This window comes from Rhinolophus hipposideros (genome assembly GCF_964194185.1).
Source record: "Rhinolophus hipposideros genome assembly, chromosome: 20".
NCBI lineage: Eukaryota > Metazoa > Chordata > Mammalia > Chiroptera > Rhinolophidae > Rhinolophus > Rhinolophus hipposideros.
In genome coordinates this window covers 50,993,149-51,122,760 of record NC_138066.1, presented here as the reverse complement: position 1 = coordinate 51,122,760, position 129,612 = coordinate 50,993,149, and the positions used below count along the sequence as shown (strand labels likewise).

General features: G+C 55.1%; 5 protein-coding genes across 6 annotated transcripts; 4 read left to right on the top strand and 1 right to left on the bottom strand.

Moving 5' to 3' along the window:
• Positions 1-3,805: 3,805 nt before the first annotated feature.
• C1QTNF1 (C1q and TNF related 1) lies at positions 3,806-22,788 on the bottom strand. Of its 2 annotated transcripts, none has more exons than XM_081028485.1 (4): positions 22,449-22,788; positions 8,276-8,441; positions 6,637-6,776; positions 3,806-6,012 (listed from the first exon to the last, which is right to left on the bottom strand). In XM_081028485.1, the coding sequence occupies exons 2-4, from the start codon at positions 8,422-8,424 to the stop codon at positions 5,462-5,464; spliced, it is 840 nt and encodes a 279-aa protein (XP_080884611.1). In that variant the 5' UTR covers positions 8,425-8,441; positions 22,449-22,788; the 3' UTR covers positions 3,806-5,461. The 2 variants fall into 2 exon arrangements, with proteins under 2 accessions (XP_080884611.1, XP_080884612.1); XM_081028486.1 differs by lacking the exon at positions 22,449-22,788 and adding an exon at positions 14,566-14,710.
• A 6,725-nt stretch (positions 22,789-29,513) lies between these two features.
• Positions 29,514-45,028, top strand: CANT1 (calcium activated nucleotidase 1). The gene is made up of 4 exons (XM_081029651.1): positions 29,514-29,626; positions 40,094-40,746; positions 41,841-42,044; positions 42,883-45,028. Exons 2-4 carry the CDS (start codon positions 40,116-40,118, stop codon positions 43,251-43,253), a joined length of 1,206 nt encoding a protein of 401 aa, XP_080885777.1. The 5' UTR covers positions 29,514-29,626; positions 40,094-40,115; the 3' UTR covers positions 43,254-45,028.
• Positions 45,029-46,989: 1,961 nt separating this feature from the next.
• Positions 46,990-55,925, top strand: LGALS3BP (galectin 3 binding protein). The gene is made up of 6 exons (XM_081029650.1): positions 46,990-47,224; positions 48,942-49,016; positions 49,766-49,957; positions 50,657-50,788; positions 52,300-52,552; positions 54,554-55,925. Exons 2-6 carry the CDS (start codon positions 48,965-48,967, stop codon positions 55,596-55,598), a joined length of 1,674 nt encoding a protein of 557 aa, XP_080885776.1. The 5' UTR covers positions 46,990-47,224; positions 48,942-48,964; the 3' UTR covers positions 55,599-55,925.
• A 20,739-nt stretch (positions 55,926-76,664) lies between these two features.
• On the top strand, positions 76,665-123,870 carry TIMP2 (TIMP metallopeptidase inhibitor 2). The gene is made up of 5 exons (XM_081027534.1): positions 76,665-77,089; positions 109,549-109,649; positions 111,690-111,798; positions 119,347-119,471; positions 120,913-123,870. Exons 1-5 carry the CDS (start codon positions 76,960-76,962, stop codon positions 121,108-121,110), a joined length of 663 nt encoding a protein of 220 aa, XP_080883660.1. The 5' UTR covers positions 76,665-76,959; the 3' UTR covers positions 121,111-123,870.
• CEP295NL (CEP295 N-terminal like) lies at positions 96,695-98,164 on the top strand (the record flags this gene model as incomplete). Its single annotated transcript, XM_081030153.1, has 1 exon — positions 96,695-98,164. One exon carries the CDS (start codon positions 96,695-96,697, stop codon positions 98,162-98,164), a length of 1,470 nt encoding a protein of 489 aa, XP_080886279.1.
• Positions 123,871-129,612: the final 5,742 nt, after the last annotated feature.

Below are 129,612 nucleotides of genomic sequence, written 5' to 3'. Positions count from 1 at the left end.
CCACAATTCTCAATCTTGATTTTTATCTCCTCAAATGTAGCAGGCATAGTTACTTTAATTTTTGATTGTGGTAACTCTGCTGTGAATGTTTCCCCCACATGGCAAGCATTGAATACACACTTGTTGGACATTTTTCAGTAAGTAGGATCTCAAACTGAATGGATAACTTAGTGGCTATCCCAGTTGACCAGTTGGCACATTTTTTCCATCTTAGGCGGAGAGGTTCCCAAATTATCTAGAACATATGAACTTCTAATCCTATATGTGAAATCTCTACAGGAAATCCCTTGCCCTCGCCTGGCCATCTGCATAATGAGAAATGGACTCTGCTCCATTCTGCCCTACGAGGAGCTGGTTATCGGGGCCGGTTGAGGTAGGGGCATTTGAGGTCACTACGCCTTTCCAATCCCTACTCCAGCTGTGTGGGACTTGAGTGAAAGGCATGGTCTTCAATTAGCTGTTCCTCTGGATTGCTTCCTTTGGCAACTGAGTCAGCTTCCTGCACTGAGTGATCTCATCCACCAGTTGATTCCCAAATGCTGTTCAATCATGCTTGGAAGAAGTAACCCTGACACTCCCATCTCACCGGTCCCTAGTCCCATCGTAGACCAAGCCCAGAGTACTGAGAATGGCTCTGAAGGTTATACTTCTGGGACTCCAGACTTCCCAGATCTCCATGGAGAAAGGCATGCATTCGTGTGCGTGTGTGTGTAGTTTGTTAGTTTTTGGTTGAGATAAAATTTACATGCCACACAATTCACCCATTTTAAAGTGTGTGATTCAATGGTTTTCAGTATATTCACAAAGTTACACAATCACCACTACAATCAAGTTTAGAATATTCACATCACACCAAAAAGAAACCTCGTGCCTTTTAGCAGTCACTCCCATTTTCCCTATTACCCCACTCCCAACCCTTGGAAACCTTTAATCTACTTTCTGTCTTTATGAATTTGCCTATTCTGGACATTCCAAAAATGGAATCATACAGTATGTGGTCTTTCGTGGCTGGCTGCTTCCACTTAGCATACTGTTTTCAATGTTTCATCTGGTTGTAGCAGGGGTCAGGACTTTACTCCTTTTGAAGGCTGAGTAATATTTCATTGTGTAGATGGACCACATTGTGCTTGTCCATTCATCAGCTGATGGATATTTAGGTTGTTCCCACTTTTTTGTTTATTACAAATAACGCTGCTCTAAACATTCACCTACAAGGTTTCTTGTACACGTTGTCGTTTCTTTGGGGTATATCCCTCGAAGTGGAATTGCTGGGTCATCAGCAGTTCTGGGTTTAACTTTTTGAGACACTGCCAGACTGTTTTCCACAGCAGCTACACCATTTTACATTCCCGCTGGCAGTGTATGAGTGTTCCAGTTTCTCCACATTCTCACCAACTCCTGACATTTGATTATAGCCATCCTATTGGTTATGAAGTTGTATGTCAAAACTGGTTTTTGACCTGCATTTCCCCAGTGACTGATGATGTTGACATCTTTTCATGTGCTTATTTGTCATTTGTATGCCTTCTTTGGAGAAATGGTTATTGAGATCCATTGTCCCTTTTTAATTGGGTTGTCTCTTTATTTTTCAGTTGCAAAAGTTCTTTTATATAGTCTAGATACAAGTTCCTTCCCAGATATATGATTTGCAAATATTTTCTGCCATTCTGTGTTGTCTTTTCACTTTCTTAATGGTGTCCTTTGAAGCACAGAATTTAAAATTTTGATAATGTCCAATTTACCTATTTTTTCTTTTATTACTTGTGCTTTTGGTGCCATATCTAGAAAACTGTTGCCTGATACAAGTTCTTGATGATTTACACTGAGGCTCTTTTCTAAAAATGTTATAGTTTCAGCTCTTATGTTTGGGTCTTTGATCCATTTTGAATTAAGTTTTATATATGGTGTGAGGTAGGGGGCTCCAACTCCACTCTTCTGCATGTGGAGGCACCTTGTTTTAATTATTATTTTCTGTAACCTGGGTTTTTCATTATCTGGGCAAGAAGGCTCATTTTATTCCAGTTACTATAGGCCGATAAAAGAGCTTGGCATCACACTGGTGTGTTCCTATAGTGAACCCTACAGAAAATTATCCTTGAGCATAAACCAAGTCTGTCTCTGTCTGTCTGTCTGTCTGTCTCTCTCTCTCTGTCTCTCTCTCTCTCTCTCTCTCTCTCTCTCTCTCTCTCTCTCTCACTGTATCCCCGTAGGCTGGAGACTGCCTTCCTCACTGCTCCCACCCTTGGCCACAGAAACTCCTAAACGTCCTGACATAAGCAGTTCTTTCCTTTGGCTGAGTCATCTGCTGCTTTTTGGTCCTTTTGCTAAAACACTAATGTTTGTGTTGCAACTGTGTTTATCAATTCTGTTCCAGGGATGGGGACGGTTAGCCAGTTCCTTACTAGCTGGGGTCAGGAGCTGAGGAAAGCAACCTAAGTAAACTGCTTAGGGAAGGATTCAGACACAGCCGATAACCAGGTGCTAAGCAGGCAGTTCTTCTGAGAAGGCTGGCATCTATGTCGCCCTGCAGCTAGAGTCCTGTCAAAGAGCTCTGGAAGGCAAGGGCCTTGTCTTACTTGTCATTATGCCCCCATCGCCTAATTCACGGGCTACCACAACGCAGGAGCAGGCTAATATTTGGAGAAAGAGTGAGTGGAGTGGAAACACCAGCAGGAGGGAGTGGAAGATTTGGGGCAGGAGGGACTGAGGGTGGGGAGAGCTCAAAGAGAGAGGGACATCAAAAGGGCCGTTGCATGGGCTTCAGAGCAAACGCTGCACCGTCTCTCATTCTTGTGACGTGCTCCCTGTAGCTGCCCCTGGTGAGAGGGCCGGTGGTGGGCATGTGGATGAAGTTGACTCATTCTTTCTCCGCACCTTTGGGGAACACTCAGGCCCTGTTCTCAGCTGCAAGGAAAGCACATCCTCTGCTGAGTGGCCTCGGCTCTGTGGAGGCGTGGACCTGCTCTTTGTCCTGCGGAGAGCAGGATGGCAGTGTCTGCCTGATCCGGCCTGGCCCCAGCCCAAGGCTGAGCACAACCGCACGGGCTCACCCCAGGATCAGGCAACAGAAAGACGCCAGCTGTTTGCCAGCCTGCTGGCACTAGAAGGAGCAAGGCCGCTCTGCACAGCCTGCTGGCAGCCAGATAAGGGCCCTGGCCGCTAACCCAGTTGGCAAGTGACGGGGAGAAGGAGAAGCATCTGCTCTTCACCACTCAGGCATAAAAGGGGCTGTTGGTGGTGCAGTCAAGCCTGCAGGGTGTGGGAGCGGGTACCCCACCCCACAAAGAGCGACACATCCAAGTCTTAGCCCTGGACCTGTGAACGTGACCTTATTTGGAAATAAGGTCTTTGAAGGTGTGATTTCATTAAGGGTCTTCAGAGATCATCCTGCTTGGGTGGGCCCCAAATCCAGTGACTGGTGTCCTTAAGAGAGAAGGGAGGGAGGTTTCAGAGACAGAAGAGGTCCAAACAAATCTCCGTTGTTTGGAACCATTATGCTTGTGGTAGTTTGTTTGTTACAGCCGCCGCACCAGGCAGCTCACAGTGCTCCAAGCCCTGCCCCCTGCCCGCCACACAAATTCTCTTGCAAGCACAGGGAATCCAACGGGAGCCACGTCCCAGGGGCCAGGTCCAGCTGAGCCTGTGAAACAGCTCCCTTGAGGAAAGAGGCAGTTCTGGGCCCAGCCTGTGCCCACTGCGTACCGAGGTCCCCAATTTAAGGGCCCCCAGGCCTCCAACAGGCAGTAAGTGGGATTTCGGAGGTGGGGACAGAAAGGTTCAATGACCAAACGAACGAGGCCACAATGCTGAAACACATGATTCCAAGTTTAATGTTTTCAAAGAGCATCGGAACAGCACAAAGCAGCAGCGGACGCCCCACTCGCTGGCACGCCCGTGGAGACAGATTTGAAATCTGACCAGCAGAAGTCCTTCAGAGGGAGGGACATGTGGATCCCGGACCGCAGAACCCGAGGCCAGGCCCAGGAAGGGCGGAGGGACCGGTCAAGACCACAGGTCAGCAGGTGCTGGGAAGGAAGCCTCCTGTGGGGCGTAGGGTCCCACGCAGGTAGGAGTGGAGCCCGGCGCTGGGCGTTAATGCTGCCAGGCCAAAGTCAGCCATAGGCCAGAGCACCAATTCCAGGCAGCAGCCCACTCCGGGCGTCCCGCACCCCACCTCAGCGGGGGCTCTGACCCCAGTGGTTGGGACAGGCTTTCTCTCCTGGTCTCAGGGGCTGAACCCTGCAGGAACTCTGAGACAGGCAGAGGGGAGCCCCAACCCCTTCTAGCTCTCCCCAGCTCCTGTTGTCTTAGGCTGCTGCTCGAAGAGGCCTGGGGGAGGACACAAGGGGCTGAACGCTGCACCCTGTGGAAATGGGGATCTGAGGTGGGGCGCCAGGAGGCTTTGCAGAAAATGTTATATAATCACAAGAGCTGCTACAAGATCAAAGGTCCTGGTGTCTTCACGGGTGACCCGTCTGAGAGGAGGAACAGAAGCCAGTGCCAGGGTGACAGGCACAGAGGCCCTGCCTAGGGCTCAGGGGTGCTGGGGGAGGGGAGCAGGGCCACGCCAAGATGGACGGCTCTGCCCTGGTGGTCTAAGCTTTGGGCCTCAGAGATGTCTGCATGTCGGGGGCCCCTGAGGTCCCCAGCTGCTACCAGGAGCCTATGGGTTCCAGCAAGTGGGCTGCTTCTCCCAGCACAGAGACCAAGGCCAAGGGCTTGGCTGTCCCTCTGGGGAGCTGCCATTTGTTTGCCCAGCCCGACCCCCTCACTGTTGTGGCTCAGAAAGGCCCCGGAACCCTCGAGCAAGGCCGCAGGGATGGCCACAGAATGTGGACATGAGACCAGCTGCCCCACGAGAAGGTTCATATGTGGCCTAAGAGAATGAAGCCAGTTGTGGTTTCCTGAGTCCCCACAGCCCGCCCCCTGTCCCCTTTAGATCTCCTGTTAAAAGGAGTCTCCTGCACCCTGGAGAGGAGCTGGGCCTCCCTGCGGAGCCAGTGTGGGTGGTGGAGAGGCAACAATAAGAAGGCCTGCCTTTCCTCCCGATGACTGCTCTTGTCACAGCCTGTAGAATTTGCTTAATTGTTTCCAGCACCGGAGCAAGGAGAACTTCCTGTGGGACACACCCTGCCCATCACAGTGGACTGTGGGGGGTCACGGAAAGACAGCTCCACAGAGGGGAGCTGGAGATCCCAGCCATTCTCGCGTGCACCCTCCCCAAAGATTTTGTCTGGAGACAGCAAGGCCTGGGACCACACAGCCGTTGTTCCCTCCCATTCCTGCGAAGGGCCCTGTGCGTTGAACGCCAAAGCTGGGTAAGTAGGGGGACCAGGGAAACTCCGATTGTGGGGAAGAGCTGACGGAGTCAGCCTGGTGCTGGACCGCAAGGGTCCAGCGGTGATGGGGGCAGAGGAGAGGGGAGGTGGGGGAACGGGAGGTTAGCCTCTGGTGGTGGCCGCTAGGGCTCGGCCGCGTGCTTGACCAGGTAGCCGCTGAAGGTGATATAAGTGTCAAACTCGTCGCTGAAGATGGCGTTCTCCCTCTCGCCCTTGTACAGGCGCACCCACACCTCGTCCTGGTCCTGCAGCTCCAGCATCAGGCTCTGCGTCTGCATGATGCTACGGTCGCTGACCTGGGCGTAGAGGATCACCACCTCCTCCCCGTTCTTCATGATGTGCAGGTACGTCTCCTTCTGGTTCCAGGTGTGCACGTTGAGGCTGAAAAAGTAGATGCCGGGCACGTAGCAGTAGAACTTGCCCGTGAACATGTTGAAGTGGCCGTAGAGGTTCACGAACTCCGTGTCGAAGATGACCGCCTGGTAGTAGTCGTTGCTGTGGAGGGGCTTCTTCCGGCCCACGGAGAAGGCGGCGTAGTGGTTCTTGCACCGGTCCCCAGGCGCCCCCATGGACCCTTTCTGCCCTTTGGGGCCCACATGGCCCCGGGCGCCCACTGAGCCTGTTTTGCCGTACTTCCCTTGCAGGCCTCGATCTCCCCGATCGCCCTTCTCACCTAAAAGGGGCAGGAAAACACGTGGCATCAAGCAAACAGACCCAACCTCAGGGATGGTTCTGTTTTCATCCAGAAGCAATAATTATTTTTTTCCTTCTGGAAAGTCCTGGCAAAGGAAAAGGAACATATGGGTTTGTCCAAAGGCAACAGGCGCTGCGGGCAGGCCAGGGCTCAGTCAGCATAAACGGACTGCAGATGTCGGCGGGGCCCAGGGACCCGGGACGGGCGGCTCGTCTTCCCAGTTTGCTTTTGCGGGTTGTGCAAGGTCTCCTGCTGTGTGCAGGACTACGGCATGTGGATGGCATTTCAGAAAGCGGGCTGCGGGTGTCGGGGGAGCACCACGCCTCGAAACGAACATCTCGGAGGTTCGTTGTGCGAAGGCAGGTCGGGGAGGGCCCAGCTGCCCTCAGACCCTTCTCCCATCGTGGACCTGCAGGCCCCTCTCCAGTCTTTCCTCTCAGAAAGGGGCCAAGAGCCTCAGAAATGGAATTTCCTCTACCCGCCCCTCGGATGACAGCCGGCCCCTGCTCTCTTCCCTCCCGTCCACCAGTCAGGACAGAGCAGCCCCACCCCCAGGGGAAGGGCGCTTTCTCGCTTGCTCGCTGGTCTTTGCGGGTGCCTGACCTTTCAAGATGGTAATGTTGATCTGTGGCACCGGGATGGCCGGGTACACAGGGGCACCAGGATCACAGCAGCGATAGCACCGGGAGGCGGGGCGCTCCTCACCCTGCCGGGGGCTGTATTTCTCATGCTTTTCTTCAACTCTAAGGGAATAAAGATAGCACAGGGAAAGCCATGAGCCCTCCGAGCCAGGAACTCCTTTCCATCCCACTGCAGAGCGCCTGGCATACCCAACATACTTCCTCTCTCGTCTGGACGGGTTAACTTTCCCTCGACAGAGACCTCATTGGCTCTTGGTGAATTGTGGGATCCTGAATGAAATTTCAGAAAGAGCCCCATGCCCCCTGTAAATAGCCGTTAATAGTAAAGGAAACAAGAAGACCAAAAACAGCAATGATATGAGGGCTGCTTGGAAGCCAGAGGCTGCTTGGGAGAAATCTGCCCCTGTAGGAGACCTTGAGACAACGTGTGACGATGCTGAGACTGGCTGTCCCCTTCATGCATCTGTGATTGTGGAAGATGCTCTATCAAGCCGACTCACTGTAACTGAGAGGGCTCGACTAGATCTTTGGGGTTCCTTTGAGCTGCTGCACCTGGAGAGGCTGATAGTTTACAACCCGACTTTTGAAGACCGGCTCCTGGGCGGGGTGGACAGTGACAGCCCCATGCTGCCACCTCATGGCCTCATGCTGCACTGCACTGTATTCGCGGGCTTGCAGTTCTGCACCCAGGCTCCTAGGGCTGCGACAGGACCATCTCAGAGGTGGCACAGTCCCTCTCAATGCGCCTGCTCCTTGTCTAACTCTGCTCCCGCTTTTGAACCCCAGACAACCCAGGAAATGGCTCTGTATGCCCTAAATCCAGCCATCCACAAGCCCTGATTCCCAGGTACACCCTGCCCCCAACACTTGAGACTCAGCAAGCCCCACAATGTGACGTGTCTAGAACTGAGGGCCTGTCACTGTCGTTTCACCCTAGAATCTTCTCTTTCCAAACCCTCTTCCTAGCATCATCAGTCACCCAGAATGGAACCCTCAGCCTCATTCTAGATGCTTCTCTGGCCTCACGCCACCTTCTGAGGACCACGGAGGCCTGAGGGGTCAGCCCACCCACTGCAGAGTGCCATCCGCACCTGGGCCCTCGGCCCCCACGTGTCCAGTGGCCTTTGTGGCCGCTGTCCTGGAGTTCGTCGGTCCCCATGGCAATTCACCGTTCTCTGCTTCCCTCCAGTGTTATTTCCCAAACGCTGTGAATTCTAAACCTCGACATGACACCCATCGGGTGAAGTTCAGGACAGACTGTTCCCCATCAGACTCAGCTCCCTCCTAACCTCCACCCTCCGGCGCCAGCTCCCTGTACCTGAAACCAGAGCCATCACACTGCCAGGTGCCGGCACAGCCACGCCTTCGCACACACCGCGCTCGCTGCCAGGGCTGCCTTCCCCTCCTCCCAGGAGCCTCCCAGCTGTCCTTCAAGACCCAGTCACTCTCTGCTCAGTCCTCCCCAGCGCCCCTCGGCATCGTGGGCCCCCCGGCCCTGCACTGGGCCATGTGTGTCTGCCGCCCACAGCCTCGGCGTCTGCGGAAGCCAAGGACTGGCTGAGTCGGAGCGCCTGCATCCAGCCCATCACCATCAGCCTCACCTCTCAGCACGGTCCAGCAGTGGCACCTTGGTCCCCTCCTGCTCCTCCTGCTCCTGCGGGCCACGTGGTGCTCGGCCCAGCACCGGGCCACAGGTGAAGGCCAGCAGCAGGCAGCACGCTAGCGTGAGTCCCGGTCCATGGGAGCCCATCTTCCCACCGTGCCCTGCTGGGAGAGATGCATGGGGAGGGAAGACGAGGGGCGGTGGGACCCGGCAGACAAACAGCGGGAAGGGAGGTGTCCGTGGCACCCAGGAAGCCGGGGAGCGCCTCAGCCACAGCTCCTGGAAGGGTGACTACACAGCTCTCCCACGCTCACACGCACACCCTGCACCACTCAGACACACACAGTCACACTCACACTCACACTTCCTATGCATTCACACACACGTATGCACATACTCTCACACTCAGACAAGCCACACACATACTCACACACTCATACCATCTCAACACTACTTGCACACTCACGAGCCTCAGTGCACACTCATACACACACACTCACACGCACACACTTGACACTCCTATACTCTCTCATACTCCAATGTACTCCTATGTGCATTCCCCACATTCACGCACGCAACACCGTCGATATACTTATACACACACACTAGCAGCCACACTCACACAATCCATGTGTACGCACATGTCCTCACACTCAGACTTGCACACCCAATTCATGTGCATGTACTCACATACTCACGTGCGCACACAGCTCACCCCTGCAGACCCCGCTGCCTGATGCTGCCGAGCCCACCAAGCCTCCCAGGAGGGACCCCTCAGCCACTGGGCTCCGCAGACGATCACTTATCGGCCCCAACAGGACAATGAGCAAAACCCCAAATGAGTTTGGGTCGTCCCTGTCCAGTAACTGCCCCAGACTGAACTGTGTGGCAGGTGGCGGCTCATCGCTCTGTGGCCACCAGGGGGCGTGCCAGCAAATGTCCTGGAGCATCAAATTAAGAGATGGTGTCAGGCCCATTCCCAGGAGGTGGGGGGTGGGGGGGTCATAGTTCACGGTGCCCCTCCTCGTCCAGGATTGAGAGAGTCCTAGAAACAGATGTCCACTGAGGGTTCCCAGGGAGACCATTAGGGGGCAGTGCTTGCCCTTAAACAGGCCAAACATCCCGCTCGTTTTCACAGTTAGGGTTATCTCCCCGGCTAACTCTGGTCAATCCTCACCCATCTTTGTTCACAATTTAACACCTCAAAGGACCTTTGGGGACCTATTCGACCCCCTGGGCCGCCCAGTGAGAAAACTGAGAAATAAGAGCCCCCTGCCCCCGGCAGCCACGTTGGGTGGGATGGGTGGTTGTTGAGAGGCAAACATTACAAGCAGGGAACTCCTTCCAAAGTCCTGTCTGACTTTTCTAATTCCTCTTTTCTGTTTAGGGAAACCAAAAGACTGAGGCGGATTTCTCTTCTTGTCGGTCATCGTCGACCCATGAATGCTCGTTTCACATGTCTGGGAAGCTGTGGACTTCCTCAAACACCCCTCTGCTCAGAGGCCTTGTAGCTGGGAGGGCCTGACCCTCTCCACGGGGCTGACTTGGGCGCTTTGTTCTTTCCTCTGCGTGTTAATGGGCTCGCGGTTACAGCTCTGAACACAGAGTGCTCTGCTAGCTCTCCTTGCTGAGCCCCATGCCAAGTGGAGAGGACACGGGAGAGGCAGAGAGCCGGGGACCAGAGCTGGGGACAGAAAAGGCAGGATCCTCTCGGGTGGGTCCTCAGAGCTGTGACGAGACTCAGAGCCAAGAAGGCTGCCTCTCGGGGATGCCCTCCTTCCCTGTGACCCACACCTCGGAGGGGTCTTCAGTTCTCTGCATGACCCCCCACCCCTCCACTGCAAGGGATTAGCTGGACTCCCCACCCCCAAGTTGTCTGCCAACCCCACGTCAGGGCCCAGAGACCCTGCCGATGACAGAAACTGCTTGGACCAGCACCCCCACACACACTCAAAATCTTTACCACCTCCCTCCACTTGCCCAAGAAAGGATGAATATATATATGTCAATTTATAAAATACATGTTACAATGTATCCATCTCTCTGTCTCTCCCATTTACATATATATGTGTCTACCTGTGATCATTTACCTGCTCCTTGGCAGCAGATACACGGCCCTTCCAGTCTGTCCTCCCTCTTCAGCTGCATTGCATGGCACCCCTTGTCCTGTGTTCGAGTTCCCTACTTCCCAAATTTTAATGTGCACACATATCACTGTGAAAATGCAGATGCTGCTTCAGCAGGTCTGGGGCAAGGTCCTGAGCACCTGCATTTTCAAAAAGCCCCCTGGTGCTGCCTGCTGGAATCTGTCCAGCTGCTGGCTGCCTTCTCCCCTGGCCCAAAGGACCATTTCTCCTCCTCTCTCCTACTGACAACCAGGCTAACGGGACAGGCGACGGCATGCACCTGGACATCCATGCGTCATGTGGGTTTATTGTCACAGCCCCACAGGTTAAGGTTCAGTCAGAACACTTCCTCATTCATAATTTTTACCCCATCACAGACCTCACATGAACCTGCTATGACTCCTTTAAGAAGACACTCTTCATTCATTATTACACCAAACTTTACAAATGAAGAAACAGACGTAGGGAAGTGGATTGGCCTAAGGCTGCCTGATTTTTAAGGGGTGGGTGGGTGGATGTGACCTCCACAGGCTGCCCTCGGAGCACAGCAAAATCTTATCTGGTCTTCGAGACCCAGCTCCAGTGCCTCCCATTTCTCCGACGGCTTCCCAGACCCTCAATTGGTAAAAACGCTCCCTTCTCTTTTTTAATGTTTGTCCTTCATGTCTCATTCTGCAGAGTTTTGCTTGGCCTGTAAGAGCCTGCGTAGCACACCATGACCTCCTGTGGGCCTGGGCCGTCGTCTTGTTCATCTTGGACCAGCCAAGCGTCCTGCAGTACCCCAAACTTGACTGCTACTCAACAAGTATTTGTCAAATTGAATTCTCTACATTTGTTTATTTCCCTATTTCTGTATTTCCTGTTTTTCCTTGGCGTCTTAATAATTACTCTTTTTTTTTTTCTTTTAAATGCCAAGCTTGCATCACTTGAAAGGAAAAGAGGTTTTCCTTTCTTTAAACTGTTTTTTTTTCCTGAATCCAAAGTAATATATATTCATTTTGGAAAAGTTAGAAAATAACGAAAGGAAGTGAAAGGTTACCTTGGATTGCTTTATCCGCAGGGCTTTTCAGCCTTGGCTCCACTGACATTTGGGGTTAGATTGGTCTTTGTTGTGGGCTTCTAGGCTGTTTACCAGCGTCCCTGGCCTCCACCCACTAGATTCCATTAGCACACCCGAGCCCCCAGTTGTGACATCCAAAAATGTCTCCAGATTTGCTATATAACCCTGGGAGGCAAAACTGCCCCCGTTAAGAATAAGTGCTGTCCCCCCCAGTGGAAGCCCCATTTTGCATGTAGGTATATGTCTTTCTAGTATGGAAAGAGGATTTTCTGTACCTTATTCGGAGGAGATAGGGAACAGAATGTAGCTGGCTTGGGGGTGACGGCATCAGTGGGGTGAGAGCATGTGACAGCCCAGCAAAGAGTCAAAGGCCAGGCGGACAGTGGGGGCAGCAGAGGCTGCGCTTCTCCTCAGGAACCCCCTCTTTAGAGCTGAAGCAAACCCAAAGTGAAATCTTTCCTTCAAAAATATCTGCAGAACCATTTCAGCCAGTCTCACAGCAAAGTCAGCGTCATGACATTATGATGGTTTTAGTCACATTGGAGCAAAAACAGAATTGCCCAACATCTAACCAAACTTGGCTCCAGACCACTTTTAGCGGTTTCCAGTGAAAGATGTCCCCCACAAAGGGACCGGGTTTGCCCCGACTGAGGTAACTCAAAGAAGGCCCTGCGCTCAGCAGATCAGGTCCGGGCAGTGGCCCCCCGTGAATCTGGCCCCACACGGTCCAGTCTCCGCGTCCAGATGCCTTGCGGTCGAGGCATCTGAGGTCAGTTCTAACATGACTCAAGTCCTGGACTTGCCTCTCCCAAACCCTGTGAAGAAATTCATCTGCCAGATTCCATGGCAATTCCATGAACACCTTTTCTTCTCCCACCTTGCCTGTCAGGCCTTCAGCGCCTGTCCCCTCAAGCCCTCCCCATCTTCTGCCTCCAGCTGAACCTCCCCCCACGAGAAAGAATCTCCCTTTTGCTGGAGGGCGGAAGGCGGAATTGAGCCAATTACAGGATCGGGAGGAGGGCAGGAAGCCTGAGAACACTTCCTCGTTAATAATAGTTCTTATCCCTTCCCAGACCGTGTATGGACTTGGGGTGAATCCTTTAAGGACAACATTTATACACAAGTTCGAGTTGCCACGACCCATTTGAAATCGGTCCTGTTCCTTTTTGGTGCCACCTATCTCCATATGGTCACGCTTGTGTTCTGACGGTAAACTCCCATGGCCCAGGCTTATGTTGGCATTATGTCTTGATGCCACACCCAGCTCAGTACCATTTGACAAAAGCATTTTATAAACATGGTTTTCCCTCTTCCTTACTCCTCATCGGGTAACCAGCTGTGCTGAGAGAGGAGAAGCCTAGCAGCTCCCTGGATTAGCAAAAGTTTAGGAAACAAGTCCAGCTACCCATGTGGCTCAAGAATTCCCTCTCAGCAGAAAACTCCACGCAGCGTGGCTGACTGAGGGCCCTGCTTTGCACAGCACTGTATAAGGGCCCTGGAGAACGGGGTTCAACCGGAGGGTAAATGAACCCCTGACCTCAAGAAAACTACAGTCCAGCAAAGGAGACAGATGAGCACCCCAGCAGAGTTCAAGACAGAATGGCCAATGTTGAATCAAAACGGTAAGAAGGTAACGTTCTCGACCACTGGAGTCCTGTGCGATGGCCACTAGCCACGTATGGCTATTTCATTTTAAACTAACTAAAATGAAATCAAATTCATAATCCAGGTCCTCAGTCATGCCAAGCCACATGCCAAGCTCTCCGTAGCTACACAGAGCTGGTAGCGACCCTGCTGGACAGCACAGAAGAGAACCTTCTAATCATTGCAGAAAGCTATAACAGACAGCTCTGTTCTATTAAAATAAAGTCAGTGGGGGAGGAAGCAAGAACCACGAACAAAGTGCAGGCCAGAAATCTGGATGTCATTTAGGCTCCTTCCCCCCTTTCACCCGCCACATTGAATCAGTCACCAACCCTCTCTCCTGTCTCCTGAAGTTCTCGTCTCCGTTCTACCATGGGTCTGTATTTGATGCTTTCCAGGAGCTCTGGCTGTGTCCCAGACCTCAGTCTACCTTTGTCTGGCTTTTCTAGGGCCTGGACACCACCCCCAAATTTTACACGCATCGCCCGAGGAAGCTTGGATTTTCTCCCGCACCTGATGTCTTCTAAGGCAAGAATGCCATTTAGCTCAACATCCAGTCACTGCTTGTTTCAACACGGTGTCGGCCATCCCTCCCCGACCACTACTACCCCTTCCACTCTCTGCTCCTGCCACCTGTCCCTCCCCAGGCCCCTTGCAACCAGAGTGAAAGCCTGAGGCTGCCCCTCTCTGCTTTGACATCTGCCAGAATACCCCTCTTGAGACGCTCAGAGCTCTCCCGTTGCTGCAGCAGACCTCCTGGATTCAGATCCTGGGGTGCCCAGGAAGGAGAAGGTGCCGTGTTGGGGTGTCCCTCTGGCCCTGATGACCATCAGGACTTTCTAATAGGGGACATCTGCTTTCCTTAACCAGAAGCCATTTGTCACACTAATTCTCTACTTATCAAAATCCTCTGGCAATGGGCAGGAGGGAGGCAGAGTGACTTCCTGCTGATAAATGACGTTTGCTCACCAAATCCAGAAGCTCATTTCATATCTAATTTTCCCTTCTGTGATTGGGCAGTCCAGCTTGTCTCGGACCCTCCCCCACTTCCCCCCCAATCTTGTACAGGAAGCAGCAGTGGGGGGATGGGATCCCTTATGACAGGAACTCCGGTCACCTAGAGGTGAGCAGTCCCTTTCCCAAGGGACGTGGGTGTCCTGGCACCATCCTATGTGCTGATTCTCTTTTCATTTTTCCAAGAAGCTGCTCTCTGGTTTAGAGGCGAAGGGTTTCCTTTTTAAGGTTTGGGGTTTATTTGGTTACCTCCCAGGCCCATGGCCGGGAATGGAGAAGGGGTCTTCCAGTGATAAACAAGGGCTTCCTTTCCCCACAGGAGCAAAGTCTGGCTTGGGAGAAAACAGTGAAGGAAAGAGAGACCAAGAATCCCCACCCCCCATCCTAAAACATCTCCATCCTCTTCTGGGGCAACTAACTGCCCCTTAGCCAGGAAAGGCTCACCTGGAACAGAGAGTGGACACAGTGGAAGTTTCTGCCCAGGCCCTGCAGACGGGACCGCGTGAGCTGCAGGCGTCGGCTCTGGGGGGCACCTGGCCAGCCCAGCCTCCACAGCTCCGATTCTGTCCCAGTGCAAACAAAGCTTTCCTTGACTGGAGCACTGTCCTCAGATCCCCTCCCAGCTGTAGGGCCTCGGGCGGCAGGCCTGCGGCTGCTTCGAGAACCGTGTGAGAGAGAAGAGCCAGTGACAGCTCATGCTGCTGCTCCGTGAGGCTGCCCTGCAGGTGGCCTGGCCCACAGCCACTTCCCTTCTGCCGGGACACCCTCAGGAGCTGACCACTCCTAAGACAGAGGGAGCAAAGGACCTGGGAATTCCATGGCCCATGGCCCACCAGTCCTGTCACAAGCTGTACAAATGTCCTTGCTTTTCTGGGGCCTGGACACGACCTCAGCATTTGACAGGCATCTCCAGAGGAAGCCTGGCGAGAGATAAAGCTTTGTCCCTTGCCTACTGGCTTCTAGGTCAACAACGTCATTGAGCTCAGCATCCAGCAGTCCCGCTGCCCAGTGCAGCTGGGCTGCTCTGGCTGAGACAGCTGACGGCCACAGCACTCAGCCGCCGTGCCCTCACCGTCCACGAGCGTTGTAGAGTGCCTGCCCACGAAGACCACCTCCTCTTCCAGCCCCTCGCTGGCCACCCTGTACCCCATGTTTATCCTTCCTGATCTCCCCCTGAGAGACAGCTGTTTTCCAGGCTAAGCCCTGGGCTCTCAGCTCCTCTCACCCAAACACCTTTTCCGCCTGTCATCTGATACACGTGACTTCAGCTGACAGCTCCCCAGTCTTCGTCCCCACCCCGGCCTGGTTGCTCTCCAAAGCAGTAACCACTGGCCCTTGGGGCTAGTTAAATTAGTTAGCATTAAACAAAAGGAGCAACTCAGCTCTCGGCCACACAAGCACGTGGAAGTGGCTGCCCTCTTGCACAGCACAGCTGGGAGAGCGTTCCGTCTCTGCAGGACATTCTACGGGACGGCGCTGGGCTACAGCCAGGTAGCCAACCGTCTTCTGAACACCTCCTTTCTGCTCTCCTAAGACCCCTGAACCCAGTTAACTCATTGTCGTCCCCCCCAGACCCCACCACACCCGGTCCTTCCGCTTACGGCTCAGTGAGTGTTGATGCCATTCACACAGGGCCCAGACCGGAACTCGGGGAGCCATCCAGACCCCTACTTCTCATGCATCTGTCACCTCTAACTCATCACCAGCCCTCCCGAAGGTCTCTTCTCTCGACCCCCTCAGCCTCTGTCACCACTTCTTTCTCAGCTTCTCGCTGGTCTCTCCCCGCCTCTCATGTACCTTCCAAAGTGCTCACCAGAGGCAGCTTTCAAAACTGCAGATCTGAGCTCCACCCTTGGCTTAAACGGATTCCCAGAGAAATAAAGGAAACATCGAAATCCCGAGCGTCTCCCTCTGGCTGCTGCCTCACCTCTGGCCCTGTCGTCCCCACCCCTACACATATGTCCTTCGCTCCAGCCACCTGGAGCCACTCGAAGTCCCCGACACAAGTTCCACCGGGGTCCTCTGTCTCTGTCCCCTGCCTCCTCCTTCAGTGATGTGTTCTTCAGAGTCCAGCCGGATGCCGCCTCCTCTGGACGCTTCCCCCCAGCCTCCAGCACAGGCTGGTCTGTGACGCTCACTTGCTCTTCTAGCCCGTCACAGCCCAGAAGCTTCCCGGAAACGCGAGCTGGGTCTCATTTCTCATGTGTGTCCAGAGCCTGGCATCTGGCTTTCCATATTCTTGACCTCCCCACTCACGCACGGCCCAGCGATTCCCGAGGATTGGAACCATCATCCAAAGGGGACTCTGGGGTCCCACACTTTTTGCAAGGGCCTCAGCCAGTGTGTTCCGATCTGTCTACTCAGGGAGGGCGTGGTTTGGGGGATGTAGCGGAGTGACCCCGGGCACACCATTAAGTGTCATCAGAACACAGAATCCTGGTGCGGCCACCTAGCTGTCTTTTCCTTCAACGCTCCTCTCATTGCACCCAGAAAAATCTGCTGCTTCAGAAAGAGTTACAACCCACTGCCTCCATTAGCCAAGGTTAAAAACCAAGGTTAAATATCCTGCAGAAACAGTCTAATTAAATAAATTATGGTGCATCCCTAGGATGGAAAACTAGAACCGAGGTGGTGAATCAGGGTGGCAAACTCAGCGGATTCGTGCGAAGTACCAAGGAGGGTGGGGATAGCAGAGAACCAGGAAACGCATTTAGATAAATGAGTAAATAATGTGGGGCTGGGGGGGCGGGACAACTCTGCCAGCAGCACCCATTAGTGACCTCTGTAAACAGACCACTGACATGGAGAGACATTCGTGAACGGTGATGAGTGACAATGCAGGTTGCAAACACACACATGTAAATACATGCACACACACACACACACGCACACACACACAGAGCCCTAGAGGCCACCCACCTGGCGGCTCACAGCAGTTATCTATCTGTGGGTGATGAAAACATGATGTTTGCCATTTTCTCATTTGGGCTTCCCTGGGTTTTGGCCCTATAACAGTCACATATTTTTTCCCATGAAGTACACATTATTTTCCACTTAGAAAAAAATGACAACTAAGCCCCACCCTGGGACTAAGGGAGCATTTTACTTATTCCAGGGAACTTGCCGCTACACACAGAAATGCAGAATGGAGGAGGCGCTTGGGGGTGCTGGGGCACCTTTGCGGCTCAAGTGGGACCATGGGGAATATAAACGGACCTAGTGCTGACGTCCCACGTTCTTTCACGGGTGTTTCTTAAGTGTCAACTACGAACCGGGCAGGGCTGGGTTCTAGAGACACAGTGGGACGGGAAGGACAGCAGAAGCCCTGGCATTACTGTGGACGGGGTCAGGCTGGACAAGGGCAGCTAAGCTGCACCAGAATCAGGCCAGCTAGAGAGTCTTCTAGAAGCAGGGGCATTTGTTCTGTCTTCAACACGCCACTTACTGGTGGCGCTTGCTACTGGAGGAAGCTGCCTGCAGCCATGAAACAAAGGCCATGCAGCCAAACCCTTGAGTCCATCAGCAGGAATTCCGCACGAGAGAACCAGGACCAGCGCCACCATTTATCAGAGGTTTCTTCTAACAAAGCCTTACTGCATTGATTAGGCACCGCCCAGGGGCCGGGCTGTGGGCACGCGCTTTACAGCTTTGTGGAACACGTAACGTGCGTCAGTTTCTCAGGTGAGCAAACGAGCTTAGAGTGAGGGAGCCCCTTGCCCTGCGCCCCACAGTGGGGAGGGGCTGGAGCTCAGGTGAGACCGGGGGTGTCTGACAGCAAAGTACCTTCCACTTCACCTCGAGGGCTTCCAGAAAGACAGTAGATAGGACAGGCTCCACGTTCCAGCAGGCGCTCCCAGCCGCTGGGCGTCCACCTACTTAGGCTACTTGGTTATACCTGCAACAGCAGCTGCCTGATTGACTCTGAGGAACTTACCACCAGCTGGGTAAGTTCATTCATTCATTCATTCAACAGATTACTGAGTGCCTGCCTGCTCTCTGCCAGGCACGGTACCAAGTGCTGGGGAAATCCATGAGAAGTGTCTTCGTTGAAGCAGGGTGCTAAGATCTCTCCAGGGATGGCTTAAAACCCACCACTAGAATTTAATGCCTTTGGATTTGGCACAGCGTCACCGGAACCCACCCCACACACACACACACACCATACCCCAAAATACAAGAGGCCTGGGCAGCGTGGCCGTTGAATATGCGGTTTTAGGGCACTGCTTTTGCAGGGTGGAGAGACACCTGCATGGATGCACTTGGGAGCAGGAGGGGGAAAGGCCACATCCAGGAAGGAGGGCGATGGGATCATTGGGCCCCCAACGCCCTCTGGTGGGTAGAAGCCAGTTGGAGCACCGCCTGGTGTCTCCTTGGGTGGACCCCCTGGTAGGGGTCCCTGCAGAGAGGAAACGGAGCAGGAGGACACAGGAGGTGAGAAGGAACAGATAGGGGGAGCGCGGGCGTCAGACTCAGGCCTATCTCCCCAGCTGCCTGACCTGGCTCCACCCCTCTGCTGCTGCCATGCTGAGTCTCCTCAATCTGAGACCTAGGCTGGTTTACAGAACCACGGGTCTTGCTCTGCCTTCATGGGGTAGGGGAATCCTGGATGCCAGACAATCCAAGACCCCCATGGCCACCCTGAAACCCACCCAATCCACCCATCTCTCACCAGAACCCACTTGAGACTCTTCACAAAGAGAAAGGGCCCTGGTGCTTCCAAGCACACCCTCGTCCCCAACTCTGAAGACCAGCCCCAGAAACCCACAGGGCAGAAGTGCAGGGCCTGTGGTTAAGTGCAAACACACCAGGGCTGGTAGCTTTCCCGGGTGAGGTCCTTTTCTTTCCCTGGTCCCCAGGACAGAGGATGGCTGGTAACCAGGTGTGCCCATGTGGGGCGGGGGTGCAACTCAAAGGGAAGCAGCTGTGGCATTCCACCAAGTATGGCTTCACCAGTGGCCCCCACATTGGACCCAGCACAGGGCACCAATAACTCGAATTCCTGTGCTCCCTCCTCCCCCACTGCCCTCCCCGCCTGTCTGCCTGTCTTCCCGTCCTTCCTGCCACAGCCTCCTGCTCTGCTCCGTCTCATTCAAGGAAAATTCCTGCAGGAGCCAGGGAGATGGCCAGACACTGAGGCCCAGCTTGGCCCACAGCATCCTGACAGCCGTCCTGGATAGGGCAAGACGCCCCAGAGGACTGTGCCAGTCCCATCCACAGCCGGAGAAGGAGGTGATGCCAGGGGCCTCCAGGACAGGACAGGGACGCCCCCGGTGGGCATTGGGGGGGGTCTCCAGTGCTTCTGCCCACACGCATCTTGCTTTGAACCCAGTTCTGGACAGCGAGCATGGGCAAGGATGAGTGGCTTAGCAGGGTGCTGGGAGCCACGCGTCTCCCATTTCACAGGCATCTCTCAGACGCAAGCTTACGGGACCCAGAGATAAAGATGTCCCCCAAAGGGCTCAAGAGCTCCCACTCCCGCTCCCAGCACTGAGCGTGTCCCTGAATGGCAGGAAGATGAGTGTCTGAGGACAGAGGCTGTAGCCGCAGAAGTTTCGCTGAGGGGTTTGGGCAGGAGGGGAAGAGCCAGCGTGCCCCACTTCTGCACGTCTGTGGTTAAGTGCAGAACTGGCCCTGCCTGGCCATGGACCCCAACACTGACCCCTGGGCAGGGAGCTGAGAATCCCAAATCCCAGGCCTCATGGGACTGGCTGTCTGGGCTGCCCGGGAGAGCATGGAAGGAGCACCTTGTGCAGGCTCAGATGGGTCTTTTCCAAATTGTCCTCTAAGTGGGCAGAGGACCCCTCACAGGGTGAGGGGTCAGGAAGGCGCCTTGTCTCATTTGCCTTTAAGAGAGGGCAGACTTTAGCAGGTGAAAACAGGAAAAAGATAATAGCCCTCAGCTCACACAGTAGTTATGCCGCCAAGATGAAGCGTGCTGGCAGGCCGTCACCCCCAGTTAAAGATCTCTGGGCTCTCAGGGTCGGGAGCTGAGGCCGCTTCCCGAAATGCCTTTCTCTTTCCAGTGCATTGGCAGGCAGAGCTGGGGACCCGGAACCTTTCTATTCTTCCTTTCTGTTGCAAGTTGTCACTCCCACCCCTCCCCTAAGGCTCCAGGAACCTCAGCCACCCCCAGCTCTAGGAACAGGGACCCACACAAGGGACCAGCCCCCTGAAGACAAAAACGCAATGGCAAGCACATGTCCAGGGAGGACGCCCAGCAGCACCGCTGTATCTACGAAATTCTTTTCATCTTTGTTTTGATGGGTGAAGTTCAATGCCAGAATATTTGGTTTATGAGTCATGCTAATTACAGCTGGGGGGTGGGGGTGGTTGAGGGAGGGCAAGAGGCAGCAGGAAGAACAACAGAAAGAAGCATGTTCCACAAAAATTGTGCTGTGCTGGTTGTCCTGAAAAGGGAAGTGACGTCCCAGGAATGGGGAGCCCGCGCCCTCCCTGGGACCAGGTCAGCTTTCTCAGCTCCCACCTGTGAGGTGCCGCTCGCTGGCTGGTGGCACCTGCCCCAGACAGGTAGCAGCATCCTCTGGTGAGCGGGGGCCCAGCCCACCTCTCCTGTGCCGGGTTTCTCTGTCTCCCTGCCATGCTGTTTGCCAGGAGCACTTTTCCTGACATCACAAGAGACTCGAGACGGGCAAAGGAGGAGAGAGACGGGCACGAGAGGAGACGGTGAGGGTCCCTGGGAAGCAGAACCGGCTGTCTGGGCACTGTCTCTATGGGCAGCTGGGAAGTAGCAATGTGGGAACTCAAGAAGCTTGGGGTTCCAGCCAAGACCTGGAGAGCTGTACATCCTCAAGCAAGCCACCTCCCTTCTCTGTGCACCAAGATTCAGGTTTGTGTCCCAGGTCCTCCTTCGACTGCTTCTGGGCAAGGCATGAGCCTCTCTGAGCGTTTCAGGGCTGGAAGTGCCATTGATAGAACTGTTGAGAATTAGTGTTTGCTCGGAGCCCGACATGCGGGTAACACACACACATGCACACCCATGGCTAAGCTCCACTCAGCTCTCAGGTCAAGAGAGAGAGTGGGGAAGGGAGGTGAGAGGGGACAACTCAACCCTATGCCCGCATCTCCCCGTCACCTGTATTTTCTCCCTCCTCTCTCGTCAGCAGGGACATTGAGCAGGCCTCAGGAAGAACGAACTTCCTGGCCATGGCAGGCCTCTCCCTGAAGCACACACAACAGTCAAGTGCATCTGTTTGTGACCTTGTACATGGGACTGGCTGTGAGCTTTCCTGCACTATAAAAAGCCTCTGAGGACCTCACAGCCTCCCCCAGGGACCCGACGTAGCTAGGGACATAGCTAGCGATTGAGAAAACACAGTTTCTCAGACGCTTGTCATTTTCAAAGCTCAGAAGGAAGACACTCCAAGTGTGCCCAACGGCCTGCATTCTCAGACACCAAGTGGGACCGAAGCGACAGAAACAAGTCCCTTCCAGTGAGTCAGAAAGGCCCCTGAGTGCCCATGGCACATTGACATCCGTGGAAGACACGGGAGCTGCCAGGCGATTGGCATGGCGGGGTGCAGGGAGCACGATGTGGGTGCTCGGGACAGGCGGGGTGCACACCTGCACCCATGGAGATGCCCTGGGAGAGCTGGATGGTACACAGGGGGTCGACACAGAGAGGCGTGGGCCGCTCCGGGACTCAGCCCCAGACACCAGGGGCCACACTTAGCAGTGTGAGAAGCCCGGAAGGTCCCCAGGAAAGGGACATTATTCTTCCCTACCCAGACCCGATCCCCTTCGGGAACACCAGAGCCATTAGATGCTGGGCCCAACAAGTCAGCATTTCCTTTTCTGTATGTGGTCCAAGTTAGCCACAGACCGGGCTGGACAAAACTGGCTCTCAGGTGGTCCAGGCGGTATTGGGGTGGGGGACTCCCCAGAGGTGCACAAAGGACTTGGGTACCATTCTTTTTCTTCTCACGCCCTCAGGAAAGCACCAGAGAAGAGTGAGGCAAGATAAACACCCCACAAAACACAGGGGAGGAGGGGGTCCAATGGTTCCTGACAGCATCCCTCTGCCGCAGTGTCCCTGCCCCCAAGTCACAGAGGGGGACCGAGGCTGGCCCTGCACAGCACCTCTGCGACTGAAAGGAGTAGCAAGAAGGGGCACCGGGACCTTCCCGCCACTCCAGCTCTTTCTGCCGCTGCCACAACTGCCACCCGGCCCCTCCCACCCGGCTCCTCGGCTCCTCGCCCGCCCCAGCAGCTAAGGTGTCTGCTCTGCTCTGGCAACCGGGCTGAAGCCCCAAAAAGGAGCCAGGGCAGTGCTGGGTCCCGCCTGGCTGTGTCCCCACCCAGCCACCTACCTCCAGCCGGCGTCTTCCCCGGGGCCTCTGGGCTCTCCCAGCGCCGCCTCTTAGAGCATCTCCCTGCGACGGAGCCTCCCTCGGGCCAGGTCGGGGGAAGAACAGACTTGTCGAAGGAGAAGAAGGAAAAAGTCCTCCGGGAAGAAGGCGCAGAAAGAGGGAGCCTGGTCCAGGCAGCAGCCCGTCTCTTCCCAGCACCTTGACCTCCTCGGCTCCAAGGTCTCTCTGGCCAGAAGCGGAAACGAGGTTTCTCGAAAGTAAAGGAAGAGCCGAGGAAAGCGGGTCAGAGGCGTAAAGAGCAAACCCCAGCCAGATGTGAGCTGCCGGGAGCCTCCAAGACTCCCAGCGCATTTTATCCAAACAGCGGCCGCGGAGGATTAACTGTATGCGTGCCCGGCGGGCGGGCGGGAAAGGCCAGTGCTGCCCTCCTCCCGGACACCCTGGGAATCCAGCCCAGGCTGGGACTGTGGTGGCCACTCCGAGGGTCTGGAAGTCCGCCCAGATGTAAGGGCAGCCGGGAGCCCAGGACACGGGGGTTTGGGAACACCAAGTTGCTTGGTGGCAGGGGGCTGGGGTTCCCAGGAGCTTGGGGTACCTGTAGCCAACTGCCAGGATCGAGTCCCCAGACGGTGGCACACCTTCAGTCAGGGCCTCCACCTGGGGTCCAAGGACCTTGGGCAGGTTTGGAGAAATCTGTGAACCCCAAAACAATGCAGAATTACGTGCGTGCATTTTTGGACAGTGATGGTGTGTCACTTTGATCAGATTCTTAGCTTTGTGACCCAAAGGTTGGGAACCCCCAGCCGGGAGCAGCAGATTTTCCAGAGGACAGTAAGTCCCTCCTGGGCAGGGCCAGGAGGGACTTCAGCATTTCTCAGTCTCATTCCTTGATATGAAAATCGAACATTTTCTCCATCTTACACAAAAGTTCTTTCTAAACAAGTCCCTGGGCCCCACCTCACAGCCCGATAGCTGCCCCAGGTTTCCCGGAAGCTGGTCTCCATCCCCGAACTCTGAGTCAGACCAGCTTGTTCTGGAATCTTATCACATCAGGAGAAGAGGAAGGATCTAGCCAGACAAGAAAACCTCTACTATGATAATAACATTTTCTTTCTTTTCTGCTTCTTTCTGGGCCCTCGTTCCCATGTCCTCTCCAATCTACCTGGATGTCACACCTGCCCTCCTTGTTCGCTCATCCCTCCTCCCAGGGCCCCTCTCCCTGGCTTCACTTGGACAGAGGATGTAGAGACTGGAATGCTGGTTTGGGGTGCTCAGGGCAAAGCAAAGAGCCTGTACCTCACTCTCCCTCGCCATGGAATTTCCTTCCCTCCCCTGCTCCTCACGTGTCTGCCTAGAAGGCTAAGGAATCAAAAGGGAGAAGGGCGTGTGCCCGCCTGACAGCCACCAGGCACACCAGCCTGCCAGGGCAAGCTAAGAACATGGATTTGGAAGAAGAGGGAGGTTCTGGGCAGTGGAGCCCGTGAGTGCCCAGTGACCACTCTACAGAGACCCAGCCTCTGAGCCGCCACTGTGGGAGCAAAGGAAAAAAAAATGCTCCCAGTCCTGAATGGCCCTAGAGGAGTTCACGGACACTCTGGCAAGATTCAGAAACCCCACTGGAGATGCTGTTTCAACTGGCGTTAGAAGACTCGGGAGTTGTATGTGTCTGAGGCTTGGCCAAACTTACATCCGTGGTTGGTTATCGACACAGGAAAACCCCGAGATAAGCTCGTCGGCTCCGTTCCTGTACGTAACTTGAAGGACTTTCCCGTCAACAAGACCCAGGCCCAGCACAGGACTGACCTTCCCCTAGCATTCCGTCCTCAAATAGCCTTTGCAGCAGGGAGGCCAGGGCACATCACAGTGAGAGAAGCAGAAGAGGCTCCATCACCATCCCTGGGGGACCTTCGTCCAGGATGTGCGAGGATCCGCGTGTTTCTCGGGTCCGCTTGTTTCTTGGAACTGTAGTGAATCGGGAACCCCATGGATGCAATGGGAAAGGTCCCCATTGCCCTACCCAGGGACTCAGGCCTGGGGAGCACTGGACCCACACCGGACCTCTGCACACGAAGCTGGACATGCGGCTTGAAAGAGAAACAGAATCAAAGATGGACGATTTGTCCCCTCCCTTCACCCCATCCAAGACAGTTTTGGGGTTGAAGAAATAAAGGACAGTTACCTCATAGATAATTCAAAGACACAAACTGTGTTGGGGGGGGGAGGCCAGTATGGAGCAGAGCTCTAGAAATCCAGCTGAGTAATGGGCATCTCTTCCAGTGGCAGGGACGCTGTAAGTCCTCCGCTCGGGAGCGCTGCCCCAGCTCAGTGGGCCTTATCGTTTCCTTATCTGTAAAGCAGAGACAGGTCCACGGGTCTCGGACGTGGAACCCGTGAGGCCAGAGGTGCTCAGAGTAAGATGCACATAAAGCAGACAGCATCCACCCCAGCGGTTGGGGGGCAGCCCCCCTTTTTCGGATACTTGCAGGTTCGGCCGTGGGGTAAACGAAGGCCGTTCAGAGCCTCGCAGTTTGAGTCACATTGTTCTGTCAAATTCGTTGGTGCCCAATTTAGGGGAAAACGAAGTTGTCAGAGGATTATGAAACTGTAATTTCTCACACAGTTGATGAAGGGTTGACGGAGCAGGTACAAAGTGCTAGACCGTTCATTACAACTGTCATCATTGTAAATATGGTCTTCTTCCCTCCCCCCTCCTGGGTTGAGCCCCCACGTCTCCCGAGAGATTAGAAAAGGGATTGCTCATTTTCCTGGAGGCAGACGGTGGTATTAAACGGGGCAACAAGAGCTGGGCTTTCCCAAGATGCCGGTGTGAAACAGAAGGCTCAGAGGCGTGGAAAGCTCGGAAGCACGGGAACTGAGATCCGAGCACATTTTGTGCCGTCGCACCATGGCCCGCAGTTCAAGCCAACAAGGCCAGGCTCCCAAAGAATGCAAGTCAGCCTTCAATAAAGGAAATAAAATACCAAAACACAGCTGGCCAGGGCCCTAATGCCCTTTGTCATCAACTTCATTTACTGCTTTAAAATTTTGAGGAGGACAGATGGGAAATTTGGCAAGCCAGGGGCAGTCTTACAGACTGCCTGATTCTCCTCCCTGGTCGGCGGTAGCGCCCCCAAGCAACCAGGACAGAACCTTCTCAGTTCAGCAAGTATCTTCCTGTTAGACAGAGTCCTGACTGGAGCTAGGACAGGAGTCATGGCACAAAAAACCCCACAAAAAACCCAACAGCATTAACACATCAGAACCCAAAGCCAATAGCAGTGCCTGGGGGAGATTTCATCAGCCTTGTGATGGGTCAGAGGCCAGGGCCAACCAGCATGCTGAGGCCTCCACCCCCCAAGGACTCTGTCTTGGGCTCCCAGATGGCCACGCCCATCCTGGAATTCCCTGGGAGCTCATACCTCCACAAAGGATGTCTGGGCCAAGGCCAAGATTCAAAGGCTTCCTGAATATTCCCAAGTGGCTCCTCTGCTCAGACTAGGGCAGCTCATGGGATGTAAAGCCCAGAGACCCATGGGAGAACATTCTCTGGGATAGAGGCCCAGGAGGCAGGACACTCTGTGTCCTCCCAAGTTTGCCAATTCCTCGCTCTCCCTGGGCATATCATTGCTACTCACTATGTCTGTTTTCTCATCGTTGCAGAAAACTATGTGACCTTGGTTGAAGTCTGTAAGACCCTTGGTTCCAGATAAGCACAGCCTGTCATTAGCAGCACTGTGATTTTTCCCACTGCGGCCCTAACATTCTGCCTCTCCCAGCTATTTTGGGCCGGGCTGCCCAGTTGTCCCACAACGGCAGAGGCCGATTGCAGACTTTTGAATTCCGATCTGAAGGGTAACCACAGGCAGGCTCAGATGGCAGGGTCTCACTGCCAAGGGGTGGGGGTGGGAGAGTCTCCGTGGAGATTCGGGGAAGGAGCCGAGATGGAAACTTGGCAGCCAGATCCAGCGTCCCTGGCCGATGGCCCACGCTCGTTGCTCCTAGATGGCAGTGCCCGAGGTCGAGAAGACTCGGGGCAGGTGGGGATCAGCACTGGCAGCTACAAGGACAGAGCAGGCGGGGCTGCTGCCTCGTGCCCCTCACACCTGCAGGAGACCCCTCTAAGGAGGACAAACCTTTCATGGAAGTCCCCTCTGCACTCTTGATGCAAAGACGGGCAGTCAGGGATTTTTTAAAAAATACACGTGCAGTCTCGCTTTGACCATTTCTGTGCTTTCTGACTCTAACGATGCCATATCATGCCCCATGCCTCAGTTTCTCCATCTCTCAACATTTCCATCCCTATTTTGGGAATTCCTTTAGGGAACTTTCAGAGATTGGCATAGACAGACCATTAGGCAATGTTTTAATATAATGGGAGGGCCCCCTGGTGGACTGCATAATTCTAAGCACTGGACTTTGACATGAATGAGTGAGTACATTGAGTAACTCATCACATGAATCAATGATTAAAGTGAAGAATTTTTCGTTGTTTATGCACAGCCCAGAAACCAAAGGAGGAGAGAATTTCCTGCAGAAGGCCATGGTGAAGTCTCCAGTGATGCGAAGAAGACAAAGAGAATGAAAACTGAAGGAAAACCTACTAGTAGATGTCCGTTGAGTCACTGACCATAAGGAGAGCAAGTTCACGGCACAACCTCTGTGGAAGTCTGTCTACTCACCAGAGAATGCAAACACCCTTGGATATAGTATTTCTTCTGGGGATAATATTTATTCTGGGGATCCTACATATAGCTTCATAGTTGTGCTCAAATAAGTAGCATCGCTGTAATGTAGAAAGATCATAGATATCCCGAAAGGACGTCACCGGGGTCTGGTAAGGTAAATGACATCCCATCCACACAGTGGAATGCCACACACCGCTCTGTGGAGAATGAAGCAGCTCTCTGTGTAATGCTATGGGACAAGCTATTCTGTGACGTGAAAAATCACAAAGCGTACTGAAAAACTTTTTTAAAAAGACCTACGTAAATGGAAAGGCAACCATGTTCTTGGGTAGAAGACTCAATATCATAAACATCTCAGTTCTCTCCCAATCAATCTACAGATTCAAAGCAATTCCATTCAACATCCCAAAAGGTAGGGGCATGTGGGCTGCTGTGGGGATGGGGAGGGCAATAGTCCTGCACCCTATGAAGGCGTAGTATAAAGAGGTGAGAATGAGGACAGTGGTATTGAGCAGATAGGAAATACTATACCTATACAGTAACAGAAATCCCCAAGCAGAGCCACATGTCCATGTAGACTCGATCTATGGCAAAATTGGCACTGTGCATACATCAATGGGGAAAGGATGGGTTCTTTTCTAAAAGCAGCACTGAGATGTTGGGGCATGTGCAGCAGAAGAAAGATATCTATATAGTTATATAGATATATCTATATATATCAAAAAATCTGAGAAAGATACACAACTTCTCAGTAATCAGGCAAGGAGAAGACATTTCATGCTATCAGATTGGCAAAATTAATACACCTGATAATACTTGTGGGGCGATGGGATTGCTCACCCATTGCAACAGGTTTATTTCACTTTTGTAAAAGTTTACATGTATATCTAGATAGATAGATAGATAGATAGATAGATAGATAGATAGATAGATAGATGATAGATAGATAGATAGATAGATAGATGATAGATAGATAGATAGATAGATAGATAGATAGATAGATAGTTTAGGGTTACAAACCTATTTGCTAAAATTACACAATAAAGCACAAGAATGATTAACACAACATTCAAGATTGTGTTTATCTCTTGGGGTGGGAGGAAGTTGGGAACAGGAAGGAGTACCTAGAGAGCTTTCAAGATCACAAGATTAACGTTTTATTTTTAAGTTGGGAGCCATACGTGAAAGTAGATATCTCAGTAAAAAAAAAAGATTTGAATAATTTAAAATAATTATATCGGGTTTCCCCCAAAATAAGACCTAACCGGAAAATAAGCCCTAGCGTGATTTTTCAGGATGACATCCCCTGAACATAAGCCCTAATGCGTGTTTTGGAGCAAAAAGTAATATAAGCCCCCGTCTCATTTTCGGGGAAACACGGTAGTAATATGTGGTATATGGTTGGGATACAGTTTAGTATGATGGAAAACATAACTAAATTCAAGAAAGGATTTTTTTCTCCCCTCCCCCTCAAAAACGCAGAGCCTTGTGTTTAGCACATTTCCATTAGGTTTAAAAGTAATTTAACACATGTGCTATGATGCGTTTGTGTGTCACAAAACATCTGTAGGAGTGACCACAAGAAACTAGTAATGATGGTCACCTCTGGGGAGGGGACGCAGGCGGGGTGTGGAGGGGGCTTATCTTTCACTGCGCACCATTTATATCACCTGAAATGTGTCTCGCGCAGCCGTCGGTGGGAGGCGGCACGGAGCGCGGGGACCCGAGCAGCGCCGCGCCCCCGCCACGCCCCCGCGCGCGCTCCCCCGCTGCGTGGCTCTCGTTCCTTCTCTTCTTCCAGGATTCCTAAAAGGAGCATCATTGCAGGACTTGGGGGTGAGGGGCCGGGATGCCTCTTAACACAGTCCATTCCAATAGCTCGGGGGGCTGGGGACACGGGATGAACCAGAGACCCATATTCGGAAAGGGGTTCGTCGGTTGCAAGTTAGGGGGGCCCAAGCCCCGGCCGCTCCTGCCCGTGCACCTGTGTCCCGGTCTTTGTTTTGGGAACTCATCTCCATTGAGACGTAGGCGGTTAGAAGAGCCAAGCAGGGCTCTGAGAGTGGGGGTGGCAGGAATGGCTCCGCGCCTCCGCGCCTCGGGAAGACCACGAAGGTCCAGGGGACGGGCAAGGGGTCTTACAATCTCAGCTCGAGGAACGATGACCCCGACCCCGGAGCCTCCACCTCCGCCCCCCTCCCACTGCTGCTCGGCCGACGTTCCAGAATAACGCGGTGGAAGGGGCCTGCGGCTGGGGAGCGCTGACAGCCCGCCCTCCGGTCCCTCCCCCGGCCCAGGTCGCTGAGCATCAAAAACTACAACTCCCAGTGGCTCCCTGCACGCGCCGGCGCGCAGCCGCAGAGCAGAGGCTGCCGGGAGCGTGTTGCCCGGAGGCGGGGCGAGCGCGCCGGGCGGAAGTCGGCCGCCCGCTCGGTCCCGGCCCTTCCCGCAGCGAGGCCCCGGCTTCCGCGGGACCCCGAACCAGGCCGCCCGGTGAGTGAGGCTGCGCCTGCCGCCGCCCGCGCTCGCCCTCGCGCCCGGCCTTCCCCAGCGCCCGGCGCTCACCCCGCGGCTCCCTCCCTGTCTGACCTATGGGGGCGCCTCGACCCGCAGGTCAGCTGTCCCCTCAAACTGGGGTGACGCCTCCCTCTGACTCGGGAAACTGTCCCTTCTGCTGACGGGGGGCGACACCTACCCCTCTGGCCGTGAGACGTTCTTACCCTCCGACATGAGGGCCGCCCCGTGGGACTCGCGGAGCGGACTCGGCTCTGACAGTTGTCGGTCCCGCCGCTGCGACCTGTGGGGCCTCCCCGGTGGCTCGGGGGACCCTCCCCGGGGCTCGGGGGACCCTCCCCGGTGGCTTAGGGGACCCTCCCCGGGGGCTCGGGGGACCCTCCCCGGGGGCTCGGGGGACCCTCCCCCGGTGGCTCGGGGGACCCTCCCCGGGGGCTCGGGGGACCCTCCCTCAGTGGCTTAGGGGACCCTCCCCGGGGGCTCGGGGGACCCTCCCCGGTGGCTCGGGGGACCCTCCCCGGGGGCTCGGGGGACCCTCCCCCGGTGGCTCGGGGGACCCTCCCCGGGGGCTCGGGGGACCCTCCCCGGGGGCTCGGGGGACCCTCCCTCAGTGGCTTACGGGACCCTCCCCGGGGGCTCGGGGGACCCTCCCCGGTGGCTCGGGGGACCCTCCCCGGGGGCTCGGGGGACCCTCCCCCGGTGGCTCGGGGGACCCTCCCCGGGGGCTCGGGGGACCCTCCCTCAGTGGCTTAGGGGACCCTCCCCGGGGGCTCGGGGGACCCTCCCCGGTGGCTCGGGGGACCCTCCCCCGGTGGCTCGGGGGACCCTCCCCGGGGGCTCGGGGGACCCTCCCCCGGTGGCTCGGGGGACCCTCCCCGGGGGCTCGGGGGACCCTCCCTCAGTGGCTTAGGGGACCCTCCCCGGGGGCTCGGGGGACCCTCCCCGGTGGCTCGGGGGACCCTCCCCGGTGGCTCGGGGGACCCTCCCCGGGGGCTCGGGGGACCCTCCCTCAGTGGCTTAGGGGACCCTCCCCGGGGGCTCGGGGGACCCTCCCCGGTGGCTCGGGGGACCCTCCCCCGGTGGCTCGGGGGACCCTCCCCGGGGGCTCGGGGGACCCTCCCCGGGGGCTCGGGGGACCCTCCCTCAGTGGCTTAGGGGACCCTCCCCGGGGGCTCGGGGGACCCTCTCCGGGGGCTCGGGGGACCCTCCCCGGGGGCTCGGGGGACCCTCCCCGGTGGCTTACGGGACCCTCCCCGGGGGCTCGGGGGACCCTCCCCGGTGGCTTACGGGACCCTCCCCGGGGGCTCGGGGGACCCTCCCCGGTGGCTTACGGGACCCTCCCCGGGGGCTCAGGGGACCCTCCCCGGTGGCTTACGGGACCCTCCCCGGGGGCTCGGGGGACCCTCCCCGGTGGCTCGGGGGACCCTCCCCAGGGGCTCGGGGGACCCTCCCCGGGGGCTTACGGGACCCTCCCCCCGCCTGCGCTGGGTCACACCTGCAGCCCGCCAACCTCCGCACCCCAACCCAGGCCTCCCTCTCCTTCCCCCAGCACAGCTCGCCCCCCTGCCTTTTGCACCCAAACTGGCCACCCTCCCCTTTCCCTCTGCTCCCCTTCCGCTCCCCCATCTTCACCCCTGGGGATCTCCACCGCCTTGCCATCCTTGCTGGTTCCCGGGCCCTGTGGGTCCCTAGGCCTGGCAGGCGTGAACACCTGCCGGCAGTCTTCCGCGTGCCAGACCCAGCCTTCTCCCAATCACCCGTGTCCCTCAGGAAACCCGTGTCTCTTAGTAGAGCCTCAGCCCCATTTCTCATTCTTGCTTCGGGGTATGTGCTTGACAGCTTTTCCTACCACGTTTTCGACAAAGCGGAAGTTTGGAAACACACCTCTGCTGGTGTCACCTGAATCTTGCTGGCACTTGGGTGTAAGGGCCAAAACTTGACAAAAGCATAGTCACAGGCAGGTCCATGAAAGGAGGCAGGTGCTCAGCCTCTCATTTCTCCCCTGAGGAGCTTGTTGAGTTAGGTCTTCCTGGGCTGGGCTACAGAGCATCGTCCAGCCCCCAGCCCCCAGCCCCAGCCCACAGGCCTCAGCGCAACAGTGCAGCCCGAGCCTGTGGGCTCAGTGGGGCCTCTTCCAGAGCAGGGGTGGCTCCTGGTGGCCCTCCCTGCCGGCCTCAGTGACCTTCGATTCAGCCCCGAGTGCCCTGCTGAGAGGCACGTTAACAGGCCAGCCTTCTCCCCTCTGGACGTGCAGGGGTGTCCAGTCCTGTGCAGCCCGGATTTGGTCAGGCACTGTCACAAGGCCACCACAGTGGGCTGGGACGGAGGATTCTGGGTCTTACTCTTTCGTGTCCAAATGCACCTGATCACAAAGGTGATGCTGCCTCGCCCGGTGGTGGAGGAAATCACTTATTTCCAAGGGTGTAGGAACCACTGTGTCACTGTGTGATCCCTCAGCTGTAAAAATCTGATCCTTTGATACCTTCCATTAGCTAAAAGTCTCCTTTCTTCCCCCAAAGGTAGTTCACGCCATATTTTCATAGCCCACAGCAACGTAGTGAAGGCGTTGGTTTAGGCTGCTGGTACTTGAGGAAATTTTTACCTGCCAGTCCAACTGCACCTAATCTGCCATGTCTTCCAAGCCCCAGAGGAGTGAGGAGGCACCAGGGTGCCGGGTGCGGGGCAGGCCTTGCTCTGGGGGTGTGTTCATTCCCACCCCCTGAAGGGGGCCTTTGAGGTGAGCGCTTGTGGGCTCCCACAAATACACATGGCCCCTTTCATCTGAGTCTCAGGACTTTCTTGGCAGCAATGTGGCTGTCGTCATGGCAACTGTATAGGGTAGGTGTATAAATGCTCTAGTGTTTTCTCTTTCAAAAACAGAATATCTCAGATCGGGGAATATGGTCCAGAGTCCTGAACTGGATCAGTATTATGACAAGGAAGACATTTCCCTATCGTACAGACATTTGTGGAGTGGTACCCAGGATACTGGGAAAAAAATTATTTTCCTTTCAGTATCACTCTGGGCTATGGAGATTTCTGGAAAGTTCTCATTAACTGCCAATGTTAAGGGAATTTAAAATTTTTTCCATTAATTGTTTCACACTTTTATGTTGATTTTCCTTTTCATCAGACCGAGACAAAGTCCTGATATTCGCAAAATCTGTTTGGGAAAATGTTCGTTTTTCTGTTTTTGTCTGCATTTCTTTTGAATCCCACTCATTTATCTGTAATGGCGCTGCCATTAAATGGAAGTCACAGTTCCGGTTCCCAAGCAGAGTGCTCTGCCATCCCTGCCGAGCCAGGGACCATGCCGTGGGAAGTGAGGCAGGGCCGCGTGCACGTGGGGCCTGACCAGGTACAGTGACGGCGCATGACAGTGTGGGAGTGAGCGTGAGGTTGGAGCCCGACCAGAATGGCCCGCTGGCCACTGTGCCTGGTAGCCCCGCGCCGAGGCACGCGGGAGAACAGGTGGGTTCAGGCAGGTTCATCCACTCTCTGTGGGAACAGCCCTGACTTGGCCCGATCGTGGGATTATCACATCCCCTTGTTCCAGGCTCTCCGAAAAACAAGCCCAAGATGCATAGTTTTGTTTGGGACGAGGGCACTATCAACTGGGACGGCAGCTTTTTTCCAAAAGTCCGCCAAGTCTGACATTGTCGGTACAAACTGTGCACACACAGCGGCTGTGGTGTAAGGATGAAGTGCAGACTCAGGCTGTGCCTCCCACCCCCGAGGCAGAGCTGTGTGTGAATGGTCCTGGCCCCCGGGAAAAGCTGCAGGTTCCTCCCGTCTCCTGGTGGCCGGCAGAATAATGCCCATCCACACCCCCAGAGGTCCACGCCCTGACCCCCGGGACCTGCGAATGTATTATGTGGCAAAGGGGGACTAAGGGAGCACATGGAATTCCAGGTGCTTATCATCTGACCTTAAAATAGGGGGCTCATCTTGGATTAGCCAGGTGCGTCCAATGTGACCACAGGGTCCTAATAGTGGAAGGGGGGCCGGAGAGCGTCAGAAGGAACGATGGCGGAAAGGCCCAGGGAGATGCAGCATTGCTGGCTTTGAAGGTGGAGGAAGGGGCCACAAGTCAGGGGCTGAGGGCGGCCGCTAGCAACTGGAATCGGCCAGGAGACGCGTCCTCCCCTCGAGCCTCTGAAAGGACCAGCCCTTGATTTTGGCCCAGTGAGACCCACGTCAGACTTCTGTCCTGCATCTGTAAAGTAAGTGTGTGGTGTTGAAGCTGCACAGCCTGCACTGATGTTACAGCAGCAGGAGAAAACTAACACACTCTGCTTGGGCAGCTGACTTAAAAACAGAAACAAAGGACAGAAAAAGAAGTCACCCGAACTGTATTTAACTTGACTCGGTGAGCAGTCGTGAATGCCTGTCACGTAAGGGGCTGAGCAAGGGGCAGGCGGGCCAAGGGAGGATCCAGAGAGCTTGGTTTAGACGCTGTCAGCGCTGGTGCTTGAGGCCCTTGGCGTCTGTCTTGCCTGTAAGGAGTCTGAAGGTCAGCACGTGTCACTCTACTTTCCAACCAGAAAGTGCACTTTGCTGGTGGGCAGACTGGGGACTCCTGCCTGCAGTCTGATGGCTCTTGAGGACCGTTCAGAGACTGTGGTGGGGAAGGAGAGGCAGCCACTCTGCAGAACCCAGGGCTTGGGGAGGACAGTGGCTGCCCTGTCCCTGAGGCAGGGAGCTGGGAGCAGGCCACCTTATCTCCAAGCTGAACTGTGCTTCCGGCCCTCCCTGGATCCTGAAAGGTCAGAATTTTGTTCAGGTAGCTGCCTTAAACCTGTTTGTTCTGCCACCTGTCCGGGCCACTCCTCCAGGAAACCGGAGAAGCGACCCTCTTGGCTGTGAGCTGAATGTAAGCCTTGTGTCGGACGCGGAGGCCAGCCTGAGGGTGAAGGTGAAGGTGGAGGTGTCTGAGCCTGCCCTGATTTTTGGCGGCAAGTGGAGGGGCTGCTCACTCTACTCCCTGGGCGTGTACCAAGACAGCGTGCTACCCCCCTGGAGTCGGGGGTGCCCTGGGAGCCGCAGACACAGCCTTACACTGATACTAGTTCAGGCCTGTTGCACAGGAAACCGGAAATGCATGAGTGTCAGTGAGCCGTTCTTGAGACCAGCCTGAAAGGGGGTGGGGGACAGGCTGGAGCCTTGGGGGTGGTTGTCCCGCCTCATGGTTAACTCTCTCCAGACGTGTTGCCCTGCCCTGTGGCTGGCTGCTGGCTCCAGAAAAAGGAAGCCAGCAGAGGTGCAGCCTCCTGGGGGCTCTGAGCCTGGAGAGAACTTGTTCGCTGGCCCACCTGAACAGGTGAGCCCACCCAGCCAAAGAACCTGTGACTTTTACTGTAGCGACTGGGTCCTAATTTTCCTGGTGATATAAAACCAGCCCATTTTGCTGCAGATGGTGGGGTTGGCCAACTTTTCACAGTAAAGCATTTCAACTGCTTAGCGCTCTGAGGAGTGTGGGCAGGGAGAGATGGCAGCATGGGCCCTGCTCTGGGAAGGCATGGCTTTCTCCATTTGTCTCCCACCTTCACTGGCTCATTTCTGTTGGGGTGCGTGGCTGGCGATTTTTTATTTTTATTTTTTTAATAAAAGTGCAAGCTCTCGCTCTGCACCAGGCCTCCCTCAAGACAACACAGGCAGCTTGCCATTAGCTTTCGGGAAAGAGCCGGCGTGGGGGCGTAGAGAGCACGCGAAGAGGCATCTGACTGGAAACTTTCTTTTCTACAAAATGAAAGTAACTGCTTGCGATACTACCCGAGGGATGAAGACCCAGGCCGGGCTGACCCGCGGGAAATCAGTGTGGAGGTGACGCTAGAGGGATTTTCTGGAAAGCAGACAGAGCTCTGCTGTCACCAAAGTCGTGGTCCTCTTACTTAACGAAAGGTGACCTGCCCTGGGCGTTCTGCCTCCCTTAGTCCTGGGGAACCAACCTGATGGAGCAGAGCCCTTCCCCGCAGGAGCTCAGAGCCCCCGGGAAGCAGATGGTTGCGGCCGCTCTGGTCTGTGCTGTCCCAGAGCCATGGCCCCATAGAGGCGGCACAAAGGACAGTGTTTGTGTCCAGGGCTGCTGTTCCAAGTCACCACAAACGTGGCGGCCGAAAACAACACACATTTATTCTCTCAAAGCTTCGATACCAGTGTCGCTGGGCTGAAATGAAGGTGTCGGGGGGCCATGCTCCCCCTGAAGCCTCGGGGAGGATCCGTTCTTTGCCTCCTCCAACTTCTGTGGCCCCAGCATTTCTTGGCTGTGGCCACATCACACCAATCTCTGTCTCCACGGCCACCTGGCCTTTTCCTCTTGTGTGGTCGTCCAATGGCCCTCTGCCTCCCTTTTATAAGGACACTTGGGACGGTATTTAGGGCTACCCGGTCATCTCCCATCTCAAGGTCCTTAGTCACCTCCGCAAAGTCTCCGTTGCCGTATACGGGGCGTTCACAGGTTCGGGGATCAGGCCCTGGTACGTTTGGGGCCCCTGTCGGCCTTCTACTGGAGGGAGGGAGTTTACTAGTGGGGGAGGGGCACTTCGCTACCTGAGGGGGGAACAGTGGAAGCATGACTTACCGTGGCACAGCCAGGGACTTCTAGATGGTTCCCTGTGGTCCGGAGATTAGCATCCCAGGTGGGAAGCACCACAAGCCTGGGTTTGGCGTGTGGAATTGGAAATGGCCCTGCATTGTGTTCTGCATGGGGGGCAAAGGGAGTAGGGAGCCCATGGGAGGAAATGAGGCTTTCTCTGCCTGCTGAGGAGTTTCCTTTAGCAGGAAGACACCGGGATCTAAGTAAAGTATTTTAGTCCAGACTCACCTCTTAGAAAATTCATTCTGTTGGGTGTATGGAAGATGGATGCGAGACGGTGTAGCCCAGGGATCAGCACAGTTTTTGCCGTGGGTGGAGGGGCAGACAGGTTTGCAAGCTGCACGGCCCTTGAGTCTGCAGCCGAGCCTCTGCCCGGCACTTGCATGGGTGGGCCAGCCACTTCCCGTTGACTTGACTTGTAAAGCCGGGCCCTCCACGCACATGGGCAGAGGTGCCAGTAAGGTGAGGAGGGCGACAGGCAGACAGGAGCGGGTGGTCAGCGCCGGGTTGTCCAGTTACGGCTGGTAACTCTGGGAAGTCGGCACTGTTCTGTCCGAACTTCACACGTGAAGGAACTGAGGCCCAGAGATGCAGGGTCACTTGTCTGAGGTCACACAGCTGGTAAGTGGCAGAGCTCAGGTTGGACCTGGGAGGTGTGGGTCAGCAGGAGGCCAAGGAGAGCAGGGCCCAAGGCAGAGGCCGTGGGGGTGGGACCCATCTCCAGAGCTGGGGTGTGGCCATGTAAGGGGACCTGACACCTGCTGGGATGGGAGGAGATGAGACTGCTGCTCAGGGTGACTCCTGAGGGGTGGGGTGGGGTGGGGGGCAGGGTGCCCTCAGCCAGGTCAGTAAATTCCCCAGGGAACCTGTTCAGGGTTCTTGGCGGCTGCACGTGCTAGTCTGGGATTTGGGGGCAATGCTTGGGCTTGAAGGTGGGACCTCACTAGGGGTTCTGCCCCAGAGTCCACAGTCACCTTGGGGTCGATTAAGGAGAAGAGGTGGGCGGCAGGGAGGAGCCAGCCGGGGAGGAGACCTGCAAAGAGCATCATCAGGTGTCTCGCCTGAACCTGCTGGTGGGACATGCAGTGGGATAGGTACCCCGAGGGGCCTGCCTGTCCGCCGGTCATCTCCGGGAAACGGGCAGCACGTGGCACTGAGCATCCAGGGGGGACGGTGGGGCTGGGGTGTCAGGGGCTCTGTCATCCCAGATTCAAGGCTTCACTGCTCATCCACATTAGTTACCGACCTGAGAGTGTAATCTGGAGACCTGACGGTGACTCAGGTGGGAAGTGGACTTGTGTGTGCCCTGAAGAAGGAACCAAAAGAGTAGGCGGGGCTGAAGTGACCCCGAGCAGCAGGAGGGGCCCTTCCCTTCCCCCTGGACTGCGGTGGGCAGCCTGGTGATGGGAGGCCTGGGCGTGCGGGCTCCACCCTGGGTCGGCGGCTGGGGGATGTGACAAGAACTCCTGTGATGGGGTTGTGACGCAGTGTCAGAAGGAGTCGGGGCAGTGAGGGTGACACGTCATCGTGGTGACACTGGTCTACGTTGGCAGCATGTGTCCCCTGCACCTGCAGCTCTGACAGCTGGGTAGCTTGACCTCGGGGCTGGGTCCAGTGTACTGAAGGTGGGGCCCAGGGACAGGGAGTTGAGGGGCTATTGAGGAAGTGGGTGTAGTTTTCATTCTTTCAGCAAATGTATCCTGAGTTTCTACTACTTGTCCAGCCATCAGGCAGGAGTGTGAGCTGGAGTGGGCCAGCTGCTGCCCGTGGCGCTCAGGCAGCGTGGGAATCATTAGGGAACGCAGTAAGGCGGGTGGGGGTCAGTCTTTCTGAGGAGCAGCCATGGGAAGAGCCTGAGCTGAGTGTTCAGGCGGGGGACAGTGAGTCCTGCCTGGAGTGGACAAGGGCCGCAGTGGCCCAAGCAGAGAAGTGGGCTTGTGGGAGAGTGGGGAGGTCTGGGCGGGGCCGTGTTAGTGCGAGAGCTTCTTGGAGCGGGGCCATGAGAGCACGTGGTGACACGGCCTGGTGGACTCTCTTGAGTAGCAGGTGTCACGACTGCATGGTGAGTGCATTGCCAGGGAGAGGGGAAAGGGACGCCGTCTGTGTGGTTCGGGTGAGAAGGGGCCGTGGCAGCAGACAGGAGCCGATGGGGAGGAGATGGCCAGCCGATCAGATAGGGCCGGCTGCTGGGGTTGGTGCTGTGGAGGGAGGCCAGAGCCGTGCCTCCGGGTTGTGAGGTGGTGACGGTTCGTAACTGGTACTCGACTCCACGGGTGACATTCCTACAGGAAAGTGCATCTCCTAGCATTGCCGTGAAGGTTTGGATGTGGTGGTCCCCGTCACCACCACTGTCCTGCGGGTTTGAGGAGAGAGGGGAGTATGACCTCAGGTTGAAATACTGGGTCTAGAATGCATGTTAGACATCCAGGCAGAGTTTTGAACAGAAGGTGAGATGTGGAATTGAGAGCTCAGTGGCGACAGGGCTGCAATGACACTGGGCGGCCGTGGCCAGGCGGGCACTCTGTCTCCCAGCACGAAGTCCTCAGCGACCAGCTCTGACCAGCTCAGCGACCAAGTGGGAGCCACTTCCCTGGGAGGAGGGAGCCCTGCACGGCTCACTCCAGGCAGCGGGCCCCATGTGCCTCGCTGGTCCTCAGAGGCCGCATTTGTGCACCGGAGCCTGTGGCCAACACCTAAGAATCTGCCCTAAAGCAAGAGAGCGGAGTGCTGGCCGCAAGAGAGCGGGACCCTTGCTGGGCTTGCCATCCTCAGAGCCAGTGCATGGCAGTCTACGTGTGGGGGGCCCGGGATGGAACGGACCTTCCGCGTCCCCGCCTGGCAGCGCCCGCTTGGTTATTCCGGGAGAGGAGACAGAAGTGCCCAGTGGTCCTGCGAGGGCAGTTTCTGAGGCTGGGACTTACTGATTTACAGCTGAAGGACAGACACCAAGAGCCACAGCCGGGCTGACGCTCTGCTGATTCTGCTCCCAACTTGGAGGCGGCCCCAGCCACAGACACTGCTGGCCTGGTGCCGCAGTGGCCATGCTGGGCTGCCACGGTCTGTGCTAGGGACATGAGCAGGGGCAGGGGGTGAAGAGCCACAGTTCCTGATGGCCGCCACCCAACGGGGCTGAGCCCGGGGGCCGGCCCAGGGCTGAGACCAGCGAGGCCCCAGGTGAGCCCGGCTGTGCTTAGGAGCTGATGCCTTCAGACTCTGGTCCCTCATTCATTTGCATGAACAGGAAGGTGCCAAGGGACAGGTGCTGCAATATACGTGCACTTGAATATTACAGAAACCTGAGCCAGGAGGAAGGAAAGAGCGAGTGTCCTAGGAGCTGGGAACACAAATGAACGAACTGGTGGCTGTATGACGTGACGGTGGGCAGTGACAGGTGCACAGGAGGGAAGGAGGGTGCTGTCAGGAGCAGAGCCATCAGGGAGCACTTCTCAAAGGAGGGGACGTTTGATAAAAATGCAGCTCTGTGCCCGCTGTTCTCCCTCCTGCCCACCCCTTCCCCACTCCCCCACGCCCCTGCTCGCCTCTTTGCTGAGAATGCACGGCAGCAGCTTACACGGAACGTGTTTCTCTTGCTGAGCTTTCTATCCTGACAGCCGGGACAGAGGAGATGGAATAATTGTGCTTTGGAAAGACTTCTCATCTTGCTGAATAAGAGTCAGCAAAGATACTGCTAGAGTCAGGGCTTGATTAGGCCAAGGAAGGCATGATGGCGCGAAGCCGTGGCAGTGCTGTTTGTTCTGGGTGAGGCAGCCTTGGGGCCAAGCCCCCGGATAATGGGGCCGCGTCGGGTTTCCCAGGTCGCTGACCTCTATCCTCCCTGCCTGGGTGTGCAGGTCCCGCCAACCCTTCAGTCTGATGCCCGTCCAGCCCTCCAACCCCCTGGAATGGAATGAGTCTATGCACTCCCTCCGGATAAGTGTGGGGGGCCTTCCGGTGCTGGCGTCCATGACCAAGGCCGCGGACCCGCGCTTCCGACCCCGCTGGAAGGTCATCCTGTCATCATTCGTGGGCGCCGCTGTCCTCTGGCTGCTCTACTCCCACCGTCCATCCCCAGGCAGGCCGCCCCCGCCCAACGCCCACAACTGGAGGCTCAGCAAGGCGCCTGCTGACCGGTACAATGACACCTACCCCCTGTCTGCCCCCCAGAGGACGCCGGGCGGGACTCGGTACCGAATCGCACTTATTGCCGACCTGGACACGGGGTCCAAGGCCCAAGAGGAAAACACCTGGTTCAGCTACCTGAAGAAGGGCTATCTGACCCTGTCCAACAGTGGGGACCAGGTGGCCGTGGAGTGGGACAAGGGCCATGAAGTGCTGGAGTCCCACCTGGCGGAAAAGGGGCGGGGCATGGAGCTGTCTGACCTGGTCGTCTTCAACGGGAAGCTCTACTCTGTGGACGACCGGACAGGGGTGGTGTATCAGATTGAAGGCAGCAAGACCGTGCCCTGGGTGATCCTGTCCGACGGCGATGGGACCGTGGGCAAAGGTGAGTCGGCCCAGGCATCCCCCGGGCTCCGGGCTGCCTGGCACTGGCTTTGTCTGCGCACGCCGTGGGTAGAGCATTCACAAGTCTAGAAGGAGACGAGGGAACGTCAGGGAGAGCTTGTCCCCTCCGGCTTCTCCCCACCACCTGGGAGCACAGCCTTACGGGGCCTCAGAGCAAAGCACTTTCTAGAAATGTGAGCTGGTTACTGGAGGACTTCAAAGAAGGGGCTCTTCCCAGGACGGGTTTTAGGACTCTGTGCCGTGCCGTTCTCAACACCTCTGGGAACATGGCCCTTTTTATGTCTTAAAAGGTATCTTAAGAGCACTCTGGGATCATACCCTCCAGGCGCCTTACCTGTAAAGCCATGGTGTCAGGTTGCTCTGATTTTGAACTAAGACTTTATTAAAAAGGTACATCTTCCCTACTGCCCAGCCCTCCTTTCTGAAAACCCAGCAGAAGGAGGGTCTGTGTGAGCAGCCGTGACCCCACTGAAGGTCGGCCGTGATTCATGGCTCTGCTCTTTGTCAGGCAGGCTGAGAGGTGGCCCGCGGGGCCCAGAGCCTTCAAACGGGCAAGAGACAGAATGCGTTAGGCACCGGCAAGGAGCGTTGACAAAGCTTCGGTGTGTGCCCGTGCTCTCACTGTTGATCTAAACCTTCTAGAAAGCTAATCTCCAGTGCAGGCTGCCGAAGTTGAAAGGAGGAGCCTGGAGAAATGGGGAGTTTGGGGGTCAGAGGAGATTGACAGTTGCGGGGAAGTGAGGCACCAGTATTGGTTTAACAGGAGATGTCCCGGCAGACAGTTCCTGCATCAAGTTGCCAAAGGCAGACGTCATTCCTGGAGGGGAGGGAGCAGGGAAGACACAGGTGGGAGGGCAGGTACCCATCTGCCCCCATCGGGTCGGTTCCAAGGAAAGGTGTCCGATTACAGGCCCTCTGGGAACAGAGCTCAAGCCAGGCTGTCCCCACTCTCTGGTCACTGCCTCCAGTGAAGTCCAGCTTGGTGACCGCAGACGCCCAGGGCTGCCAGACCCTACAGGAGCCAGGCAAGCAGACGGCATCTCAGTCACGCCCCTCTCCTGTCCTTGTCCCCAGGCTTCAAAGCCGAGTGGATGGCTGTGAAGGACGAGCATCTGTATGTGGGCGGCCTGGGCAAGGAGTGGACCACCACGGCAGGGGAGGTGCTGAATGAGAACCCCGAGTGGGTGAAGGTGGTGGGCTTCAGGGGCAGCGTGCGCCACGAGAACTGGGTGTCCAGCTACAACGCCCTGCGGGCTGCCGCGGGGATTCAGCCGCCAGGTAAGAGCCCTGTCGCTGTGCTCTCTGTGTGCTTAATTTCAACTCTCTGATGGCTGCCCCCTTGGGCCAGTGGATTCTGGGGACAGATGAGCTTTTTCTCTTTCATTTCTCACTCACTTGCCAGATGGCCCCCTGCTGCGCACACTGCAGCCCCAGGCCAGCTGTTCTGGCCGTCCCCCTGGCCCTCGGGACCTGGGGCCTGGCACTTGACCACTGGAGGCTCAGTGGACGGGGCTGGTTCTTGCCCTCACCTCCCGAGAGGCAGTGTAGTTTGTGGTGGGGTGTTGCTCCAGGCGTGGGGGTACGACACAGGACCCAGGCAGGCCTCATTTTCAACCCGGAAATGGGAAAGGAGTGGTGCTGCCTTTTGAGCGTCCAGGCAGCTCCTCCCACCCGCCCCGACCTCTTTGTCACAAATCAGCTTGCTTGCTTGCCGTCTCCTTCGCTTCCCCTGGGCGCTCCTGGCGCCCTGTGGTCAGCACCAAGGAAGTGGGGGTCCAGACACCGCGTGGCTGTGGCTTCTCAGCAGCTCCGGGCAGCTCGGTCGGGCAGATGGGGTGTGGGGACTGCAGCCTCTGTCAGTCTTCGTTACTGTGGATCCCGAGAGTCCTCCAGGGAGCAGGAAGGCAGCCTAAGGAAAGGCGGGTGGTGACGCGGCTGCCCCCACGGCCCTCACACCCCACACGGCTGCAGCACCGCAGCGCACACTGGGCAAGAGGCCACCGTCCCCGGCAGTCCCCGGCCCGCTCGCTGCCAGCGCCCTGCGGTTGAGGGTTCCGCACACGCTGCCATGGGGGGGCCCGGACAGCACTGACCTGTGTCTGTCGTGTGTCCCCAGGCTACCTCATTCATGAGTCCGCCTGCTGGAGCGACACGCTGCAGCGCTGGTTCTTCCTGCCGCGCCGGGCCAGCCACTCGCGCTACAGCGAGAAGGAGGATGAGCGCAAGGGAACCAACCTGCTCCTGAGCGCTGCCCCGGACTTCGGCGAGGTCTCCGTCAGCCGCGTCGGAGACATCGTCCCCACGCACGGCTTCTCCTCCTTCAAGTTCATCCCCAACACCGACGACCAGATCCTCGTGGCCCTCAAGTCTGAGGAGGACGGCGGCCAGATCGCCACCTACATCATGGCCTTCACGCTCGACGGACGCTTCCTTCTGCCAGAGACCAAGGTCGGAAATGTGAAGTACGAAGGAATAGAGTTTATTTAAACAAAAAATGAAGACACTGAGTGAGGCCGAGGGGTGGATGGTTTTAAGCTGCATCAGGACTCCAATTGTATGAAAACCGGAGGACTGCACTTTTCTGTGGTGTTTTGTTTTGCCCTTTTCTTGCTGGGACTGAGGCGTAGCGGGGGTCTAGCGCTCTCTCCAGAGTCGGAGGCCAGGCCCAGGCCCAGGCCCGTCATCAGCCAGACAGGATTTGTCCGAGCCCCGAGGGGCCTTCTCTGCCTGCCATCTGCTGGTCGCAGCTGGTCATTGCGGCCACCGTCGTGGGCCCCACCTGTCTAAGTCAGACATGCCCTTCCTTCCATCCGACCTCCCTTTCTTTTCTTTCCATTTATTCTTTCGTTCAATAAATATTTCCTGAGGTCCTGCTACGAGTCAAGCACTGTGCTCCCTCTGGGAACACAACAGTGAGTCCAAAGTGGACCTGCCCCTCAGGAACTCCCAGGCCACCCCCTTTTCTTCCTCCTGGACCTCGGGCATTACAGCCACCCCTCCAGGTCCTTGGAAAGAACCTGTTTACACTGCAGGGCGTCACAGGGCTGTGTGAGCGAGGGCAGGCCTCTGGGAACGTCTGCCCAAAATGCTTCAGGGCTTGGATCCCAAACCCCACATCAAACAATCTCGATTTCATGTGGCAGATTCCATTTCCTCCCTGCAGGAAAACGCTGTGGCTACGTAGCACTTTGAAGTTTTAACGATTAACTTATTTTAATTAAGGCAACTTCCGTTCTCATAAAGGGGAATCGCCAAATCTTAATCACACAGAGCAAAGTTCCACAGTTAATGAATTCATCCCCAGCCGCAGAGGAAATCGTAAGGCAGCAGTTACAATTGGTAAGGCAAGTTTTTAAACATTTGTAATTGCCTTCTTCTAGCAACAGAAACTGCCATGCCTTTAAAGCTTTCATGAATGACTTGAATTTGTTTTCCTGACGGGTTGGGACCCTAGGTTCCCACACGCCTCCCCTGGGCCGGCCACTGGGGCGTCTTCACCTGGCAGTCGTGGCCGAGGCCGGCCTGGCCCCGCGCTATCTGGCCCTGGCCCTGGCATCTCCTCTTCCTTGTGGCACTTTTGCAGCCTCCTGTCCATGAAAACCCTTCACATGAACGTGGGCTTGTTTTAGTCCCTGTGGTCTCTCCTCGATGCTGCAGGGTGAAGGCAGAGGGCTGGGGACAGAGGTGAGCCAGGACCAAAGCTGAGGAGGGTGCCTCGTCCAGAAGCTACCTCACCCCTCAGGAGAACGTGGGGCACCGTGGTGGCCCAGGAAGGGCCATCATTTGAGCTCTGGCTGTTACTGTGTGAACCCGTCTCACAGACTTTCCTACTTTGAAGCTTGAATCAGCCACCAGGAGGGAACGCAGAAAGGGTCCTGGTTCTTGACACCAGGCATCTATTCCTTCTGTTGTGAAACAAATCGTGAGAGAATGGAAAACAGGCGATGGAATGTGACACATTTCTCTAGAGCTCGGTGCCCGCTGGACTGTCTCATCCGACTCTGCCTGGCTGGGCGCCCTGGCCTCCTCTTTGATAAATGGCAGTGACCTTAGGGCTGTGTGATTTTAAAGTCCAGAGCCGAGATGAAGAAGCCTGGAGGACTCAGGAAGTCACCAAGTGGAAACCTTCCTGAAGCATTAACGTTGATTTTCAAGCTAGCCTTTTCCCCTCAGTGTTCGCTGCTGTAAGCAGAACGATTGTGTTTCTTCCTCCTGGAGCCATTGTTTTGTAAACAATAAAGTGCCAGAGGGTCTGTGAGTGAGTCATGTTTGTCCCTTGTCTGCATTGGCCCCACGCTGGGGACACACACACACACACACACACACACGAGAGGTGGTTACTACACTGCTGAAGGTGCTGTGCCCTGTTGGGCCTGGCAAGAAGAGCTGTTGGGACAGGACGCGTGGTAGCCGCGGCACTCATGGGACGGGCACCTTCTCAGAGCGGGGAGCCTTTCTGGAACCCGATCATCCAGACGCCCGGCAATGCTTTCTTGGTCATAGTGGTTAAGAGCATAGGTTCTGAAGTGACTCCCAGGTGCCAGTCCTGGCTCTGGCCCTTCCTGGCTTTGTGACCTTGGCCAGATGATCTGACTTCTCTGTGCAGCGATGTCCTCATCTGTGAAAGGGAGGGAATCATAGAGCTGTGGTGAACCGTGAATGATTTCACACACCTAACGGTCTTAGAAAATTACCAACACTTGGTGCGTACCCACCCATTCTGGTGGTGCCGCTCACCCAAGGGCAGGTACCTGCAACAGCCGATGTGAGGTCTAGAATGACTGAAGCATCTCAGATCAGAGCTCATTGAAAGGACATGCAGAGTCCTAGGAGTCCCAAAGGAAGCCTCAGGGACACCGGGAGGGAGGGGCTGGTAAAGAAGAGAGGCCTGGGGCAGCCAGTTGGCTCAGTTGTTTGGAGCTCACTGCTCACCACGCCCAGGTCACTGGTTCTATTCCCACATGGGCCATTGAGCTGCACCCTCCACAACTAGATTGAAAACAATGACTTGACTTGGAGCTGATGGGTCCTAGAAAAACACACTGTTCCCCAATATTTGCCAATAAAAATTAAAAAGAAAAAAAAAGAAGGAAGAGAGGCCCAAGCTGGAGGAGAAATGGCCGTCAGAGGTAGAGGAGACCAGGAGAGTTCGGTGTCACAAAGGCCAGTGTGCCCTCATCTTCGCTTTGTTCCTGCAGACCCACCCCGTCCCTCCCTGCCCTGCTTTGTGTTCCCAGAGGCTGACCTGAGTGAGTGAACCTCACCAACGGCCTGGGAGGCAGGAGAGAGGAGGGCGAGCTGGGAGTCCTCACTCACTAGGCAGCAGCTCCCTCTGCATGGGTTCTGCTTACTGCTCCCTGCCCTCGTCCCTTCTGGCCTAGGAGTGGTCACACTCCAAGGCCACACCTTATAAACAGAAGTTGACTCAAATTAGTTTAGAGCTATCTGTTCCTTGCTGGGAACCTGACTGGTACAGCCAGGGAGGAGAATCAACCGTCAGATCCTGCAGGGAGGTCATGTCAGAAGGCCTGGAGAGTGGCCGTGGGCCGAGCCCAGCAACAGGCAGGATGTGGTGTTCTTAGCAGTCCTTCATTCTCGGTTAGCCAGTTGAATCCAGCCATACATAAAAATGAAAATGCTTCATGACGAAGTATGGTTTATTCCAGGAATACAAGGTTTCATTGCTTCGTGTGGGGTACAGCTCCTCCACCTACTGGCCTCATACCTGGGCATATTGTCTTGTCTCTCGGAGCCCCTGCTCCTTGGTGGCACTAGGCGACCTCAGGGGTGTAGCCCCTCTGTGAAGTCAGGCATGTCGAGAGCTTAGAGCCTAGGCACGAAATGAGCAGCCACCCCAGCGGAGTCCACCCAGCTGGCAGTGAGCAAGGTTCAGGAAAAGGCTCCATTGTTCTGTGGGAGCCCGCAGTCAGGGCACCAGATACAGACCCAGCCTGCCACCCTGTGCTTTTCTTCCTGCTGTCCTTGTCTCCACTCCCCTCCCCCTTGCCCTCTCCTCCCCTCCCTCTCTTGTCCTCCCCTCCCCCTGTCCCTGCCCCCCTACCCTTCTCTCCCCTCTCCTCCCCTCCACTCCCCCAGGGTTGGCTCAGCTTGGAAGATTGTTTAAATTCAGCCTTGGCTGTCAGCTGTTTTGCTCTGGTTTTTTGCTCTGGTTATCAAATCAGCCAGACTGCCGCCTTGGGCTGCCGCCAGCCCCAACACTCACAGTCAGAACAGAGAGGAGAGAGAGGAGCCCCGGAAGCCTTATGGGCAGCCAACCCCAGAAGAAACCTATGTCATGTGGTTTCTGAAAATCGAAACCAGACTCAGTTTTCTGAAGCATTGGGACCAGCCTGACCACTTTCCACACTGTGGGCTTTCTGGGTTGACAGTCTGCAGGGGGACCCTGCAACAGGAAGTTCGGAGGTCCCAGGACCGTCATCAGTAGTTGCCTCAGGCAGGTAAGCTATGCCTCTTGCTCTCAGGTGGCTGTCCCTCTCCCTACACTGTGTCATCTAGTAGGGGCCACGTCTCCCTGTTTGCACCCAGCTGGGCATCTGGTGCTTCTCCTGGGCCCAGGGACCATCATGGGTCCTCTCAGATCCATTAGGTCTTCGTGTACAGTCGGGCAGGTTTTTCACTGTACAAGGACACCAGCCAAAGGAGCAAGCAGACTTGGAATTCAGCCCAACCCCCTCTCTCTGGTCTGCATATCGGCCTGGGCCTGTACCTGCCCAAAGGAAGAGCACCTTTTTCTAATTTGCACAAAAGCACTCTGGGCCAGGAGCTAGGCACACCCGTCCCAACTTCCCATAGGAGGGAGTCAGGCAAAATGGGTGCCACAGCCACCCAAGGGCAGCGACATCTGCATACTGTGCACCAGGTGCCCGACTGGCCATTTTTCCAGGGCCCTGAGTTCCAGGGTGAATAAAGCAGCTGTGGCCCGAGGACTGCAGCATGTACCAACCATCCTGGTTTGCCCGGGACTGAGGGGTGTCCCAGGACATCGGATTTCCAGTGTTAAAACCAGGACAGGCCCTGGCACACAGACGGTTTGTCACCCCAGCCCCTCAGGCTCCTAGCCCAAGCTGCCCTTACTTAACAGCTGTGTGACAGGGCCACCTCTGGGCTTCAGCTCCTGCCCCCGGAAGGCGGGCTTAGTAGTAAGAAGTCTTAGCTGTGCCTGGGAGCAGTCCTGACACAGGGTGAGCCCAGGCCAGAATGCCTGGGGACTCGGCAGGGCTGCCTCAGGGTCATTAGGCTCTGACTTACAGGACCGCAGGTATTGGGGTCTGTCACAGGTCACAGGGTGCTTCCTAAGCCAGAGAAACAGTGACTGCTGGATATGGGGGAAGGGACACGAGGAAGGAACATGACTGGGCTGAAGAGGAAAGCTAGCAGCAGGAATTACACAGAAGCTAGGAGCACTGCATGCCCCCACCCTTGCCCTGCTCCGCTGAATCTCCGCAGTGGCCCTCAGCTTCTCCAAGCCTCTGCTTCTTGGGCGCACTGACCTCCAAGGTGACAGTGCCAGGTCCACACTAAGCCAGCTCAACAGGTCCTCACCGTCCTTCTTCCGGCCCCTCCCTCACTCCCACCCAGCTGTGCAGTCAGGGACCTGGCCCCAGCCTGACCCCTCTCACTGCTGTCCATCCCTCAGTCACCCGGCCGGATTTCTGTGGCCTCCTGATGCAGCCTGCTTTCATTTCCCTCCCTCCCAGGGCTCACGTGGCCCAGAAGTTCTTTGTGCAGATCTCTGGGCTCTCCTGCGTGGCTATTGTCTGAACATAGAGCCCCACCCTTAGCAAAGTTCACTAGGTCCCTCCTTATCTGAGCCCTGCACACCTGACCTTCTCCCTCCCCACCCGGCCCAACTGACAGCCACGGCCAGGGCCTGGTTTTCTGAGATGGGCTCCAGTCCCCACCATCCTTGCTGCCTGGAGACACCCCCACCCACCCCCTTCATTTGGGCAAGTCTTACAGGGCCTTGGAGGACCGCCTTTCATGTGACCTGAGGGAGCCCTGCTGGGGCGCCCATCACCCTCACTGTCTGCGGGAGTAGGGACCCACCCCCCTGTCGCCCTCCACGAGGAGAACCTGAAGGCTGGAGGACGGACCAGAACTGGTCCCAAGAGCTGTCCAGCTCTGCCGTCTCACTGCCGCCCCCTTCTCCTGCAGGACAGGCGCTCCCAGGCCAGGCCATGGCTCTGCCACAGCTCCTCTGCATGTGGCTGCTGGTTGCAGGCACTCACGGTAAGCTGAGCCTGGAATGAGGGGAATGCTGAAAGCAGCTCTCCCTTCCCTGCAGGCTTAACCCCTCTTCACAAAATGTCTAGGAATGTTCTGCCCGGCCTGGGTCACTGGGGTCGGCTCAGGTTTCCTCTCCTGCTTGAAGCCCCATTTGTCCCAAGTCATGTGGCTTTAGGTCCTGGGGGTGTACCAAGAAATTCTCCATTCCATCCAGTTCCCAGAGGGACCAAGCAGGAAGGGCCCATCAGACCAGCGGAACACTGGGGGGCCTGAGGTCAGTGACCTTTGGACGCAGACTCCAGAGTCCTGGGTGCCTGTCCTCAGCTCTATCTACCCCTCGAGGCCCAGGAGGCCTTCATCAGCCTGGTGACCCCACGGAAGCCTGCTGCACCCCAACTGAGAATTGCCCTCTGACCCTGTCGGTTCCTGCAGGGGCTGGGCCCAGGGAGTCAGCCAGCTGAGTGCCAGAAGAACAAGTGTCAGTGGAGCCACGGGCTCCGAGCTGAAAGACAAGAGCAGGCTCGTTTACCCTCTGTGAGCGTGGGTGGGGTGTCCCACTCCTCCCCAACGGGCAACCCCCTCAAGGATGGATGGGGGCGCTTTAAAGCTGTTTATCCAGCAGTCGCCCCTGTTGGGAACTTGACTGCTCCCACGAAAGTACACCGCCCCGGTGAAGGGGGTGGTTGGTGGCGGGGGAAGGAGGCCCTGCCTTTCTCTCTGCTGACCTTCCCATTCCCTTGAGAACCCTGCAGGTGTGAAAGATGGTGACATGCGGCTGGCCAACGGGGACGCCGCCAACCAGGGTCGCGTGGAGATCTTCTACGGAGGCCAGTGGGGGACAGTGTGTGACAACCTGTGGGACCTGACCGATGCCAGCGTCGTCTGCCGGGCCCTGGGATTTGAGAACGCCAGCGAGGCTGTGGGCAGAGCTGCCTTTGGGCCAGGTGAGCCTGCTGGTCCTCAGCCCCTCCAGAGCAGCGAGTCCCAGGGAGGGGCCCTCACCTGAGACTTGGGACAGTCGCCCTGTCCCCTCAGCGTGGGCCCACTCTGAGCACGCGGGTCTGTGCTACAAGGCTCTGCCGGCCTGGCTCACCCATGCGCTGCTGGTGGCCATGACGAGGCTCTTGGGTGTGTCATTCAGGAGCTCAGCTGTGGCTCAGGAGCTCCCTTAGGCCCAGAAGCTCCACTCCTGGGAATTTGTCTTCCTGAAACAATTTCCCCCAAAAGAAGAGTCTGTGTGCAGGAAGATTTTCAGTGACACACGGGCTGTGGTTCTGAAAAGAGGGAAGTACTCTAGGTTTCCAGCTGCTTGTTGTCCACGAAGGCTCTAGGCTTCATGAGAAGGCAGGCTAGCAGACGGTCTGAGTTCACAATAATAAATCTGAACCCACACTCAAGCAGAGTCACCTGATTGTATCTAGTAAAAGACGCCCACAAACGCGGACACACCCCGGAGCAGAATGCGAGTAACACGAAGCCGCCTCAATGGCACGGGTCGCAGAGGGTTTTGCCGTTGCTGTGCAGTGAATGTGACTGTCCTTTCCGGCTTCTCAGGGGAGCAGCCCCATTCACGGGGCCTTCCTCCCGCGGCTGAGAGCCCTGGCCCCCCAATCCAGCCTCTGTCCTCCCCACTATCCCACCAGGAACGGGCCCTATCATGTTGGACGAGGTGGAGTGCAATGGGACAGAGCCCTCGCTGGCCAACTGCAGCTCGCTGGGCTGGCTGAAGAGCAACTGCAGGCATAATCAGGATGCCGGCGTCATCTGCAACAATGGTGAGCGGGCGGCCCCACCCCGAGCCCCCCCCCAAAGCCTTGGGGTCCTGTGGATCCCGGGACGGCATTCGTGCCCGCTCCTCCCCCCACCCCCTGCCAAGCACACATACATCTGAGCAGATCACACACCCGTGCACAGGTTCGCAGGTGATGGGGGGGCAGCCTGCAGATCCCAAATCGCTCGCTGCCCTTTCCGGCACCTGCTCAGAAACGCTCCGTTTACCCTGATCATGCCACAGTGAGACCCATTCCAGACACACATGAAGTCCACACATGGCAGGCTTCTCTCTGTCACCGCCACCATTTCACTTTTGCTAGTTCTCCTTCTGGAACACACTACACGGCGCCCTGTGTGCTCCAGCAATGTACTGCATGTGCTGAGATGCTCCTGGATGGCTGAAAGGCCAGGTCACAAACAGCCCAGCCCCCTCCCCTGACTCCATCAGTCGTTCTAAACAAACCCAAGCTGCCCTGATTTTTCAGTCCTTGAGTCTGAATTTTACCGTTGTTCTTTGCTCTCTCATGTCCACTTGTCGCTTCTTTCTGGGCTGGTACACGGGCCTCGGGACATGTGTGTCCCCTAGGCATGGAGGACACAAAGGAAAGCCAGGGCGTTCACACTATGACAGAGCGAGTGCTGGGGAGGGGTACAGGGGACACACCTGGGCTGGGGAGCAGGGTGCAGGACAGGAAGCACCTCTGGTGGGAGCCTGGGGGCCCCGTGGTGAGTGGAGGCCCTAGGGAGGCCCTGAGAGTCTGGGGTGTGGGGACGATTGGGGGCTGAGCCCACCTGGTTTAAACGTTGAAATTCAAACCTATTTGTGGCCGCGAAAGAATGCGTGGATTCTGTCCCCTGTGAGGTCTGGGAGGGGTCAGAGGGGGGGAGTCCCCAAAGGAGGCTGCTTTGTGTTGCCAAAGGATCCTGTCTGAGCCCACCTGGTTTAAACGTTGAAATTCAAACCTATTTGTGGCCGCCAAAGAATGCGTGGATTCTGTCCCCTGTGAGGTCTGGGAGGGGTCAGAGGGGGGGAGTCCCTGAAGGAGGCTGCTTTGCGTTGCCAAAGGATCCTGTCTTCAGAACGTCAAACAAGGAGGAGGTTCAGGTTTCAGAAGGTAGCCCCTGGGTGACCCATCCAATGATGGGTTGGGGTTTTAAAGGATGGGGCCTCAGGCTCTGGAAGTCCACAGCTTCAAACCCCCTCCTGAAGGTGCTGCCTGAATTTTGGGGAGAAATGAGCTAACCAGGGTTGTTTGATGGATGTAGGCTGGGGGCACTCTGGGCCATGAGGGGCAGGGGCACCCGTTTTCCGAGATGGGTATTCCCTTGTCTCCCCAGGAGCCTTCTGAGTAGATAAGTAAGGCAGGGACAGAGGCCTCAGTATAAGGGAAGAAATTGACTCCACGGAGGGAAAGTACTTCTGGGCCACAGCGAGTGAGTGACAGGCCCGTTGCAGGCCCGTGAGCCTTGCCCCCCACCCCCAGCGTGGTGCATTCCCTCTGCCCCTCCTTAGAAACCAGAGGTATCCACACGCTGGACCTGTCTGGCGAGCTCCCTGATGCTCTCGAGCAGATCTTTGACAGCCAGAGGGGCTGTGACCTGTCCATCAGGGTGAAGGTGAAGGACACGGAGGACCTGCATCTCTGCGTCCACAGGCTCATCCTGTCCACCAACCCTGAGGCCCAGGAGCTGTGTAAGACGCCAGGCAGCACGGTCACCATGGAAGTGGATGCTGAGTGCCTGCCTGTCGTCAGAAACTTCATCAGGTGAGCTCCTTGGGGCTGCAGCCGGCATCGCGGGCAGTGTCGCCAGCTCCGCCCAGTCGCCCTGCTGGGAGGTGGCCACTCGGTCACCACGGGGGCAGGGGCGGCTCCTAAGGGCTTGTGTTCTGAAAGTATCCACTTCAAGAAGCGATTGTATGTATTGAAAGTGGTTCCCTCTTTCTTACCACCAGAGTTTTAGATGGCCGAAAGGGACACTTAGGAGAAAAAAGATGGCAATTAAGACAGATTAAGGTGGTTCCTCTCCGGCCAAGTGTAAGAACCTGTCTCTAGCCTGTGCCCTCCTGGTGGGATGGAGTCTATGGTGTGTCTGAGATGAGGCCGGAGCCCCACCCGCCGCCTGCCCCAGTGGGATCAGTGCCCTAAGGCAAAGCTCAGGGGTGCTCTGGAGTGGCCACTATGCGTGCCCTCTTTCTCTCTCTGTCTCTGTCTCTGTCTCTTTCCCTGCACGGCAAAGAGGCTGCAGTGAGCTGGGTGTCCTGGCCTCTTGGCCCTTCCAGGCCCCTCAGAAGACCCTTCCCCATCGGGCCCCCGCTCAGACTCTCCCTTCCCTCTGCCCCGCAGCCACACGCAGCACCTGCTGTTCAGGCTCCCATCAGTTACCCCCTCGCCAATTCTGTGGTTTCTCGGGGTCACTGACCCCCCCACACCCGGCCTTCGGTCCTGTGGGTGTTTTCTTCTCTGATGCTGGGGCAGGGCCAAGGGGACATCGCGACCCCTGTTCCCACCCCCTTGGGGGCTTGCTGGAAGCTGAGGGTGGTCAGGTGCACGGGGGTTGAGAGGAGACTGGCTGGGCTGGCTGTGCAGCCACCAGCGCCCTGGGAACCGTCCCCCTCGGGCCTGACAGGAGAATTAAGAGACAGAACAAAACCTTCTGCAGTGTTCTCCCTCCATGTGTCAGTGCCCTTTGCGGGGCCCTGGCGCGTCCTGCGATGAAAGCAGCCGTGCCGGAGGCGTGGGCCCCAGTCCCTGGTCCTGGAGCGGTCCCAGGCTGAGCCTCACGGCGCGGCAGACTGCAGTCCGCCAGTACCCAGCTGGTGGGTGACTGGCAGCATGACTGGACACTGCGGGGGGCCCAGCTCCTCTGCACACAAGTCCGCGCCTGCAACGTGGGGTGCCAGTGCTCCCCACTGGGGACACAGTGGGTGGCAGGTCGGGCTCCCCGGAAGGCTCAGTGTTTGAGAGATGCCACCTGGCTCTGAGTCCCTGTGGCCCTGGGGAGACTTCGGTTCTCCCTAACGGCAGGACTCCACTTGCCCCGTCCCAGGAGACGGTGGCAGGCCTGGCCTGGCCTCCTCCTCCAGGCAGGCTCCCTCCACTCACGTTTTCACGCAGCCAAGCGGTTCCTGGTGGCACACTGCCTGACATGGCAAATGGTTTAGACTAGACTGGTGTCACCTACACGGGCTCACGGTTGGCAGGGAAGCAGACAGGAAGAAACCAGGGGCAGTGCCCGCGTCATGGGGCATGGGGCAGGTGCTGGGGCAGGAAGGGCACCCATGGACCCCCAGCAGGGGACCGAAGGGTCCCATCCAGGGACATGACAGCGGGAAGGAAGGCAGACCCTGCTGATGCCTGGCATCGTGGGTCCTGGAGCCCAGGGCCCTGCAGAGGCCGGGCTCAGAGCACCAGCGAGGGCAATGGCAGTGATGACCAGGGACGGGAGACCAGCAGGTAAGGGCCCCTCTCTCAGCTCAGAGATGAAACCTGGACCTCCGGGACCCTGAGACCCACCCAGGTGTCAGTGCACATGGCAATAAGCAAACTCGAGACTGGAATGTGTGTTGACCCAAGACATAAATCAGGGGCTGGGAGGACTGAATGCCTTTTGAAATCGCTAGCACCTGGGGTGTCGGTGGGTCAGCAGCCAACATGGACAAAAAGGTCCTGTCGGAGAGGTGGGCCCACAGCCCCTGGGCACACTGGCTGCCCTGCTGGGTGGGGAGCAATGGTACCAGGCGCTCCTCTCTGCCCCCCTCTCCCCAGGTACTTCTACTCCCGAAGGATAGACGTGTCCCTGTCATCAGTGAAGTGTCTCCACAAGCTGGCCTCTGCCTACGGGGCCAAGCAGCTGCAGAGCTACTGCGCACACCTCTTTGCCGTCCTCCTGCCCCAGGACCCGTCTTTCCAGACGCCCCTGAACCTCTACGCCTATGCACTGGCCACCCAGGACCCCGTGCTGGAGGAGCTGTGTGTGCAGTTCCTGGCCTGGAACTTCGAGGCCCTGACGGCGGCCGAGGCCTGGACGAGTGTCCCCCTAGCCCTGCTCCAAGTCCTGCTGTCCAAGAGCGAGCTGGCCGTGCCCAGCGAGCTGGCCCTACTGACAGCTGTGGATGTTTGGAGCTGGGAGAAGCGTGCCAGCCACAGAGAGATGGAAGCCATGGTGGAAAAGGTCCGCTTCCCCATGATACTGCCCAACGATCTCTTCCAACTGCAGTTTAACCTGTCCCTGTACTGGAGTCACCAGGCGCTCTTCCAGAAGAAGGTTCTGCAGGCCCTGGAATTCCACACCGTGCCCTTCTGGTTGCTGGCGCAGTACCGAGGCCTGAACCTCACTGAGGACGCCTACAAGCCCCGGATTTACACTTCACCCACGTGGAGCGGGTCCGTCACACGGGACCACCATCACTACTGGTCTGACCCCTACCAGTCCTTCCAGACGCCACAGCACCCCAGCTTCCTCTTCCAGTCCAAGCTCGTCTCCTGGTCTCTCGTCCACCTCTCCACCGTCCAGAGCTGCTGGAACTACGGGTTCTCGTGCTCCTCAGACGAGCTCCCTGTCCTGGGCCTCACCAAGTCCGGCTACTCAGATCCCACCATCGGCTACGAAAACAAAGCCCTGATGCTCTGTGGGGACAGCTTCGTGGCAGATGTCACTGATTTCAGGGGCCCGAAGGCCATGATCCCCAGCGCCCTGGAAAAGAACGGTTCCAGGAGCACCTCCTTCTTCCCCTGCCCGGCAGGGTCCTTCAGCAGCTTCCGAGCGGTCATCCGCCCCTTCTACCTGACCAACTCCTCGGGTGTGGACTAGACAGGGGCTCGAGGTGGCTGGCGCGCACAGAAGCCAGGCGCCTCCCAGCCAACTCCCCCCAGCATCTCTGTCCTTGACCCCCTTCCTCTCTGCCGCCACCTCCCACAGCTGGCCACCAGATGTCCCCCTGCTCCCACTGATCTCTGAGCTTGAAGAAATTACTGGAAGGTTTCAACCAGTGTTCATGCAGATGCTGAGAATTCTCAGTCCTCCCACTGCCAGGCTCGTGTGTCAGGAAGTGACCAGACATGAGCGTAGTGGCTGTTGGACTTTCGCAGTCCTCTGTTGTCCCTTGTCTGAGATCATTAAAATTGCATCATGGTTCCCAAGTTCTGTCGTTCACACGGAAAGGGGGACTGAGTCCGTTCTGCACTTGAAGTTGGGTGTGCTGGTCCTGGGGTACAGGGCACCAGCAGCCACAGTCCCTGTCCTCACCAAGCTACGGTATTACCAAGTACATACTGGGGTAATTAAAACTGGCGCAGTGGGGCTGGAAACCGGAAGGGAGGGTGTGCGGTGGGAGCGTCGGCTGGGACCCCTCAGACTGCGCTCAGGAGCAGCAGGTGTGGGGAAACGGCGGGAGGGTGTGGTGCGGGTGGAAGGGCCCGCAGGTGAGCAGAATCTTTCCTCCCTACATCCCTGCACGTGTGCACAGGGGTGAGAGACAGAGATTGTCACGTCCGCACTGTTTGTAAGAGTGAAAACTCGGAGACAGTGTAACTGCCCATCAAGGGCTTGACCACAAATAAAAGCCGCCCAGGACGGGGTAGGTCAGAGAGAAAGGTGTGCTGGAAGGGTGCTGGAAGGATCCTGGGCGACGCACAGAACCGAGGCAAAGGCAGGAGGACCGGTCGTGGGGGCCTAGGGGGCGTCCTGTTAGAATGACACCACTTCAAGGTGTCATTCCGGGCGCCGAAAGCCCCCCCGCACTGAGAGCAGGGGCAGGAATTCTAAAGTGTCCCCCACGCTCAGGCACAGGGTCCCGAGCAGAAGCATCTGGTTGGCCAGCTCAGGCCACGTGCCTGCCTCTCTTGCCAGGGGCTGAGAGAACAGCGTGTGAACCATTTCGGCCTCAGGAAGGGGGCGCGGCACAGAGCTCACCCAATGGGAGGGAGGTTCCGATGCTGGGCAGCCACGGGCCGCGGGCCCGCCACGCACTCTTCTTCCCCACCAGCTTTGCAGAAACAAAAGCGGAGACATGAATTCTCCGCCTGATCCAATGAAGGGCCCCAGGCGCCAGGCTCCACATTTCACAGCCAGCGCCAGCCCCACCATCTCGCTGCGTCCGTCCGTGGCGATTCCTCGGCATTCTTTAAGCGGATCGTTTTATTGAAACCACCCTGTTGACCACCACCAACACCACTGCCAGGCACAACAGCGGGTACAGGAAGAAAACAGAAAAAGTGTTCCTGTAAACACGCAGGCAACTCAGCAAAGGCGGCACCGCGGGTAGAATTTAGTCTCATTGCAGCAGTTAGAATCTCTCTTCTCCTGCCCCCTCCGGGGTCCCCTGCCAGCAGCCAGCACCTCGGCAGCCAAGGGATGGACCTGGTCAGGGAACCAGAATCTTCCTTCCGGAGGGCTCTGAGCCCCGTGGCTCCTGCCCACAGGGAAGGCTGCAGACCTCCCGGGAGCCCCTGGACACCCCTCCCCCAGGAACCACTGGGGGGTCTTTGTATCCACCTTGTACTTCTGAGTGGCAGTGCCTCTTTCCCTGATAGTCAGGGCCAGCCAGCCCCGGGCAGGCCTCACTCACACCTTCTGGGCGTACGTCGTCCTCCAGACTAGACGCCAGCTTAGCTTCCTATTCGGTGGAATGTGGAAGTGCCTCTGGGTGGAGTTTCAGGGACCGGGAGCAACACATTCACCCCGTCCTGCTGTTCCAGGTCAGGGAGGACCACACATTGGCCACGCGCTCAGCACACGTCTCAGACTGGAGTGCAGGGTTGGCTTGGGTTATTGTTTGTTTGGGGAAAGGGTGGTGGTGGCAGGAAATGATTTATTAAGGACTCTGGAAGTAGGTTCCAGGATGGTTAGAAGGCCGTTGCTGTCATCCTGGGCCTTCGCACTTGTCCCAGCCTTCCTATTCACAAGCCACTTTGTGTCAGGGCCACTCACAGGGCAGTACACTCCTGGGCCTCGGCACCTGCCTGAGCGGGAGGCAGATCAGCCTGGCAGGCGGGGAGGCCCCACCCAAATCGACAGTAAATGTTGATTCCTCCGACGGGAGGCGTCGCTGGGAGTAACCGCCGCTGGGGAGCCAGCTGCTCCACCTGGCCATCGCAAGGTGCCAGGTGAGGGCTCCGGGCAGGTGTCAGGTCACATCAGCCCTGGTGACAAGGCCAAGACGAGCACTTGCAAAGGCCACCTGGAGAGCCAGCAGGCCCTTGTGGCTGGAGACGGGCAGAGTGACCCCCTAGAGCAGCCCTCCTGACCCCATGAGGTGAGAGCCTGTGCTGCAGGGCGGGCCTTTTGGTGAACAGTTGGTCCGAGGACATAAACGTCCTCGTCCTCTGTGACCATTCCAAGAGCCCATCCTCCTTCTGACTCCTTCCACCCGCGGGTCCCCTGCTGTGCCTTCATGTGTCAGCAGCACCCCTGGGCAGTCCCAGGGAGGAGCCCCGTCCTCTCCACCACACTTACTGGTTTGGGGCCCACTTGACTGAGGCCCAGAGCATGTGACCCATGTTCGTGCTTCTGCGGGGGAGGGGACTCATTGAAAACACTGCATCAGGCAGGCCACAGGAGGTTTTTAAATGCCTCTTCCTGCTACTCAGCCCCACACATGTTGTGGCCACAACGTCCTACCAACATGCTCAAGACTCCCTGAAATGCCGGGAACTCAGGTGACTTCCTTGTGCCCCATCCATGTGGCCCCCAGCGAAGGTGGGGCCCTGGGCCTCAGTGAGGGAGCTGGACAGAAAAGGTTTGATGTGGCAGCAGCTGATCTTCTGAAAGAATGTCGGGGGGGGGGGGACGCCAGGAGCTGGGAGCCAAGCCTGCAGTAGTTGCAATACACAGGAAAGAATGTGGCGCTGCCTGCTGGCTCTGTCTGCCTCGCACCAGCTCCCACGCTCCTGCAATTCCGTGTGCACACGTGCCCTTGCCAGACCTGCTGTGTGCACTCAGGCCCGCGGGGCAGGGGGCGCTCGTTGAGGTCCCCTGTCCCCTGGACGAGCTGCACTAGGCTGGTAGGTGTGAGGACTGGCGTCTCTGCCTGCAGGAGACAAACACACAGCTGGCAGAGACTAAGAATGACACAGTGGGGAGACGGGTGGGGAGTGCAGCCTGGCTGTAGACCAAGGACGAGGGGTGTCCAGGAGGTGGGAGGGGCAAAGGCAAAAGCACTGAAGAGTGGGGTGGGGGGTGTCTCAGGAGGCAGGTCAGCTGGACCAGAGGGGGCGAGGGGCCCCAGGACTCAGATACCAGCCATTGCCCAGGGCGGGCCTTTTGGTGAACTGTTGGTCCCAGGACATAAATGTCCTCGTCCTCTGTGACCATTCCAAGAGCCCATCCTCCCTCTGCCTCCTTCCACCCGCAGGTCCCCTATTGTGCCTTCATGTGTCTGCAGCACTCCTGGGCAGTCCCAGGGAGGAGCCGGGGGAGCCCCGTCCTCTCCACCACACTTCCGCAGGGAGGGCGCAGGCCTGTCAGAACCTACGTGAGCAGAGCAGCCGGGAACTGGTGTGCACATCTCTGCCTCATCTGAGCGCTCCAGCACTCAGACCCCCCCTCACCCCGGAGCAGGGGGCCCAGGTCCCCAGCCTGTCCTGCCACTTCAGATTCAGGGGTCACAAGGATGCCCCAGCCTCCTGGGGAGACGTGGAAATTCAGGGCCTGTGTGTTTCCTGAGGCTGCTGTCACAAACTTCCAGAACCCAGGGGGCGTCAACCAGCACAGACTTACTCTCTCCCAGTCCTAGAGGGCGGAGCCCGGAAACGCAGGTGCCGCTGCCTGGCCACCACCTGTTTAAAGGGAGCGTCTGGACCCCACAATGCCTCAGGCTGTGGTCCAGCCTCCACGGGGAAGTGGGAGCTGACTTTATAAAATGCAAATCTGCTCTTGGAATTTTAGCAAATGCCCCAGTTTTACCAATGAGAGGTGCTCATTGTCTGGGCAGTGAAGGGTAGGGTGACCCATGAAAGTTCCCTGACCCCGCAAACCGGAGGTCTCAACAATTAAGGGGTGGGGAGCAGCCAAAGTGTCCCTAACAGCCGTCCCTTCACAAGGAAAGAGGCTTATCTGCGCTCACACGTGTGCACACACACACCCCAAATCCTGGCTCTGGTCAGCAGGACTCTTTTCCTTCTTATACAACAGAGACGATTTCTTTTTCTGGAACTATCTTTCTCCTTCCCTCCACAAGTTTAATTCCTATGTATCCTTCAGGTCTCTCCACCTTGGAGGAGCCTCTGATCTCGGGGTTCTTACTAAAAGGGGCCTGCGCTTCTGCATTTCTAGCCATCTCTGAGGAAGGCCAGGGCCCACTGGTCCTAGGACCGCTGCCCCTCCCCATGCCGAAGACACTCTGTGCCTCCCCCCCCCCCCCCCGCAGTAATCCTTGCATAGGCATGGCTGGCCGCGCTTGTGTCTCTGCCACCGCTGGACTGAATCTGTCTTTTCCACCATCAGATCTGGGAGAGGCCATCACAGAGCTGGCATGTGGTCAGCCTCACATCTTGTTGAATGAGGGAAGCAACCCATGCATTCAAACCAAAGGTCACCACAGGCCTAGGCAAGCCATCTCCACTGCCACATCAACGCCGGGGCAGGGACCCACGCACTGAGATGCGAGTCTTGTTTAGAGTCCTACGTGGAGGAAGTGACAAATGTGAAATGCTGGACCTTGGCTCAGGTCGCGTCAACCCGTGGTTCTCAAAGGTGGGTCCCTGGTGGCCATCGTCAACACGCCCGGAAACTAGTCAGCGTGGCAACTTCTCAGGGTGCCCGGGCCTACTGAGGCAGAACTTTTGGCCTGTGTTTTCAGGGCCCCCCAGGATTCTGGGTGCAAAGCCCGGGGTGTGCCCGCCTCTGACAGCTCCGCAGGCATTGACCCTCTGCTGTTACTCATGACATGTTTTTTTTTAAAGATTCTATTGGGGAAAGGGAACAGGACTTTATTGGGGAACAGTGTGTACTTCCAGGTCTTTTTCCAAGTCAAGTTGTTGTCCTTTCAGTCTTAGTTGTGGAAGGCGCAGCTCAGTTCCAGGTCCAGTTGCCATTGTTAGCTGCAGGGGGCACAGCCCACCATCCCTTGTGGGAGTCGAGGAGTCCAACCAGCAACCTTGTGGTTGAGAGGACACTGGCCCATGTGGGAATCGAACCAGCAGCCTTCGGAGTTAGGAGCACGGAGCTCTAACCGCCTGAGCCACCGGGCTGGCCCCACTCATGACACTTCTGACACCAGCTGAGGGTTGTTTCCCCTCCTGACAGCCAGTCTGTGGTGGTGTTTCCAACACCACTTCTCCAGCTCTGTGACACTAGCTGCCTGGAGTGAGCAGAGACCCCAGGGTCAAGGGCTTTGTCCACAAGACTGCCCCCCACACACATACACTCAGACGCCAATTGCAAGTTGAGGGTAGGGGTGAGGGGTTCCCATGACCTCCCTCCCCAGGTTGGATCATTTGCTAAAACGGCCCACAGAACTCAGGGAAATACTTGTACTACCACCGGTTTCTTATGAAAGGATTCAATGCGGAACAGCTAGATGGAAGAAATGCATAGGGTGAGGTATGGGGAAAGGGAAGGAGCGTCCATGCCTTCTCTGGGTGTTCACTGGGGAAGCTCCCGGAACCCCGTCATTTAGGGGGTTTGATGGCGGTTTCATTACAAAGGTACAATGGGTTAAATCACTGGCCACGTCCTGAGGTCAGGGGTGAGGCTGAAAGTTCCGTGCTTCTAACAGGATTCTAACGGGCTGTTCTCTGGCAACCAGCCCGATCCAACAGGAGTCACCTCATTAGCATACGCTCAGGTACGGTCAAAAGGGGCTCATTCTGGACTCCAAAAGATGCTCTCACCCCAGTCACTCAGGAAATGCCAGAGGTTTTAGAAGCTCTTGTGCCAGGAACCAGGAAGAAAACCTAATATACGTTTCTTATTATGTTACAACATCACAGCCCCACCACCCCATTCTGGGTGTGTTGGCTTGGTGCTGGCTCCCTGGACTCTCCCCTTTTTGCTGCAATGGGGGGTGAGGAAGGGGGCTGGATGGGAGAAGGCAGGTGTCTGGGTAGGACTGCTCAAGGAAGTGGGGAGGTGGTCACCGGGAGATGAGGGCCGACTGGCCTCTTTCTCCCAGACCCTTGCCTGCAGGCAGAGAGCTGGGCAGGGGATGGTGGGCATGGCGGCTCCTTATAATTCTGTGTGGTGTGCTGAGCAGCTGTTCCTCATTAGATCAGCCTCAAGCCCTTTCTAAGAAGCCACGTGCAAGAGGCTTTGCTTCAGTCACAGCAGACCCCATGCGGGAATGGGTAGCTCGGGAGGAGCGTTGCCTTGGCAACGCAGACTTAGGGGGTGGTGATGGTAACCAGGCTGCTTTTGACCTTCGCCATCTCGTGGGGCTGGTGGCTTTCACATCTCCCTGCTTTGCCAGTGGGGCCATTTCCAAGCCCGAAATGAGATGCAATTCCCAGCGGAGGCCTTTGGCGACCCCTCCGTCCCCCCCATCTTAGAAGGCAGTTGCCTATGAAATAAATTTCACCAGGGGATGCAGAAGAATCCCATGCTTGCTTGAAAGCACCTAAACCCAAGCTGAGCCCCTGCGTGCCCAGGCTTACCCTGGAGCGCCCCGGCCCACACCTGCTGCTTACTCTCAGCTACAACCAGACAAGCAACGTAGCCTCCGAGTTCCTGCTGGGTCTGACACAAAAAGTGGTTCAGGGAGGAAGAAGCACCGGGCTGGGCCCCCGAAGGCACTGAGCCCATGCTACAGCCGCCTGTGTGGGGCTGGGCTGCCTTTTTCTGGAGCCTGGGGCCTGGGAACAGTGAAAAGGACTTGTTGCTGACCACACAACGGGCTGGGCAGCTGCCCTTGACCTTGGCGGGGTCTGATGGGTACATTCACAGGCAGCTTGTCTGGTCTCATGCAAGGTCAGGGGATTTCCAAAAATGCTTAAAAGCCTCAGCTCTTTTAAGAAGGATTTTCTTCATTTTGGCAAGTAGGTATTTCTGGGTTGTGGGTTGTCCAAACCCTGGGGGTGCCTGTGTTTAGTCACCAGTCAGGGAGGGGGCCCAGCTGGGAGGACCTTGGCATGGCGTCCCCCAAGAAGTGGGTCTCAGGGTGGGGGTGAACGCCCAGTGGCCAAGGAAGAAAAGGAGGCCAGTTAGGTACCCCTTTCCCCCAACAGGATGGTCCAGCCGCGATGGCCCCCAAGGAGTCATTGGCCTGCTGGCCCTGGCTGTCCCAACCCTGACACCTGCTCTCCACACAAGGTCAAGAGGGCACCCCCAGGAAGAATCCAGTGGGAGAAGGGTCCCTGAGGCCCAGGAGGAGGAAAGCAAACCGGGCCCCTTTAAGAATCTGTTAGCAGAGGAGAGAAAATGCAGAGCGAGCCCTTCGTAAACATCTGAGGGCTTTCAATAACAACTACCAGCTGTGTGAGGGGGCGCGGGGTGGGGACGCAGTCCTTGCTCAGCTGGAGGGTGGGATGGGCTGAGGTCAGTCTGGGTGGGGACCAGCCAAGAATGAACGCCGGGAGGACAACAGGCTGAAACAGGGTGAGTCGTTTGTTCAGGGCAGTGGACGGTGGACTAGCCATTCGGGGCTGGGCCACCTGGGCCTAGAAGCTTCCACTTCCCTCGGGGCCTTTTCTGCATCTGTGAGCGCTGGAGTCCCTCCTTACAGCCAGCCAGACAGGGAGGACAGTGGGAGGCGTGTTCCAGTCCCCCAGGGGCCGAGGGGCACGGAGGGAGAGGCCCGTGCTGCCTTCTTCAAGCCACTCCCAGTAGTTCAGTTGCTTTTCCTGTTCGTCCAATAGGGGTCAGGTTCTGTGTCTCTTTCTATCTCGTGTAGTACCAGGCACAGCACTTGTGAACTGTCCCTCAGCAATGCCCTTCTCTCATCACCTCCACCCTCACCTTCTCTTGCCTGGAAATTTTGCTACAGCATCCGGTGAGGCCTGTCTGCCTCCCAGCTCTCTCCAGGCCAGTCCTGTACAGCTGCCGTAGTTATTGTCCTAAAACACCCGACTGAGACATCTCCCTCTGCTGAAACCCAGAGGATGGTCCCTATTAGTGGTCGTAGACATATTAGTTAGGATGCTTTGGGTTATGAGTAGCAATTCAGAAAGGCTTAAATTTTGGAGGGGATGCTTTTGTTCCTATTACCTGGGAAGTACAGAGGCTGGTTGGGCTTTCTGAACAGTTGAGCCAGCAGTTCAGCCATGTCCAAAGGACCAGGTTCAGGGCCACCTTTCCTTTCTACCTTCTGTAGCAGCAACTTTCTTCTCACACCGGCTTCCCTCATGGTGCCAAAATGGCTGCAGTAGGTCCAACAACATTTAAAAGGCAAAGTGAACCTCTTTTTCAGAACTCCTATTCCAGTTATCTGCTTCTGTATAACAAACCACCCCAAAACTTAGTGACTAAATCTGTTTTGCTCATAGATCTGCAATTTGGGCAGGGCTCAGCAAGAACGGTTTACCCTTGTTCCACATGGGACCGTTAGCTGGGGCAGCTCCGCTGGAGCCTGGAAGATCCTTCTTAAGACGGCTACACTATGAACCACTCTATAGCCGGGTTCATGACTTCTGGTCCGTGGCTGAAGAAGGAAACTTGAACGTGGAAACATGTAGCCCGGTTGTACTAGTTGTACTGGCAGCCGTTTTGTGACAGTGAGGCAATCCGATTGGAGAAAGAAGCAGGTGTACAAAAGAGGGAAGAGCCTTGATCCAACATGGCGATGTCTATCCTCCCTGGTGACTCTCCAGTTAAGTGAGCCAGTAAATACACTAAGACTGTGTGAGTTTGTGCGTAGTTACTTATAATACCTTAACGAGCACAGAAGGCTATTGTAATATTTTCCCCATTTCATTAAAGGGATTGTCTGTATGTCTGTCTACTTGATTAGGCAACAAGTGTCTTAGGAGCAGGGACCATGCCTCAAGCAATTCTCTATCCCCCATGCCTAGCACAGCAAGTGACATTCCATTGTTTGAATCATGCTTGGCAAGAAAACAAATGTTTACATCACAACCCCCGCCCCCTCCTCTGTTTCCATACCTGGTGGCATTCATTCACTGCCTTTTATTTTCAAGGCCCAGACTCAGAACTCACGTTGCAATTGTGTTCCCCAAGGTGTGACTCTGGTGAACGAAAGACGAGAAGAAAGGCAGGTAAGTCCCTCTTTCCTGGAGCCGTTGTGCCATGGAGGTGCCGTGGGCACAAATGCCAACAGGGAGGCTGTGTAGGACCTTTGTGGGAAGCAGGGGTGCAGCGGGGAGGAGGGGAACCACCATGCTTTCATGCCATCAGCACATTTCATGGCAATAAACTCGGCCTCACTCCCGTAAAATCCATCAGCCAAAGACACGCAGTCTTTCTTGTTTGCTTTATTCAAGGTTAACTTTTCACAAGTCAAATATTTTCCTCCTCCTCACCCAGCCCCATCAAGGAGGTTTGGCACATACAGCTTTGCTGAGCATGATAAAAGAAAGCCTCAAAAAAAATAATAGATGTGTGTTCTGAGAGGTTTCTGGGAAAAGCAGGCCCAGCCAGCTCGTTCTGCAGCCTTCCCTCCACATCTGCCCCCTGGGCCCATGGCATTTCCTTCAGAACCAGCTGGCTGGAGCCCAGTCCTAAGGTCGGTCCCAGAATGGTGGTCACCCCTCTGTGAGAAAGGGGCAAAATGAGGACAATGGGTCTCTCTTTGGTTTGCTTCCCACTACAAATAAAATGTCAACTCAACAGGTGTAAGCAAGAAGAATGTTTTAGACATCTTACCCCAGGGGCCCCAGAACCAGAATCCCAGGGAGCGTTTGCTCAAGGGACAGGGCGGGCCTTACGCTCAGATATCCTGGTGTTCAGCATGTTTCGCCATCCTAGTGGCAGTGGAACCTTAATTTATATTTCGCCTGTCCTTTGTTTCTGTTCGAGGGTTGCTTCCCCAGGAAGCAAAGGGGATTGTTGGACCTAAGTCTAGATATTTCTCTAGATGCTAAGAGATTTTGACAGACACGAGTCCTGCCACCTAGTGTCTTTTCCTCTAAGATCGTCCCCCCGACACAGATAAATGCAGACAAACTGGTTGGCAAAAAATTAAACGCTTAACCCAACTGGGCAGTGACTGGGATTTCTCTATAAAGAACATCATCTTTGCAAAAATGACTGGACAGGTTTTTGAAAAATTAGGAGTGCGGTTAGGATGGTTTGACCTCAAATGGAAGCTTGGCAAAGTGAGTCCCCAGATGCAGCAGTTGGGACTGAGGTCTAAGTGGGGAAGTGACCAGGAGGGGACACTTGGGAGGTATTGGTGACATTCTGCTTCCTATTCTGGTGGTGGTCATTTTGTGTCTTCACTTTGTGGGAGTGTGTCAAGCTCGACCTTTAAGATTTGTGCCCTTCTCTGTTTATGTTGTGCTTGAATAAAAAATGTCTTTCCGTATCTCTCAGGCAGGGAACCCATGATGTTCCCTTTAAGGGGTGGGTCAGAGGCAGGCACTGCTCCCCCAAGAAGCTGGAGCCTGTGGGGTTACCTGTCAGAGGAAGATGTCAGAGAGTCAGACCTGTCAAGGAAATTGGCAGAAGTTGTAGACCTGAGCGCTGGGTGAAGGTCTTGAGGCCCCCCCTTCTGCTCTCACGTGCAGCTAGCTCCGTGTGTGTGAGGGGCAGGGGCAGGCATGCCAGCCCCAGTCGGCCATGTTCCTGGGCAGCGCTGTGGGGGCCGGTTGTGTGGTCATAGGTCTAGGAATGGCTGACAGTGTGCCCTCTTCTGGATCTTGGGCTGGCCCTGGAACTCTCTGCCTCTCTGTCGTGCCTTGCTTGGGACTTGCCACCATCATCACACGACCTTCGGTAGATGCCTTCATGTGACAGGGTCACCCAGTAGTTCATTATTTTTTTTATTCATTTATTTTTTTATTGGGGAAGAGGAACAGGACTTTATTAGGGAACAGTGTGTACTTCCAGGACTTTTTTCCAAGTCAAGTTGTTTTGTCCTTTCAGTCTTAGTTCTGGAGGGCGCAGCTCAGCTTCAAGTTGTCCTTTCAGCCTTAGCTGTGGAGGGCGCAGCTCAGCTCCAGGTCCAGTTGCCGTTGCTAGTTGCAGGGGGCACAGCCCACCATCCCTTGTGGGAGTCGAACCGGCAACCTTGTGGTTGAGAGGACGCGCTCCAACCATCTGAGCCATCCGGGAGCTCAGCAGCAGCTCAGCTCAAGGTGCCGTGTTCAATCTTAGTTGCAGGGGGTGCTGCCCACCATCCCTTGCGGGAGTCGAGGAGTTGAACCAGCAACCTTGTGGTTGAGAGCCCACTGGCCCATGTGGGAATCAAACCGGCAGCCTTCGGGGTTAGGAGCACGGAGCTCCAACCGCCTGAGCCACAGGGCCGGCCCTACTTCATTATTTTTGATGGCCAAATAATAATCCATTGTTTATATACAGCACCTTTTATTTCTCTGGTTATCATTTGGTGGACATTTGGGTTGTTTCCACCTTTTGATATGATGAACCCACCGTTCACATTTAAGCCTTTTCCAAGCAGCAGTGCTCTGCATCCCTTCCCCCCACACATACAACTAATAATAATAACTGCCATCTACCAAGCACCTACTATGTGCCAAGCAAGCACCTGCTATGTGCCAGGCTCCAAACTGGGCTCTTCTTATGTCAACAGATGGAATTCTCACCCTCCCCCAATGTGTGTGGTAGATATTGTTATTCCACTTTGTGGATGATGGAGCTCAAGTCCAGAGAAGTAGAGAGATTGACCAACGTCATGGTGGAAGTGGGACTTGAACCCAGATCTGTCTTGCAACAAAGCCCTCCTGTGTAAGCCTTCTTTAAGTGGGTTTTGCATATTTTAGGGTCTCCCCCAAATTGATCCTCTTTAGGGTAAGGACCATGTCTCGCGGTCCTTTAGTCTTAGCCCCACCACCTGGTTGGACATCCCTTTCCCACGTCTTTGTAGAGCTCCTATTGGTTTGCAGTCTGGGGGTTCTGTGCTCCTAGTCTGCTCAGCGTCCCTTCCCTCAGCCTCCTCCTGCTACAGGATGGGCGTGTGGCTCAGGCCGGGCCAATCAAAGCCCTCAATCCTGTTGGCCACAGTGATTGGCTGAAAGATGGGCTTCAGAGCCACGCCTGGCCAATCAGAGCCTTCCTCTAGTATTTTGCCATAGTAACGGCCGAGGACACCTGCTTACTCTTTGGGTCTGGGAGCTATGAGGACCATCAAGCCTGGAGCTGCCATTAGCAACTTGGTCCTGCCTCCTGGGGATAGCCTACGTCAGAAAGCCATGCAGATGTTAAAAATGGTGTTTGCAGGAAAAGATTTAATGACAGAAAAAAATGTTCGTGGGTTTAAAAAAAAGCAAGCTACCAAATAGTGCATACAATGTTACTGGCTGTGTGTATGTCTATGCAAACATGAATACTTGTGCAAATTAAGTAATGGATGATACATGCCCATATGTTAACATGGTACATTTTTTTCTTTTTGTTTATCTGAACTTTCAAAACTCAACCTGCATTCTGCTGTTTTTCTGTTTGTTTATTTTAAGCTAGAGTACACACCGTCCCCCTCAAAAGTCATTTCTAATGCATTCCTCTTGGGGAGTATGGAGGTTCCGCCTGGGCTGTCTCATTTCCTTTTTAGAGCATACACTTTTCCAACAATCCCATGATCTGCCGCAGTCCCAGGCCTTCCCACCCTTGGCTACTCTGCTCACCTGGTCCCCTCTTGGTCACCAGGACCTGCAGTCCTGGCTATGCCCGAATGACATCATACAGACTCTTAGAGAAAGCCAGGCCTCCCTGCCCCCACTCATCCTGTTGGGTGTTGCGTTTTCATTCTCAGCTCACAAGAAACCTGCAAAAAATATTTCTTTTGGCCGCCGATTAGAGAGTAGCAGCCCCAGACATGACTTCCAGGCGGCATCCAAGCCTGGAGTGACGACTGCCCTTCGCAGCTGCCAGGAGACGTGGTCAGGGACAAGGTCAGGACTCGGAACGCATTGTCTTGAGTGGGTTTCTTTCCCCCGTCAAGGTTTGAGAGGTCACAGGCCTGGGATATGGGCCCCCCAGACCCCTTCCGGTGCACTAAACCTCTCGCTGATGCCACATGGCCCTCAGGCAGGCCCTCCAGAGACCGCGACCCTGACTGCCTTCTCCCATTGCTGATGGGTTCAAAGGACACGAGGGTCTCCCAGGCAGGCAGGCAGGGGCCCACCTACCCCTCCACTCCGCGTGACTCCTTGTGGGGGCCCTGCCCTCCCTCCACACAGGTCCATTCCCACTCCCCTTCAGACCCCAGGCCCTGACCACACAGTTGGTGCCAGTGGCCACAGCCATGGAGCCAGGTGTGGGTAGTCACTGGATGCCAGCTGGCCCATCACGTCACGCTCACAAGAATGTGACCCTAGAGAAGAATGGCCTTCTGCTCCCTTCTGGGAGGGTATTTGTGCTGAAAGGGTGGAGCAGACAGGCTGGGCTGTGGAGAAGAAGGCAGAAGGAAGCAAGTCATGGTGAGACCTTCAGGCGGAGTGAGAGGAGCCCCCAGGACGAAGTAGCCTGAGGGCTCCCCACATTCCTGGTGTCTGGCTGTACTAATTGTGCAGACGTTACACGACATTCCCGAATCCTTGAATAACACCCACTTTCAACTGTCTCATCTGAGTGTTTATTCCTTACAACCCAAAGATCCCGACTGGATTACACCAAGGGTACCTGTCCCCAGGTGAGAAGGTCCATCCTCACCTGGCTCTGCTCACCCTCTCCCCTCTTGTTGGCTGGGAGCCCCCCTTCACTGCTTGTCCTCAAGGGCCTTGAGTTATTGAAGAAGGTGCTTTCCTGGCCTGGACATCTCCCCCAACCCTGGAGTCTAAGGGATGTGTTCAGGGCAGAGGGACCTTCCAGATCATGACCAAAAGTCCCTGGACAGCTATGGTCCAGTGCCCCTAAAAGGCGTGTTGATGGGCCATGTGGCCAGTGCAGAAAGGTAACAGGTTTTGGAGTCTGACAGATTTGGGTTGGAATCCTGGCTCCAGCAGCTTCCTAGCTGTGCCACCTGCTTTGTTTCTTGGCCCCTCCATGGCCGATATCATCCGAGACCAGCCGTGTGCTGCACACCTGCCCACAGGCTTCTCTGGACAGCATTCTAGTGGAACCGCACCTTCCAACAAGGAAGCGGAGCCGAGAGCGGCTAAGCCATCATGCACAAGTCACATGATGGGTGATGGGAGTTAAACCCAGCTTTATCTGATTCTGGGGACATGGTGTTTCCCTGAGAGAAAAAAAGAGAGAGAAAAAAAGGGCTAACAGAAACCCTCAGGAAATAAAGCGAATATCCTTCTGTGTCCAGAAGAAGACAAAGTGGACCTGTAAAAAAATGTTCTTTCAATATTTACATAGGTATTATGAGGTCTGGGATTTGCTTCAAAACAGTCCATCAGGGGCAGGTATTGAGGAAACAAGAGAATGAGTGGTGGTTTTCGAAGCCGGGCAAACACCGATGAGCAATGAGACTATTGTCGCTCCTTGTAAATGTGCGGAAGTTTTCATAATAAAAAGTAGCTTTCAGGAACGTCGCGAATAGGAACGTGGCCAGAGTTGAGCCATCGGCCGTGGGTGTCAAGGTGCAGATGGTGGGCCCACCACCGGCCACGCCCCCTCCCACCCCACTCCCTGTGACGCCCCTGTGGTCCCAGAACCCTGAGCTCTGAGGAACAAATGCACGTCTCGGGGACACGTGTTTCCAATCACTCTGCCCAGCAGTGAGTCACTCCCACAGCTGCCACCTGTCTCCGTCCCCACACTCACCTTCAGATCTGCCATGTTGACACCCAGGCCCTGCCCCACCCCAGCTCTGTGCCCAGCCAGCCTGACCCCCTTGGAGCTGCTGCGCCCTCCTACCCGTAGGGTGCAGCAGGCCAGTCCTTCCATCTGTAACAGTGCCCCCTCCCTTTTTATCTGGGTAACTCCTACCAACCTCCAGGCCTCCCCAGACCTCCGACCTGGCTGGTGCCTTTGTTCCTCCATCCAGCCCCCACACGCCCTAAAGCTGGTGTGTACTGCAGGAGCGAAGGGGCCGCTTTTGTTCCATCTCCGTGTCTGGCACCTGCACGCACCTGGCACACGGCTGGTGCCCAATACTACATATTGTTGAATGAATGAGTGAGCTGTAACCTTAAGAAGCAGAGTCATGGGGAAGACAGATATGAAAACTAACCCCTGAGGAAACACGAGGAGTCAAAGGGGTCCAGGCAGGGGCTCCAGAGGGGTGGATTCCATATCTCCCCTCCTTAGGGTGACCTGCTCTCCATACAACCCCAGCTGGGAACCTCCTAAAACAGAAATCAACCCTGGGACAGCTTCGGCTGGCTGGCTGCCTGGAGCAAGGTGAGGAGGGATTGGAGCCATACCAGGCTCTGCAGGAAAGGAGTACTGGAGGGTGACCTGTGTCTGGTGGGGGTTGGGGCGGGGGCAGGGGATGCCTGCCCCCCTCAAGGCCACATTGGGGCATCCCCTATCTGCCCCGAGGTGTCAGACCACAGTCCGACTCGATGGGGAGCACTGCGGGATACCTGCAGCACCCTCCATGACTGAAGGAAGCCCAGTACAGCTGCAGTGCTGGGAGACGTGCCCCCCAGACCCATGTGCCCTCCCTGGGGCCTCCAGGCGACACCTATGAGGGGACCCCAAGAAGGAAGTGGAGAACAAGGGCCCGCCATCAGCCCTGTTCCCGGGCCCCCGAGCATCAGACCTGAACCAGGGACAAGCAGGAAGAGGAGAAGCAGCAGATTGGGGTAGGAATGCTCACAGCATCCCACTGCTCCCCAGGGGCCGGGCAGGCCCAGGGAGACGCGGGTGCCAAACAGCGAGCCACTGCCTCTGGCCCATCTTGCCTGTGGAGCTGGGCAGCTGTCTCATAGCTGAGGAGAGGGCGGGAGTGCCAAAATCAGAGTCAGCGAGCCAGACCCAAACTCCACACACCAACTGGAAATGGCGGTCAGGACCATTTCCAGTCACTTTCTGCGGCCCTGGGCTTCCCTTGCCTTTCTCATGGCCCATGGCCTCTGGTCTCTCTGCTGGTGACAGAGCCACCCCAAACCCTATGCTTTCTGTTGTCTGGCCTTTCAGCTCAAGGCTGAGTGAAGCCTTTAGGAATTCTGTCCCATCCCCCTCACCCTGTACATACGCCACAGGATGACGCCAGGGGGCCGGGACCTATTATTCCTTATGCTCCAAAGCTGGTCACAGAGCTGGGCTGGCATTGGAAGGTGACAAGAACCTGGGCGGGGGATGGAAAGAGCTTGGTGCTGCTGACTGCAGGGCTGACCTCACGGGGAACGTGAAGTACCCCCAAAGAAGAGAGAGCCTGGGAGACAGCAGCAGGGGAAAGAAGACAAGGCAGGAACAGAGAAAGAAAATGGGGCTGGGGAGAGGGAAGGAGAGAGAAAGGGAGAGGAAATTCTTGGGCACAGCCCTAATCATAGCCTTGACATGAAATGTACTGCTGCACTCAGCATGGGACGCCCGCCAACGCCGCCAAACCAGCCCTCTTCTGTTTGGATTAGGCGGTGACATCATGGCCATGGGCCCGTCACTCCCAACACCAAAGGAAGGGAAGAATGGCGGGCAGGCGGGAAACCTGAGCCTCCCGCCTCTGGGCTTCCAGGGAGGGGAACCTGAAACTATGAAAACTCAGCCTCAACAAACCCCTGCTGAGCTGGGCAGCCCTTCCCCAGGTGTCCCACCCCTCGCTCCTGGACAGCCCTTGGTCCCCAGAACCCAGCTGAGGCTGCTTCCTGGAAGCTGGGGATGGACGAGCGCTGGGTTCCCATCTCTGCTCCCTGGCCCTGCTCCCTAACCCGCCCATTAAAGGAAGCACATGACCACATGCCCAGGGCCAAGAGGAAATAGCCTGGGCATGAGAAAACGCACAGCAGCAGGCCTAAAAGGAGCGACTGCTTACATTTCTCTTACTCCTTTGTTTTCCCTACCATGTCTGAAGGAGGGTCTGAGGAGGCCCGGTGCAGGAGATGCGGGAGGCACGCAGGTGGGGCTGTGGGAGGTGGAAGAGGCAGGCAGAGCTCCGTGTGTGCCCTTCTGGGAATTGTGGACCCTCCCTCAATCCTGGAAGGAAGTCACGCAGGACAGCACCTACTGAGTTGGGGGAGGCAAAACGCATCTGCAGGGAGGCCAGGCAGTGCCATCCCCGAGTCCCCGGAACAAGGTTGGCCGAGGCTTCCCTGCCCAGGGCTGATGCCGCTGCTGCAACAGGGAGCCTGCCTGGAGGAGGTGTCCAGGTGCCCTCAGTCCAGGCTGTCTGCTCCCAGATGTTTTCCATGCGGCTGTCTCTTCAAGTCAATGACTTCTTGGGCTTCCTGTTGACAGCCTCCCTCCCTCCCTTCTTTCTGGGCTCACTCTAGACTGGACCATGCAGCCCCAGCCCTGAAGGCCGAGTTCCGCGTATTGGGGAGCTGGAGTTGATATCCAGACAGGTTTGCAAGGTGGGGGCCCTGGCTCAGGGCTGCGTTTGCCCCAAAGGGTGCCTGCCTGGGAGGAGAGTAGGGGGCAGGTGGCAGGTGTATAGGCAGAGAGAGGCCAAGCCCACTTTCTTTAAGATGCCCTTTAGGATGACAAGAAATGCAGCCATGGATACAGCAAAAGAACCCCCAACGGGAGGCGTGAGGCAAGAGCAGTGCCGCTGAACGAGTGGGACGTTTGAGAGTAAAGGCCTTGGGGAGCTGCAGCCAGGCAGGCTTTGGTGTTCGACAGACAGACAGCATAGAGAAATGGCCGTATTCCTGCTCTTGGAGCTGTCCTTTTTAGGGTCCTCATCTGGAAGTTGTTTTTCCTGCACAAGGAGCAGGATATGACATCTGTCCTGTCACCTAAGTTCCCGCCACCCAGAGCCACTCCACTCACTTTTTGCAAACACCTTTTTCTACACCTGTCTATATCCATGCATGTGTTTAATTTCACATGAATGAAACATGATGCATACTATTTACTCATGGGCACTTTTAAAGGACGACCTTTTCGCTATCCCTTGCTTTCCTCCCTCCCCTGAGAACCGGTGTGGGTGGATGGTGTGCCCAGAACACACACTGAGGTGTGTTTGCCATGGGCATTACTCTGCTTGACCTTGAAACAAGCGATGGAACTTTGCAGTTTGCTTTTCTAAAGAGCCAAGATTTTTATTAGTTTCCCTAAGTGAGGGCTTGTCAGCTGGGGTGGTTATGCTCAGGAAACACTGGGTAATGTCTGGACACGCTGAGCTGTCACAACTCGGGATGGGGTGCTATCAGCGTTTGGAGGGTGGAGGCCAGGCATGTTGCTCAATACCCCACAGAGCTCAGGGCACCCCCCCCAATGCTGTAGCCCAAAGGTCAGCGGGGCCGAGGCCTGGAAGCTGGCCCTGGCTGCAGAGCATTAATAATGAAATTGATGAAATGAAACAAAAATAGGAACATGCTTCAGAATGTCCACCGCTAATCACAAAGGCTTGTATGGAGTGTGCAGGGAACTGTTGCCCATTTACACGCCATAGGTAGTGACTCCTTGTGTCCTCCGGGACGTCCTATGGCAAACAGCCCACCAGGGAATGTTGGGGACAGATATCTGGGCTGGGTGATGCCACTTGCCTACAGTTGCCCAGAGCTGACAGGGGGGCCATCGTGACCCTGAAGTCTGCCATCCCTTCCTCTCTGAGGACCATGCATCACAAAGCACAGAAACCTCCAGCCAGCCAGGCAAGGGCCACGCCCACCACCTCCGCCTAGGGCCACCATCGGCCTGCTGCCCCCAGGCCTGCCCGAGGCATTTCCACTCCCTTGGGTCCAGCGCATGGGGGCCGATTTTGGTGCCCTCACACGGCACCACATAGAGCACCTGGCTTTCCAGAACCTGCTGGAAGGGGTTTGGGGGCTCAGCTCAGCTCCAGCTCTCTCTAAGGAGAGAGCACTCCAGACATGGGAGGAAATGGATCTCCTGCAAACTGGGAGATGAGTCCACCAGGACGAGATGCTTCCAACTGTTGTCCTCAGACTCACTGGATGGAGGTCACCTCTTGCCCAGGCCTGTGAGGTCATCCTGACTCTTTTTACCTGTGTGGGGTGGGAGGGAGGAGGCCTCGGCACTTCCTCCTGGCCCAAGACCACATTTGCTCTGCCAAGCCAAGCCCAGGACGTATTTGTTGGGTGTGCTCAGACCTGGGTGGGATGGCCGGACAGCTCCGCAGGGCTCTGCTGGGCTGTGCTTTGGGAAAGTCTTCTTTGGGGGGAGGCAGGCGAGTGTTCCTGGTCGGAACTGGTGGCCCCAGGGGTGTGGGCTGAGGGTGCTAGAAGCCCATCCCCAGTTGGCCTAGCAGGCAATGCTCCCTTCTGTCTATCCTGAGTTCCGCTCTGCTAGGAGCCACTCACAACAAGCCGAGGCCCTGCAGGCTGTAGTCAGATGCACATTGCAGGGAGCGGTGTCTCTTGTGTGGCTCCTCTGTGAGCCCACTGGCAACATTAAGGTAGAGGAGGCCGGCTGGGAGACAAGGGGCGCCCCGGGGTTCTCCCACCTGCTTCTCTCAAATGCCTGGGTTTGAGGCACACTGACACCATCCTCCCTTCTTGGGGATGAGGTCAGAGCAGTAGCCCTTTCCCTGAATTCCTCCCATCTTGTTGCCGCCCTCTTGGCCGTGGAGCAGAGAACATGTAACACTACTCTATTTTACATGAACAAACGCCGAAAAAGTGACTTTGGGTTTTTGTCAGGGTGCTAAAAATAAGTCCTCTGCCTATGTAACTTTTCTTCAAGTTGTCTGTTTCAAAGCACACGTAAGTAGAAAGAAATGATTTTCCACTCTTTAAATATTTTCCAGTTTCACATCTCAAGTCAGCACCACACAGTTCAGCAGGCAATTATTCTTTAATTGTGTCATTTTCCTCCCTTTACATCTCCCCAGCTGGATTAGAAGCATCCTGTGGGCAAGGGGGAGGGTCTGTGTGTAAGAGGGCCCACTGCAAAGGGGCTCGGGGCAGGCTCAATGACAGGTAGACAGACTCACCCCGGGTCACACTTCACACAGAGGAGTGCCATCCACACCTCTAAGATCTTCTGCCCTTCCTGGCACACAGAACTGTTTTGGGAAGAGTCTACAGCTCCCACATTTGTGGGCTAAGGGAGGGAACTGTGAGCAGAACCCAGCAAATGCCTTCATTCAATCCTACCGCCTCCCGGGCTCCTGGGCCCAGCCCCCTGGCTCTTGTGGGCTGGTCAAAATATGGCCAGTATATATAAAATCCTGTTTTGTTCATAGTAACCACTCCTGCTCCCTTACCAACTAAACTGACTAAGCGCCCTTAAAATTCTGAGGCCTCCATTTGAAAAATGAATCCTCAGTCAGTTTCAGGAGGCCACCGACCCACAGGAGAGGCACGGGAGGGGGCCGCAGAGAATGGTCCCTCTCCCGAAGGACACGCCCCTTTTGCTCAGTCCCTCTGGCTAGAATCTAAGGGCCCCCAAAGGTGGAAGGGAAGCAGGCAGTGTACACCTCCCATACCCAGCTGGAGGGGAAGGGGTAGGGTGGTGGGTGGGCTGCCTGGTGCCCTGGGGGTGGGCTTCGAGTCCCAAGTGCTGAGTCAGGGCCGACTCTGCGCTGTCCTCCTCGCATCCTGCCCCCCACTACAACCCCCGTTGGTTTGCGAGGCTGCCGAGTGCCGCCTAGGGCGGTGGGAAGCCAGGTGCGCAGCGGCGGGCCCCCCAGGGCACAACAAAAGCCGAGTTTGGGGTAGGGCCAGGGAGGCGCGGGAGGCGGGGGGCGGGGCCATTGGAGCCCTTGGAGCCCCATTGGTCGCCGGCCCCTGGGAGGCGGAGCCCGACACCCTCCCAGCTCAATAAAGAGCCAGGTCGGCGCAAGCTTGCAGCGCACACATCCGTAGGAGGCCGTGGAGGAGCTGGGACCCGCGCCACACGCGCTCGCTTCGCCGCCCCCCACCGCTTTCTTCTCCGCGCTTCAGCCGCGCCCCCGCCCTCGCGCCTCCCCCGCGACACAGACCCGGGAAAGTTTGTGCGGGCGAGTGCGTGCCGGGTGCGGAGGGAGCGCCCGGGAGCGCAGTGAGACCGCGCACCCGAGTCCGCCCAGAGGGGAGCGCCCCGAGCCCAGGCGGCGGCGGCCGAGCCCCGAGCCCGCGCCCCCGGCCCGCGCCCCCCGCCCGCCATGGGCGCCGCGGCCCGCAGCCTGTGGCTCGCGCTCGGCCTCCTGCTGCTGGGGACGCTGCTCCGCCCCGCCGACGCCTGCAGCTGCTCCCCGGTGCACCCGCAACAGGCGTTTTGCAATGCAGATGTAGGTAAGAACGACGACCCGCCCAAGCCTGGTGGGTGACCGCCCCCGCGGGGCGCGCGGGACCCCCGGGGGTGCGCAGGAGCCCCGCCCGCCCTCTGGCCCTCAGCGCCTTCTCGAATCCTGCAAGTTGACGCCAGAATCGCACTTTCTTTTCCCCCTTCCTCTCCCTTTCTTTCCCTCGCTGCCGAGATGCTTCTCAACCTCAAAATTCCACCGAAATTCCGCTGCAGCTCCAGCCCCAGAAAAGGGAGCCAGGGAACGGATTGGGTTTTGGCAGGCGGAGGGCCCTTGGGAGGCCAGCGCGGGGGTGGGGAGTGGGGGATAATGGGGGACACAGCGTGTGTGTGGGGGGGGAGTCTTGGCCTCTGTGGGCTGGAGGGCTGGGGACCCCAGGAAGAAACTTTCACAGGTGAAATGGCAGTTTCGGGCTCCTCTGGGCTTGGGGTTGGGTGGGGCTGGGCCTCTCCCACCAGCCCCGTTTGGGGGCTCACCGGATTAAAGGGGAGGCAGGATGGAAGCTTCCCTCCCCCTGGGCAGGCTCCAGGGCTCTGAGGGGCAGCTGGGAGAGGCCTGCAGAACCCTTGGGCTGGCCCCTTGCTCCGTGTTCTGCTCAGGAGGGTCCTTACTGCTTGCTGCTGGTGACTACTTTTCAGGACACACCAAAACTGGAGATCTTAGTGACTGGAAGCGGGTAGCTGGGGTTGGGTGGCTGCTTAGAGCCCCTCGGAAATATCTAGTATTCTCAGGACTTCTTGCCCCCCAAAGATGGGAGCTAGGGAGGGAAGAGGAACCCACTTATTTGTTCTGGTCCTCAAGGGGCAGCAGGAGTGGGTGGAACCAGCTGGGCCCCAAAGGTTCCCATCCAGGTCTGACACTTGCAGACTTCACCAGCTCTGGGGAAGGTCAGCCAGGTTGTCCTGGGGCAGGTTCAGTTTCACCAGAAGGAAAGATGCCCTGCAGGTGGGCGGGCCTCTCGGTAGCTTTATTTTCGGTTCCTTTGTCCCAGCGGGGCACCCTGTTGCCAGGCCAGATGTGGTAGGGCTGGGCTGCGCTCACCTGCATAGACTCCAAGCTGGGGTTTCTGGGTTTCCCCTGTTGTCAGCCATGCCTCCCGGACTCCCCCACACCCCAGCTGGCCCTTTCAGCTGCCTCTGCGGCCTATCTGCGGCCTCGCCCGGGCAGCCTTCAGGCGCTCCTACCTGTGGGTATCACATGCCTCAGGCCACCTGAGCCTGGGGCGCGCTTGCTGAGTAGGTTCCACAAAACCCTAGTTGGGGGAAGGAAGGAAGGTCTGTTCTCTTATTTGGTTTTGAAGCTCAGGAAGATTTGAGGGGGAAGGAGAGGCTCCTCCCAACAGAGGAGCCAGGATCAACCTTCCTATGGGGTGCCACCTGGGCATCCAGGCCTGTCCAGGCCCCTTTGCTGAGAGAGAAGCCATGCTTCTGGTCAGCCAGTTGTGGCGCAGAATAAGGCTGAGGCCCAGAAGGCATCATGGCTCTTGAGACTCCCCGGCTTGGCTCACAGGAGCCAAGGGGGCAGGGGTTGGGCCTTGGGACCACCTCACACTTCTCAGCTGCTCCTGCCACTCAGTGCTTGCCCGGGGTGGGCTGGGGCTGGGGGTTGGATTAAGGGCATCAAAGGTCAGGGTTGGGGAGCTTTATTATGCCTGGAGGCTCCTTCTTGCTTTGTGTGTTACTCTCTCCTCTGCCTGGATCTCCTGGGTTTGTGTCCAAGTTATTGCATCAAAGTCATGGAGCCAGAACCCTTAATCCCGTTGCAGCCCGAGGCTGGGAGGGCGGGGCCTGCACATGCCAGAGTTTCAGGGCAGAACCCAGTGTGTTAGACTCCAAGGGCTGCTGGAACAAACTGCTACATACTGGGGGGCTTCAAGCAACAGGAATCGATTCTCTCACAGTTGAGGAGGTCTGCAGTCCAAAATCGAGGTGGGGGCAGGGCTGGTTCCTTCTGGAGGCTCTGAGGAAGAATTCGTTCCAGGCCCCTCTCCTGGCGGCTGGTGGCCCCAGCAGTCCTTGGCTGGTAGACGCATCGTCCCGCTCTCTACTCTGTCTCCACATGGCTGTTTCCTCGGTCTGTGTCTGTGTCCAAATCTCCCTCTTCCTATAAGGACGCCAGTCATTGGATTTGGGCCCACCCACAGCCAGCATGACCTCATCTTCACTTGATCACATGTGCAGAGACCCCGTTTCCAAATAAGGCTCCATTCACAGGTCTGCGTGGCCATGAATTTGGGAGGATGCAATCTGAGCTAGGCTGTCCAGTCTTGTTCCACAGTCAGCCCTTCCCTGTTTGGGGGGCTGGGAAGACCGAGCTGAGACAATCCCCGGGCAGACCCTGGAGGGCCTGGAGTAAACTTCACAAGGAAAGCAATGGCATTTTCACGTCACTGCTCCTTTAATGGTGCAGGTTTGGGAATTCCTCCCCATTCCTCCCCTTTGGCTGAGAGCAGAATTGCCTGGGCTCTTGTAACGATCAGGTCTCGGTACCCTTTGCAGATGTAGAGTCTGTCTCAGAGCTCTGCTTTTATAGCTTTGAATCCCCACAGGTGACTGTGCAGTCAGACCTGTGGTCCAGGGTTCTGGAAAAGGATGACAGCCAGGTGCATGTTGGGGGATCCTAAAGGCTGCCCTTGAATGCAGCACGCTGGCTTCTTTCATTGTTGGCCTGATGCAGGTTGTTAAATGGCTTGGTGTCTGCAAAAGGCAGTTGGCTTAAGAAACAGATTTCTGTCTGCCTGTGTAAGGATTTCTGGGAGGTGTCTCCCAGCTTTTACAGCCGGTGGGATTGGAATTGTGGTCTGTGAAAACAGTTCATTATGAGGTTATGAAATTTAGGATGAAGGGGGTGGGAAGAGGCGATCTGGGCTCCTGGAGGGAAAGTGAGGATAAGCGGGCAGCCTTTCGTGCCTCAGAGCACCGCACGGATGTGCTGCTGGCCCGCTTCCCTCTGTCTAATGGAGTCCTTCTCCATCTACGGCAAGCCTGCACAGCTCCAGTGACCCGGCTGGAAACTGGCTTTGGCACTCCGGGCTGCTCGGACCAGTTTCTGGAACCCCGAGAATAAAATCTTCCCTCTGGCCTGGGTAGCGATGCCCAAAGCCACATCATTCCAGAAGGGCGCCTGCAGTGCCATCTTTCTTAGGATGTTTCCATCTCCAGACACTGCGAACCCTCTGATGGTCTCTCCGGCACCAGGTGGGGAAGGGCTCACAGCCAAGACCACGTCCTGGCTGCCAGGGCAAACAGCCGACCTTGTACATGCACTGATGGGGGCCAGACCGAGGCCGCCCTGGAAAACGCGCCCCAGGCTCTCAGAAATGGCTCTGACGTTCCCAGACGTGTGCTCAGGGAGGCAAGGCAGATGAGTGGAATCAGGCCTGGAGTGCATGGGTTCGGGGTGGGGCGGTGATTTCTTCAATGTGCATAATTGATCCGCATTTCATACGCCCTGGGTTTCCTATCAGGCTGTTTCAACAAGCAGTTATGGGGCACTGGCTCCACTCAGGCGGTGTAAAGGAGAAGAAGCGAGGCATTACCCTTGCCCTCAGGGGGAGTGCTGGACACCAGTGCCAGGCGGTGTGGGTCAGGGTGGGCAGGAGCTCTGCAGGTCCCCCACCCCCGCCAGGGCGTGGTGTCAAGTAAGATTCAATGTGCTTCAGGCAAATAACGAAGTAACGCTGTGCCAAGGTGATACCCATTCATGGGATCTGCAGATACAGGGTTCCTGTGGGAGGTTGGGGATGGGTCATGGTGGGACTGGAGCTCCTAGGCTTGGTTTTGGACAGTGTCCCTGGAAAGACATGTTCTCCCTGGGAATGGCTGGAATGTGAGTTGCTGGCAGCTCCCAGGGTTGGGAGACTAGAAGGGATGAGTGCAGGGCACAGGCTGTAAGCGGGTGTGGCAGGTGGCTGGAGGGAGCCCTCCTGATGCCATGCATTCCTCCCTGTCTGACCTGAGCACGTGGTACCAGTGGGACCCGTTCCGTCCTCCAGAATTTGCAGTCCAGTCCTGGCCAGTGGTCCGTGAGCTTCAGACTTGGTTTCCTACCTCGTCTGTGTCTCGGCTGGGCTGCCAGGCAGTTCTCACATGTGTGGGCTCTGTGGTTCACATCCTTTGGTGACACTGAGCATGTGGAGAACGGGTGTAGTTGACTCCCAGGCTTACAGGGGAGGGGAGGGTGGCTTGAAGCCACCCTAGTCCTGGTGCAGAGCCACTGATGTGAGGATGCCCAAGGGGCTGTGGGGGTGGGGGGATGAGTCCCTTGGGCTCCACAATAGCTAAGAGACGTGCTTGGAGGACCCCAGGCAGCCTGGGGGATGAAAAACACAGCAGGAGAAAGAATAAGCATGGAAGGAGATAAAGAGAAGAAAGAAAAGACAGACTGGGACGTGTGTGGTGGGTGTAAATGCTGCTGACTCCTGTCTGCCTTCCATCCCCGTGTGCACACCTGCATGCACACACACAAGGGCCGAGGGCAAGTGGTTCCGTGGCTAGGAAGGTCCTTCTGGAAAGAGAAAGGAGCAGAATTGGGAAATGACGTTGGGCAGCGTGAAGACCCCTAGATCTGAGAACAGAGCTGGGGACATGTACCCAGGCATGGTTTAAGTGCACTGCTGGTGGTGGCAGTGTGGGGGCGTGCGCGGGTGTGCTGAGCACAGGGACCACTGCCCAGGCAAAGGTGAGAGAGTTCTAGGTCCAGAACTGGCCTGAGTGGACGGTTTGGGGACAGGGGACCGAGAGGGAGGTTAGGACTAAATGTTGACTCTGTGGCTTATCACAGGGACCATCCCAGAGACCCAGGGTGAGGGTGTACACCTGCCCATGACAGCGGTAATTGCCCAGCGGCGTTGCTGAACCGCAGCCGCCTGAACTAGTGTCCTGAATTGGAGCCTTGGGGCCAAGGGCCTGGGCGCTGGCATTTCTCAGACTCTCCGGATGATTGACTCTGGCCAAAGCTTGCACCGAGCACGTGTCTCCAAAGCAGGGTACTCAAGACAACTGGGGTGCGAGAAGAGAATGTTATGTGTCGTTAGCATATAGAGTGACAGTTAACTTGCCCCTAATTTTAAGTGAACAGATAGATGTCCAGAATGCTTGCCCAGCTTTCTATAGTGCTGCTAATGGGTCTGCGCAGGAAGTATGGAGGCTGCAAGACCACCGGCTGTCAGGGCAGGCCAGGGGGCCGATGAGATGCCCCAGTGCAGGAGGGGAGGCAGCCCAGCGAAAGCAAGGGGGTGGAGGGAGCACCTGTGTATCAGCGAGGGCAGGAGGTGGTGTGAAGAGGGCGGGCGGTGTGAAGGGGGCGGGCGGTGTGAAGCAGCTCCCCAGCCCTGACCTGGGACTCCCCACGGCCCACCCCACTGGATCCCTGGTGCCCTCCGTGCCTCCATCACGGCATGCATGTGTGGCTCCAGTAGAAAAATGCAAAGAGACCTGGGAATCCTTTTCTGTAGCTGACAAAATTGAGCTGCTTCCGGGGTCAGCTGTGTCCAAATAGCCCCCTAGGTTAGGCTTCCAGGGACCCCAGCAAGGCAGACGAGGCAAATATTTGCTCACAAAAGCAAATTGAGGTGTAGTCTTTATAGAGAAGGGTCTTAACCTGGGGTGTATGGACTTCTGTCCAGGTATACGCCTGGGGTGGGTGGAGGGGACATCTTGAGCCCTGAAACTGTAAGCAAAGCGTGTGTGTGTTTGTGCCCGTGTTTTTCTGTGGACTGGGCCAGTAGCTTCCACCAGCTTCTCAAAGGGGTATGTGACCCCTAGGAGGCTACTCACTGCCATTTAAAAAGTCTTTCTCTGGCCAGTAGGGGAGGGTGGAAGACAGTGCGGGAAGGGACAGGGAACCAGAGTGTGGGCAGCCTTGAGCCTGGGCACAGCAGCAGTGAGACCCATGGGAGGCTTTTGTGGTTTCTGGTGATTTGTTAGCCATGGGAGTGGAGTGGAGTAGCGGAGCCACGCTGCAGGCAGGAGAGTTGGTTACAAGAGGCGGTGGTCGTCCAGGTGAGCAGAGCAGGGCAGGACTCGGCACAGGGCAGGGCATGCAGCTGGGGTGGAGGGACGTAAGGAGCTCGTGGAGGTGTTGGGGAATCACCTCTGGGGTGTGACCTCAGTGCCGGGGGCCAGGTGTCCCCTAATGTGGCCGGTGGGTCTGGTGGGGTCACGTTTCCTGTTGAGTTCCGCTGGGATGTGGTGACAGTGGGGTCCAAACAAGAAAGTCTCCGGCTGTAGCTACAGCCGACAGTGGGAAATGAGGACCTGGGAGAGAAGGGGAAGTGGGGTACTGCGGGGGGAGCAGAGCCAGCAGGAAGCAGGGGAGCTGACACAACCAGCGTGGTGAGGCGGCCATACTGCAGCTCACGGCTAATTGAGTGGGGGGGGGGGAGCTTGCGTGAGAGCCCCTGCCTCAGTTCCTCCACTTCCAAACAGGAGATGATCATTTGCCTGCCTCCTAGGGTTGTGGGCGGAGGTCACCAGAAAGGGCAGAAGTGAAATGCTGAGGGCAGGGCACAGAACAGGGACACAGGCTCTTGAGGTTGGGGCAGGCATTAACTCTTTCTGTACCAGAACCTGTGCTGGATGCCTGCTCCTCGCCCCCCGCCCTTAGGGGCTAGTGTGGTTTTTGCACAGGTGGGGGAGTGTGGACAGACACTGGCTGGGTCCCGGTGCCCCCGAGAGGGAGCCCAAGCAGCAGCCTGGGGACTAGGAGGGACATGGTGATAGTTCTGGTGCTGAAGGCACAGACAGCGACAGCAGCTGTTATTGCTCAGTGCTAAGTGCTTGGGACTGTGCACGTTCCTGGTGTTAACTCGGTTACTTCCCAGTTAGCCCCATTTTACAGATGATTACACTGAGGCATGGGCGCTTAAGTAACTTGATCAGGGTCACACTGTTAGCAAATCGAGTATGGAGGCAGTTTTCAAAGGAGAGGAGGAGTTAACAGACAGAGGAGCTGGGTCCACGCTGGTCCCAAATCCCCTCCAAGGGGTGGTCTCTGGGGAACCAGGGTAGGCCGCGGGGATGGGTGAAGGATGGAGGGCCACGGGGTGGGAGAGACTCCTGCGGGTTAGCCTTGTTCGTGAGGTTTGCCCATCAATAGGAGATGAGATGAATAAATTAAGCTCGATCCTGACAGCAAAATATTAAACAGTCATTTCAAACAGTGTTATAGACTCATATTTATGACCTAGAAAAATGTTCAGAGATATTAATTTCAAAAGCCCAGTTACAGTCTGAATGCTTTCACATTTTCAACATTGTCTCTTTCCTGGACTCTGAGTCCTGGGGCTAACAAGTATTTTTAAAAATGCACGCGTAAGTGTACATTTTTAACAAAAAAGTTACCAAGGGAACACATAGTGGACACACTTAAATGCATGTGTAGAGAAAAGTCTGGAAGGATGTCCATCAAAACTCTAGGCAGTGGATGAGATCGAGGGTGAATTTTATTTTTTTGCTTCTCTGCATTTTCTCAGTGTTCTGTGACAAACGTTAGTTGTGTAATTATTTTAATGTTAAAGTGCATTGGGATTGAGAATGGAGAGACAGGTGGGTGGGTGCTTTCTTCAGGACGGGGAACAGGCTATGCTTTTCGTCAGCTTTATTGAAGTGTCATTCATATACTGTTTGTTGCACCCATTTCAAGTAAACAATTCCGTGGTTTTTACTGCATTTTCAGAGTGGTGAAACGGCGGCCACCACTAGCTGATTTTGCAACATCCAGAGGACCCTAGTTGGGTTTGTCGGATGCTTTCGAGATAAGACTCAGCACACTTCTGCCTGATCCTGGGCAGCAGTCTGTGCCCTTCTGCTCCTCACAACGGGAAGCACATGATGGCAGTTGGCCTCCTAAACTTTGCTAGCCCTTCAGGGCTTGGTGAGCCGGCCGCTGGTGGCCTGATGTTGCAAACACGCTTTTACTGGGGTGCAGCCATGTTTGTTCATAATGTGGTGTCTGCAGCCGCTTTTCAGCGACAGCAGCAGAGTTTAGCTGCAGCACAGACTGGAGGGCTCGCAGAGCCTAAATTCCTTCTTGCCGTTTAGGGACACTTTCCCCGTCTCCTGGGCTGAGTCACGAGGACCAGCATGAAAGTGTGTGCTTCCTGCTGCCAGCTCACCTCTCACCTGGCCGCCTGCTTTCCAGAGCAGGGTGACTCGAGAAGAAATGATGCCTGTGGGTGTCATTCTCCAAACTGACCTCGAAGATGAATCCTCTCGTCTTTTCTGGGCTCTTGAGCCTGTGAGCAGAGGTGCAGAGGAGTGGGTTTCCTGGCAACCCTTTCAGGGTTGGGGGCACCTTCGTAGACTCGGCTAAGCACGTGGGCACTGCACTAGGTTGTGCCCTGGTCCCGATTATAATCGGAGGCGCTGGATAGAAAGCACTTCAACAGCTGATTAAGAAACCGAGGACAGAATGAGGAAATGGACCGACATTTTAGAGAGAAAAGACAAACTGGGAGGAATCAGGACAAAAGGCTTTGGAGCCAGCTGGAGCTGGTTCTGAATCCTGACTCTGTCTCTCTGAGCCTCAGTTTCCTCTTCTGTAAAAGGATTAAGCTTCCCAGGGTTGTGCCATGGTAGACGTTGAGTGCGTTTCTAGTGAATGGGTAAACTATGCAGAAGCAGGGAAGGGGCTCAGTAGATGTCAGTCCCACCCACTCCCGGCTAGAATATTGAGCCTGGACAATGCTTTTGAGGCACCTGTGGCCTCGGTCCCTGGAGTTCTTTAATGAGAAGTCGTGAATGTGGAGCAGGGAGGTAAACCTCCCCTCTGCATTCCTGGCCAGCTCTGCTTTCCCTTTTGCTCCTGCGAAATGCTTGAGTCTAGGCTGGCTTGACTCTGCTGTCCTTCTTCGGTCCAGATCGAGAGTTCAAGGAGGGCGCAGGGATTTTCAGTGCAGCCATATGATGAGAGGACGACACGTGTACTTCATGATCGCCCTGCACCCCGGCACCAAGTAGAGGTCTTACCTTGGATGGTCCACATGCTGCTGTTTCCATGCTACCTCCAGGTCGTTGAGAATTCACTGTGCTGCATTGGGTGACCCTCCCGGGGCCACTGTGTCTTCGCCTGCGTCCCGTGACATGTGAGGGAGTGGAAAGCAAGGGCAGGAGTTGGGAGAAAGCCAGGAGTGTATTAGACTTGGAGACTTGAAGCGATGATACTCTTAGGCTGTGTGTCCTGAGTGTTTGCACACACCTGATGGAACCTGAGCTCACGACGGCCTTGGCTAGGGAGGGTCGTCACCGCCCACCACGAGGGACTCTAACACTGGGGAAGGTGATGGAATCCACTGGCACTAGAGTCCAGGGTGCTTTCTAGAGTCAGCACTCTTATTTGTCACCAGCGAGGACTGGGGGGTCATTCGTGGGCTTCAGGTCAGTGGTGGATGTCGGTTTCAGGAGTGTGTTGACCCTGTGGCAGGTGGCTCTGGGGGGCACACAAGGCTCCCTGGATGTGGGCACACAGTTCTCTCCGGAGGGCTTTTCTCTCCAGCCCCCCTAGCATTTCACCTTCAACCCTCGGAGTAGTAGGCTGGGCCTGCCCAGGCAGAAGCCGAGTATTTCAGGAAGAATGGCGTTAGAGCATAGCTGTGATGGGCGTCACCAGTCCCCGGTTCTCAGTTGTGACGTCTTGGCCCCACTGGCCCCAGGACAGGAATGAAGGAACACACCTGTGGTGGTCTTTGCTTTTCGTGCACCAGTTCGGGAAAGCAGGGCAAAGGCACCAATCGTGCCTCTCTTAGATGAGCGTGTGAGTTATCTGGTGCTGTTCAGTGAAGGAGGACTTCACGAGGACTCGGTGAGGCCGGTGAGGCCGGGGTCCTCCCTCTCCTGTCTGCACGGGAAGCTCTTGATGATTTGCCCAAGGTCACGCAGCTGAAGGGCGGTGCCAGGAGTGTCAGGAGCTGCTCGGTCTCTGCCAGTGAGGTTGGACGTCACAGTTCTGGACTTCCTGTTGCTCCGTTCCTTCTGGCCAAAGGACTTGTTGTCCTTGGAAGGGCTTGACAACAGGTATGTTTTGTCTGAACCCAAGTGGTTTAGAAGGGCATTTTGGCAGTGCCAGTCAAGGGCTTTAACTCTAAGTCTGCCCTTTGATCAAGCAACTCTACTCTACATCTAGGAATTTTTTCTGAGGGAAATAATTAAGGACACACACAAGCATTTCGTCACGGGATGTTCGTCTCAGCCTTGTTTATCTTAGGCATGTGTTAGAAACCCCTGTGCACACTACAGCCGCAGGGGAGGGGTCAGAGAAATCATTGCTTCGGATGCCCTGCCGGACCAAATGGTGTGGGATTTTTTTCTTGTCATGGAAGATGCTCAGATAAATGAGGGGAAATTAGACTTCCTTTTGCAAGTGTGTGTTTTCTAATTTTTCTATGAAGAACTTGAATGTCATGCGTCATTTTTAAAGTTAGTTTGCTCCAGTATGGGTCTTATTGTAGTCAGGAGTAGTATGGCTTAGATGTTTTGGGCTGGGTTGGTCCTGTGTCAGTGGTGGCACCTGGGGACAAGGGACAGTTGAGCAGAGCCGGTCAATGCGGAGGATGGGAGCTGTGCTTTGGGAATCGCTAAGGCAGAGTCAGGGGGGCCCGGGCTTGGGAGAAATGTTTTCATTCTGAAACAAGCTGGAGAGGGTGGGACATTGTGGAAAGCCATCCAAGCTGTAGTTGTTGGTCGCCATGTTGTCTCTCCCCACACCCCGCACCGATCTTGTCTTTTGCTGGTGGTTAGGTACACAAGACCATGCTGAGAGGCTAAGGGATCAGGGGGATTCTCTGGGGAAGGAGTGGGCACGAGATTTGGTTTCTATAGGGCCAAGAAGAGAGACCCAAACAGTGGATGGGGTGGTCTCCCCTGAGGGGAATTCTTTCTGGCCCGTGCTGGGGCAGGGACCAGCTGACCTCTCCAAGGATCCTTCCAGCCCCCAGACGGCTTCTTGTTCCAGGATCAGTTCTTCTGAAACAACCTTCCCGAGATCCCCCCGCTTCAGCCAGGGTCCTGCTGTTGACTTCCGCCTCGCAAGGAACCAACTCTGAGTTCGCTTGGTTTGACTCCCTGAGGCCAACGTCATGCTCCCCCAATGACATTTCTTAATGGTCAGATTTGTGGAGGGTGCCCCGAGGCCTAGACAGGCGTGTTTCTTATTTTGTGTGGGTGACAAAGGGGGCCTGGGCCAGGACACCTTCCCCCACCGCCTCCAGTCAGCTTAGTGGACAGTGGCATCTTGGAGGAGCCACTGACCTGAGCGGGAACAGACGCCCTCCGTACAGGAGAAGGCAAGCATCACCAGGGAGCCGTAACCTTGAAATGCTACAGCTCAGAGGAGGGAAACCCTGGTGAGGAGGGCCATCGCCATTCTGCCCGGCTGGAGAAGGGAGGACTTCCTCACTGCAGGCACGTGCCTCCCTAAACACCAGCAGCTTGCACGTGCCAGTGCCCTCACAGTGCCCGCCCGTTGGCTGTCCCTCTTCTTATCACTCCAGCTCTTTCAGCTGAACCTTTGTGATTGGTGGACCCAGAGCAGGTAGCAGGTATCCTGACTGGCGCTCGCCCTCTGGCTGGCTCACCACTGACTTCACCCCTGCTCTGATGTCACAGCACAGCAGCCCTTTCGTTCCTGTGGCAACAGCCTGCCACAGTTCACCAGCTGGGCAGACAGACACTGGGCTGCTGGTGGAGGTGGGAGCTGCGATTCCAGCCAGCGGTGGTCAGTGGGCCCCGGGAGCCCCCTGCAGACCAGCCAGGGCTGGGGTTCTTGTGTCCGCCCTCAGTCTGGGGGGCGGGGTTCCTTGTGCCTGTCTGTTTGCTGAGGCTCACAGAGGGCCTTAGAAGTGGCCAGTCAGGGCCTCCAGGCCACACGTCCAGAAGGCTAATTTACAAGTCCCTGCTCCATGGGGCTCTCCGTATACACTTTGATGTGGAAGGACAAGCAGTGGAAGCCCGAGGGACGGGGTTGGGGGCGATTGTGGCTGCTTGGAGGGTGGGGGTTGACAGAGAGGTCACCGTGCGGCAAGACTGCTGTTGTAGTAGGGACCCCTGACCTAAGCTGGGGACTTGAAATCCATAAGGTCTGACGGAAGCCGATGATTGACATGGTCAAGAGACATTTAGGAAGCCGCCGTGAGCGGCCCACCCGGTAGCCTGGTGTCTCCCGTGAGTGTGGAAGAGTCTGTGCCTCATGTGTGTCATTGTGAAGCTGGTTGAGGAGATAGTGGAGACCTGGGGAGGCTGAGCTTGTCCCCCAAGACTGACTGCACCTCAGCTTTCTAGAACTGTCCCAGTCCTGACCGCATCAGGAGAGTCACAAGCCCCACCCACCCCAGGATGCCGGTGAAAAATCAGCTGAGGGGCCTGTCTGGGAGTCACCTTCTCCCATGACCACCTTCCCCCGCCCCCACAACGTGTTCCAATGCAGCCCCTTCTAAAACCTGGGAGCCACCAGTCTGGAACTTAGCTGGCAGTGAGGCGGTGGCCAAAAGTAGAGGCTCTGGGCAGCACACTGGCTCTGGGCAGCACACTGGGTGTCATAGAGTGTACTTTTAGAGGCTAGAATTCAGAGAAATTGAGGTAAAAATGTGTCTGATGTTTGTTTTATCTGGGCTTGGCTTGGATGCCTCCAGTGATGAGTGTCTCACTACCTATCGAGTCAGCCCAATGAGTTCAAGACGACCCTGTAGAAAGTGCTGCTTTCCACATGACCAGTTGCTGCCTTCCTGTAATGTGTTCTCAGTGGTCTAGTTCAGTCATCTGGAGACACGCACAGTAAGTACTGTCCTCTTCCCCAAATTGTTCCTCAAGCCTTTGGGTGTTTCTAAGGGTAATGAGCGCTAGCAACTATATACATACATGGGGGGTTGCTATTATTCTCATTTTACAGATGAGCAAACTGAGGCTCCCGGAGTTAAGAAACTTGCGCCAGGTCACACAGTTAATACTCTTTAACTACCACGTTATGCTGTTCTAACCTTTTTTATCACCCACAAGCCCCCCCTCCTTCGTTCCTTAGGACTTTGCTTCCTTTGACGGGTTTTGTTTGTTTTTTTCATTCTCCTCCTGAGCTCTGAGGCTACAGCCCCTCCTTTCCATCCTTACCACTTGACCTTTTCTGATTCCTGTCTGGGAGACACATCTTTCTCCATTGTTCAGATTCTCTCTATTTAGTAGAGCTGTAGTTCTCATTTAGTCTACGTTTCTTATTGGGTTTTGTTCCTAAGCATTTCAATCGTTTGATCTTGAATCTTTTCCCCCATGATGCGGTCCAATCAGATGTTGGTAGATATCAACACCTCTTACCTTTTTAAAGGTACCTAGACATGTGTCTGACTGTCAGCCCCTTGTGCATGGGCTCCATCCTTTGTCTACACGTCTTGGCGCTGCCGAGACATTTGCTGAGGCTTCCTGTGACCCAGGCACAGTTCTAGGTGCTTCCCAAGCCATGTCGTTTGACTTAGGGCGTCCTAGGGGTGCTTCTTGGATGTTGGCACGCCTTTTCCACGTGCCCCTGTCACACCAGGGTCTGGGACATCCAGGTGAGGTCTGATCAGCTCAGGGCTGGACGGGGCCATTATCCCGCTTGTTCTAGGCATTTCTATCAACGCAGATAAAGAGCACCTGAGCTCTTTGGGTGGTCACATGTCTCGGCCGACTCCTAGCTCAGCCAGCTTAAGCCTTCTCGTCTCCTTACTTCCTTGGACCTGCAGTCCCCCACTTGGCTCTTGCACAGTTGGACCTTGGGACCCACATGTGAGTTGCACATGTGTTTCCATTACATTTTGTCTTGTTAGATTCAGCCAGGTATTCAAGCCTGTTAAAATTCTGAGCTGGAGGTTCGCCTTCCAGCACCACAGCTGGTTTTGTGTGTCCCTGTGGGTAATTAATTGTGTGCTGTGGGTGTCTGCCTCTAGGATTGGTAAGCTTCAGTTCCACCACTCACGACTTGACTCGTGGGAGAGACTGTCTGTGCCCCAGACTCTATTTATTCTTACTTCAGACGTGCAAACAAAGTCCCAGTCAGGGAGGAGGACATAGGAAGCTATAAAAAGTCAGCTTAAAAAATCCACATTATAATATGCTGGGGCCATTTAGTTTAGAGGAACTCTTGTGTTCTACATGTCTCCCCCTCATACAGCTTCAAAGCCTGTAGCAATTCCCTATATTGTGGTCTTAAAGCTAATCCAGCGTTTTCCAAAAAGGGTCAATTATATCTATTCTGTGTACTCTCAGAAGACAGAGAAATGATTAACTTTATATGTGAAAGAATAAACCTTAATTATATGGAAATGTTTTCTCTCTGGCCATGCCAGCTGCTGAGACCCTTTCTATATCTATTTTTATATGTTTCAAAGGAAAAAAACAAAAAAAACACTAAACCTTGTCATCCAGGTGTGGAGTCTGTGGGATTTTGGAGCGAGGCCAGAGCAGTTTCCTTTTTGGTTGCTGTAGCGGTCGGGGACGTCGTCCTTGGAGGAAGGAGGGACCGACCAGACCTGGGCTGGGGAAATGCGCGTGGGATTGTGGGGTGGGGGTGGGGTGGAGGGGTGTCCGTGTCCATTTGAGGAGGGAGAACCTGCAGGAGTGCAGTTATGGCGCTGGACCTGGGCGGGGGCATCTGGTGGCAAGGAGCCTGGCAGCTGTGCCCAGATGGGTGAGGGGAGCTGGATCCTGAGCCGTTGGGGTGTCCTCAAGCCTGCAGGCCGGGGCGGCCCGACTGTGGTGAGATGGTTAACTGAGCTCCTTCCTGGGCCCCTCACCGCAGAGGTTGGGCTAAGGTCAGTCTGGAGCAGAGCCCTGGAATCTGCGTTTTAACGAGCAGCTCAGGTGATGGTGATGGAGGTGACGGTGTTTGCAGGCTTGCTGGTGCAGAAGCAAGTTCAGCAAGGCGCTGACCTGGAACCCAGGCTGTAGCCACAGTGCTGGAGGAGGGCTCGGGCAGGCGGTTGGGGTGGGGAGCCTGATGGGGAGGCTCTTGGGGGGCTTGAGGGAGTGACTGAGGGGCTCAGCTGCCGTGGGGCAGGAGACGGGAAGGAGGGACCATTTCTAGGGCTGGTCCATGGAGCAGCAGCGGCACTTCCCCTGGGAGCTCCTTAGAAATCAGAATCTCAGCCTTCCCCAGGCCTGTGGAGTCAGAACCTGGCTGTTAATAAGGTCCGGGAGACATTGTGCTAGACCTTGCCTTTCAACTTTTAGGTAAAACACTTGAACAGAAAGGGGAAGGTGGTCCGTTCAGTGAACACAGGTAAATGTACACAGAAGGTGCAAAGGCCATTCTCATAGCACCAGAGGCTAAGCGCCTCTCGGAGTCACAGGAAGTCCGAGGTCAGGTGAGGACAAGCCCCACGCAGGATGGAGTCCTGGCTCCCAGCTCTGACCGCCCTCAGCTGCAGGGTAGGAGCTGGGGGTCAGGAACCTGCCCGCTCCGTGCCCCTTAGGACGTTTAGGCAAGTTGTTTAACCTCTCTGAGACTCAGTTTCCCCATCAGAAAGTGGGGAGAGAAATGGAGCTCCCCTGCCACGGGGAGATGGCCAGACAGCATGAGGGTATACGTGGAGGGTATGAACAGCCTGAGACGTGCCATCAGTTAGGTCTCCTGGTAATCAATGTCACTTCCACAGACGAGCCCCGTTTCACCCTGTTTTTTTCACACACGTTACCTTGTTTGGTTAAATGTCTGTGAACTCGTGCACCCCCCGGGGTGCAGATCATATACTGTGGTGGGTTCCAGCCAAGAACGTGTTGTGTGTGAGGCTGTCAGTCGTCACCACCAGGGCCGCCAGCTCGTGACCTGAGAAGGGGCGGCTTTGAGTCCTTTTGTCCCTGGAGACTTGCAGGCTTGCTGATGAGACCCATGTCCTCCAAGGGGCATGACGTCTGTGCACTGGTTACTTGGGAATCGTGTGTACAAGGCGAGTGCCCATCCTCCTGACCCCACCACGGTGGGCATCGTGGTTTCTGGGGGGATTCGGCAACACCACCACTAATTAGCTGTGTGCCCATCCTCTGTGGTGGACAGGCCCATAAAGACAGACTGGCCATGTCCGGGGCCTTGGTGACACACACGTTGCTTCTGCCGTGTTACACCTTAGCGGCCCTGCGTGGGCAGCATGATGCCTGTACACGTGAGAGAACCAGAGGTCATACATAGGGGTGACTGCAGGACCTGATGTCCTGCAGCTGGAATTCGGGCCCATCTGACGTGGAAACCCTACTTTGGGTGCCTCCCAGCCTCATGGTGCCATTTGTCACTGTTCCTCTTTAGGGGCGGGGGGTGCCCTAGACTCTCCTTTGGGTGGTGAGAAGGCAGAAGGACTCAGTGGGCCTGGAGCTTCCCCACTACCCATGAGGAGGGTCTTCCTCTGGTGGCCAGGGAGGGGATCTGCCTCTGCTAAGAGCTGTCTGAGTGACGGCCCGGTGTGGCCACCTGGGGCTGGCTCTGCCAGCTGGGGCCACGGAGGGTGGGAGAGGAGAATGGGCCCAGTGTCCACTTGGCACTGTGGGAGGCCCAACAGGTGTCTACCCCACCTTCCCGTCGGCTGCTCTGAGTGGGGCTCTTGTGGGGATGGGGGTCTCCTGTGGGGATGGGGGGCTGTGATTTCCCCTGTCGTGGAAGGCAGCCAGCGTAGGGCAGCCTGTGCGGCTCGGGGGGAGCCGGATCAGAAGCCCAGGGTGTTCAGCATACTTGGTTCTCAAGTCAGCAAGTGCAAAGGGGCTTAGAGGTGACAGCATGGAAGAGCCGGGGAAGGGCTGGGCTGGGCAGGGCCAGGGGCCGGCCCCCCGTTGTTGCAAGGTCTTCAGCGCCTGAACTGTGGAGCTGACTGTCATTTGCCTTAAGTTTTCATCCATTTGCGTGTCTCCAGGAAAACCCACTTAGCAGCACTGGGGTGCCCATCCCAGTGGGCCCGGCTCCGGGCGTAGCGGAGTGGGAGAGGCTGGTCCAGTTTTTACTAATCATTGCTGGTTATCACGGGTTGTGAGCCAGTTGCTCCGGGCCCAGCAATCGACCTTGGGGTGTAGTTTGCTCCATTCTGTGCTGGTATCTTCCAAGATAGACTAAGAGACATTCACAGCTACTCAGATCTCTCCTCACTCGTTTGGACACCCCTGTGGCCATTCCCAGGGGTGGGAAGAGCTCAGTCTTTTGGCATTTGACATCCAGATTCAAACCCATCTCGGTTTGAGCTGGAAATTCATTCACTTCCTCTGTGCTTCCGTTGCTTTGTGTGGCATATGCTTTCATTTCTCTCGGGCATATGCTTAAGAGTGAATTGCTGGGTCCTACGTAACTCTACCTTTAAAAAAACAACGGCTAAACTCTTTTCCAAAGTGGCCGCACTATTTTGCGTTCCCACCAGCTCTGTGTGAGGGTTCCAATCTTTCCATGTCCTCACCAACTCTTGTCAGTGTCTTTTTCCTGTTGGCCGTCCTAGTGGGGGTGACGTGGTGTCTCCTTGTAGCTTCAGTTTGCGTTTCCCTGATGACTGTTGGCTTTGAACGGCTTCCTGTGCTTTGTCAGCCATACATATACCTTCTTCGGTGGAGGCCTATTTCAAACTTTCGCCCGTTTTTAAATTGGATGATTTGTCTTGTGATTGAGTTATAAGAGTTGTTTACGTATTCTTGGATTCAAGTCTTTTGTTACATGTATGACGTGCAGGTATTTCCTTCCAGTCTCTGCCTTGTGTTTTCACTTAGTAATGATGTCTTTTGAAGCACAAAGATTTTTAGTGTTGATGATGCCCAGTGTATCAGTTTCTTTTATTGCTTGTGCTTTCGGGGTTGTACCTAAGAAATCTCTGCCTACCGGAAGGTCATGAAGATACTGTTTCTTAATAGGTGGCTATAGTTTTTGACCTTCCAGTAAGGTCTGCGATCCATTTGGAGTTAATTTTTGCATATGGTGTATAATTTTGTATATGATAAGGGCTTAAATTCATCCTTTTTTGTATGTGGTTATCCAACTGTCCCAGCACTATTTGTTGGGGGAAAACAATCCTACTTTCCCCCACGGAATTGCTGTGGCACCTTTTGCCCACAATCTTAGTCGTTGCGTTTAATGTATCTACTTTCTCTTTTCCTCTTGCTCATGATGGTAGTGGGCAGACTGGTAGAATATAACATTAACCACTGTTCATGGTCAAGTTTACCAAAAGCCGGCGGCAGTGTGACCAGCTGAGGTTGGGGGGTCACTGTGGTTGACCCAAGCAGGAGCGGGCCTGCTCTGCCACCTGCCATTCGTGTACCTGGGTCCAGGTTCTTCTTAATCACTTCCTGCCTCAGTTTCCCCACCTGTGACCCCTCCAGGTGACCATAGCTCCTTACCTCGGTCTAAGGTTACTGTGAAGAGGTGCCCGGAAGGGGGCTGCACGATTAACGTAGCGGTTCCGTAATGGACGAGCTGTTTGTGACTGTCACCAGTACTCTGGGCTCCAGGTGCTCAGCCTGGCTCCACACAGACGGAAATGAAAGCCAGGAAGGGGCAGCTGAGGGTCACCCCGTACAGACTGCAGCTGTGCAGGACGCAGCTCCTGTAGGCCACAGTCTGGCTGCAAGTGGCGATAGAGTGACTCCACACTGTCTGGTGTAAACACACCTCCTTCCCTGTTAGAGCACATGCCCCCTCCTGATGCCAGGGTCCCCCGCTGATAATGACACGAGGAAAGAGCTGGGAGTCATGAAAAAGAAGTAACGGCAGCTTATCTGCCCCTCTAATGAGATTGCATTAGATTCTAGTTCCAGACATGCTTGTTCTCTCTCTCTCTCCTCTTGCTCCACCCCTTCCTCCTTTCATTTATAAGTATAATAGCCCTCCTTCCAGCCGGCCAGTCGATTGCATCCTTCCACCCCGACCTGAATCCCGTTACATCTGACATTGGAGCAGGATTGCTCTGGTGATCGCAGACCTGGCCGTCCTGTGCTTGGCAGGATGCTGATCGGCGTCCCTGGGCTCCACCCACAAGATGCCGATAGCACCTCCCTCTAGTTGTGACAATGAAAAATGTCTCCAGACGTTGCCACGTATTCCCTGGGAAGCAAAAGCACACCCCCTTATAAACAGCTGCCCTGCGGGATCTGTGTGAGACAGAAATTGGGAGACAGGATGGGCCCTGGCTGGGGGGTGTGGAGGGAGAGCCGGAGGGACATGTCTGAGTGTGTCTCCCCATTTAGGGCCCCTATGCCTTGTCTCCAGGGCTTTGCTCACTCTCCAGGCTGCGGCGTGTGTCCTCCTGCCCTTGTAGGCTTCACGTGGGTAACTGGCATCTGTGGCTCCTCGACCTTCATCCTGTGCCCTGGGCTCCCACCAGCTTCCCTCCGAAGCCATGTCTGCCAAGGCCTCCAACAGGAAAAGAAACGCAGGGAGAGCTGTTCATTGGATTCCTGGTCCCAATGATGTAGCTTTGCTTTTGAGGCAGAAACACACATTGCTACAAGTCAAAGAGAAAGGAGACCTTCCTCTACAGAGAAGACAAGACCTCAAGCAGTGGAAAAGCCACCCGCTCCAGCGTGTGGCCAAGGAGTCGAGTGTGGAGTGGCAGGAGGCCCCAAACCCACAAATCCAAGGCCTGGGAAGGCTGTGCTTTGCACGTCTGTTAAATATGGGAGGAGGATGGGCCAAGGAACCCGAACCTGACTCAAAGGGGCCGGCCTGGCGAGGAGCAGCCTGGCCGCCAAGGGCCTGCAGGAAGCCGACAGCAGCCTGCAGGGAAGAGAAAAGTTACCAGAGAGACCTGGTCAGACTGCAGCCCTGGGACACCAAGTCCCAGAAGAGAGCACCGGGTACCAAGAAGAAGGGGGCTAGCAAAGCCGCCGGCCTGCCACATCTTCCCCCAAGCCTCCCTGAGAAGAATAAGAGGAAACAAGGGCCTTCAAGGAAGACCAGCAGTGGCCTCCGTGCCACTGACCCTCGGGTGAGAGGAGGCCTGGATGTGGGAAAGCTCTGGACTGCTGCAGGGGAGACCGCGATCCCAGAGGAAAGGGAGAGAGACGTCACCCGGGAAGGGAGGCGGCAGCAGGGCAGGAGTACTGCTTGTCTTGTTCAAGGCCCGAAAACCAACTTTCTGGATCAGAGTCCCAAGGGCCAAGAGAATGACCTGGAACAGCTGTGGCCAGTCAGCTCCGCCCAAGAAAGGGAAACCGCGCCCCAGGCATCTCCGTGCCAGCGCAGTGACAAGAGCAGGTGGCAGCGAGAGCTGGAGTGTGCCTTCGAGGAGTTGTTTAACACAAACAGAAAGCTGAAAAGACACCTGAGCTTGTACCTTGAACCCAGGCCGGGCATGCATCAGAACCCCAGCGAAGAACAGGGCTCCTCAGAGATGTGCAGCCACAGAGCTGAGTCCTGGAGAGAGAAGACGGTCGTCGATGCCGAAACGGCAATGGTGCCTGCAGGGGAAGCCATGAGTCCAGCGGAGGGGGGCGCCCACCAGACGTCGCCCAAAACCGACCTGCAAAAGCTACTGAGCAAGCCCGAGAACCAGAAATATCGGAGGACGGTCAAGGCCAGGTTCAAGAACGAGAGTCCACTGTCGTCTTCGGAGGCAGGACCATTTATCAGTGAGGAGCCTCTGGTCCCGAGCAGCACAGAGTCCAGACACGAAATGCCAGGGCTGGACACGCTCCCCCTCCCGCTCCACCCACAAGAACAAGCAGCCAGAGCTGGCTCGATGGCATCCAGGCAAAGGCAGAAAATGGAGATGGAGCAGAGAGGACTAACGCAGCTAGAGTTGCCCGAACAAACCCAACAGCCAGCGACGAGCCTGAGCTTGGAGGCCTGCTCCCAGCCCGAGGGAGGAGAGGAGACGCGGGGACAGACCAGAGCTCGTCTGGCTCGTCTCACAGCCGCCTCCTCTCAAGAGCAGAACAAGGAAGGAGGATGTGAGCTCAGTCCCACTCCCCCCCGGGCCACCAGCATCATCGATGACGACGATGACAGCTATGATTTTGATGACGACGGGCACAGCCATATGATCCGTGACCTTCAAGAGCACATTGTAGAGCAAAACATGTTGCACAAGCAGTTTCTTGAAGAAGCCCGGAAACGCTTGCAAGAGTTTCAGAGAATATGTTAAAAGCGCGAGTCCCACCCACAATAAACATATCACTGATGTCTGGGCGTGATGCCAGCACTGGTACCTAAGTCTGAGACCGTGTTTGCTTCGTCTGCTCAGGAAGCAATAGGCCCCTTGACTCATTCCCTAACCTTGCGTTGAAAACGAAGCCCTGCTCTGGAAGGCTCCCGAGCACAGACAGGCACCCAGGGGGGTGCGGGGACGGGGTGGGTCCCAGACCTGCGGCTGTTTTCACGTGCACAGACCGGAAGTCCAGGTAAAGTCAGCACTTCAGATGTCTTAAGCGAATAAACACTGGACTTTCAGGGACATCCAAGGTCAGACAGGCACCGTTTCAAAAGATACATCATCTGTTGTTTAGCCTCTGGGTGAGGCATTGACTTCACAAACCTTTCCTGGTCTTTCAGACCAACAAAATCAACATCATTTCATGAGACATCATTTAGTAACATTCTTGTAACTTTAATATTAATGAGTAGAAGAGAAAGGAGGAGGGAAGAGAGGGAGGGAAAAGGGGGAAAGAGAGAGAGAAAGAAAATGGGGAGGGGGGAGGATGGGAGAGGGAGAGAGAGAAGGGAAATTGTTCCCAGCCACCTAGCCCTCTGGGACTGGCCGTCATGGGGGCACCTGGGTGTCTGGTCAGCTTCCTACGTCCAGCTTTACCTCTGACCCAGCAGCCTCGGCAGCCATGGAGACCCCACACTGGATAGGGTTTCATCTGCCAATTGGGTCCTTAGGGACTGGGACAGAGATAGACAAACCTTTGGGCTACAGTCCCTGTGGCAACTACTTAGCCCTGCGTAGACAACACAATAAATGACTATAGCCGAATTCCACTAAGATTTTATTTGTAAAAATAGTTGGGGGCTGGACTTGGCCCTGAGCCATGGTTAGCTGACCCCTGGACTAGTATATCAAGGAGACGCTCCTTCCCCCCTTCCAAGGACCTTAGCTACACGGGGTTGGCCCAGCCACCTCAGTCAAGAACGACCCTCTTAATCTTATGTATTACTTGGTAAACAGCATAATGAACACCTGTGAGCTCATCGCACAAACCCAAGATCAGGAATATTTCCTGAAAACCAGCTTCTGTCTGTGTTACTTCCCTTTTCTGTGCATGGTTCCCCCTTAGCTCTATGCCTGCTGACCGTGGGGTTTGCCCCTGCATTTCATTATCTATAGATAGATAGATACACACACACTACACATTATACTCTTTAGCTTCACGTCTGTTTGAACTTTGTAAAAGGATGTTCTACGTGTTCTTTTGGAAGCCTCTCTTGGTCTCAGCATAATTTATCCATGTCTCACATGGGTGTCATTTATTCATTTCTTTGCTGTGCCATATCATCATGTGACTCTCTGGGCCTTCTTCCTAGGATTATAGTTTCTCAGTTTTATGTCTGTTCCCCAAAAGAGAACTGCACCCCCAATGCATGTGGATCAAAAGGCCCGGTGTCAAAAGGTGCTTTTGGAGGGTTTGAACCCCAAGATGGGATTTACGTGTGGGAAAGGTTCCATTAGTTCTTTTCTTCCCCTTTTCACTTTTTTTTTTTTTTTTGGCCCTGGAAAATGTTAACTTGATCTTATGCTATTTTCCCTTTACAAATCACTGAGTAACAGACACTGCCCCAGTAACTGGAGACGAACAGTGAATGGCTCACGTGGGAGTCATAGCACTTGTGTTCTAGGGGCGGGAGCAGGTAATTAGTAAACGTGCCATGATAGACGGTGATGCTGGCTGTGCAGGGAGGTGTGGGCGACTGACCAGTGAGGGTCCTGGAGGACCCTCAGCCTGGCTTCCTTGAGCACCAAGTTCCCAGAACCCCCAAACGTGCACATTTGTGTGGGGCAGTAACAGCCTCCCACGAGGTTGGGGTTTTTTGTTTTGTTTTGTTTTATTTTTTAACTTTTATTTATTTTAAGTGTGTTTTTCCAGGACCCATCGGCTCCAAGTAGTTGTTTCAATCTAGTTGTGGAGGGCACAGCTCAAACACCATGGTGTTACAGGCATCGCGCTCTAACCAACTGAGCTAACTGGCTGCCCCGTGGTTTTGTTTTTAAATCAGTAGCTTGGGTGAGGAACCTCTCACCATCTCACATTTTCATTACGTGGGTCTCCTCTGTCTGTGGCTTTCTCACTGGATGTAGAGACAAATGTTTGCTCCCAGCCCGGTTGCTTCTTGGCACCTGCTTTCGGAAGGGCATGTGGAAGGGCTGCAAAGCCGCCCAACAATTTGATCTAAGCCCGTGGTGATTAAGACAGCGGTCCCGTGGCCAGGAGAGCTGCTGTTACATGAGGATTACCCGTGTGTGTGTTGGGGGTGGGGTGCTGGCTTTAGCTTGATGCTCAGCCTTGTGTTTTGAGATCACCTGCAGCTCCTGTCTGCCACAGCAGGCCCACCTCAGTCTGAGACGGTCCTGTGGGGTCACAGGGTTTAAAGCCACCATGGCACCCAAACGTTGAGCAATGAGGTCTTCCTAACTTGGCCTGCCAGCCACAGTCTAATGAATGGACGGGCCTGCCTTTGTGTGGTTAGTTTTGTTTCCAGTGTCAGAGGCAGTATTTGTGGTTCGTGTGCCCTTCTTGGCCACACTTGAGCTAAAAGTAGGTGTGGGGGACGGGCAGCGAGACACTGTGCAGGGTGACTCATCTCTGCCAGGACAGTCACACCTACACTGTCCCCTGGCAGCAGGACGAGATGCCGTGCTCTTTCCTACCTGTCCTGCAGAAGGCTAAAGGGCATGGGGCACTTCTTTGCCCAGTGGTGTGGGGAATGAAACAGCCCTCCAGGACCTGCCCCTCCAAAATACGGCCCTCTGGTGACTCCATGGAGATGTCCCAGTGACTTCCATCTCTCAGTGGGATCCCAAGGGCAGACCCTGGCTGTTCTCCTGGTCACTTTGATGCAGCTGGACTGTGGTGCGAAGGGCGCTGGGCAGTGCCACCTGGAAGGGCATAGGGCTCCTGGAGGGTCTCTGTGAAGCCAGTGGCAGTGAGGACCCCGCACGCGGCGGCTGTGTGCTCCTTTGTCCTCCTAAAGTACTTCTTGGGCCCTCCCTATGGGTCTTCTTCCTCCTATGTCTTCTAGAGCTTTCCATGTTTTAGTTGTTTCAGCTTCCCTGTCCCTATCTCACTCTGCGTTTACCAGAACCTTTGCTGTCCAGTCACTTCCTGTACCCCAGCCTGTGATCTCCCCAGACCACAGGGAGTCGGGAGGGCCTCTGTGGCCGACCTGGGTGGACAGGTCACGCTGTTTGTCCCAGGGGTTGCAGAGAACGGCAGCATTGGATGCGGGTACTGCCGAGGTCCGCTGTCCATTGGCAGGTGCGGGCTGGCGGGTCCTGACTGGTGCTGGCTAGGACGAGAGACGCAGGGACAGCAGGGCCCGCCGTGACACCCTGTGATGGCAGGCCTGCTCCCGCACTTGCTGGGCGAGTGGGCCTCGTTGGTTTTGGACGTGACCCCATGTTCTGTGCGTGCTGCTCTTCGGATCCTCCCACCTGTCCCCTCCCCCACCCAGCTAGGTGCAGAGCCGTAATGTGTGTGATAACATCCAGGACCTCAGAAATGTCAGATAATGGGGAAAAGAAGATTTTCAAAGTTGGAGGGAAGTGGGGATCCTCCCTGCCCTGCAGTAGTTCTTCCAATGAGTGGGAGTTCCTTGCCTGTGTAACATGAGGGCAGGTGGATGGAGTAGAGCAGCTGTCCCTCATAAGTCCTATGACAGCCCCGGGCATGTCCCAGGCTGGACACAGACGGCCCGACTGACCCACACCGCCACACGCTACGAGCTCCGAGGGCTGCGTTTGCAAGGCTACACTGATGAGTAGAACGAGCCCCTGGGCACGCCCCGCCCAGTGGGCCCACTCTGGGTTCTCCACACTGGACACTGGGCTTTCAGACCCTCTGTTGGGGGGCAGCCCACAGACCACAGGCCTCAGAGGCCCACACACTGTCCGTGCTCACAGGGGCCTGAGCCAGAGGCCCCGCCCTCGTGTGTCCACTCCCCAGAGTGAGGCAGTCTGGAGAGAAGCGGAGACCTGTCTGAGGTCACAGCCCACAGTGGCAGCGTGGGGACAGACCCTCGTCTGCTCACTGCCTCTCAGTTCTGAGCTGTCCGCCCGGCCTCTCTGGGCCTGTGGGTGGGGAGGGCTTGCTGGGGGCGGCTGGGTAGTTGCTCCAGGCCCCCTGTGCCTCCTCCCTGCCCCTTCCTGCTCTGGGCTCCGAGCTCCCGGCGCGGGGTTTGCAGGGCTGAGCTTGGCTCCCTCTCGGGGTCTTGGCGGAGAAAGTGCAGAGCAGCACTTCCCTCCACAAAGCCGCACTGTTCTCAGCACATCCTCCCAGGGTCGGGTGCATTTTTTTCAAATGATTCAGCAGCACGTGAATGGGAAGGGCCGAGCCCAAGGCTTCGGAACGTGACCAAGGCCTCTCTCATGGGATCCCACTGGGCCCACAGGAGAGGGGAGGAGGCTGGCGGGGCTGGGGTCGGGGTCGTACCAGGATCCTGGGGGGGCGGGGAGGGCAGCTGGGTGGTAGTGCCGCAGCTTTTCCCTGCACAGCCAGGAGCTTGAGCTCTTACAGGAGCTGGTTCCCTCCTGGGGGTGGCGGGTGGGGGGGCAAAGCAAAAGGACAGGAAATGGAGATGGGAGAGCTGGTCTCCATGGAGACGGGCATCCAGTGGACAGCAGCTCACGTGTGTGTGTTAGAATGTTGAACAGCACCGGGCAGACCTGGCAGATCCCCAGGTACCAGGCCCACAGGCGATGTGGCCTGGGCTGGGGTTGCTCTGCTGCTGCTGGTTCCCCATCCTGCACCCCTTCACCCTCCCTGCCCTACCTCAACCCCACCAAACCACATCTGCTCTGAGCACTTGTCGATCCAGGCATCTCTCACCCTGGCCTGAGTCACACCAACCAAGTCTTGCCCTCACCCTGGACAGGCACAGCCCTGCCCCAGAGCTGGGGGCATCTGTTGGCTCCTGGGGATGGGGAGATTTGGAGGGCCCTGGGGGAGGGGGTGTCTGGCCTCTCACAGCTGCTGTTCGGATGCAAGAAGCCCTTGGTTCCCCCACAACATCACAGGTTGTTTTGAATTACTAAATGACCGCCCCCATCTTTGCTCATTTCCCTAAAAGGAGCGGACTGGGAGGTCTGCTGTACCACTGACCGAAAGGGGCCAGGCCCTGAAGCCAGAGAAGGCAGAGCTGTGCTTGGGCAAAGCCCCCAGGATGAGGTCCACCGAGGGCACCTGGGAAGGTGGGGGCTGGGCGGACAGTGAGGCTGAAGGGGCACGTGGGGCTGGACTCTCCCAGGGACTTCCAGGCACTAAGCCAGCGCTGACACTGCATTCCTTGTGACATCTCCCGGCTGCTCGACCGCACCCCATGTGCAGTTCGGGGGTGTGGCCTCAAAACCTGGGGCGTTAAAGCAGGTCTGCAGTCCACGTGCACACTGCCCCTGCTTGGTCACTGCCCGCCCACCCTTATCCCTCCAGCCGGTGAGGTCAGCCCACCCCCTAAAAGAAACAGATGCAGTCCCAGGGGAGAGGTGCAAAACCATCTTTACTCTGTCCCCCGAAGTCCCTGAGATGATTTAGTTACATGCAAGCAGTTAGGGGTCCTCAATAATCGAGGGGGCAGGGCCCCCCTCATTCCTAGTGGCAGGTATTCGTGCAGACTTTGCTGCCTCTGATAGGAGGGTGGAAATGTCTAAATTCGCGGCACCCCTTCTCTGGGAAGTGTAGACAGAAGCCCGGGGCCCTGCAGACCCCCTGGAGTACCCCAGCAGAGCAGAGCGCACCTGGGGAGCCTGGGATCCTCCCCCCGGCCTGGAGTGAATGGGGGCTGGGTTTCATTGGGGAGAAAATCATTTCTTTCTGAAGTCCTCTGAAATGGCATGTAATTCTACCCAGAGACGGAAATGGACCCAGTGGCCTGCAGAGGACTTGTGGCTCTGGCGGCAGTTACACCATTTGCATCTAAGAAGTGCGGAGTCCTCTGTGGCTGGCCCCCCGTGACTGCTCATGGGTACTGCTCCTCTCAAATCAGTGCCCACGGTCCTGTCAGCCTCTTGCCATTCCAGTCACAGCAGAAGGCCCACCCTCTCTTGATTGGGGCCAGCAGGGTCTTTGGAAATGTGCTGGCTGGTCCCCTACCTCCTCCTACCCTACAGTGCATGGCACTGGGAGCGTGTGTTCCTCATTGGAAGGACCTCTGGGTATTTTCCAGAGGGCTGTGAGCAAGCTCCAAGAGCAGAGTGGCACTGTCCCTGCTCACACCCACTGCCCTGGGCCTCCCTCCCAGGTCCAAGCTGGAGGCTGCAGTAGGTGGGCTGGGCTGCGTGGGGCGGTGGCCTCTGCTGACACTGAGCCAACCCTGCCCGTCTAAGCCAGTGTGACTGGGGGCCGGAGTTTGACCTTGTATTAGACAGACGTTTTTCCAGATCCTGGGATTCTCACACCTCTTCTGGACACATGCGTGATTTTTCCCTCAGCCAGAAGCTCTGCTCAGTAGGCACGGGGCTGGGAGTTGGACGGAGTGTGTTGAGTGCATGGGGACAAGGCCGTGAATGTCTCCCAAGTCACGTATTAATAACTGCAGGTTTCCCTGTGCTCCGGGGTTGGGAGCCCATGCGCGGCAGAGTGGCCTCACTACCACTGAGAAAGGGCCTACAGGATATACTCATATACATGGCATATGGGATCCTCCTGAGAGCAGGGGGCCCGTGGCAAGATAAGAAAGATAATTCAGCAAATGGAAAATAAATAAACTTCTTAGAGGCAGTTGTTGGGCAGGGCCTGGCTTCCCGGAGAGAATGAACACAGCTTGTGCTTCTCTGGCTTCTCCAGAACTTCCAGGAACACAGTAGGACTCAAAGGTGGTGGTGGGGTGAGGGAAGGGGACGTGAACCTCAGCTTGGGCTGAGTGTCACACCTCTGGGTTGGCTCAAGCCACATGGTGTACTGGACACAGCCCCAGGGTTCCCACAAGCCCCCTCGCTGTCCTCTGCCCCCTCCTCCCCCACCCATCTGACCTCTTGGTTTTCCCTGGTGGTTGCCATCTCTCCCAGTCTGGAGTGGCCTGTATTCTTTGGATTGTCGTTCGTGACCTTGACTTTCCACCCACCCAGTTCTTTTCCATCCCAAATCTGGCGGCTGTACTGGGGATTGTTTTTGCAGGCTCCTAGCAGGGGGAAGTGACATCATGTGGTGTCCGAGGCCCAGAGCTGGGGGCGGGGCTCTGCGGTTGCGTGTGCTTTGAATTAAGCGGACGGTTGTGCATTCCAGTAGCCAACATCTGGCGGTGAATTCATCAGCCAGTGTATCACCCTTGATCTCAAACCCAGATGTTGTGTTAACGGCAGAAGGGAAAGAACTAAAAACAAAATCTGAGCAGCCCAGGGAGAGACCATCATTTTTGGGAGCAAAGCAGTTAGAACAGGAGTCGTTACGAAGACCCTCTCTCCTCCTGCCGCCCCGGTTCCTGGGGCCAGAGGTGGGGGCAGAGCAGAGCAACCCGCTCCTGAGCAGTATGTGTGCCCATCCCCCACCCCAGGGCCAAACACCAGACCCCGCACATAGTAGGTGTTCAGTAAACATGTCTTCGGGCCTGGACGTTAATTTCTTCCCAGATTGTTTTGGGTGTCTTTGCTTTTCCCCAGCCCTGTTCCTTAAGTGACCTGGGTCCCAGGGAGGCCCACCCCTCACTTGGAGTGGCCTCTATTCCTCTACCAATCACCTTGGGTGCAGGAAATACATTTCTGGAGATCTCTCCTTGCCTCCCTTCCCACCGACCCCTGGAAGTTGGAAAGAGTCTGCTGCTTGTTTTCCTGTCCCCCGTCTGTCTCCTTGCCTGGGTTGGATGCTCCTTGAAGGCAAGGTCTGTGACTGAAGACCATCCCTCACCCCACCCCTTTCTCCCTTTGGACAAGCAGGAGGGGCCCATGCTTTTAGGGTTTGCACTTGAGAGGCGGCCCAACCCTGAGCTCTAAGTGTGGCATGGAAGACAGGCCCCACTATGGCCTCTTGTCAGGGGCAGAAGGTGGATGGTCCGAGCTGGCTGGGGCCCTCTGTGACACCGCCCCAGCCCATGCCCCCTGTGGGGCCCATCCGTCCAGTTTCCGCTCAGGAAAACTTCACCTGGCTGGCGGGATCCTCGCTGCGATGAATCCATCTGCCAAAGCTTTGCGAGTGTCCCCCTGACCCGAGAGAGCTGACTGCTGACAGTCCCTGCTGCCCTGGGCTCTTTGGGACGGGGTGAGCCCAGCATCTCTCCTTCATGCCTGGAGGGTGTTGATGCTTTGGGGAAGTTTCCCTAGAACTGGCCCTTCTCTGCCTCTCTGGATTCTCGTGATCTCTTATTCTACAAAGTGGGGAGGAGGTTCCCACACAGAATTCAGAGACCCCGAAGAATTCTGAATAGTTGTCAGGATGCTCCTGGCCCTTGCCCCCTTTGCTGCAAACCACTGGCGGCCTCGGCTACGGCCTCGGCACTCGGTAGCCGTCTGGTCTTAACCCCACGTGTCTGCCCTGGCCCCTGGAGCCACGCAGTCTCCTTTTCTGACAATTTGGGAAAGGAAAACGTGTGGTCTGCAGCTCCAAAGCAAAGCAGATACGTCAGGAAACTGTCAAACAAACCCAGACTTGGGGTTTGTACCGACTGGGACAGGCTGTCTGGACCCGAGCAGGGCTGTGACACAGCTCTCACCCACGGAGACCAGGAGAGGTGACGCCAGTGTCCTCCGCAGGTCTCTTGTTCGGTGGTCCTGATCCAGACACGTGTGTTATGTGCCTGGCACTGTGTCACACATGCCACACCTCCTGGTCATCAGCACAGTCTGCCAGAGGGAGGCGGGGCGGTGGTGGGTGCTGCGTTTCAGACATAAGTGGTGTGTCTCTGCAAGGTCAGTCAACTTCCCTGAGACCACACAGCAGGGAGGGGGCTAAAGAAAGGCTTAACCTGTGCTGTCCCTTTCGAACGAGAACTCAGACTGCCTGGGAGCCTTCTGGGCTTGCGTAGGAGAAAGATGTATGGACCTCAGTGCACAGGATGGAATGGAACCTTCCGGCTGTTTGGCAGTAGTTTTTGCTTATTTTCTGGTCACCGATGGGGTGTTTAGTGAACACCTGTTGTGTGTGAGGCAGTGTGCAGGGTCGGAGACCTCTGGAAAGCAGTTCCAGAAAGTTCCAAAAAGCATGCAGAATTGGGGGTGCCGTAGTAAAATCTGGCAGCGTTGCTCCTTCTAGAACCATTGTCGCCTTTGGATGTTCCCGGTCCGTTTGATACCATGAGCTGGTGACGATGTTCAGAAGAGCACACTTACGACGGGTTGTTCTGTACGTTTACTGATTGGCATAAACACTTTTGTGTGTGTGTAATGTTGCAGTAAAGTACAGATTAGGCAGGTAGTAAGAGGGACCAAAGACAAACGCTACCCGGGCTGCCAACCCTAGTCTGTCAGGTTCGGCTCAGCAAATGTTTACTAATGTTTGAGCATTAATTTCTGTGGTTAGAATGTAGCTGCTCCCTGGTAGAGGCTCCCAGCGCCCTGAGCAGACAAATGTGCAGGTGTTTACAGCAGGACAGACAAGAAATGCAGGATGTGCCAAGTGCTATAGGAGGACAGGGTTTCCCAGAGGAAGTCAAGAAAGGGCAATTTTAACTGGTTCTTGAAGGATGAGTAGAAGTTCTTCAGGCAGGGAGGGGGAGATGGCATTCAGGGCAGAGGAACTTGCTTGTCCAGAGGTGGGGACACCCCTGGGCAGGTTCAGGGTTAGGAGAGTATTATGGGCTAGTGGAACAGTAAGAGTGGGGGCTGCCAAGGCAATTGAAATAGCCACTGGCTGGCGCCAGGTTGTGAAACGTTTCCTATTTTAGACGGGGGCAGACGGCAGCCAAGGTAGATGTTTGCACGTGGTGCTGGGGGTGGGGGCTTAGGAGGAGACGCTGGAAACGGTGACCTGCTACCAAGGGCAAAGCCCTGTGTTGTGGGGTGTCCCACTGGGTGGCATTTCCTAGATGTGGCTTTGCACGTCGGGGCCTGGCTTAGCCTGGGAAACAGGAACCTGTGGCCTGGGCCGGTCATGACTCAGCTCCAACAGAAGGAGAAATAAAAATGATGTTTGAGCCTGTGCGGGCGGTCGGGCCGTGGTGGGGGGCTCTGGTACCAGGCCGAGATCTAAAGAGCACTTCTCGCACTTCTGGGGTCCCGGGGAATGGGCACAGATGGGGGGGTCCCACATCCCTTGGCCTCCCTGCTCTGTGGGGAAACACAGCCCGGGCCAGCCGCTTCTAAGGTCCGAGCTGCCCTCCCGAGGTGGAGGTGGGAGGCTCCTTTGAGCCTGGCACTGTCTGTTCCTCATTTCTCTATTTTGCTCACATCTGCAATAACATGACAGTCACCTAGAGTGACCCTGCACAGCAGGCTTTGGAGGGCAAAGCTTTTAAAGCCATTAAAACAGTTTATGCCACCAGCTGATAAGCCTTGAAATGAAAAAAGGGAGGGTCTTGCGCAAGTGACAGTGTGAACTGCTGATCCGTGACCCTCAGGTTACGGGGTGGAGCAACGTCCCGTGGTGCATGGCTCAGGGGCAACGTCAGGCTCCGGGGAACATTCTGGAAACTTTCCAGCCCGACCTCGTCCCCTGTCTTTTATCTTGTGTCCTGGTCTGGGATCATCTTTCTGAGCATTTGGCCTCCTTCCTCAGCATCTGTCCCTTAGGCCTGCCATGTGACCACTGTTCACGCCATTTAATGCCCTTTGGGTTGAGACACTGGACGCTTTCTCTGTCATGTCCCTGATAGAATTTGTGTTATTACAAAGAATCATCCCCAGGACATTTTCTGGGGACACTTTAGGACAGATTAGGAGGACAGCAGGATAGACCTTTTAGATATGAGACCCCCCTCCCCCAACCTAAGTATGATGAGGGCTCTCTAAGGTAGGTAATGGTCCTTCTGCCTTATCCTGAAAAGGCGTTTGCTAATGGGCTGTGGATGGGGTTGGGGAATCTCAGCACCCTTAACTGATCAGGATTAAGGCCAGTTAATTTGCTCATCTGCTTCCCAAGCCACCAACACGTGCACCTTGGAGAGAATGAAAAAGCCCCAAGGCTCTCAAGCCTGACAGCAATCGAGAGCTTTGTTTTAATCAGTGACGGCCAGGCGCCCGTCACAAGGGACTAGAGCTTCTGCTTTTGGCCCCACTTGACAGAGGACTCTTGTTGGAGAATCCTGGAACCAGGAGTGTCCGAGTTAGCTCTCGGCCCACCCTCTCAATTTGTGTAGAGTCTGAAACCTGCTGGGGGCTGGGGTCCCCATCCTCAGAGCCAGATGGTGTCGCTGCCGGGACTCATCTCACCTCTGTGCCCTTGTGTTCTGCAGTGATCAGGGCCAAAGTGGTCAGTGAGAAGGAGGTGGACTCTGGGAACGACATCTATGGCAACCCCATCAAGAGGATTCAGTACGAGATCAAGCAGATAAAGGTAAGAGTGACTGTCGCCGAGCTGCTCCATTGGGCAGAGCGTCGGGAGGGCTGGGAGTGAGGCTGGGTCCCCCAGAGGATGGAGACCGTGTGGAAGTGTCTCTGGGTGCCTCTGGGTCCCTGGACGAGGTCCACTCGTCCGTGGAACAGACAGTAAGGATATCAAGCCGCAAGTTGATCTGGTTTTCCTTCACCATAAATGCCTGAAAAGTTGTGTGGACACGCTGTGGTCCCGCCAACTGGGTTATCGCAGGAATGTGTTCTCTTCCTTTGGATGGAGAATAACGCGGTGGCATAGCCTCGGGTTCAGGTACCACGTTCAGCATGGCATCTATGGAATGTTCTGGGAACCTCTGTCTGTGCCTTAGTTGTTGGGGGGATCGAAGGCAGCGAGAACTCGGTCAATGCCCCTGGAAGCCCTAATTCCCCTCAACTGGGGTGTGGGATCTAGTCTTGTCTGGTTGCCTTTAAGTTCTAAGAGGAGGAAGGATTTGGGGAAAGGTGGGCTCCTGGGGACAGGTGCGGTTGGGGGTGGCTTCCGGAAAGAGGGGAGTGAAGGAAGAAATGGCAGCTACAGCCTGGATGGTGACAGAAAAGACGATTTGCCAGCTGGAGAGGGATAGGCAGGCATCCGGAGCTTTGGACCGAGGGGAAGGTGCTGGAGGGTTTGTTCGGTTATTTTGGAACATTGTTCACATTCAAGGGCATGTGGCAAGGACCCCGTGTTTGAGAGAGAGACATGGGGGACCATGGGGGAGGTTGGCAGGGTAGGACCAGTGTTGGCGGAAGGTTTCTGTTTCCCACAAGAACTAACTTGGTCTACAGAAGGGAAGAAAATTCTCGGCTCCCACTGGAGGGACAGCTTTGTGGTAGTATTTGTCACCATTTGTGTTTAATTTTACTATAAAAATAAAAAGTAGAAAATAACTGTTATCTGCAGGTCAGTGAAACGCTTAATCATTGCATATGTGCCATTTAAGGGCGTGACCCAGTCCCTCAATGGCCAGCTCTCTATTTATGAAGCGGGAAAGAGGACACGTCTGCTCTGCTCGTAGGACCTCATGAAGGGGTTGTGACAAGGCTGTTGTTACCCCCAAGGCCAGCTGCTAGCTCGTTGGTGAAAGATGTCACTTAGCACGGCATGTTGTCACCATCGACATGACCTTTCTGGGCCTGGGCTGGAGTGCAGCTCTTGCAAAGTTGGTTCCTCGTGACATTGGGGGTGACCCTGCCCCCTTTGGGTTTGCTTAGTGAAGCTCTCCATAAAAACCCCCCAAAACAAAAGCCAGTGCTATTAACTAACCTCGGCTTAGGAACCTCATAAGGTTCGAGTGGAATTGCAAAGCCTGGGCTGTCTACGTTCTGCACCCCTGGTTTAGCTCCTTTGTTGTGTGGTCCTGGAGCTCCATTGGGCTGTGCCCCCAAAACTGGGGTGGAGAACCATTCTCAGTCCACTCACATCCCTGCCTGTCACTGTCCCCCAGGGGGGCAGCAGGAACTCCCCGGCTGGGCCTTTCCCACTTCCTTCCAGGGCGCCGGAACTATGCGCCCTTCACCTGGGCAGCAGGTGTGTTCCCAAAAGGCTGTACGTCACTCGGAAGTTGAGACATCAGACATCCTAATCTCGGGGGTGCCTGTCTGCTCTGCTCCCCATCAAGTAGCCAGTGCTTGATCAAATTCCTGGAATTGTACAAAGGTGGTGGCCCTCCATGATGGGTCAGAATCACCTGGAGATATACAAGGCCCTCCACAGAGATTCTGAAATGCCCTCGTTGGCGGCAGGGAGAGCACAGGTGTCGTCTGAGGGCGTTATGCGCAGCCTGCTGACAACGGCCACACTAAGCGATGAATGACTAAAGAATCGCTTTGCATTAGGAAAGGTTGTCTTCCATCCACATCACTGGCACGTTTCTGTCCCCCACTCCCATGCCCTCAGCACCACGGGGGCAGGTGGGGCAGTACCCCATGTGTTCTGGGGGGGATCATTTCACGAGCTGTACAGCCTGTCTCTGCTTACATCTCCTCACTCTCGTCTTCCCAGATGTTCAAAGGACCTGACAAAGACATAGAGTTTATCTACACGGCCCCCTCTTCCGCCATCTGCGGGGTCTCGCTGGACGTTGGAGGAAAGAAGGAATATCTCATTGCAGGTATGTATGTGGGTAGGGACATGCATGGCATATTCTTGGAGACCATCCAGGGCTGTGCCTCCTGGCTCCAGGGGCGGGGACATGGGGAGCGTGAGGAGCAGCCGGTGGAACATGGCCTGACGCCGAGAGTGGCTGAATACAGAAGTCTCAGGGCTTCCCTGCCTTTTCCCATCAGAGAAGCCCATGGCATTCCCCTATGTTAGAACAGTGGAACCAGTGTGACTTGATGGGAAGAAACGAAATAAACCTGTGGTTGTAGGAAATTTGAGGTCAGGTGGACACAAAGCGGTGAGAATTTTAGCCTTTTGTTCCTGGACGGGAGGCTTGTGCTTAGATGCTGGAATGCAGGCCGAAGGCTGAGCAGGAAGCTGGAAGGAGAGTTGAAATCTTGTTTTAAATCTGGTGGTACTGTTCCACGTACAGTATACTTCTTACCCGTATCTCTTTCTTTCATTGTGGTAAAATATACATAACAAAATTTACCATTTGAATCATTTTTCCATGTGCAGTTAGTTCGGTGGCATTAAGCACATTCACACCCTTGTACAACCACCCCCCCATCCATCCCTAGGACCCTCCATCCTCCCATTACACACTCACAGCTCCTGGCATCCACCTTCTACTTCCTGTCCCTATAGACTTGACTCCTCTAGGGACGTCCTCTGAGGGGGCCATACTTGTCCTTCTGTGTCTGGTCTGTGTCCCTCAACATCACGTCCTCCGGGTCTATCTGTGTAGCAGGTGTCAGAATTCCTTCCTTTTCAAGGACGAATCGTGTTCCATTGTCTGGCCACGTTGTGTTTATTGTTTCATCTCCTTTTTCATACTTTATTTGTACATACAAACCTTTCCCTTTACTTCTTTCTACTACCTCCTCCAGGCTGCACCCCAGGAGTCCAGAGCAGGGGTTGCTCCACCTCTGCACTGTTGACATTTGGGGCCAGATCATTCTTTGTCGTGGGGGCTTCCTATGCTTTGTAGGATATTTAGCTGCGTCACTGGCCTCTACACACTAATTGCCATAACACCCTCCCTCTAGGGGGGGTCTCCAGACATCATGAAATGGCCCCTGGGGGGCAGAATTGCTCGGACTTGACATCGATCCCGTGGACCTTCCAAGGACCAAGAATGGTGTGCCCCGTGTCTCTGCTGTCCGCGTGGCAGCTGCAGGTGGCTGGCTACTGAGTGCACGGGCCCCCGTTTGTGCTACTGCCTCTGAGGGACCGTGGCTGCACTGTCACTTCATTTCAATCCGTTTCAGTATAAATAGAAACAGCCTCATGTGGCTCGTGGCCACTGGACTGGCCAGCGCTGTGTCGGTCAGTTAGGGAACATGACTGCTGTCTTCCTTGGGAACGTGGGAGTCGGATCAAAAATTTAAGGAGACACGAAGGGATGGGATCTTAGGACCGCTCCCCTCCACTGACGTTATCTTTTTCTCCACCATCCAAACTTAATCATAAAAGTAAACTCGGAATCCAAATTCTCCATAATTTGCGGGGCTTTCCTTCTGTTTAGGTTATTTGTACCTCCCCCCACACACACACACACAAATCAACCCGTACTGAGTGGGTTCCCTGCGTGCCTAGCCCTGTGCTCGGACACAGGAGTTTGGAAGGGGAGTCCCTGGGCCCCTGCTGTCAGGAAGCACGCTCACATTCCCAAGTGGGGGCACGAGAGAGATCAGAGAGGATGAGACACGTTTTGTGTGGGGGCAGATGGAGTAGCGAGTGAATGCTTCGCAGGTGCAAAGACAGAGAGAGAGACCCTTGAAGGTGCAAGGATCCCGAGTTAGTGTCAGAAAAGGCACTGACCTTGACTATGCGGTGAGAGGTCACTGCAAAATGACCGAGGAGACTTCTGTGATCTGTCCTTGGGTCCTACTCCCCTCCCTTCCTCAAATGCTCATGCCCAGCGTCTCCTTCCCTGGTTTCTTTGTCATTGCATGAAGACTTTTGTCTCTTTCCTTGAGGATGAGGGACTTTTGTTCCTTCTTTCACAGGAACTTCTGAACTTCCTAAATGTTTACTTAAGAGCCTCTATTATTTGTAACAGTTTTATTGAGATACCATTCATACACCGTACAATGCACCCATTGAAAGTGGTTTTGTTGTAGAACGATTGACAGAATTGTGCAACCTTCATCACCACAGCCAAAAAGGAACCGGGTACCCTTAGCTGTGACCTTCCCAAACCCTCCTGTTCTCCCCATGCCCAGCTCTCAGCAATCTGTAGAGTCACTCTCTGACTGTAGAGATTTCCCTATTCCAGACTTCTATATTAACGGAAGCATATAGTACTTAGAATGCTTATAACGGAAGCATATACTATGTGACCCCTTGTGTTTGGCTTCTTTCAGTCGGCTTAATGTTTTTCAAGTACGTCCATGTTGTAGCGTGTGTCAGAACTGCACACCTTTCTGTGGCTGAATAATATTCCATTGAATGGACACGCCACATTTTGTCACCCCATTTGTCATTTCATGGACGTCGGGGTTGTTTCCACCTTTTGACAATTATGAATGATGCTGCTGTGACCCATTCGTGTGTGGGTTTTTGTGTGGACGTGTGTTTTCATTGCTCTTGCATAGATACCTAGGAGTAGAATCGTGGGACATATGGTAACTATGTTTAATCACTTGAGGAACTGCTAGACTGTTTTCCAAAGCAGCTGCACCATCTTCCATTCCCAGTATCTACATTTTTATGAGAGAAATAACATCACGTGGGGAGAGGGGGATGGGGACGAAATCAGGATGCACAAAATTCACAAGCCAACTCTGCCATCCCAGTAACACAGGAGACAGCAAAGAAAGAGCGTTACGTGGCGCTCACAGTACAGACGGGAACAGGCGTCCAGTGAGGGGCTAGGAGGTGCAGGAACAGTATGGGGGCAAACCAGCCTGCAAGTTGGCCCCGGTTATGTCTCCTTTTTCCTACTTTCCTGTATTTGCTAGATTTTGCAAATTATGACATCTTTTATGATCAGAAACACAAGCGCTGCAGACAAGAGAAGGGAGACAAAACCTCTCACGGAGCAAGGAACTTACTGCCCTCACAAATCAATGGCTTCTAGTTTTCTGCGTCCTTTTTGTGTTTGTGAGTGAGGAACAGCCCTGCAAAATGAGAGCTCAGGCTCCTCGCACCGCCCTCTAGGGGCTGTCTGGCCAAACTACAGAGCCGCGGAAGCTCTCGTTTAAAGGGGGAGGGGCGGCGTCCCACCACTGGGGGCTCCTGGGTGGTAAGGGACCTTGGCCTAGGTTCTATGACACTCTTTGTCACCTCCCTGGAATGGAAGTCGCAGTGCCCTTTTCCTGGCACGGATGTTCTCCAAATGCTTGTCACGTTGATTGCATTTAATCCTCTCAGCCCTCTATGAAGAAGGAGCTATTATGATCCCTATTTTTCAGGTAAGGAATGGGGTGTTGGAGCAGTGTGCCCCGGGCACGTGGTGCATGCCTGACCCCACTTGCTCGAGCCGATCGTTAAATTTTAGTTGATTTCATGTCGATAGCTTAAAATTGGCAAGGGTGGGAATCTTTACACCATAGAAATCAGCAGATGGAAACACTGGAGCTTTTCTTCCCAAGAAAGCTGGTGGTCAGACGTGTCTCAGCACGCCTCGGCCTGGGTCACGCTGCGAGGAACAGTGTGGCCAGAATTTAGATCCTGGTCTTCCTGACTCCTGGGTCTCTTACGCTCGGCCACTTTGTTCGTTCGGCCCAGGTTTTAGATGCCCCAACATCCAACCCACCTGCATTGCTTATTAGAATTCCACAGGGAGTTTGTAAAAATCCTGAAGCTCAGGCTGCACCCCGACCGATTCCAGCAGAATCTCCGGGCGCGGGGCCCAGGCATCAGCCTTTCTAAAGCTCCCCAGGCACATCCGGTGTGTGGCCAGGACCAAGGTTCTAACTAGAACCTTCCCTGCTCTGGGTCAGAGACAGACCTTTCATCCCAGAGGCGCCGAATACTCAGGAGGGCTGCACCCAGCAGCCGAGGTCCATTACCTCCCTTGCAAAAGGACTCTCGGACGTCCTCTTCGTCTTCTGTGGCCTTCTGTGGTCAGTCAGACCTGCCTTTCGCCCAGAGATCCTGAGGACCTTGGCATTGCCCTCATTCCGTGAGAGGGACGGTTCAGATCACAGGACACTTTGGCCGGGTCCCAGTGCAGGACAGCCCAGAAGGTGGCTTACGTCCAGCAGTCAGGAGCCCCGGTGTCTCCCGACATGCAGTGTCTCTGCTGAGTGTGTGGCTCAAGTCCTGTCCTCATCCCTTATGCCCCAATGAGTGTGAGGAACCCGCAGGGCTGCTCAGAAAGTGTGCATCAGGGACAGGCGCCCAGGACAGAGTCTGTACCACTGCTTCGTGGTGATTATTTTGCTGGTGGTTGCTTTGTTTTATTTCTCTGGGGGCCATGGTAGGAGAATGTATTTTGCTCAACCCCTTGTCTGAAAGGGAGAGGCTTGTGTGTCCAGATGTAGAATCTTTTTGTGTAGGTCTACACAAAAAGGGTCAATCACAGAAAGCCTGATAATTTCCATTCCTCTCTGTTAATGTTGGCATTTTCTCGCATGCAGAAGCTCAATCATCCATATTTATGTAACATATAACATGTCTGTGTTTTGTTCCTAAACACGGGTCCTTTAAACTGTCCCCAATCTGAATGAGAAGACTATTAGTTATGCAAGTAACTGCAACACCCCTTTTACAGGCTTGCTACAACTGAGCCATCCAAACTGTAGCTCCACGTGTCATAAAAGTTAAAGACATTTAAAGATACGCGTGCATTCGCCTGGGAACACTGTGTGCCTATCACCTCAGCCTACCTTACAGTTCATATCAGAAGCAAGCAGGTGCCATGGGGCACATTTCAGTTTCCTAACTGGTCATGGGACGTAGATCAATGGAAGGCACTTCTAACGGTGGCTGACTCAGCTCGTTGCCGAGGAACCTGTCTAATCCGACTTCTGCCCCGGGCTCAGTGACACAGCTCCAGATCAGATCTGCTGTCTACTTTCTGAAGCACAGATTCTAGATCTTTTTCTCCTGCTAGCCAGAAATCACGGGGTGCAGCAAACCACTCCGCCGGCACTGGTTACAGCCCTGCCAGTAACCACAGGGCTGAGGCAGCCTATCCCCTCCGGGGCTGGTGACTCAAGTCCACATGTCACACTGGGCACCAGGAGATGCTCGTGCTCGGGAACTCTTACAGAATTGGCCCTGCAATTTCCTTCTGCAGTCTTCTCCCCCCAAAGGAAAAATAAACATGCAATGCTCAGCTACAAATTTTAATTAATTCCTATTTTTCTGTCTCCAGGAAAGACTTTGCTTTTTTCCGAGGCAGACATGAGAGTAGAATATTGTAACAGATGCTCACACATGCATGCCCAGCCAAGTCTTAATTATCTCTTCTGAAAAGGGGTTTCCTTTTAACGTTCTGAGAGGCTACTCCATTTACACATGGCTTCCATGTCAGCCCAGGAACGAGGGCCGTTGAAAAGAGACAATGTGTATTTCATCTCCATGTCCTGCCTTTGCTTACTCTCTGCAGAAGCTTGAATTGGTAATGAAAAGGTTGAAAAGGAAGACAGCAGGAAAAGACAGATAATGAGGTGAATTGGTAGAATAAATACCCAAGTCATCATGAGTAAACTTTTATTGAGCAATTACTACGTGCAAGGAACTGTGGCTAGAAAAGGATTCAGACACAGCCCTTACATATGCTTATGATGTGGTTAAGGAGTAAGAGGCATACGAAAAACAATGAACAATAGAAAGAGGGATATTGATGCCAGTCAGGGCTACAGCAAACACTGCTCTAGAAAGTTGGAGGGCGGAACCAGAATGGAACTTGGTCTGTCTGTAAGGAATGATGAGGCTGGGCAGGGGAGGGGCTGCAGTACACCTGTCCAGGTAGTAAGTGCCAGAAGAAACCAGGATGTAGGAGTGAGTTACTTGCCATCTGGTAGTTCTGCTCCTTCCCTAGCTATTCTGAACTCATAGAAAATGGCTACAGGTCTAGAAGAAAAGTCAAATATCTATGAAGTGTTGAAGGCCACCTGAACACTTCCTTTTTAGTGAGTAGGATTCAAAATAAATGCCTGCTTCTTGATCCATCGAATCCATTTTCTCCCCTGGAATGTCATACAAATAAATCCAAACAGATACAGGGAAAAGTGGGGCGCCCAAAGCTAAGAGGGCAGTTCAAACACAAACAAGGGCATAAGAGTTCATACTCGAGGGTGTCGCGTGCAGTCTGCGCAGCCCACAGGATGTCACTGCCTGCTCGGAGCCTCGGGAAAGCCAGTCTGCGTTTCCCCTGGCACAGGCCGCAGTGTCATTCGTGCCTGTTGGGGTGCAGTGGACAAGCTGCGTTATTACTTCACTGGGCACGTTTCTGTTAGTGGATTCCCCTTGGCCAGCACTGTCCCTGAGGTCAGTAAGCTGGATGCACTGAAGCTTTGTCACTCAGAGGTGAGCAGGGGACAGCCCGAGGGGTGTCACTCAGAGGTGAGCAGGGGACAGCTCCCTTCTGGTGCTCATTACTGGGCATTTGTGTCTCCTGGCAAGGTGCCATCCTAGCAGGAGGGGTTAGATTTTACATGACCTCCGCAGGCCTCGTTGGGTTCTGTCATTCAGCAGAATACACGCCTTTGTCTTTTTCTCCTGCTATTCTAATGCCAAGACTGCAAAGGCAGGGAGGGAGCCAAGTCGGGAGCCCAAGGTGAGTGAGACGAATAGCATCTCATCATCCCAACGGTGGGAATTCCGAGCAGATTCCCAACTGCATAAAAGTCCATGGTTTTGCTGTGGGTAAAGGAAAAACCCAGAATTACCAGTTTGACCTCAAATGGAGAAAATGCTCATGAATAAATATTTGGTGAAAAATGAAACAGGAAACAACAGAATCTACATACAACATGGTTTTTATGTCAATACATGTGCATAAAAGAATATTGGAAGAAAATACATCAAAATGTTAGCCGTGGTAATGTAAATAGGGGAGGTTTTTTATTTATTTATTTATTTTTTTATTCTTTTCTGCTGCTCCGATGTTTTCAACAGTGAGCATGCAATCTTTTATACTCAGAATAAGCAATCCACTGTGTGTGAGTCAGCTCAGGCTGCTGGAACAAAATGCCACAGACTGTATGACTTCAACCACAGACATGTATTTCCTCACACTGTGGAGGCTGGAAGTCCAAGACCAAGGTGTCGGCAGAGTTGGTTCTCCTGAGGCCGCTCTCCTCCGCTTGCAAACGGCCGTCTCTGTGCGTGTCCATGTCCTTCTCTCCTCTTCTCATAAGGACCGCGGTCTCATACTGGGTCAGGGCTCACCCATCCTCATGACCCCCTCTCTCCAAATCCAGTCACATCTGAGGTGCTTCATCATACGAATTGGCGGGGGGTGGGCACGGCTCAGACCACAACACACAGTATTGTCAGAACTAAACCTCCACCTGCCCGAGCTGCGTCCAGATTTGGGAGGTGGGCAGGAGGAGAACTCGTAACTTGCCCTGAGCTTGGTGACCCTGTGTCTCCTCAGGAAAGGCTGAGGGGAATGGCAAGATGCACATCACCCTGTGTGACTTCATTGTGCCCTGGGACACCCTGAGCACCACCCAGAAGAAGAGCCTGAACCACAGGTACCAGATGGGCTGCGAGTGCAAGGTAAGCGGGCATCACCTCCTTCCAGGCTTCACCTCATTACCGCCACCTCCAGGTAGACTGCCCGGGTTTGATGCCTGGCTTTCCAGGGCCTCTCGATGCACAGGGTCTGGACTTAGCACCGGGCTCTGGGGAGGTGTGGCCTCTTCACAAGTAAGGCTTTCTGGCCAGGGCCAGAGCCTTTGGGGTCTGGTCCCCGCAGAGCCCTGGACACACCACTGCCGAGGGATATTTGGGAGGTAAAGGGAATCTGGCATGTGGCCTGTAGCTTCTAGGAAGGGAAGCCTTCTAGGAGGAGGACTTTTGTGGGGAGAAGATGCTCCATGGGTGTTTTTCTACAAACGTACAAGTGCAAAGACTGGTGTGCTGTACGAAGTGTCCCAAGTGTTACACTGTTGTTGCCCACAGTTCCAGCCGTTTCCATGCGGGTCCTTGTAAATGTGGGGTCTGTGTGTCAAGAACACCTGAAACTCCAACGCCGCTTCTTAATTGTGGCTCAGGCGTTGTGCCAAGCACCGTGAGGGCAGCCCTGACACTTAGGCAGCTGTAGAAGGGGAGCTGTACCCAGCCCCTGGCCCCCAAGGTCCTGTCATCTCCTGACACCCTTCCGTCCCCATCCCTGCTCCCGCCAGCCTCGACGCAGGAAGCGCTGCTGGGTAACAGGTGCCCCTCTGCGTCACCAGTAGTGAGTGTGGGCCCAGGCGGTGCCGAGCCACGCACGACCCTGCGGTGAGGCAGCTGGGATTGGCTGGTGCCGGTGGCTCTGTGTGCACGGCCCTCCTGCCCATCCTCGTAGATCCTCCCACCCTGGCCCTTAGCTCACCTGAGATGTGAATTCCGACCTACAGCTACACGTAGTCACGTAGGTTGGGGGAACCCCTCTACCCAACATGAAATCACAAACCAGTTCCTTTTTCATTACGTGGCCAGGAAATTTTCACCCTCCTATAGACTCAGCTTGCTGGTCCCCTCTAAGCCCCAGCGTGCTTGACAGCAAGACACCATCCTTTTGATGTGACCTGCACCTGTCTCCGGGAAATTTAAGACCCTTTGTGGTGGTGGTTACGATTATTGTTATACTCCCGGGAGGGCGGGGCTAAGCTAAGGCCATTTTGCCATGCTCGGAGAAGGTGGACCAGACGGGCCAGAGTGGAGGAGCGTCTGCAGTAGCTGGGGGTGCAGAGGCCACGCAGAAGGCTCCCCCAGGCTTCATCTCCCCTTGGGCAGGCTGCCTGCTGCCGTTTGGACAGGATGGGACTCGGGAAAGGCTCTTGGTGGAGCAGGTTTGACGCTAGTCCCAGTTCCCTCATTCTCTGCTTCACTTATTTGGTCTTTCATTCAACCAACGGTTTGACTGCCTTTGCCAGGCGTGTGCTGGGGTTCTGGAGACGCCCCGAGCGGCCTGGGTCCCTGATTGAGTCCACCTCGGTGCCCCTCTTCCTAGATCACACGCTGCCCCATGATCCCTTGCTACATTTCCTCCCCGGACGAGTGCCTCTGGATGGACTGGGTCACGGAGAAGAACATCAACGGTCACCAGGCGAAGTTCTTCGCCTGCATCAAGAGGAGCGACGGCTCCTGCGCGTGGTACCGCGGAGCGGCGCCCCCCAAGCAGGAGTTTCTTGACATCGAGGACCCGTAAGCGGGCCATCAGCACCCCTGTGGTCAACTGAAAAGCCTCCAAGAGTTTCGACTGGTCCAGCTCTGACATCCCTTCCTGGAAATAGCATGAATAAAACAGTCATCCAAGTGGGTCTAAATTACTGTGATTCTCCTCCCCGCCCCTTTTTCCTTGTAAACACGGTTGTGGTTCTGGAGGGAGAGGTCGGTCCCACACTGCACCCGCCAGCCTGTCCACTGTGCGCCTCAGTCTTCGATCCTGGGGTGTGGCCAGGGGTAGGACACACAGGCCTTCCTCCCAGGCTCAGCCTTGGCACTGTCACAGATGCTGAGCGGGCAGCATTTAGGGGTCCCCCTGGCCTGGTCAGGGCAGAGCCTGGAAATGTGCATTTTGCAGAAACATTTGAGGGTCGTTGCAAGACTGTGTAGCAGGCCTACCAGGTCCCTTTCCTCTCGAGAGGGGCATGTCCCTCGTTTCCTGCACCTTCCACACCTCTGGCCCTCGGGTGGCAGCCACTGCCCCTTCCAAGTACCCTGCCCATCCCCGTGTCCCCTGTGCCAACCACGGACTCTCAGCACCTGTGACTCCCAAATACTCCAGGAGCAGCCCTGGACCAGTGGCTTGTTCTGGAAGGAGCCCCATTAATCTTGTTAATTCTCAGAATTCCAGTGGGAGCCTCCCTCCGGGCCTCGTAGAGATGTGGGAGTAACAAACTTCAGCTTTAGCCAAGTCATTTCAGTCCCCCCACCACCACACACACACACACACATTCCCCAACCCTTAGGGAAATATGGGACATTCTGCCCTGAAGACAGATGTTTAGGGGATGATTGGCTGCCCTTGTGGTTTGTTCTTGAGCTTCTGAAATCACTCATGCTTCCTCCTCCTCATTCTGGCCCCGGGCGTCTAGATGGAGTTGTGTGAATTGTCCTTGCAAGCCTTCGTGTGTGGCCAGTGGCATGAGCTAGGTACTCTCTGTTTGCACACCCTGAGGGCATGTTCCCCAACACACCTCAGAGCCCCACCAGAGAAGGTGTAATATGACTGCCCTCAAAGCCTGACAGTCCCCGTGCTGTGCCTGTATTTCTGCGAGAGACGTTAGCTAAGTGTCTTAGAAAGTCCTGCCTAGGACGGGACACACCTTGGCAGAAGGTGGCTTTGGCAAAACTCGTTTCTGGGCCTCCAGGACCCTGTGGCCCGCTTTAAGAGACATCTCATTCTTCTAAAGATGAATTCTCAAATAGCACGTGAACCCAAGTTGCAGAACCCATCCTCTGCTTATATTATATTACAAAGATGTCTCCATTAAGAAACTTCATAGGAGACTAGGAATCCTGTTTGTTCCCTAAAAATGGTTTTGTGATGCTAGTAAAATGGGGGTGAACCTGGGCAGAAATTTCTCAGTAACAATAATCTTCTTTTTCTTCCTACTTGTGTTGTAAAGATAAAAGTCCTGAGTGTTTCGTGCATGTGTGCAAACATGCACATTATGCACGTGTGTGCACGCGTGCACACACCCGATGACACTGAGGTCTGGCAGCCTGTGAGTGGTCCTTCTGCAATGCTTTTAAGTCGCCATTTTCTAAGCCTGCTCTATTCTGTGGGAACTCCAAAGCACCTGTAAGACTCCTGACCCCCAAGTGGCATGCAGCCCCCATGCCCTCCAGGGAGCTGGTCAGCATAGATTTTGATGACTTCCCTTTTCAGGGCAGACTAGGAAAAGATCCAGGAATCAGCCCCGCTCCAACGGCGCGTTCATGCTGTATAGTGGTATAAAGTCTGCAAGGTGTCGTAATGGACCAGTCCGTGTGATTTCAGTATAAACGAGAACACCAGACCCTCCGATCAATTTAACACCCCACCCCCGTTGGCTTCTATGGTGTTATCATATGTAACATGTACTCCTGTTTCTGCTGATTTTTTAAATGTTTTGGTTTGTTTTCTGACATCAGTTGTAATCATTCCTGTGCTGTGTTTTTTATTCCCCTTGGTAGGTGTTAGACTTGCACTTTTTGTTTTTGAAAGGTTTCTGCATCGTGGAAGCATATGACCCAGAGTGGAGAGCATGGTATGGCCCTGGCTTCTGATGGTGGTCCCTTCAGCTCTTGTCTTTAGTTCTTTGAGTATCATAGCTTTTCCTGTCTTCACCTTTTGTTCTCTGGTTCAAATTATTATAAAAGAAAGGATCTTTGAGTCAGCTGGTTCTAAAAGATGGCCTTGATGTTCAAACCCTGCACGTTGGTCTATTAGCCATGCTGAGCAGGAAAAAAAAACAGTCAAGATGAAGTGCCCAGTGGCAGGCGAGAGAGAAAGCCACTCAAATATTTACCTTCACAGTCAATGATTGCAATATATATATAGTTTCAGAAGGCTTTCCATTTGGCGTTGTTTAATTTATATGTTATATTCTAAGCACTGCTCTTGCCTCCCTCTATTCTTGTCTTCATGCAAGCAACTCAAAATATTTAAAATAAAGTTTACATTGTAGTTATTTTCAAATCTTTGCTTGGTAAGTAATAAGAAATATCGGACTTGCTTCCGTAATTTAAAGCTTTGTTGATTTTGTTTGTTTTTGTTCGGATTCTTTTTTTTATTATTATTATTATTTTTAAATTTTGGGGCAATGTGTTTTTGCTGGAATATGAAGTCTGAGACCTTCCTGTGCTGGGAACACGAGAGTTGTTGAAAGGCGACAAGCAGACTGCGCATGTCTCTAGTGCTTTGTATCATTCTTGAGTGATCGCTCGGTCAACGGACAATAAACAGTATTATCCAAGAGAACTTGGCTCTCTCCGTGTGGCTGTGTCTGCTGCTCAAAGCTGCTGCTTTCTAGCTGTACCTCCAAACACCTCCAAATGAACCTCTCCCATGGGGGGCGGGGAGGTGATTTGTCCCCAAGAGAAACAGGTCTGGGCGTGCTGAGAGAAACAAATGAGATGCAGCAGAGACCAGGAGCAGGATCTTCTGAAATTGGCAAAGGACAGGAGCATAGGACAGGGCCCCACATTCATTTGGCACAGGCGTCTCATGTTTTGTTAACGCACACAGAAAAGCAGAGCCCTGCCCCCACCTTCCATCCCCGACCAGGAAGCGATTTGCGCCCTCTCCACCCAAGAGGATCAGGAAGGGAAAATTCCAGACATCACAGTTTCACCTCTAAGTGTTTCTGTAAGTATATCAAAAGAGTAAGAACTGTTTAAACACATTCCCAAAATATTTTTATCACACCTTAAAAACTAGAAACCACGAATGTCATCAGATACCTGGTCAGCATTCCGACATGTCTGACAGTCTTGTAAATGCTGTTTTTTTATGGCTTATTGGTTTGAATCAGGATCCAAATAAGGTGCGTATGTTGCAGTTGCTTCCTCGAGTCTCTTATTCTGTGGGTTCCCCTTCCTCCCTCTTTGCCCTTCTCCTCTTTCTCATGTGCTGGGAATGATGGCCCCGGCATAATTTAAACTTGTACCCAAGTGTCATGTTACTTCAAGTCACCATATGAAAATTCTTGTATGGTATACTAGAACACCTACCCAGCCCGGCCCACATGTTGTATTTGTGTTTGCAGGAACATGCCAGAAGGTTTATGTTGCCCGTTTTGTGCAGTTTTGCCTAATCCGCAAGAACAAACACTTTTGCCTTTCTGAAGCAGTAAGGAGTTAGTGGGACGAAGTTTGCATTGATGTCTGCCACGAAGCATTAAGTGCCGTCCACTTAACGTCCCCAGCAGCAGAAATATTTGGGTTTTTTCCATATGGTGAAATATATGGAGAAAGTAGTTCGTAGCAGCATATTAGAAAAATAGGACAAAAACTTTGTCATACAAATGACCTTTCCTGGCACTTGTGCCTGTCCCAACCTGCACGCCCCATTTGAAGCAAACAACACCAGACAATTGCTACCCATTTCATTTATGTATTTAGGTCAAACGTGACTTTAAAAACACTGCTTATTATGGACAATTTCAAATGTAGGCAAAAATGAGAGAATGTTATAACAAACTCCATGCACCCCTGATCCGGTTGCAACAATTATCCAAGTTTTCTTGATGTTTGCAAACAATTTTAAATCAGTTTGAGGACCCACATATGGGGTGGCCAGATTGTTATGGATCCCACCAGGCACCATTATTTCCCCCTCAGTTTTGCTCATTCTGTGAGAGAAAAGGGAATGGGGTCAACTGAGGACAGCCTGACTCTGATCAGAACACCCAATAGACACATGTGGGTTCAAAATGGAAAGGCAGCAATGGACCCTGCAGGATCCAATTTGGAAAGACTGGGGTGGGGGTGTGTGGAAGAGCCACAGGAGCGGGTGACATACTTTGTAAGTCTTTTTCCTCCTACTTTCTAATGGGTATGTGTTTACCTGCTCTAACGTTAAAAAAAAAATAGAAACCCAAATCGTGGACCTACAGATACTTTGCTGGGGGTCAGGTTTCTTACAGGCGACTTGCTCTTAGCATAGATTTTGCATCAAGACTTTGAAGTTCATGAACAGCCCTGGGTTCGAGCTTTGAGCTGACCCACAGTGCACCTCGGCACACGCAGGTGACTTCAATCGTGTTGCAGAGAAAAGTGGTGCTTTGATTGGGGGGAATCATTTAGCTCTAACGGGCAGATTTTTCTCCGAGAAACAAATGGAGTGTGCAAAGAAGAGACCTTCAGAAACATGAGCTAATTCCATTCCACACACTTTCATTCTGTAGCAACTGGGGAAATCTTTCTTTCCAATTAAAACAAAAACATGAGAGAAATCCAAATTGGAATCTGCGGGATGGTGCAGTGTCTGGGGGCGGGGGTGGGGGTCACAGAGAAAGGCTGAGTGGATTTGAGAATGGGATCCAAGACAGGTTGTGCTGCGTGCATTACCTAGAAATAAAGAAAGCTGAAAGTTTTAAGTCTTGCTTTGTCCCTTTAAGTGGAGTCGGGGGTGAGGGGAGGAGCAGGAGCAAGGTCTTAACCGAAGGAGCTGATGAGAGACTTGGCCCCAGGGTTTTGATGGGGTGCTGGCCACGCAGACACCCTCTGACCATCACAGAGCCACGATTTCAGACTCCCAGAAGGAAAGCAGATGTTCGGCATCAACTAACACTGAGGCCCGTGAGCCATTCTTACCGGGAAATGGGGGTAGCTTCCCGAAATCCAACCTGGTAAGTGAGCTTCCGGAGGAGAGCAGCCTCGGGCCTGCTGTGGTAACTCTTTTTGGCATACAAGTCCTGTCCCTTTCCTTTCGTGATCTGTCCCCCAGCTCAGGACACTCTGCAGCTAGACTCCCATGGGCAGCCGCTGAGGAAATCGTTCCAATACATCTAGTAATTCCAGTCATGGCTAATGTTTACTTCATGCCAGGACTTGTGCTAGGTAGGGTTTTGCAGACGTTCTCTCAATGAATGTTTGCCAACTCTGAGCAATCGGTCCTCTCATCTTCCCCACTTGATAGATAAGGAAACTGAGGCGTGGGAGGTGGAGTTACCTGGGAGGTGGAGTTACCTGGTCACCCGGCCAGTAAGCCCTGGAGCTGGGATTTGAACCCAGGCAGAGGCGGACTCCCAGGCCCAGCTCTTCAGTAGCTCACGCTCCTGTGATCCTTCCTCGGCACCTCGAGGGACCACAGAGCCCCTTACAGAGGTGGCTCAGGGGAAGCAGCTTACCCTGTAAGGGTCAGACCATCTTCCACCCAGCAGCGGTGGGGATGTTTTCCTTAGACTTGTACACAGATGAGTAGGCCGTAGTGCTTACTCTTAAGAGTTATGGTAGGAGAGGGAGGAGAAGTCCAGAGCATTCCAATTGAATGTATAAATGGAATGTGCAGGCCAGCCCAAGGGCAGTACCAACCTAATGGCAGGGATGCGGGGGTGGGGGGATCCAGGAAGACTTCTTGGAGGAGGTGATGCCAGACGTGGTGGTTGATGGGCAAGTGGGAAAGGGAATTTTAGGCCAAAGACCAGCTGGAGCCTGTAGCAGAGCCAGCCTGATTGGAGTCTGGGGGCATTCGGATCTACTCTGCTGAAGGACCAGGGCAGGAAGTGGCTGGGTATGAGGGGAGAGGAGCAGGCAGGAGCCAGCCTCCAGGGTCCATTAGAGACTAAGTTGAGGAGCTTGGCTTTCCCATCAGCTTCAGGGGACGAGAGGGTTTCAGACACGAGCACAATACGTTCAGTTAGGCCTTTTAAAATATGTTTGGCAGTTTGAGCAATGGCTTTAGCTATTTTAATAATGCAGAAGATGGAGTGGGGCATTACTTGGGCAATTAGATGAAGTAGAGGGAATGGTCTGAGGAATATTGAAGAGGTAAAATTAGCAAAGTCTGTTGACTGATGACTTACATGGGGTGAGAGAAAGAGGAGCCCAAAATGCTGGCCCGGCAGGGTTTCTGTCTGTATCAGCCCAGGTCCAACCAGGAACACCAAAACCATTCTATACAGCCTTTAAAATGGGGCAGGGGTGTGTGTGCAGGGGTTGGTTACCTCCTGATGGAAGTGACAAGGAGAAAATTCTGAGATGTTGTCAATAAATTATAGGTGCCCGGGAGTGAGTGAGAGAGAACTGGTAGTCTGTTAAATGGCTGCGGGCCAGCTATCAAAAGACTGCTCACAGGCCTTCTGTGTCTGTTGAAAGTTCAGATTAATTTCCAGGTGGGTATTTCCGCAGATTCTGCCAGCCAGGCACCAGTGAATTCCAGGAGCCTCGGCTGCAGGAGCAGAGACCTTTCTGTTTTTGGACTCCTCTCAGAGCTGGCCCATGCCACCTTCTCCCACCCCTTTGCCTACAGCTCATGCAAATTCCTTCAGACGGCCTACGTCTTTCTTCCCACTCCCCCCTACTTGATGTATAAAAATGCTTGCCAACTCCAAGTCGGTGGACGTGTGTCTTTGCTGCTAGTGGTTTGGACTTCACGCCCCAAGACCAGTCTTCTTTTTGGTGAGCATTTTTGGCTCAGTGAAACCTTTCTTTAAAAAAGTCTTTTATGTGGAGAGGCTGGGGCCACAGGGTGCCTCTCTGGTTAGAGCTGGAGCCACTGCCAGAAACTCCATTCAAAGCGGAGAGGAAGGGATAAAATGGCCCTGCTTCTCCTGTCCTCTGCTCTCCAGTGGTACCAGTGCCCCCAGTGGCCAGAGCCCCGCTGGAAGCCAGTTCACAAGGGAACTGGAAAGAGCTGAAAAGGGCAGGGTTTGGTCAGAGCCCCAGCACAGCAGCCCAAGTGGGCAATGGGGCAGAAATGGAGAGGCAGCTTAGGGGAGGGTGGGGACGCATCGTTTCTGGGCAGGTGACACAGGTGCTGTGGGGCCTCCGGGGGAGAGGTCCAGGAGGCACTTACTGGACCCGTGACTCCAAATGTCAGGGAGGAGGTCGGCCCCTGTGCATTTGGAATTTGCCAGCCTGTAGTGGTGACCAATGGATGTGTTCACAGGGTAAGTGTTCATGTTACTTAAAGAAATATTCAAGTAAGTTTCCAAAACAGTTGTATCATCTTACTCTGTATGCGCCACATTCTTTCCAACATCTAGTCTTTATTTTAGATGCTCTAGAGGGGGTGAAATGTATGAATGTATGTCATGGAGCTTTTTTTTTTTTTAATTTATTGGGGTGACAATTGTTAGTGAAATTACAGATTTCAGGTGTACAATTCTGTATTACATCCTCTATAAATCCCATTGTGTGTTCACCACCCAGAGTCTCCTCCTTCCATCACCATATATTTGATCCAGGAGGTTTTTGTTTTGTTTTGTTTTTAAATTTAGTATTTTTTTATTTTTATTTTTTAATTAGTTTCAGATGCACAAGACAAGGTGATACTCAGACGTTCATCATTTATGATCCAGGAGGTTTTAATTTGCATTTCTCAGGTGACCTCTGCGATTGAGTACCTCAGGAAGGACTTCTATGGGGACCCACGTGAACATACTCGAGATTCCACTCGGGTGGCGTCTCCCAGGGAGTCTGAAGGGGAAGCAGGCGGGGGTGTGGGTGGCCAAGGGCTCCTCCCAAGTCAAGATGTGCGTTTCCATTCTCAAGCAGCACGCAGGCCTGTCAGGCAATTCCTTTGTCATCGCTGAAGAATGTGCAGGGTATCCCCGAGAGCAGTTAAAGGTTTGAAGTTGGGGCCTGACAAAAACCTGGGTCTAAACCCTCCGGTCACCACTTGCTTGCTGGGATCTTGCACACTCGAGTCTCTTCATCTGTAAAATGGGAACAAGTATCTTTTTTGTGGGTGGCCATGAGGATTCAATCAGATGATGTCCTCAAGTGGCAGGAGGAGCTCTGCAGTAGAGGCGAAGGTCGCTGGCTTTGATATGAGAACCGAAGAGATGCGGGAGGGCGTCTTAGACGAGGAAACTGAGGCCCAGGTTAGTTAAAAGCTGTGCCCCCAAAGCCCTGCTAATCAGGACAGCGCTGGAATAAAGCCCGAGTGTCCGGTTCCGCTGCCAGTTCCCCCCCACCCGCGTCCACACTGAGTCACTCGGCGCACGTGGGTCCGGCCCGCACCCGCGGGAAAGGTCCCCGTTTGGACCCTGGTCTG

Excerpts from the sequence above, each read along its gene's own strand:
- LGALS3BP (XM_081029650.1), top strand. The coding sequence starts at position 48,965 with ATGGCTCTGCCACAGCTCCTCTGCATGTGGCTGCTGGTTGCAGGCACT. Across the intron at positions 50,789-52,299 it reads CGGCGTCATCTGCAACAATG|AAACCAGAGGTATCCACACG; the intron begins GTGAGCGGGCGG and ends GCCCCTCCTTAG. Across the intron at positions 52,553-54,553 it reads GTCGTCAGAAACTTCATCAG|GTACTTCTACTCCCGAAGGA; the intron begins GTGAGCTCCTTG and ends CCCTCTCCCCAG.
- TIMP2 (XM_081027534.1), top strand. The coding sequence starts at position 76,960 with ATGGGCGCCGCGGCCCGCAGCCTGTGGCTCGCGCTCGGCCTCCTGCTG. Across the intron at positions 109,650-111,689 it reads ACGAGATCAAGCAGATAAAG|ATGTTCAAAGGACCTGACAA; the intron begins GTAAGAGTGACT and ends TCGTCTTCCCAG. Across the intron at positions 119,472-120,912 it reads AGATGGGCTGCGAGTGCAAG|ATCACACGCTGCCCCATGAT; the intron begins GTAAGCGGGCAT and ends CCCTCTTCCTAG.
- CANT1 (XM_081029651.1), top strand. The coding sequence starts at position 40,116 with ATGCCCGTCCAGCCCTCCAACCCCCTGGAATGGAATGAGTCTATGCAC. Across the intron at positions 40,747-41,840 it reads CGATGGGACCGTGGGCAAAG|GCTTCAAAGCCGAGTGGATG; the intron begins GTGAGTCGGCCC and ends CCTTGTCCCCAG. Across the intron at positions 42,045-42,882 it reads CGCGGGGATTCAGCCGCCAG|GCTACCTCATTCATGAGTCC; the intron begins GTAAGAGCCCTG and ends GTGTGTCCCCAG.
- C1QTNF1 (XM_081028485.1), bottom strand. The coding sequence starts at position 8,424 with ATGGGCTCCCATGGACCGGGACTCACGCTAGCGTGCTGCCTGCTGCTG. Across the intron at positions 6,777-8,275 it reads CTGCTGGACCGTGCTGAGAG|AGTTGAAGAAAAGCATGAGA; the intron begins GTGAGGCTGATG and ends TTATTCCCTTAG. Across the intron at positions 6,013-6,636 it reads CAACATTACCATCTTGAAAG|GTGAGAAGGGCGATCGGGGA; the intron begins GTCAGGCACCCG and ends TGCCCCTTTTAG.